The 134,814-nt window shown below is 36.6% G+C and overlaps 1 protein-coding gene and 1 pseudogene across 8 annotated transcripts; one reads left to right on the forward strand and one right to left on the reverse strand.

Moving 5' to 3' along the window:
• The first annotated feature begins 11,733 nt into the window (after nt 1-11,733).
• LOC149842554 (rhodanese-like domain-containing protein 14, chloroplastic) lies at nt 11,734-81,382 on the forward strand. 7 transcript variants are annotated; one of them, XR_016430784.1, is made up of 7 exons: nt 11,734-12,109; nt 12,219-12,265; nt 24,884-24,976; nt 25,471-25,609; nt 25,735-25,837; nt 31,026-31,210; nt 81,059-81,382. XR_016430784.1 is itself a non-coding variant. In XM_089999274.1 (6 exons), the coding sequence occupies exons 1-6, from the start codon at nt 11,932-11,934 to the stop codon at nt 31,138-31,140; spliced, it is 675 nt and encodes a 224-aa protein (XP_089855400.1). In that variant the 5' UTR covers nt 11,734-11,931; the 3' UTR covers nt 31,141-31,366. The 7 variants fall into 7 exon arrangements, 1 of the variants encoding a protein (XP_089855400.1); XR_016430786.1 differs by having other exon boundaries at nt 81,062-81,382; XR_016430788.1 differs by lacking the exon at nt 81,059-81,382 and adding an exon at nt 79,602-79,619.
• On the reverse strand, nt 49,597-84,553 carry LOC149842555 (mitogen-activated protein kinase homolog MMK2-like; annotated as a pseudogene). The gene is made up of 6 exons (XR_016430782.1): nt 84,264-84,553; nt 80,934-81,063; nt 80,347-80,484; nt 50,459-50,783; nt 50,038-50,221; nt 49,597-49,941 (listed from the first exon to the last, which is right to left on the reverse strand). The product of XR_016430782.1 is annotated as a mitogen-activated protein kinase homolog MMK2-like (transcript).
• Between the last annotated feature and the right edge of the window lie 50,261 nt (nt 84,554-134,814).

Consider the following 134,814-nt stretch of genomic DNA (forward strand, 5'->3'; position numbering starts at 1 on the left):
CTTGAACAAATATACAATCGTTGCAATCTATGAGTGATAGGAAAGTAGCAGAGCAACTTGTATGAAACTTCTTTTGATCTCGTGCTACCATTGTCTCTTATCTTTGGCTTGAACCGAGGATGCTCACATGACGAGCATGATATGTTGTTTTCCTGATCCTTGAAATACAATATGCAGTGATTTGGATAAGTATCTATCATTTTATACCTCATACCTAGAGCGGTGACCATAACCTTTGCACGATAAAAATTTTGTGACAATTTCTCATCTTTGGGCAACATACTCTTCACAATCATGTACAAATGGTCAAAACATGATTGACTCAAATTATACTCAGACTTCAAATTCATTAGTTGAAGAACTGCAGACAAGATAGTGTGACTCTCACAACCGTTCCAAAGTGGCTCATCAACATCTCTAAGTAAATCATAAAATCTACTGACTGCATCGTTTGGTGATTCTTCATCTACTGCAGTTGTTACATCACTAGGACCCATAGCAGAACCCAGTTCTGTTCCTGCGGCATCAAATATCAAATCCATATATGGATTATCGTGTACCACATTCACCCGTGCATCAAAATTGTTTCTAAATTTTTCACCATAAAACGTCCAATTCTGATAATCACTCACAAAACTCTTCCTGTATAGGTGATGTCTAACGCCACGAGGTTCTACAAATCGATTGTTCTTACAAATCTTGCAGGGACACCTAATCTGACCTGTGGGATCCAGTATACTGACACTTGTCATTGCAAATTCAATAAAACTTTCAACACCATCCATATATTCATGCGACTCATTGTCAACTGTCCTACGGTACACCCATTCACGGTTTGCAGTTATTTTCTCGTATGATGTTACAAATAGTATCCTAACCAGCTAAAAGAGAATCATGAGAATGTTATGATGAAGAAAATATCAAATTTATCATGCAATATATGATGTCATACAATCACAAGAATTTTGATGCATGCATTGATAACTTAATATTTTCATGTGTAAACTATTCATAACACGATACATTCATTTGAAGCATGCTTTCATTATACAATTTCACATGTAAGTCATAATCAAATTGAAAGTAACTGCATGTAAGCATGAATACAATCACATCAAACATTGCAATACATCGAAAACATTCATATAAAAAAAATGTCAAATATGTATTTGCAGCAAATACACTTCAATATTCCCCTAACTACTATCATGCCTAGCACAAAATCCGTAGTCAAAAAATAAGAACACTTCTATTCTCATACATTAAAATCATGTTCAGCATGATCTCCAAACTCCAACAAAGTAGTCCTAGATATCAACAACTAAGTGAGTGTGTGAACAATAAAGTGTTGCATCCAATAAATTAAGTAACATGTGATGCGCTTGCATCACTTACTCACCACGGGTATTTAGCCGATTTGCATTATTTTTGTCACTTACTTACCACGGGTGGCTGGGTACAAACGAGATTTGTTGAGAAATCTTTAAGAGACACTGTGTTAAAATGAAGTCACCCTCTGTCGAAAGCAAGAAAAATTAGAATCAATATCGAAGTCAGACGGGATTCCGACGAGGCGAAATGCCTCCCAGACGTCGACCACCTCTCCGTTCGGCCCAACAGGTTTTCGAGTTCGATCGGCCTGTCAATAGGCCAGAGATGTACGACAGCGACACGAGATCTCCGGAGGCAGTGATTGTCCTCCGGAGCGGCAGGCACGGGGTGATGTCGTGGTTCAGGAACCCGGCGATCGCCGGGTGCCCCGTGGCTCGTCGTCCCCCTACCAAAAAAAAAACGAGGCACGAGGGGAGACCCCTTGCCGGAAAAAAAAAATGAGGCAGGGGGTCGCCCCCCTGCCCAAAGAAAAAAAGAGGCAGGGGGGCGACCCCATGCTGGAAAAGCAGGGGGCGACCCCTTGCTCGAATAAAAAAATGAGGCAAGGGAGGCAACCCCCTGCCGAAAAAAAAAAGAGGCAGGGGGTCGCCCCCCCTGATGAAAAAAAAAAGAGGCAGGGAGGCGACCCCCTGCCGAAAAAACAGGGGGGCGACCCCCCCCCTACCAGAAATAAAAAATGAGGCACGGGGCGACCCCCTGCCAAAAAAAAAAAACGAGGCAGGCGCCCACCCCTGCCGGGAAAAAAGAACGAGGCAAGGGGGCGACCTCCTGCCGAAAAAAAAAATGACCCAATTACCTGGGAGACGCCCGGTGGGGGGCGACGGGCGACGGAACGGGGGCGATGGGCCGGGAGAGGAACAAGCGGCAGAATGGGGGGCGATGGGCCGGGGAAGGGACGAGCGGCGAAACGGGGGGCGATGGGCCAGGGGAGGGACGGGCGGCGGACCGAGGAGCGACGGGCGGCGGGCTAGAGAGTGCATCGGGCGGGAGAGGGCGGCGACCGGAGGAGTGTGTCAGGCAGGAGAGACGAAACAAGAAAGAGAAATAAGGGTTCTGATTAGGGATTTACGGGAAACTTAGGGACAGATTTGGCGACGGCCTACTTCCGTCGCAACTCCATCGCAAATTTACATGACCAATTAGCGAAGGAATATTTCCGTCGCTAACGTCGTCGCTACGTAGCGACGGAAAAACCTCTGTTGCTAAATCTGTCGCTAAATGTCGCAGGTATTGCGACAAAAACCTGACGTCATTAAGCCGTCGCTAATTAGCGATAGATTTGGCGACAAAAGTTTTTTCGTCGCTATTTTCGTAAATATTACGAATTTTAGCAACGAATTTATTTCCCTCGTTAATCCGTCACAAAGTTGCGACGGAAAAAATTCGTCACAAACTTCGGTCGCTAATGACTATTTTTCTTGTAGTGAGTGAAACATGACAAATATGAAGTACGATTTCACATAATAAATACAGAAAATAATTTTCTTATAAAAATGGGATCACACCTCGCCCCCAGCAGAGGTACTTTCCTCTTGGGCTTCCCGAAAAGTAACTTCTCTTTGGTGGGAATGTAACTGTCACGGGCTTAGAAGGGAAGGCCCCTAACAAACACCCCCTTAAAACGGCACGATCCTCGGAAAATGATCAAACTAAAGGTTACAGATCTGTCACGAACCTTTTTTGAATATATAAAACAATAGGATGGCTTGCAACAAGGACGAAAGCATCCGCATTCCTCACCGATTGGTGAGAGAACAGCCATTCCCTGTTATACTTTTGTTGTTATTGCCAAGTGGGCTTCATAATTACTCCATTCCCTTCACTTGCATAGCAAATGCAAGATTCTTTACAGCAACGAAGCCCAATATTATGTGGGCCCTCAAGGCCTGAATGCCAAACATGTACCTTGTACCTGTTCTCATGTTGGCAAAATGGCAAACTTGATTCAAGGCATTACTATTCTCTCTTCCATACGTCCATGTAGGGCTGGTAAACGAGCCGAGTAGCTCGTGACTGGGCCCGGTTCGGCTGGTCACGAGCTTGTTCGTGATTGGTTTGCGTAGCTGGTGACCTGAACCACGAGCAGCTCGTTTAGCTTAAAAGAGTCGAGCTCGAACAAATGGTGTTTGGCTCGGTTCGGCTCTGCTGGGGAGAGTTCGTGTAGATAAATATATAATATTATATATTTTAAGTATAATATATAAAAAGAAGAATGCAAAAAAACATATGCAAAGAGAAGAAGCGAATGAAAAAAATATACATAAAATATAAACGTATTAAATGTAATATATAAAAAATATATTTTAAAGATAATATATAAAAATATATATTCCATGTATAAAATAACGAGGCAGCTTGTGTTCGGCTCGTCTCATTAAGGGACGAGCTCAGCCCAGCTAAATACGAACATGAGCCGAGCCACTGGTAAACAAGCTGAGCCTGAACATGGTTTGTTCGTCTCAATTACCAGCCCTATGTTAGGAGGAATTTTTGTTTAATCGCCTCTGTATTAAAATATTTAAGACAAATGCTTATATTTTATTAAAAAAATCAGATAACAACCTAAATTACTTTTTATCATTTCTCTAGTTAATTCTTTAAAATGACACTTTTAACCTTTGATTTCAATTGTTCAATGTTACTTTTGTAACTGTTTTTCTAACCGTTAGCTAAAACCCTTGAGGTCTCCTTTCCCACCAGAGGGTAGATTCAGCTTTGACCTTTTGGCAAGAGACGCCCCTCTCGGGGTTTCGATCTTGTGAAATTCATTCTACTTTGCATTATTCACAAGTTGTTCCAATTAAATGAGGGGAGTCCTTGTGGGCTTCCAGCCATAGTGACAAACGTTTTTTTTTCGACAAAATCTTGTTTTTCAAAAGCTCACGAGAAATTGAAATTTTTTCATAAATCTTACATTTTTTGGCAAAATCTCAGGCAATAAAAAAAATAAATTCAAAAATATAACAGGTATGTAATTGCTTCTTTTTCGTTTCAGTTATAGAAATTTGGGGAACCCCGGCGTTATTCCTTAAAAAAAATATATAACATGGTAGGTGCATTCACAACCTCTCTCTCTCTCTCCCCTAGTGCATAAAATCTTGGTAGATGTTTATGCAATCTTGCGTATGCATCTTAGTGATCTTCCGCTCCCTCCTACTGACGCTACATCTCTTTTGCCGCAATTTGGGCAAGTGGCTCCGGCGTAAGCCCGTTTTATCTGTCTGATGTTCTTTTCTCTTCTGTTTTCTTTATTTGTTTTGGCTTTTGCTCTTCTTCAGTTCATGGGTTCAACATTTTGTTGATCTTCATGAGTGGTAATGTTGAATTTCTTTCAGCTCTCTAACGTGCCAGCTGCTTATCCCATGGAGTGGACACTTCAAGAGTGCCAAAGGGTTTTAAATCCAGTATCATTTTTAAGCAGGAAAGATCTGGTTTTTAGTTTCCCACATTTGAAAATATGGAAAACACTGAATTCAATTGTCCTCCAGGGTCCGAACATATGCAGAAGTGTTTGTAAATAGCAAACAGCTAATTTGATGAACTTAGTAAATGCTTTCCCCACCCATATCCATATCCAGTCCTGAATCCAATTAGGCTGGATTCAGTAATAATATGTCCTAAATACGATTTGGTTAATTCGTGCATATATGTATATATTGTCTTAACAACAATAACAATTCAGTTGTGTAAGAATTGGATAGTTAATTGGAAAGAGAGGGTTAACCATAATTTCTTGAGAAGTGAAGGCATGACGGAAACTTTTTCAATTGGATTTGGAATCCTATTTATGGGGAGCAAGACTAGCAAGCACCAACACTGTTTTGACATTAAAACAATGTCACACCAATAAAAAAAAAATTAAACCAAGGTAAAAATCTAAGCCTATTGACCTTTTGACTTGTTATCCCAATATTTTAAAACTGGTTCTGCATGTTTTTTCATTATATATATATATATATATATATATATATATATATATATATATATATATATTAATATATATATTAATGAGAAACCTGCCTAGAATGTCAAATCTCTGCCCTTGAAGAGTTAAGATCAAATTTGCGGTTAAGTGTGAAGGGCCTACAGCTATAGAGTGCAAGCCCCCACATGAAATGTTGTTACGTGATTGGCTGTGTCAAATAGCCATGGCAATCAGTGTTGTGAGTACGCCTCAGTACCTGAAGCTTACGCCTCAGAGGCGAGGCGCACGCTCAAGGTATTGAGGCATTGCTGTGATGCGCAAATTGCCCCTCATCACAGTTTCCCGGTTACAAATTCCCCGGTGGCGAACTTCGCCGTTGGCTGCTCAGTCTTCTCCAACCACCGGACGCGCCCCCCCCCCTCGCTTCCGTACCAGCTGGGCGCATGGTCCTTCTCCTACTGCCTCCCCTCCCACCGCTTCACTTCCAGTCCAGTTGTGAGAGGCGTACACCTCAGTACTGAGGAGTACGCCTCAGAGGCGAAGCGCAGGCTCAACGCCTCGCTTCACCTCATCGCATTTAACAACCTTGATGGCAATTAGCCGCTCTTTGGATCCCTGCTCAATTTGCCCACCATGGGCCCGCTCACATGGCTAAAGCTGGGTGCGGTCGTCAGCACTCTCCCGGATATCCCGTGTTCCTGGGGAGGGTCCTTTGTGGGCCAATGTCCTTTAGCCATGTGAACGGGCCCGTGGTGGGCAAGGATCCATTGTCCACGAGGGCCGGGGACACCCATTCAAAGGGGACCAGGGATTCAGAGAGCGGCTAAGGGCAAGTTTTCTGCTCTGGTAAACCTCCACCCAAACAACTATGGACAGATGATAATAATCAGCCCAATAAAACAAGCTTGCATTTCATGTGTTGTCACTTCAAGGCTTGTAAACTAGCTGAGCTTTGTTATTAGCTGATCAAGAGCTGACTCATTTTTTTTATATTTTTATATTTTTATATTTTTTAAAATTTGATAATATAAAAAATATCTAATACATATACAAAGCATATATAGCATGACTACTAATAATTCTAAATCAACCCATTGGACACTAATTTAAGTGCACCATACATAATTCCACTTAAATTTAAAGTAGGAGCTTATTTTTACATTCCTTGATGTCCTGTAATTAACTTGCTTGTAGAATCATTAGACTATATATAGGATAAATTTTTTGGGTGCAATACATGATAAAACCGTCAATATCTTGAAAGCAACAAGTCTGCTTAAGATATTAGATTTTCACTTGGATGAGTCCTATTGTACACCATATAAGCTAAACCAAGTTTGAGGAAACAACAAGTTTAGCTTGTCTATTGTGTTCCTTTCCCTCCAAACTGTCCAATGCCTTTTAAATGGGAATAGTCATGTGAACTAGTGAATGCTGCAAGCGTTGTTAAGAGCACATATAAAATAACATAAAAGTGGGGCTAGGACATGTGGGTTCTTTTCCACCATTTTTTGTCCAAAGAGAACACAACCCAATTCTTTCTTAATCTTAGCTGACTTGGTCCTTTTTTTTTTTTTTGGAAAGAATTTAATTTTTTTTAGGAAGAAATTAAATTTGAGTAAGCAGTCATAAGCTAATCGAACTTGTACACATTATATGCATGTGTCAACTTCAGGTTGGAGTTTGGTTACGGTCTAGATATAATTGGACCTAAGTGGGCAAAACTCTGGTTGTGTAGTACATGATCCAAAATTCATCTAGATTAAATATCAAAAACCAAGTAAGTCCATGTAAACTTTAATGGCTCCGTGAGTTTGCTTAAGGCCTTCAAGTTGAAGGACATCGCTTCATAAAATAATATTATGAAGGGTTTACGTGGCTAAACCTCAAGGTGGGTGGTGCCACTTGGCACCCATCCAAGACAACTGTCATGGTCAAAAAGATCATGACACCCCTACAACCAAAAGTAATACCCAACATGTCCATACTCTACCAATATTACCTTTAGTTGTAAATCTTATTACCAAATTGCCATTTTAATAAAAACCAACCAATTTTTAAATACCCATGCCAACAATATTCTCAACCTTACTCCAAAATACCGGGCATGTCCTTGCCCAAAATGCCTCTAATCTTTCTAAAAAATGATGACTATGTCCTCAAATCCAAACGGATCCTATCCAAATCCATATTTGACCATTTTACAACCAATTTAAATGTAGAATCCTTATTCATCAATATTTAACGTTAGTCCCAATGCAAAGGCTCATAATTATTTAATAATCAAATAAATAAAGGGTCCAAAAATCTGGGGCGTTACAATAACATCGAGTTTATATCATTATAATCTAAATCTTCTATCCATATTTGTTGGCTTTCTATGTTTGAAGAATAACTATATTGAAAGCTCAATAACTTTTTCAAATATTCGGTTTTATGAGATATCAAATATATAAATTCTTTAAAGCTACTACTTTTGAACAGCATTATAGATCTCCAAATAGGGTAATCAATGATACAATTGTGCATTTTAACCCTTTTTAAGGTCATTATTAATTGTCTACATCAACAACACAACATATCATTCATCAAATAAAAATAGCTTGTAAGAAAAGACTATCATATACCCTTTATATATTCAATTAACATAACTACCTACAACCACTCCGAAAACCAACTACCCATAATAACCTCCTAACCCTATTCAATGCACATGCATAGTAAACCTTAGTCACATTACACCAATATAAAAATATTGAATGTTAACTAAAAGACAAGCAAACAAACATAAATTATTTACAGCACAAACAAATATATATCTATGAAAAAAATCTAAACATACTAAACCCTAAACAGTAAATCCAATAAATATTAAATCAAATACATGACAATATACATAAAACATCACCAACAATAATGAAACATAAATACACATGGGTTATTAAATGCTCATATCTATAAATAAATAAAAAAGCTCAGAATGAAATAATATATATATATATATATTATTTGTATTGAACTCACCTTTCGACCTATCATGGGAAGTTGATGTGAAGGATACTGCAACATTGTCAAAACGCAACAAAAAAAATCATGGGAATCACAACAAGGAGAGAGAGAAAATATTGAGGGTTATAGAAGGAAAAAGTTATAATTCTTTTTAGAAATAAATGAGAAAAAGAAAAAAAATAACTTTATATATGATTTAACAAGCATGCAAATATAAGAAAATTCTCGCACCAAAAAATTATGAAGATCACCCCTTATTTAAGAATCTTCTTGAGGCTCAGTTACTTAAATAAGATCTGCACGATTTTATGTAAACTTCGTACTATATATGCAAAATTAGTAGAATATTTATGAAGTTTATAGATTTCGGTTATAAAAAAGTTCATAGATTTGGTTATGCAAACTTCATACTATATATATGCAAAATTGGTTTGTGAAGTATCTACAAGTTTTAACTACATGAAGTTCACATATTTGATTATGCGAACTTTATATGATATATGCAAATTTAGTAAAATATTTAAGAAGTTACGCTAGACAGGAAGCTCACAGGTTTATTTATGCAAATTTCGTACGCTATATGCAAATTTGGTAGAATATTTATGAAGTTTCAACATGTTTCAGTTACAGAAATTTCACAGATATGGTTATGCGAACTTGATGCTATATATGCTAATTTAGTGGAATATTCGAGTAGTTATACATGTTTCAGTTACAAAAAGTTCACATATTTAATTATGCAAACAACGTACTATATATTTGAATATAGTAGAATATTTGTAAACTTTCTATAAGTTCCAGTTATAGGAAGTTTACAAATATAGTTATGTGAAAAAATTGAGTAAATCTACATTTTATTGAAAGTTTGCAATACACAGAGAACATACTTGAACTTCAAAAAATTTGCTTGTGCAAAGGTTAAAATGATCATTTTAAATTCAGATATTTACTATTTTGGACATCTGGCAGATTTTAAAAATTATAGGACGTTTCAAGAAATGTGTCATTTTTATTTTTCAATATTGTTATTTTTTTTTTTTTACATATTGCACTTAAAATATGTATTTTATACATTATGCTTGATATTTCATATTTTAGGTACATATTTTTCATGCATCCTTATATATATTAAAATATATCTCACACATGAAATAAGTATATATTTTATCTATTCAAGCTCAACTGAGCCAAGCCGTGTTGAGCACCCTGTGTTCCGTCTCAATTTAAGCTAAATGAGCTCGTGGCTGGCTCACCAGCTATACAAGCTGATTAGGAACACGCTTGTGATGAGCCAAACCAAGCCCAGCCACGGGCTAGGAGCTGTTCGGTTCATTTACCAGCTCTAATGGCAGCATGGATCCAGTAACATACTCATATAGTTCAAAGGTTATGAAAACTGGGGTGAGATGGCTCTTCCGTAGTGAATCAATGGAATCGTCCAACCTTAGGGACATACACATTTAGAATGTTGAGGTTCGGACATTTATGTACTTATATTACCTGAGGTATCATGCTTTCTAGTCCCAAAACGGTCCATCTTGTCTCAACCTCACCTTCGGTAGAAGAAGCATTGCACAATTTAATTTGGATGGCCATGAAATTACCCTTATTAGCTCATGTGGATACAAACTATTATCAAACGAAAAGACAGTTTTAGGTCCCCCAATATTTGAAAAAAAATGGGTTGGATATAGGATATTCAAAAGTGACAAACTATTTTTGGTAAATATCATCTGCCAAATTCTCATGACTAATTGCAACTTTTTATTATTCCTGCATTTTAGAAAACAATGGAAAAAAATAAGTTGAAAAATAAAAAAATCAATTTTTAGTTACCGTACCAAAGAAAATTTTAAAAATGATTTAAAAATAAAAAATAACTTCGAACGATTTTATCAGAAAATATTGGCCAGCCAATTTTCATATTGTGTTGGCATTTTTTTTAGACGCCAATATTTGTCACCATGCTAATATCCTTTTAAGTAGGTATGGTAAATGAGTCGACCAAACCAAACAGAGAGTGTAAGTAGGTCGAGTAAATGAGTCGACTTCAAGCTAGGCTAGTTTTTGTGGTGAGCCTTGTTGTTGTTGTTGTTGTTGAATTGAAGAACCCCGAACCCACCCCGGGTTTTTCCTCATTTCGGCGAGGATTCCTTGTCATCAAAAAAATGTTTTTTTTAACAAATCTGATAATGCAAGTTTGGCTCAGCCAATGTTCAGCCTCAGATCGAACTTCTTGACAACATTCTTCTGTCCAAATCATAAGCACAAAATTTAACCCATTTGGAATCATGACAGAAATATGGCTGGCCACTTTGTCTTGTTCAATTATAAACGCCGGATGTGAAGTATACAAAGTTGAATATGAATTTGGATCTAGATTTTTACCATTAGCATCGAGTTGGGTTGGATCTAAATCTGGACCTACTTTACAAAACATAGATGCGGGTCCACTTCAACCATGATCCAGCCAAAAGCTAACCTGTTTGCTTCCATACTTTTGTCTGGCCATAAGCAGGTATACCTGCAAATGGACTGGATTTGATAAAATCTGATCCATATCCTCATACATTATTTTGGATACAGATCCTTAAAATAAGATCCTTTTGGCATTTAGTCAAATTCAAATTTGCTTAACCAGATCATTTTTGTTTCTGAATCAGATTCAGATCAATATTTTATGTTGGGATCAATGTTTGAATTGGATCTAATATTGTAATTTTTACATTAAAAAATTGTTGTTTCCGACTCTCTTTTATTGGATCAAGCACTACCGTGTAGATTTTGGTCCGAGATTCAACTTTTACTTCATCGGAGACTCATTATCAATTTCATATAATTTGGATTTGAATCAAGCATGAACCAAGCCATATCTGATCAGCTTGCACCCGTTAGCATCACCCAAAAAGGGTGTCAATGGGTTAGGTATGACCTGATCCTGACCTGTTGTACAGGATCCAGTAGGATCGGGGTTCGGTAATAAAGAAGGAGGTCCGATTAACCATTCGGGTTGGACCCATAAGGTCTCATTAGCATACAAGCCAGGTATGGGTTATGAAATTTCATACCGTACCTAGGTCCGACCTCTGGTTTTTTAATGTAAAACACATAAAAACTATATTGGGTGTAGTTTATGTTATTAGCATCCCCGTATAATTTTGCCTTTGGTAGGTCCAGACTCCGGTCGGTCGCCGTAAACCAGGTACAGTACTGAAAAAATAGAACTGGATCTGGATCTGGACATACCCATGTTCGGTAATGGTCCGACCCGTTGACACCCTTGATTTCACCCTCCATTCTTTGCTGCAGTGTTGAAATCGGGGCCCACCCATCCCTTGGTTTATCTGGAAATGCAAAGATATTTAATGGGGTGGGGGCTTGGGATGGAGCTCTCCGGCAATAATGGACAGACATGATGATAAAATCCAGAGGAAACCCTACTCCAAATCATAACCACAAACTCAGAATCCAATATCAATGGCCCCCCATTATGCCGGTGCTTGTTTATGTACTTCTCATATATATGCTCAATTGCTCATAGATAGTCCTTGGTTAGTTGGTTTAGCCTGATATAGTTGCTTTATTTACTTGGATAACACAGAGCAATGAGTGGTGTTATCCCAATCTCATCTCACTCATTTGCTCCATACCCCAATACCCATTTTGCCAATCCCAGCCATAGATTTCATTTTTGCAAAACTTCAGTGATTCTCCTGAAGAGAACTGAAGTTTCAAGATCATTGACAGTAAAGAATGCAGCAACAAAACCTGCAAAAACTCCAGGTTTCTTGTTATTTTTTCTCTTTTTTGTTTTTTTTGGTTGGTGTCTTTTCTTTTAGTATATGTATTTTTTCCAATATTCGTGAGTGACTGGTTTTTTGCTTCATTTTAGCTGAAGAGGATTGGAAGATTAAGCGTGAGATTCTTTTGAAGAAAAGGGTATGTTTTTTCATGTCCATGTTGGCTTAATTGCTCTAGAAGTTTGGACTGCTTTGTTGGTTTGCAGGATTTTGATGATCTTGCTATCATGTGCGTGTTTTATTATTAAGTTGTTATACTTCCCTATAGTAGTCTCTTCGCTTTTCTGTGGTTCACTTTTCATTTTCTTTCTTTTGGGGTACAGGATAGATGAATTGTGAATTTGGTTGTGTGGGGTGTATGTATTTGAAGTGTAACCTGCTGACTTACATCAATCGATGTTTCATAAGACAGTTTATATGCACATATTCTCTCTCGGAATAAACAGCCAGAGGATTAACCTTAAGTGCCTAGGAAGCCAGTTGCTACCCACTTGATTTGCTTGCAATTGCATAAATTGGCTATACATGTATTTACTTTTGCTATTTGATCTGGATGCTGCCAACCATTTCTTTCAATTTTTGCCATTTTGATTTGGGGATTGAAGAAGTCAAAACCTTTGTCTTTGGTAGTGAAATAATATGAACTGAAGAATGATAGTGAATACTGTCAGTGAACATTTTCAGTGAGCATGGCTAGTGGTGATGAAGTGCAAAATATTGGTTTACTGGCTAGATGGCAATGGGTAATTTTGATAGATAACTGCCGCTGCAAAAGACATATTGGTTACTACTTAGTGATTGTTTCTGTTTAGAACGTGATGCTTGTTTAATTGAAGTGTTGGAAGTTGAGACGGTCTTTCTTCACAGTTGGATGTTTGGTTGTTTATTTGAAATTGTTGTTTGGTTCATTAGGTTGAGTCAGTTTGCACATAGTTTGCTTTTCAAAACTTTCTGTAGAATTACTGAGTATGAGATCATTTGGATGATGATGGTGAGACTCTCTCATTAAATAGTTATGATGTATGGTCGTACATAGCCTGTCTAAAGCATAGCCCTCTTGCTGATTCCCTTTCATAGAGTTTTCTAAGAAGAGAATATTACCAAAATTCATACAATATCAGACAGCATAAAAGGTAGATTTTCCATAAAGGCGCAGTCATCTAAACTAGTTTTTTTATGAAACATATTTCTGTTTTATGTTTTATTTAGGAGAATGCAAATGAAGCAGACACGTGAAGAAGGCTCAAGTAATTTGAGTTTGGGGAAATCACTATAGGATGTTTGAGTTAAAGGAATGAGAATATTTTACACATCTAGGGAATAAAAATTTGTGGATCTGGAAATTATGGTCAGAAGAAATGATCTATCTTTAGTTATTACAAGATTTAAGCCTGGAAGTTTCAGTTTTGCTCTTTTGATACTGAAATGAGGAGAAACTGTAATGCTTGTGTTTATTAGGAAAAGAAACTTTTGAGGCTTTCTTGACTTGGGAGCTAAATATATCTTCAGTGATGTATGGTTTGAGCCTACATACATCTATTCACGATCCCTATCATTCTTTTTTCCGTAAAAGATCATTTGGAGCTCATCAGTTATGATGTATGTTGAGATATTCCATATTAAAGAAGATTAAGAAGAAGAAAAATTGATAACCTTCAAGAGGTGCGACCATTATTCTCTTCAATTTTATGTTCAATAATTTCATTATTTTTGTCTTTTCATCATCTTGATTGTAAGTAAGATGGTCATGTTATATTAAGAATATGCCTTCAAATTCTAATGATGTAACAGAGAAACAAAATACTTAATGCGCATGACTAAATGATAGGATGCCAAAATACCTTTAACTTGAAACGGAAAACTAGATTATATACGTCTGGTGACACATTTACAATTAGTCTTGGCGTGTTTCGTAAAATTTTCTGCATATTTTGCTACAAGAGGTGTTTCTTACTTCTGTTTCTTCACAAGAACAGCTGCTACCTTATGGCTAGTTGGAGTAGGGAAGATACTAGCCATAAGGTTTTGACCATAATTATGACCAGACTGTCATTTACGAAATGTTTTGTGATGTGTAATGAAAATACAAAAAAAGTACAAGTGGGTGCCTCTTATAGGCATACAAGACCACAAGAACATACACAATCAAGACCACTTATGAGTCAATACAAGAGCACAACCACACAAGCCACTTAGGGGCTAAAACACAAGTAAAAAATATAATAATATTATTAAGAGAATGCATGTGAATAAGCTTGACATACAAGAGGGTTACACCCTCTATTTAACACAAAAGGAAGCAAAGAAGAGCCATTGGGAAGTGCTCCCAACAGCTAAAAATATAGTTGTTAGGAGCACTTCCCAACAGCTAGAAATAAGGTTGTTGGGAGCACTCCCAACAACTTTATTCCAAGGGCATTATAAGGACTATAATGCCTTTGAAGAAAATAATAAAATACATTAAAAAGGAAAACCCTAAAGTGCCCTCTCGGAACACCACTAATTACATAATATGTAATAACCAAAATACCCCTAATGGGTTTCACTTATATATATATATATATATATATATATATATATATATATATACACTTTAACATTTAACACCCTCCTCAAACTTACAGCGACTCACTGTAAGTTTGAAATTACAAAAAAAGAAACCCATTACATAAAATGTCTCCATAGACTTCATCAAGTTCTTCCAACTATGCACATATATATCATAAGAAGATTTCAAAAGCTAACTATATTAATTATATATTATGGAGAGAGGATGACCAAACACACAAACATATAATATATAAAAAAATTTAATAAGTCAATTTAACAAATTTCAAAATTATTTAAAGTAAGAATTAATTTTGAAAAATCATTAATTTCAAACACGATAGTCATTAATCACTTTAATCATTCATGAAAATCATGTACACATATATCTATCACAAAAAGTACATTAATGCATAATAGACATGTATTTTCAACATTATCAATACCATGAAGAAATAACACACAAAGGAGTATAAATAAAAAATCATTTTTACACAATGGAAGATAAGAAATGATTTCAATCACTCAATAAAGATTTAAGAAAAAATTACTTATTAACCACACACCTAATGCATATATTAATGAATCATGTAATAGTTTAGAATCAATGAAAAAATTACTTATGTACTAATTTTAAGAAATCCTTTCAAGAAATAACAATGAAAATCTTTCAAGAACACATGCTTAGAAAACTAACTAATGAAACAAATGATATCTCAAAGAAATGCCACAAAGGCTACAATGAGATATTAATACGATAGTGGTCACTTATAGACCAAGGAAAAACCCACAATGAAAATACTGTGAAAATATCTCAAAAGACATATAGTGCTAAATACGTATAATCACCACAAAGGGAGAGGTGCACAAAGGCACAAGAACACTTAGAACAATGTACACAAAGATACAACAAGAGAACCCAAATGCAAAAATATAAAGAATTTTATTGAACAAGTTGGAGAACAATGCTCCAAGCATTGAATGGTTTTTACAATAGGGGTTCAACCCCTTTTATAGAGGAGAGGAAGCCTTGGAGGGGCTCCCACTAGTCGTTGGAGGCCCTCCAACGGTTATAAATCTAACCGTTGGAGGGGTCCAACGACTAGTGTTGGACCCTCCTCCAAGGTTGACTAAGTCAACACATAAAAAAGAAAAAGAAAAGAAAAAAGAAAAAGAAAAAAAGGAAAAGAAAAAGAAATAAATTACAAACATATTTACATCTGTAAATATGCGTAAAATAGAACAAAAGACAAAAATACCCTTGGGGGTTACATGAAGAGAAAATATATATTTATATATATATATATATATATATAACAATAGATACATATACATATATGTATATGTATCTCTCGTTATTTACATATAAAAATATATGTACATAGGAGATACAATTTAACACCCTCCCTCAAACTTGGGGCAAAATGACCGAGAGTTTGCCAAGAAGAAAATTGAATCTGTGAGAGCATAGAGCCTTGGTGAAGAAATTTGCCAACTGATATTCTGAAGTCAGGTATGGAAGATCTATAATTCTTTGCAAGTATGCTTCTCTAACGTAGTGACAGTCCATTTCAATATGCTTTGTGCGTTCATGAAATGTGTGATTTTTGGCAATGTAGATTGCACTCTTATTATCACAACATAATTTAGTGGGTCCTTGAACCTGAATCCACATATCCTGTAACAGTTGATGAATCCACACAATTTGCATAGTTGTAGAAGCCATGACTCGATATTCTGTTTTTGTGGATGACAGAGACACCTTTTGTTGTTTCTTACATCTCCATGAGATTAGGGATTCACCTAAAAAAATACAAAAACCTGTAGTGCAGTGACGGTTATTTGGGTCACCTCCCCAATTAGAGTTAATGTATGCAATCAAATTTAATTCAGAGGATGAGGAAAGAAAAACTCCCTTGTTGATAAAGGTCCACATTTAAAAAAGCATTTTTGACATCCATTTGATAAATGTTCCAGTTTTTAATACTGGCAATGATGATCAAACACCTAATAGTGATCATTCGTGCAACAGGGGCAAAGGTTTCTTCGTAATCAATGTCGTATTCTTGACTATATCCTTTAGCGACAAGGCGGGCTTTATATCTCTCAAGAGTGCCATCACTCTTGGTTTTAACTTTATAAACTCATCTACATCCTGTTGATAGCTTTCTTTTTGGGAGATCTTGAAAAACTGAAGTTTTAGCTTTGTTGAGGGCTCTAAGTTGGTTATCTATGGCGTCCCTCCACTCTGTTCTTTCCTTAGCTTCTCCAAACTTTTTAGGTTCTTGGTAGGAGTGAATGCCACTAAAACATGCCCTATGCTTTGGAGAAAATGACTCATAAGATATAAATCTAGAAGGGTTTTTCCTAGATCTTTCGGTTCTTCGAGATTGGTTAGAAGATTCACTAGGGTCACTATATTTTTCTATTGCACTTCTAAAGGTACTTTTATCTCTATGTGTATAGGTGATTGGTTTAACTATCATTTCTTCTTTATGTTGGATGGGTTGTAGACTATGTCACACGGACTCGGCTAAGGAGGTGCCGCACCCGAGTCGACACGCCCCGACACGGGTGCGGACTCGGGTGCGGCTTCAGACTCGGCCCGGACTCGGTTAACGCCGAGTCAGACTCGGTCAACGAGTCCAGGCCGAGTCCGTCCACATTTTGGACTCGGTCAACTTTGACCGAGTCCAAAAATGTCCCTAAAAAACCAAATTTTTATATTTTTTATTTTAAAATATATATATAAAAAGAGGCACAGTGTTGTGACAGTGCTGCAGTCACAGACTGTGACAGTCTGTGCAGTGTGCACAGTCACAGTGCTGTGGACTGTGCCTGTGACTGTGCACAGACACACAGACTGTGCTGTGGCATTTTAAAAATAAAATAAAATTTTATATATATATATATATATATATATATATATATATATATATATTTGCCGAGTCCCCGTGTCCAAAAATTTTAAAATTGTGCCGCACCCGTGTCGCACCCGCACCCATGTGACATAGGTTGTAGAGTACTTTCACTTCTACCCTCATCCTCATTTACTTCATCATCACTAAAAACATCTTCATTTCTAGATAATAGTTCAAACAAGGAGTAATCAACATTATCTTCATGGGCTTTGTGTTCTTCAAAACCACTTATGTTCTCTAAAAAGATCACGCTTCTTGAAACATATAGTTTTTCATTTTTAATATAACATCTAAAATCTTTTTGTGTTTTCGAATAACCCAAAAATGCACAAGGAATAGCTTTAGGAGATAATTTATCATTTTTGTCGGTGAGGACAAAACATTTACAACAAAAAATTCTTAGTCTATTGTAGTCGGGTTCCTTTTTATATAAGATTTCAAAAGGGGTTATTTGGTTCAAATTTTTGGATGGAAGTCGATTTATGAGGTAAACCAATGTAAGAGCCGTTTCGGCCCAAAATCTTTTTGGAATTTTTTGAGAAATAAGTAAGGTTCTTGTAGTTTCTATTATATGTCTATGTTTTCGTTCGGCTAATCCATTTTGTTGAGGAGTTTTGTGACAAAACCTTTGATGAATAATTCCATTATTTTCAATATAACTTTTGAAATCATTTGAAAGATATTCTCTCCCGAAATCGGTTCTAAAATTTGTAATTTACTATTAAATTGGTTTTGTATCATCACATGGAAAACCTTAAAGGTAGAGAACACCTCATGTTTATGCTTGAGGAAGTAGATCCAACTATATCTTGAAAAATCATCAACATAAATAACATAATATGAAAACCCTCCCTTAGACACAACGGGTGCCGGTCCCCATACATCCGAATGCACAATTTTAAAAGGCTTAGTTGAAAACATAGTTCTTTGTCCAAAAGGTAAGCTTCTCATTTTACCAAGAATACAATCATTACAATTGAAGTTGTCTTTACATAAAGTTTTGGTAAAATGTAAATAAGAAAGCTTAACAATATTTGGATGCCCAAGGCGTTTATGCTTAACATTTATATCCTTATGTTGGACAACATTATAAAAAGAGTGTTTTGGAATTTAAAGAAATTCCATAAAGTATAGATCTCCCTTCCTAGAGCCTTCCCCAATCAACTTCTCGGACCGGTGATCCTGTATCCAACATTTATTTGATGAGAATTTGATATCAAACCCATGATTCGATAGTTGAGAGATGGAAAGCAAATTTAAATTTAATTTTGGGATAAATCTAACTTTAAGAACAAAAAAATCTTGACTTTCAAAATCTTTAATTCCCTTTATTTCAAGAGAAGCCCCATCCGCCGTAGAAACAAAAGAGTGTGACAATTTTTTTGAGTATTTAGAAAGTGCAAAAACATTTGGAGTCATGTGAAAGGATGCACCCGAGTCTAAGAGCCAAAGAATCTTAACAGGAGGAGAGAAGGTGGACATGGCGGCTTCGGAAACGGATCCCTTGAGGAGAGGTTGAAGAGCTTCCATTATTTGATTTAGAGATAATGTAACATTGTTGGAAGTTGACGGTCCTTCCTCCTTGTATTGTTAGAAAGTTGTAGACATAGCCACCATCTTTTTCCATTTAGGACATACCGGTTTAATATGACCCGATTCTTTGCAAAAGTGACATGATTTTACTATAATCTCTTCTTTTATATTGTCCACAATTTTCTCTTCCTCCTTGATTTTTGTTGAAGTAAGGGGGTTTATATGTTTTGACATTATTCCCCGGTCTAGAGACGGCATAAGCACCCTCATCTTCATCTTTAGAGGGAACAACCAACACACTTTGATTGGTTTTATTCATCCCCAATCGAGTTTCTTTTCCACTTAGCTTGATAAGTACATCTTCCAAATGAGGAGAAGAGAAAGAAGACAAGAGAGAGGAACTAGTTTGCTTGAATTCGGGTCTAAGCCCGTTTAAAAAGTTGAAGAAGTGATCCTCTTCAAGTTGTTTGGCCCTTAATTCAATAGCCTATCTACTCCATTTAGGTTCTTGAAGAGCAAGTTCATCCTAAATGGTGGATAGCTCGGCAAAATATTTTCTAACGGACATTTTCCCTTGTTGAAGGGTTAATGCCTTCTTTTGGAGGTAATATTTATGGGACAAATCTCTCGAAGTATACATTCTTTCGAGATATTCCTATACTTGAAAGGCTTTCTTGAACTTTAAAATATTGGCATTTATTTTCGTTTCAATGGAAGAAAAGAACCATGAGAGAATTTTGTAATTTTTCATCTCCCATTCTTCATGTCTTTTGTTATATTCTTCAAAAGCTTTTTCTCTTTCTTCGCCATCAAGAACCTTTATTTCACCTTTATCAATAATGGTGATCTTAGGTTCGGATTCGGGTTTGGGAATGGTTCCTATAACATATCCCCAAAAACCTTTCCCCTTAATGTGAGTCTCCATATTACCGCCCCAAACATGGTAGTTGGAGCCATTTAATTTGAAACCAAGTGAAAAGTGAGACTCTTTTTCACCCGTTAGAGATAGAAGAATGGAGAATATATACGTACCACAAAGGATTCTTAAGTTTTTTTTGTCGTAAGAATCTTCCAAAATATTGATGGAAGAGAAGTCCTTACTTCAATCACCAAGAAGCCAAAGGCACGCTTTACGAGGCACAAAGAATCACATGATCTTCAATCTCCAACCTTGCTCTGATACCATGTAAAAATATCTCAAAAGAGATATAGTGCTAAATACGTATAACCACCACAAAGGGAGAGGTGCACAAAGGCACAAGAACACTTAGAACAATGTACGCAAAGATACAACAAGAGAACCCAAATGCAAAAATATAAAGAATTTTATTGAACAAGTTGGAGAACAATGCTCCAAGCATTGAATGGTTTTTACAATAGGGGTTCAACCCCTTTTATAGAGGAGAGGAAGCCTTGGAGGGGCTCCCACTAGTCGTTGGAGCCCCTTCAACGGTTAGAAATCTAACCGTTGGAGGGGTCCAACGACTAGTGTTAGACCCCCCTCCAAGGTTGACTAAGTCAACACATAAAAAAGAAAAAGAAAAGAAAAGAGAAAAAAGAAAAAGGGAAAAAAGAAAAGAAAAGAGAAAAAAGAAAAAGGAAAAACAGAAAAGAAAAAGAAATAAATTACAAACATATTTACAACTGTAAATATGCGTAAAATAGAACAAAAGACAAAAATACCCCTAGGGGTTACATGAAGAGAAAATATATATTTTTATATATATATATATAACAATAGATACATATACATATATGTATGATACATATATGTATATGTATCTCTCGTTGTATACATATAAAAATATATGTACATAGGAGATACAATTTAACAAATACATACCAACAACTCATAAGGTAAAAATATTATATCCTTTACTAATAAATGCTTATAAAGAATTAATTAAAGTTATAACACGCAAGACAATCAATCATGGAACATATTTAAAATATTCCTTGATCATGCAACTAAAGCATATTTAATGAAAAATGCATGAAAATATTTCAATAATCATTTCTCATAAGAGCAAATGAGTTTAGAAAAATTACGAAGAAATTTAAAAATCCCATATAACACAATGAATGATATTAGCAAGTCTTAACACTAGTTTCACCACCACAAGCAATCACCTTATTAGACCTTTAAACTTCAAAAATCAAGTGTATCAGCTACTAGAACAAGAGCATAACCACAATGCCACTAAAGGGCTAAAACACACACAAAAAGTATAAATAACCAATATAATGACACTTAAAAACAAGTGTATCAATGACTAGATCAACGGTACAATGAGTGCACATAACTCACCATATTGAAGAACAATATCTCTTGTCTACATAAATGACACTTAAATCAAGTATATCAATTACTAGAACAAGAGTATAATCTCAATGCCACTTATGGGCAAAACAAATACACAAAGTGTGAATAAACATCTCTTGTCTACATATAATAACACTGAAAATGAGTGTATCAACTACTAGAACAAAAGTATAATCTCAATGTCACTTATGGGCTAAACAAACACACCAAGGTGTGAATAAAATCTCTTGTCTATATATAATGACATTAAAAAATGAGTGTATCAACTATTAAAACAAAAGTAAAATCTCAATGTCACTTATGGGCTAAACAAACACAAAATTATGAATAAGTATCTCTTGTCTACATATAATGTCACTTAGATAAGAGGCATAACAGGAGGAAATACAAAAGGTAAGAAAATCTTGTAACGAAAATAAACTAATGCCATTAAGAAGAATAAGAATATCAATATTTAAAAACTCCATGGTTTCATAACATATGAAAAATAAGATACCAAGCATCCAATATTGTAAAAATGGCCAAATGAATGAGTGGTAAAACACACTTATAGAAACAAGGGTCAATCACCTGCCAGTTAGTCACATACCTATACTTACAAGATTACATGGGGTGCACACATAACTCACCCCAACGACCAACTCGGATTTTCAACAACAATGAATTCAGAGGCCAATCAACCATCAATCAGACCCAAGGTAAATGATAACACGTCACTCATACACTTGAGAATCTAAATTGATAAGATGACTTGAGGTGCACACATAACTCACCTCAACGGCTAACTCTGACCCAATAACAATAAGGCCAAAAACAAATAATGCGTTATATAAAATTCAGTTCACGAAAAACAATTTTCAAAAAGTGAGTTCATATATAAGAATCGATTTGAAAAAATGTTTCAAATCAAATCCAATAAAGGTAGATGAAAATATAGTGCAATCATTATGCACAACAAGATATCAATTGATACAATCATACGTATGGTCAATACAAGAAAGTCTACTATGAGACAACAAAGACATACACCATTAAAAAAGGCCAAAACATATATAGAGATTCTCAAAGAATAAATAATCATCATATATTCAAAGATTCAATAGTATGCATAAATATCGTCAATCATAAACTCACACATGTCACACAAGAAATTTTATCACAATGCAACAAATATAAGATTTCTAAGGAACATGTAATAAAATACCATAATACACAAAAATCTTCTAAAGGTTACAAAGGTGCACAAGCACTCACACACCTCAAACAAGAGGAAAAAACAAACCTACAAACATGGCATAAGTATAATAGACACTTAGAGGCTTAGAGAAATACTCACAACATGAAAAATATAATCTTTATTTACTAACAAATGAACAAAATGCATAATACGTTCAAAATTATTTTATGCATGCATGATGCGAAATCATGATTATTCCATCCGTGCTTTAATAGCTTTTTTGTAGTCTAAGAGAAAATTTTCTCTCTCTTTGTCTTTAAGAGTTTCCTCTTTGATTTCACCATCTTCCCTACAAATAGATTTTGTGGGAAGCAGATCGGGTCATGCTAAACATGAGCGTTTTTGCTCATGCCGATATCGCGGTCGTTTGTTTGCATTTTGGATGAATGCCACGTGGTTTTGTTGACTTTTGAGCTTTTTCAAATGCAAAACAGATGGCCACAATGTCGGCATGATAAAAAACGCTCATGTTCAGCATGACCTGATCTGCTTCCGATTTTGTGAGAATAGGTTGAGGTTCCGATATGGAGCCATCAATATAGTCCCACGATTCTTTATCAACTAAGATGCTTTTTATGGTGGTGACTCACATATTATAGTTTTTTTCATCAAATTTGATGGGAACAACCATAATTACTTTTTCGGTCATTGTACCAAGAACAGAAAGAGTAGAGGAAGATAAAAGAAGAGAAAAGGAAGGCAAAAAATGTGTTGAAGAAGTTTGATGACATGCTTCTCGAGACAACGAACCAACAAACCAAAGCTTCACCGTTCTTCACGATCTTTCTCTTGATCTCCACGAATGAGATACAACCCAAGAGCACCAATGCTCTGATACCATGTAATGAAAATACAAAAAAAGTACAAGTGGGTGCCTCTTATAGGCATACAAGAACACAAGAACATACACAATCAAGACCACTTATGGGTCAATACAAGAGCGCAACCACACAAGCCACTTAGGGGCTAAAACAAAAGTAAAAAATATAGAAATATTATTAAGAGAATGCTTGTGAACAAGCTTGACATACAAGATGGGTTACACCCCTATTTAGCACTCTCAACAGCTCTATGCCAAGGGCATTATAAGGACTATAATGCCCTTGAAGAAAAGAATAAAATACATTTAAAAAGAAAACCCTAAAGTGCCCTCTAGGAACACCACTAATTACATAATATGTAATAACCAAAATACTCCTAATGGGTTTCACTTATTACATAAAGAAATATATATATATATATATATAGTGCATATATATATATATATACTTTAACATTTAATGGTAAATCATGTTATATGGTCTCAACATTGGTGTAGGATCAAGTGTGCAGATCTCTTCTCTTGAATTTGTGAACTTCAATGACTACAATTTTATTATCCTTGGAGTTATGTCAATTACATCATGTAATTCACTTATTCTGAAAACATAAGTAGATCCCAGTTCTTTCAGGTGGGAAAGCAAGTTGCTAGCTTATACTTGTAAATTCATTGGATAATTTATGCCACGTGTCATACTTGCATGCTTTGGTGGGGTATGCATGTGTAAAATTAATTCTGTGAGTTGACATAATAGTACTAGCCTTGTCAGCATAAATTCAATCACTAAACTAGATCTAACCCTTGGGATACATTCTGGTCTATTACTATTCCAGGCTTCTAGCAGTCTTGCAAGATGTAGCCAATAAGTTTCAAGGTTCATTCTTGGAGATGGTAAAAAAGTCAATATCCATATCATAGTTACTTGGTTCACTAGTTGCTGGTTGTCCACCTCCAAGGCCCATGTAATCCAGCATGATGGGACAGGATCATTTGAACTAAAAAAGGGTTGATATGCAGTTGGAGTGCCAGCTTGTGTGCTTTGCTGCCGAAGTAGGCAACCTAGTAACTGAGCCATATTAAACTGCAATTATCATGCTGAAAAGTAGTCAGTTTTCATGCTTGATTGAAACCTCAATGCACAGAGAAAGCAAATAGGTCATGACAAACTTGTCTAAGGGATTAGTTTTGGCTTCTACCAATTGGATCTAGACAGACCGGAAGTATACCATGATAAAGCAATGTGTTTCAGTGCCATAATGGAGTCAGCCACACATACATGCACCAATGAACATGCATATCATTGATACTCATACTTCCACCCACAACCATGAACTAGTGCACGTGATGCTAATCATCAAACTTTCTCTTTATTATAGGTGAGAAGTGTTGATGTAAAGGAAGCCTTGCGCCTCCAGCAGGAAAATGGTTTTGTGATTCTTGATGTACGGCCAGAGGCAGAGTTTAAAGAGGTTATTTTTCTCTCCCTCTGGAAACTTTTACTTCCAGTATTGTGTCTCAAAAGTAAACTGACTGCCCAATCAAAACTCATATGTCCCTGTACTGTAGATGATGCCTCCATGTATGATATTGACATTGGTTGCTTGTATACACAGTTTCTTTCTTCCATGCTTCATCTTCTGATTAGCCCTTATATTATTGTTTAGGTGTTCAACATAACTCCTATTACAGTTGCCAAGCATTTGTGAAAGGAAATCTTGATTTTCTTACAGTTAATATAATTTTCCGTTATTACAGAAGTATCTTCTTTGTAAATTAACTCATCTGGTTATCAGTTTATGAATTTACCTTTTTCTTCCTATTTTATTTATTTGAATGCTTCCTCATTTCAGATTCCATAATATACTATGGATCAGTTTTGAACTTGCATTATACATGGTGTGTAACTATGAATAACCTCTGATCTGTGAATCTGACTTAATCTTGCCTGATATCTTATGCATAGGCCCACCCTCCAGGGGCTATCAATGTCCAAATTTACAGGCTTATAAAAGAGTGGACTGCATGGGATATTGCCAGACGTGCTGCATTTGCTTTCTTTGGGATATTTTCTGGCACAGAAGAAAATCCGGAATTCATGAATGGTAATACCTTGTTTTTCCACGATATAAATCTGAAGCATATAAATTGCATTTTTTTAGTGCAACTAAATTCCTAATTCCAAGCAATTCTTAGTTCTATCCACATTAAGATTTATGTCCACTGGCAGATGTGGAATCAACATTTGGGAAAAGTGCAAAAATAATAGTGGCATGCTCATCTGGAGGAACTATGAGGCCCTCCCAAAATCTTCCTGAAGGGCAGCAGTCTAGGTATTTTCTTTTCTTTTCTTTTGTAACAATTTTAATATTTTTTTTAGATAATTTATATACAGACATGGATAGTACGATGAAGTGGCACCTAAACAGCCTGGCATTTCAAATTTTGAAATAAAGGCCTAAGGTTTCATGAGTACCTCAAATTTTAAGTCCCTTTATTAGTTTCCATCAACTTAACTATGCATAGTAAATCAAACAAGTGATGAATTTATTCATTTATTATGACAAACAAGTGATGAATTTATGCATAACTATCACTTAACTATGCTAGGACAGACTCATGAGGTGTCATATGACATGAAACCCTAGAGTCTATTAGCCAGCCAGAAGAATGACTTAAGATACCTGATAAAGTAGTACTAGAGGTTGATGTAGGAGTGGCAGAAGAGGAAAGAACAATGACTGATTGAGCAAGAAGCTGCAATTGCTGAATCTTATATTGAATATCGTGCTGAACTTGTTTTAACCTCTGAAGCTGCCCACCACCTATTAATTCACTGCTAAGAGGTGATAGGCCAACTGACTGCTCATCCTTGGACATTACATACTTACTCTCAGAAGAAATTACATATGCCCAACCTTTCTTTTTCTTGAGAACGGAACAATAATTTTTCCATATGCCCAAAGTTCTTACATTAGTAACACTGAACAAAGCTAAGGTCACCTCACTCTCAAATCTCCTCGACCCCCAATCTTTCCATCACCTCTTTAACAAAATCTACCACCCATCTGCCTATATACAACCATGACATTATCCTCAGATGGATATGATCCAAGAGACTTCATCTTAGTCTCTTCTACAATTAATTGTGCAATGACTTAGAGTTACATATGGTAAGCGGGAGTGATACAAAATGGCACTCCTCGTTCCATTAAATTATGGTTTATGAGCCATGAGAAACTCAATAACTCTCTCAGTCATCTTGTGTTGATCAAGAAGCCCCAAACAGGTTTGGCATGATGTACAAGACACACACTTTGTACATTTCTTACATTTCTTCTGGCCCTCCATGAGTGCAAAAGCATCCCAGGTTCTCTGCATATTTGAATAAATTTCTTCAATGGATTTTTTTTTTGGTGCATACTTCTCAACTCTTAAGTGAGTTGATAATGTCTTGCCTAATTCTTTTGCCTATAGACTTGCTTGAGGTACACCCAAGCTTCTTTTGCCTCATGAAATTTAGAAATATTTATGGTATTCTCGGTTCCACAGACCCGAGAATCCATCCCTTGACTCTCACATTTCCTTTATAGGCTTATCAAAACCCTCATGAGAGACCTTGGGTTTTACCTTTGAACCATTCAAGTAGCTTCCCAAATCTTTCCCAACAACTACTGCTTCGTAGAAATCATATGCATAATTAGTTCTATTCAAGTTTATTGAAATAATTTGAATCCCTTCCTTCTCCGTAGTAATGCAAAACATCCAGTATCACTAAAACTAGAAGGAAATAAGCCCAACAAAATCACACCCAAATCCAAATGAGAATCACAAAAATCCCTTTACACACAAAGGATGCTGAACCAAATCATACACAGCACATACAACAAAAGAAGAGCAGTCAATATCTTAAAAAAACCCAAATATAGCTTACCGCCAACTATAATCACCTCAAAAACAACTCAAATCTCTTCCAAAACCCCAAAATGTCTGACCCATTCAATTTCTCCAACCCGCTATACCAAAAATGACCTGAATAGAACTGATTTGAGCCTTAGAAAACCAAAAACTGAGGCAGATTCACTGATTTTCTCAAATCTCGATTGAACTTTTCAAGAAACTCAAAAAATCTTGAAAAAATCACAAAAAATCTAAAACAACTCCAAATCTAATAGGGTTTGATTTGTAGAACTTCTAAATTCAAGCCCTAACGATTTGTGGATTCAGACCAACCAAAACTGGTCTGAACAAACTAGTCATTCCACCCTTGACGACATCAACTAACGTCAACACAATGTCGACCTCCAAACTTCTCCTCCTTCCAGAATCAGCTGCTCCTCTTCCCTGCACTCTCTAGCTCTGATACCATGTTCAAATCTATGAGAATAGAGAGGTAGAAGAGCTAGGGTTTAACAAGAACACCAAAAAGGAGAGAAGCAACAAATATGCTTCCTATATCGATCTTGTGAAAGGGCTTGCCTCTTACATAAAAAGGGTCGACCCCCCTTAGTGTACAATAAATAATAGAGAAAAGACTAAAATACCCCCTAGTATTAGGTAATATACAATAGGTCCTAATACAAAAGGTATTACACAAAAATATAAAACACTATATTACATAGTTACATAGTTCCCAATACTTTCTTGGTCTCATGAGACTCAGTTTTTTGGACTCTTGTTTTCTTTAGAATTCCTCGTTAGACTCTTTAAATACATTCTTTTATTCTTAATGAATGATCAATAAAGTTTGATTGAGATTATTATCCTCTCTTCGTTCTTGCTCGAGATTTCCACTTGAGGGAACATGTTTCTCCCTCTCCTCTTTTACGTTTTTTTTTTCTCAACAGCCACCATCCCAGAGGGATCAATATTCTCCCTTTGCCTTTCTGCTGGCCCTAACTGATGCAGAGCCTAGTCAGATCAAGAACAATTTTCTTTCTTTCTTGATTTTCTTCCTAAGGCCGGGTTCTGACAGTCACAATCTGCAGACCAAGTTCTGCGGATGACACTAACCAAACAGCAAGGGTCTGCAGAGGGTAGAGATTGCGACCGACAGTCTCTGGGCATAACAAACAATGTGGATGACGGAGGTGTTTGTCGTCCGACCCAAAAATGCTCGATTCAAAGACCAAACAACATTGGTCTTTGACAAACAACAATTACTGCAAACTACAGTGACTACAGAGGGCAGAGAGGCCTGACAGTAGACCCTATGACTCATGGATTTACAAACTACAGTCCCCCTTAAGACAATGGTTTGTAGATGACAAACAGGGGTAGACGACAGTGTCTGAGATGACACAACCTGTAGAAAGAAGTCTGCAGATGAAAAAGTTTGTCGGACGACAGACCCTAACAGTTGAGGTTTTGGCTAACCCTAAACGACAAAGTTGGAAGACCAAGCCCAAGACGACAGACACTACGAATGACAGAGTCTGCAGACAACAAAGCCGCAGACAACAAACTCTGCGGACGACAAAGGGTATTTGTTGTCCGAACCCAAAAATACCCAGATCACGGAGGTTTTGGTCTCGTTAAGACCTAAAATCTCTCTGTAATGCAGTTCTAACTACAGAAAATCGAAAAAATTACGACATCCCACCATGATCGCCAGAAATTGGTAACAAAAATTTTGCGGTAAAAGAGATAGGACTCACCCGGATTTCGCAAAACCCTTTTTCAAATTCGTTTAAAAGATGTATGACGCTTGTTTCAAGCCTCGCTCGTCCTTCTTCATGATACGGTAAAATAGGGACAGGTTTTTCAATCTCTGAAGGGCGAAGCTCACCATCAAGATAGTTCGGATTCAGGATTTTAACCCCTCGTGAAACAAGATATACAATAAAAATCAAACATTCATGCATGTTTATGCAAGAAATAATGGCAGAAAAGAACAAAAACAAAAATAAAAACACAAAAATATCAAAGAGATCTTGGAAAATCACCTTTTTTGTACTTCGGGATCCGCTAATTCTTTTTTGCTCCTCTTCGGTCCAGCAACACCTTCGCATGGTTATGATGGTTTAGAGATCGAGTCGATAGAGGATCAGAATGAAGGCAGGGCTAGGGTAAGTGTTCTTTCTAGGCCCAATACTCCGATAGGAGATTTCCTGAATTTATCTAGGCTCTAGGGGTCAACCCCTATTTATACGAATTATGGATGAGTTATGGATCAAGGATTTTTTGGATTCAAATCCAACTCAAATAGATTCGTGCTTATCCTAATGGGGGATAAGACTCATTCATGAAGAGTCATGCTTGGAAACTCGCATGAAAAGTTTTGGTCTGATTAGGACACCCCTTTTTGAGGCTTATCTCCGTCTTTAACATTCATATGGCTATGGTGATTGCTGTCAAAAAGCGGGATAAAAAACGTGAATATTGTCCCCGGCAGGATGATAAACATGAATGACATCCCAGTGCAGGACGACTGACATAAATGTCATCCCAGAACAGGATGACAAACATGAATGTCATACCAAGACTGGACGATGAATGTCGTACCAAGAGCAGGACGACAAACATGAATGCCATCCCAACACACGACGGCAAACATGAATGTCATCCCATGGCAGGACGACATACATCTATGTTGTTCTACAAGAAAAAGGAGAATCTTTTGGTTTTTTTCCTGATATTATGGTTTTTTGTTTTAAATCTTTACCTCAAAGAACATTTTCCAAAAGATGTTAGTATTTTTGGCATCATAAAAAAAATGGGTGTCTACAATTAGTTCAAACCTAAGTTACTAATGTTTTGGTCTTATAATGACACAGGAGCTTCATGAGTAGCTTTACACTTTTCATAATTTTTATTCAAGTAGGGGACTGCTGGAATTATGTCTCAAAATTATGCATTTACTAAACTTATACTCTTGTTCATGTTTGACTTGTTTTTGACCAAGCCATCTTGCTAGGCTAAGCTTATGGTTATGCTTGATTTGACTTTGACTTTCTAAATTAGTTGTTTGAGGTATTGATTAGTAATCGTTAGTCTCTTAAATAAGTTAACCATTACCTGACCATTAACACTTAATTGAGTTTACAGTTATCTTACAGTTAGCCACTAGCCATTAGGATATGACCATTATATATTTATTTGTGGTCATTAAACATTTATTTGTGACCGTTGGACATTTATCCATGACCGTTGGACATTTATTCATCTAAGCTTATATATACTAAGATTCTTTTGTGAGATGATAATCCCCTTCATTCTCATCTATTGTGCCTCACCTCTCACTTTTCCTATCAAAAGCTACTCAAAGGTGATGGTGTCGTAGTAGGCAGCCTCCATGGTGCAAGTTGAGGTCGTGTTTAACGCAAGAAGGCATGACTTGGTTGTATACTGAAAGCAAAGTTGCAGTCAACCCTCTTACACCGAGGAATCAATCCTAGAGGGGCAACTGTTGCTTTAAAGATAGCGTTTATATGCATGCCTCCATGCAAATTTCTTGTTTGATTGAGTATATGTTTCAGTTAATTTACCAACAATTTTTTATTTTCTTTTATCTTCATGCAGGTCTCTTATAGCAGCTTACTTGTTGACTTTGAATGGTTATGAGAATGTCTTTCACCTAGATGGTGGCCTCTATGCTTGGTTTAAGGAAGGTTTACCGGCAGTTTCAGAAGAATAAACTGTGTAAATACAGTGCTGATATATCTCACCAGAGGCACTACTTCTCTGTCCTCACTCTACCAAATCTGGTAAGAGTATCTTGTACCACTTTCATTTTGTAAAGAGAAGTTTCTTGAGGCTGTATATCATATCTGAATTGGGTTGAGTTATTAGAGCTGAACATTGATTCTGACATTATGGGTCTGTCAATAACTTAATTGCAGCATTTTGCTCTTTTCTCCTCAGTTTTTGGACATAAGTCTGAACTATGTTCTTTCATGTGTGTGTGGAAGCTGACTTAGCAAGTTTTAGATTTGTTTCCACAGTTGTATATGATAACCATTTGTAGAATATAAAAAATGAAAGAAACAAAACTTACTTCAGTTATATTGCTATTTTATATTTCCCCATTTACCTACAAACTTCACAGTGTCTTCCACATTGCAAAGGAGCACTATGCTCTGTTTAAGTCTGGTTCATACATGGGAGTACTTGAAGAATAGCAGTAAATTTCCTAAACCAGGATGCCATTTGCAATTCTTATCTACTTTCGAGTACCCTCACCCCCCAACCACCTGCATTTTTTTTCTTGTTTATATTTGATATTGAATGAGAGGAAGCCTGGTTCAGGTGGTGGGGCCTGGGAGTGATTGATGCCTTGCCGAACAGCACAACCCCAAGCTATTAAGACCTATCGGCCGCCCTGTTTTGCTCACTAGGGAGCCTGCTGCTTCAGCCTCAAGGCCAGGAATGTACACACTCGGTATTGAACTCAAATGTGATTTCAAACCACATTCTGTTTTTCATTTGCATGAGATTTCAAATCACATGTTTGGTTAGCTGTGCAAATGATATTCTTTCTCTCATTTGCATGAGATTACAAGTCACATTTGAATGCAACCAAATGTACCCTTGATGTCCTTCAACTTGAAGACCTTGAGCCAACATGTAACGCCCCGAAATTTAACCCAAATTTTTAGGAATTTTTTTTTTTCAAGCGGAAACAACTAATAATTCTCGGGTTAAGCATTTCAGAACGATACAGGAAGGTAAAAGCAAACCACACCATTTATTTCCACTTTAATAATAATAAAATCCAACATCAGAGTTTTCACATTTAGTCTCAAAACAAAAATCTCAATCTGAAAGTAAGCAGAACCGCCAGGGAACAAATGGATCAAGTCTCGGTCAGCGCCTCATCCCGCATCGCTCATAGAACTACTCTTCTCCTGAAAATAATAGAAATTATAGGAATTAGACTACCACGTCTAAGTAGGAAAACTGTAATTATTCTTGCAAGTAGATCATGTGTCAGGTGTGTGATGTGGGTGTCGTATTTAAATTTCAGTCTAAACATAAACACCTAAGGAATTCGAAGCAACAGCAATAACAGACATATGTCTAAATAGAAAGGTAGATTATGTAACAGTTATACTTAAGCACAAAGAAACATTTTATGCGACTACAACAATTAAGCAGGTAAGGTATTAAGCAATTAAAGCAGAACTTACACTAACATGAATAACATCAACATAACATCCTTAATATGAATTCAATTAACTAATCTATGCACAGTTTAGGATGTCGCTTGATCATAAGTACCGAGTATAAAGCATGATGAAAGAGTATGCAAATGTCTCTTTAATGACTCCAACACAGTGATACCTAACTGTTCTAATTAATGTTTATCTTTTCTTATCCCGCGGGTACACACGGGCCAAGGCAACCATCACAGAAGAGAATGTCCGGGGGTATATTATTCAGGGTTGGTTTATTAACCCGAACATTCTAACTGTGACTGAAATCCCAAGGGAGCGGCCAGTGACCGAGAGAAACTCCCAAAGGCCAAAACCAAGACAGGATGCATCCCTAACTTCTGCAGAAGAACATGGAACTACCGCCTAGGACACAATTGGTAGTCCGGGTCCCCCGACTCTGAGGACTGAGACCAACGAGTCGCTTTACGCTCGAAACCAAACACATGTCCCCAGAGTTTTGTACCACTTACCCTCTCCAAGGTAAGCCCGAAACTGAGTGGGTTACTCTTTTCATTAGTTAATTTCCCGAAGTATGGGGCATTTCCCCAACTTCTTTCTATTATCATAGTAGTAGGATTCTCAACCTTAGTCATTCTACCCAGGTGTATATAACAGTCTCAGTCATTTTAATTACATAACCCACCCACAGTGCTCCGGTGCCTTTAAACCAGTCAAGCACACAAGTTATTATTTAATTTCCTTACCAACATACTTGAACCAGACCACACACCTTCATTAGGTACTTAACCCGGATCGGGTAGTCCAATCTGTCTTGCCCATTAGACAAGGCACATGTCTAAAGATTTCAGTGTACACCAAGTTATGTGTTCATCTAATATGTAACCACTTCTATGTATGCTCAGCATAATTTATTATCATGTAGGGTCTCATTATGACAATTTCCAACAAACCTGGTAACTACCAATATCTTCAATAGTTGACATGAGTTATCATAAGCATGCCACATCTCCCAACATAATACATAGACAAAATAAGCTAACAGGAATTTACCTAAACAAGTTAGGGTTTACATAATGGAATAGTGTCAATCGGCCAGCATAAACATGCTATATTTTACAGGATGAAACCATTAGCATCAGTCAACATAAATTATGTTATGTTTAACATAGATTTACATAATAATTAAATCAACCTAGGCTAATTATAACTATGCTAAGTTCAGCATAACTTCACAGACTAAACCATCAACATTGAGCAATAACAAGAATATCAAGTGGGTGATCAGAATTAGCATGGAAGACTTATAATCACAAAGCAACAGCTGTACCAATCGGCCAGCATCAACATGCTATATTTTACAGAATGAAACCATTAGCATCAGTCAACATAAATTATGTGATGTTTAACATAGGTTTACATAATAATTTAATCAACATAGGCTGATTATAAACTATGCTAAGTTCAGCTTCATTTTCCAGAATACTTTGACTATGAGAAAGAAACTTATGAGACTGTGGCATATAGAATTTCACCCAACATCATGCATACAATTATACACCCTTATACATGGTTTCAAGTACTCAGATCTGATCACATCTAACAACTAATAGAAAACTACGGACTTAATAGAAAACCCCAAATTTACGTATTGCTCTAGTATTATAACCAGCATAACATCTCTATACTGTCATACACTTAGAGATTTGTTATTTCAACCAAACACACATTCCTAATTTACTATTTGAATATGTCAATCATGCAAACTCCCCATCTACTATTTAAAACATGTCCCCAATTCCGATCAATAAATCATGCATATACAAGATGGAAACATGAATCATCCCACAGTGATTTATCACAGTTCCTAATACGATTTATTCAGGAAAGACCCAAATCCATTTTCTATAGAACACCCTAAGAGTTCAAACCCTGACTAATGTATGATTCCCGGAATTTTCTGAAGTATACCTACTTTAATGATACACAAACGTCATCACTGTACACATGTAATCCGAGGAATTCAATTCTGATAAAAATGAATAACGTATGGTTACCGGTAGTTAAAACATAGGTATTCAGTCTTAATAGCATTTAATAACAGCATATTAATCGAGAAAATGACCGGAAGGAAAATCTGATAACCATTGTTACGAAATCTTAATTTCTCTTACCCAACTACAACTGAATCATACTAAGGGAATAATTTACAACTTTTCCCTATTATAACCCATTCTGCCCCATTTCGACAGGTTACACATATTCAGACCATAATTTAGTTCAAAGAATAATCATGTAACAAGGATTTCCAGAATTTTTCTTTTTACTTTTCAGCATAATCGAAATTACATCATACAAATAAAAAAAACTATTTGCATAACACTGAATACAGGTTTCATAACAATGTAAAGATCTGAGAAGATAAACCCCAGATTCCCAGTTTAGATTTGGGCATTTTTTTTTTATTTATATATATATATATATGTTTTTTTTCAACAATCGAGATCTCCCAATTTAGTTGATTTGGGGTTAATCGGACCACCCTTCATACTTGACCCCAAACTCCCAAGAAACCATCAGGGAGATCTACTCACGAACATTGCGTTTGTAGAAATCCCCAACCGTCCCCACGCCACTCGTGATTTGGGGATGTTCTTTTCCCCACTCACTCACACCCCGAGCACGCGAGCTACCTACACAGAAAAAAAACAGCAACCTACCATTATCCGGCGAGGTTGTTGCGGCATCCACGAGAGGGGTCGGTCGGCTTGGACAGCACCACCACCGGCGAAGTTGGCTCCTCACTGCAAGGCCTCGAGCTGCGGCTTGGGATTGGAGGGGCTTCGAGGTTTAGAAAGGTACAAAAGAGTGAGAGAGAGAGAATGGGACAGCGAGAGAGGGAGAAGAAAGGGTTCGGGTCCCCCTTTGTAGGTGGGTGACCTTCCAAAAAGGAAGGAAGCCCGGCGGCTGCGGGGTGCTTCCCCACCTCCCATCATCTTAGGTGTTAGGGTTCGGCTGAACCCTAACACTCGTTATCGCAGGGGAGAGGGTTTCCCCTCAAAAGCATTTTATCGGGCAACCCATATCGGGTTGCCCCCCCTTATTAACCCCTCTTTAATTTTTTTTAACAAGGGGGGGGATCGGGTCCGGGTCCGAACCATGACCCGAAATGCTGGACCCAAATTTGATTTGGGTCCGGGTCGCTTAAACAGCAGTGGACCCAAAGGTTGGATCCACTTGGGTCTGAACCGAGTATTTGAAGTATTTAATTTCTTTAATATTTAATTATATAATATTACTAAAATATTCTAATATCCGAAATTTTCTTTTGGGTCCAATAACGGATCCTAGGCCCAAATCCACATAATTCTTAAGTTTTTAGTGTAAAATTTGTGGTTCTTACATCCTTTCCTCCTAAAAAAAAAAATTTCGTCCTCGAAATTTACCTGTCGGTGTTTACTCGAACAGCTCGGGGTATTTTTCTCTCATATTAGCCTCTGGTTCCCACGTGCTTTCATCGATGCCATGGTGTTGCCATCTCACCTTGACGAGAGGAATGGTCTTTGATCTCAAGATTCGCTCACTTCGTTCCAATATCTCCACTGGTTTTTCTTCCATTGTTAGGTCTTCCCTTATATCTACGTCCTCATACTGGATGACATGTGACGGATCTTGAAGATATTTTCTTAACATAGATACATGGAATACGTTATGTATCTGAGCATACTGAGGAGGTAGGGCTATACGATAGGCTGTTTCCCCAACCCGTTCCAAAATCTCAAAAGGTCCGACATATCTGGGACTCAATTTTCCTTTCTTACCAAAACGAAACACACTTTTGGTGGGTGATACCTTCACAAAGACTCGATCCCCCACATCAAAAGTGAGCTCCCTACGCCTTTGATCTGCATAACTCTTTTGTCGACTCTGGGCTGTGAGCAGTCTATCTCTTATCATCTTTATCTGTTGGGTATAATGTTGTAACACGATTGGTGATTCTACCGACCGTTCACCAATTTCATCCCAATACACAGGTGATCTACATGGTCTTCCATACAGAGCTTCGAAAGGAGCCATGCCGATACTCGCATGGTAACTATTATTGTAGGCATATTCGGCTAAAACAACATGCTTGTCCCACTCACCTTTCCAATCCAGCATACATGCTCGCAACATATCTTCTAGTGTCTGGATAGTCCTCTCTGATTGTCCGTCAGTCTGGGGATGAAAAGCAGTACTCAGCTTCAGTTTTGTACCTAAGGCCTGTTGCAATTGACCCCAAAATCGCGAAGTAAATCGAGGATCTCGATCTGAGATAATAGAAACTGGTACTCCATGCAGTCGAAAAACCTCTCTGATGTATAAGTCTGCTAAGCTCTCGAGGGATTGATTTATTCGTATGGGTAGAAAGTGAGCCGATTTGGTTAGTCGATCCACTATTACCCATATAGCGTCATGTTGTTTCCGTGTTTTGGGCAAACCCACCACGAAGTCCATGGTGATTTCTTCCCATTTCCACTGTGGAATCTCCATTTGCTGCATCATTCCACCAGGTTTTTGATGTTCTACCTTGACTTGCTGACAAGTCAAACACTTCGAGACATAACTTGCGACCTCACGCTTCATTCCATTCCACCAATACCCTCGTTGTAAATCTTTAAACATTTTTGTGCCCCCCGGGTGTATGGTGTACTTGGACCTATGTGCTTCTCCCAATAGTTCTTCTTTCAACTTGGGGTCACTAGGGACCCAAAGTCGCTTTTTCATCCAGATACTGCCATCTTCTTTGAGTGAGAAGTGTGAATTTTCTTGTTGGGCTAGTGACTTCAGTTTCTCATACTGGGGATCCTCTTTCTGACCTTCAATAATCTTTGTAAGGATCTCCGGGTGAGCAGACAAATTAGATAATTTGATACTTCCCACGACCTCTGCGAACGGTTTCCAATCAATGAATTCCTCCACCAACTTCCACCCTTTTGTCAAAAGACTAGACAAACTGCAACCAGCTTTTCGGCTGAGAGAGTCAGCTACCACATTGGCCTTTCCTGGGTGATAGGAAATGGTAAAATCGTAATCCTTTATAAACTCCAACCATCGTCGTTGTCGCATGTTCAACTCTTTCTGGGAAAACAGGTACTTGAGACTTTTGTGATCAGTAAATACCTCGAATTGTTCCCCATACAGGTAATGTCGCCATATTTTCAAAGCGAACACTACGGCTGCCAATTCGAGATCATGAGTTAGATAGTTTCGCTCATGAATCTTTAATTGGCGAGAGGCGTACGCTATCACCTTACCATTCTGCATTAAAACACATCCTAACCCAGTACCTGATGCGTCTGAGTAGACCACAAAACCACCATGACCTGAAGGTAAAGCCAACACTGGTGCGGTGGTAAGCTTCTTCTTTAAGATTTGAAAACTCTCCTCGCATTTATCCGTCCATTCGAACTTAATTCCTTTCCTTAGAAGTTTGGTCATGGGCATGGCAATTCGTGAAAAGTCCTGAATGAATCTTCTATAATAGCCTGCTAATCCCAGAAAACTCCTTATATCACTGATATTCCTCGGTTGACCCCAATTTAATACAGCTTCAACCTTAGCCGGGTCTACAGCGACTCCGTCTCGCGATATGACATGACCCAAGAACATGACCTTCTCGAGCCAGAATTCGCACTTGGAGAATTTGGCGAACAACTGGTGTTCCTTGAGAGTCCCCAATACGATCCTCAAATGTTCACGATGTTGCTCTATGCTTTCTGAGTATATGAGTATATCATCAATAAAGACAATTACAAACGTATCCAAGTATGCTCTGAATACTCGATTCATCAAGTCCATGAATGTTGCGGGAGCATTTGTCAGTCCGAATGGCATAACTATGAACTCGTAGTGACCGTACCTTGTTCTAAAGGCTGTCTTAGGAATATCATCGTCCTTGATCCGAAGTTGGTGATAACCAGATCTAAGATCGATTTTTGAAAACACTTTAGCCTTTTGCAATTGGTCGAACAAGTCTTCAATACGAGGTAGGGGATACTTATTTTTGACTGTTGCTTGATTCAACATCCGATAGTCTGTACACAGCCTCATAGAACCATCTTTCTTTTTCACAAAAAGAACTGGTGCTCCCCATGGTGATACGCTCGGTCTAATGAAACCTTGCTCCATCAACTCCTGGAGTTGTTTCTTCAGCTCCTCCAACTCTACTGGGGCCATACGATAAGGCGCTTTCGAGATCGGTGTCGTCCCAGGCACCAACTCGATATGAAAATCCACCTCACGCGGTGGAGGTAGTCCAGGCAACTCATCCGAAAACACTTCTGGGAATTCTCGAACCACTTCAAGTTCTTCTAATGGTGTGACTTTCGACTCGCAGGAGAATACATTTACTAGGAATGCTCGGCACCCCTGTCGCACATACTTCTGAACCTTTAATATCGATACAATTCGGCCCTTCACTGTAGGTCTAGAGAGTCGAAACTCAACCTTTGGCAATCCTGGTCGGGACGAAACCACTTTCCCTTGTCGACAGAGAACGTTGGCATAATGTTCATATAACCAATCCATCCTCAAAATGACATCATATTCAGTCATATCGAGCAAGATTAGGTCAGCAGGTAAGTTCTGCCCTTCAAGTACAATTATAACATCAGGGATGTAGTTTACACATATCGAATTATATCCTATCGGATTGTACACATATAATTCATGTTTCAGAGATTCAGTATGTGCACCAAGTAATTTTGCAAATTCTACGGATATGAACGAATGTGTGGCACCACAGTCAAATAGAACAAGTGCAGCACAACCATTGACAAATACAGTACCTTGTACCAGATTTCCTTTCTCCAATTCTTCCGCAGTGGTGACATATACTCGTCCCGGCACCCTCTTCTGTGCATTTTGCTGCGGTGTTTGCTGCGGCTGAGATGGTTGGTGTTGCTGTCCTCCCCCGGCATTACGTTTCTGCATATCCGCCATCTTCTTGTGGCACTGACGGGCATAGTGACCCATCTTTCCACAGTAAAGACATGCTCCTGTGTCTCTAGGGCAAGGTTGTCCATAGTGGGACCGGTTGCACTTCTGGCACACCCGATTTTGTCCTTGTTGTTGCGGAGAACGATTTCCACCATTGTACTTTTGCTTCTTGTAAGGTGGCTGGTACTTCTTGCCACCGTGGTGCTGCGGCGGACCGGCTCCCCGTTTCCCTGGTGTGTCTTTTTGACTCTTCCTTGACCTCTCCCATTCTTCATTCAGCATAGTAGCCACTTCAATGGCTTGTGCGAGGGTGGACGGTAGATTTATCATCACTCGTGGTCGCAATCCGTCCTTGAGTCCGCGGACATACCTAGTTGCTCTGGCTTTATCATTCGCAAACAAATTTGGGCAATAACGCTCCAAGGTCCGAAATTTGGTAGTGTATTCCACCAAATTCATATTTCCTTGAGTAAGCTCCAAGAACTCCTGATGCTTCTGATCACGAGCGTACTGGGGGAAATATGTCTCGAGAAATGTTCGTTTGAAATCTTCCCATGGAATAGTATCCACTCCAGCAAAGTGGATGGTTCGGGTTGTGTCCCACCATTTTTGTGCATCTTCCGTCAAGCGGTAGGTGCCGAAGTCCGTTTGCTTATCATCAAGAACAGACAGAACCCGAAAAGCTCGTTCTGTCTCGGCAATCCAACTCTCAGCTAATTCAGGATCAGCCTTGCCTGAGAAGGTAGGCGGGTTCAACTTCAAGAACTTCTCATAGGTGATTGTGTTCGTATTATGCCTTTCACTTATCGCTGCGGCTAACTCCGCCTGATGGCGCATTTGAGTGTCCATGGTTTGAGCCAGATTACCGAGAGTTTCCATCACGAAACACCTTTGGTCCTGCCATTCGTTCGCCGTGCTCGAACTAGCTTGGGATCGACGATACATCTAATAATCATTTCAATACACACAGTTTTACTATCTTTGAATTGTAGTGTCCCTAAAATCATCACAAGTATATATCTAAACTTATATAGAGAACAATGCAATTATCAGGCCTAATAAAGTAAGAATGATAAAAATATACTCACAGAGCGATCTCAGGATGTGGCATGACCGTGATCCTTGATTTATTGTTCCCAGGCTCTGATACCATAACTGTAACGCCCCGAAATTTAACCCAAATTTTTAGGGAATTTTTTTTTTTCAAGCGGAAACAACTAATAATTCTCGGGTTAAGCATTTCAGAACGATACAGGAAGGTAAAAGCAAACCACACCATTTATTTCCACTTTAATAATAATAAAATCCAACATCAGAGTTTTCACATTTAGTCTCAAAACAAAAATCTCAATCTGAAAGTAAGCAGAACCGCCAGGGAACAAATGGATCAAGTCTCGGTCAGCGCCTCATCCCGCATCGCTCATAGAACTACTCTTCTCCTGAAAATAATAGAAATTATAGGAATTAGACTACCACGTCTAAGTAGGAAAACTGTAATTATTCTTGCAAGTAGATCATGTGTCAGGTGTGTGATGTGGGTGTCGTATTTAAATTTCAGTCTAAATATAAACACCTAAGGAATTCGAAGCAACAGCAATAACAGACATATGTCTAAATAGAAAGGTAGATTATGTAACAGTTATACTTAAGCACAAAGAAACATTTTATGCGACTACAACAATTAAGCAGGTAAGGTATTAAGCAATTAAAGCAGAACTTACACTAACATGAATAACATCAACATAACATCCTTAATATGAATTCAATTAACTAATCTATGCACAGTTTAGGATGTCGCTTGATCATAAGTACCGAGTATAAAGCATGATGAAAGAGTATGCAAATGTCTCTTTAATGACTCCAACACAGTGATACCTAACTGTTCTAATTAATGTTTATCTTTTCTTATCCCGCGGGTACACACGGGCCAAGGCAACCATCACAGAAGAGAATGTCCGGGGGTATATTATTCAGGGTTGGTTTATTAACCCGAACATTCTAACTGTGACTAAAATCCCAAGGGAGCGGCCAGTGACCGAGAGAAACTCCCAAAGGCCAAAACCAAGACAGGATGCATCCCTAACTTCTGCAGAAGAACATGGAACTACCGCCTAGGACACAATTGGTAGTCCGGGTCCCCCGACTCTGAGGACTGAGACCAACGAGTCGCTTTACGCTCGAAACCAAACACATGTCCCCAGAGTTTTGTACCACTTACCCTCTCCAAGGTAAGCCCGAAACTGAGTGGGTTACTCTTTTCATTAGTTAATTTCCCGAAGTATGGGGCATTTTTCCAACTTCTTTCTATTATCATAGTAGTAGGATTCTCAACCTTAGTCATTCTACCCAGGTGTATATAACAGTCTCAGTCATTTTAATTACATAACCCACCCACAGTGCTCCGGTGCCTTTAAACCAGTCAAGCACACAAGTTATTATTTAATTTCCTTACCAACATACTTGAACCAGACCACACACCTTCATTAGGTACTTAACCCGGATCGGGTAGTCCAATCTGTCTTGCCCATTAGACAAGGCACATGTCTAAAGATTTCGTGTTCATCTAATATGTAACCACTTCTATGTATGCTCAGCATAATTTATTATCATGTAGGGTCTCATTATGACAATTTCCAACAAACCTGGTAACTACCAGTATCTTCAATAGTTGACATGAGTTATCATAAGCATGCCACATCTCCCAACATAATACATAGACAAAATAAGCTAACAGGAATTTACCTAAACAAGTTAGGGTTTACATAATGGAATAGTGTCAATCGGCCAGCATAAACATGCTATATTTTACAGGATGAAACCATTAGCATCAGTCAACATAAATTCTGTTATGTTTAACATAGATTTACATAATAATTAAATCAACCTAGGCTAATTATAACTATGCTAAGTTCAGCATAACTTCACAGACTAAACCATCAACATTGAGCAATAACAAGAATATCAAGTGGGTGATCAGAATTAGCATGGAAGACTTATAATCACAAAGCAACAGCTGTACCAATCGGCCAGCATCAACATGCTATATTTTACAGAATGAAACCATTAGCATCAGTCAACATAAATTATGTGATGTTTAACATAGGTTTACATAATAATTTAATCAACATAGGTTGATTATAAACTATGCTAAGTTCAACTTCATTTTCCAGAATACTTTGACTATGAGAAAGAAACTTATGAGACTGTGACATATAGAATTTCACCCAACATCATGCATACAATTATACACCCTTATACATGGTTTCAAGTACTCAGATCTGATCACATCTAACAACTAATAGAAAACTACGGACTTAATAGAAAACCCCAAATTTACGTATTGCTCTAGTATTATAACCAGCATAACATCTCTATACTGTCATACACTTAGAGATTTGTTATTTCAACCAAACACACATTCCTAATTTACTATTTGAATATGTCAATCATGCAAACTCCCCATCTACTATTTAAAACATGTCCCCAATTCCGATCAATAAATCATGCATATACAAGATGGAAACATGAATCATCCCACAGTGATTTATCACAGTTCCTAATACGATTTATTCAGGAAAGACCCAAATCCATTTTCTATAGAACACCCTAAGAGTTCAAACCCTGACTAATGTATGATTCCCGGAATTTTCTGAAGTATACCTACTTTAATGATACACAAACGTCATCACTGTACACATGTAATCCGAGGAATTCAATTCTGATAAAAATGAATAACGTATGGTTACCGGTAGTTAAAACATAGGTATTCAGTCTTAATAGCATTTAATAACAGCATATTAATCGAGAAAATGACCGGAAGGAAAATCTGATAACCATTGTTACGAAATCTTAATTTCTCTTACCCAACTACAACTGAATCATACTAAGGGAATAATTTACAACTTTTCCCTATTATAACCCATTCTGCCCCATTTCGACAGGTTACACATATTCAGACCATAATTTAGTTCAAAGAATAATCATGTAACAAGGATTTCCAGAATTTTTCTTTTTACTTTTCAGCATAATCGAAATTACATCATACAAATAAAAAAAACTATTTGCATAACACTGAATACAGGTTTCATAACAATGTAAAGATCTGAGAAGATAAACCCCAGATTCCCAGTTTAGATTTGGGCATTTTTTTTTTATTTATATATATATATATATGTTTTTTTTCAACAATCGAGATCTCCCAATTTAGTTGATTTGGGGTTAATCGGACCACCCTTCATACTTGACCCCAAACTCCCAAGAAACCATCAGGGAGATCTACTCACGAACATTGCGTTTGTAGAAATCCCCAACCGTCCCCACGCCACTCGTGATTTGGGGATGTTCTTTTCCCCACTCACTCACACCCCGAGCACGCGAGCTACCTACACAGAAAAAAAACAGCAACCTACCATTATCCGGCGAGGTTGTTGCGGCATCCACGAGAGGGGTCGGTCGGCTTGGACAGCACCACCACCGGCGAAGTTGGCTCCTCACTGCAAGGCCTCGAGCTGCGGCTTGGGATTGGAGGGGCTTCGAGGTTTAGAAAGGTACAAAAGAGTGAGAGAGAGAGAATGGGACAGCGAGAGAGGGAGAAGAAAGGGTTCGGGTCCCCCTTTGTAGGTGGGTGACCTTCCAAAAAGGAAGGAAGCCCGGCGGCTGCGGGGTGCTTCCCCACCTCCCATCATCTTAGGTGTTAGGGTTCGGCTGAACCCTAACACTCGTTATCGCAGGGGAGAGGGTTTCCCCTCAAAAGCATTTTATCGGGCAACCCATATCGGGTTGCCCCCCCTTATTAACCCCTCTTTAATTTTTTTTAACAAGGGGGGGGATCGGGTCCGGGTCCGAACCATGACCCGAAATGCTGGACCCAAATTTGATTTGGGTCCGGGTCGCTTAAACAGCAGTGGACCCAAAGGTTGGATCCACTTGGGTCTGAACCGAGTATTTGAAGTATTTAATTTCTTTAATATTTAATTATATAATATTACTAAAATATTCTAATATCCGAAATTTTCTTTTGGGTCCAATAACGGATCCTAGGCCCAAATCCACATAATTCTTAAGTTTTTAGTGTAAAATTTGTGGTTCTTACACAACCCACCTAGCTGTGTGTGTGGAGGAGCATTTGTGAATGCAACCAATTGTTTTGTCTGGTTTTGTCTATCATGGTGTGGATTTAGCTGTGATTTTTGGGTCTCAACACACAATGAATCCCTTGCTGATCAAGTATAATTTTCCACATTTTCATCATCCTTACCCTTGGCAAAGAGGATTGAGATACTGTATTGAGATGCATGCTACAACAAACTATTGATGCTATCTCTGTGTGACAAATATCAGCAATTTTCTGAAAAAAGTAAAAAGAGTGCAATATATTATTGCATCCAGCTGTTTAAAATGTAAAATCACCAATTAATTTTAAATTTTAAGTATTTTTCCAATATAAGAAAAACTGGCATTACTTTCCAAGATAAACTTCTTGACATTTTTCCACTCCCTCAAGAGAAATGAAATAATAGGCATTTAAACTTGCGAATGATCATAAAATAAAGCAAAAGTAATTTAACTGAGCACGAAAATGATGTAAAGTGGATTCAAACCATGGACATTTTTTTTGTTGAACTAGGTCTAGCGGCACCCTGCTTCAGTTTTTCTTTAGAAATACACACACACCTTATCTTATTGGTTTTTAGGTTTGATGTTGTTTTCTTATTTCCTCATTATGTTACTTCTTGGTTCAACATTTTGGTTTGTTGATCTCCACAACAAATGTATTTTTGTAATGTATTAGGTGCTTCTAAAAGTTCATTTCATTTCTTAAGTTGCACATAGTTGCAGCAATTTTTGTCTCATTGTGAACAGTAATTTGCTGATATTATCTCCATTGGTGCATAACTTTCAATACGTTGGCTGCTGTTATACATAGTTTAACTTCGAAAATTTTCCTTTGCTTAGAAGAGTTTGTTTACTGTTCTGTTTCATGTTTTTTCACGTCGTGCAATTTATGCAGAAAACGTGTGTCTGAGTTATTTTGTTTTGTCCGAATTTGTGGACTTATTTATTTTATTTCATTAAGTTGTTGAACAAGTCGAGGTGTTAATTATATGCTATGCTATTCTGTACATTCTTAGGTTTCATCTGAAGCGTGGGTCCTTGTTGCTTTATCATTGTGTTAGGAAATGATACCCAGCTTTCTGCACATAATCTTTATCGTTTGGGCATAACCAACATGATTCACATTTAACATTGCTTGCTAGAGCATGATTTAAAGATGTGGATCACCCCCAATCAGTGCAATGTGAATGCTTATTTGATACCTGATATCTTATTACTTTGCTCATTCATCATTTAAAAGGTACATATATCTGGTGTAGTCGTTTGTATATACAATTTAGTTTGAATCTGATGATAAAAGCTGTAAATCTGATGTCAAAGATGTGTACAGTATTCTCAAATTAGTGGGAATCGACCCTTGCATCTTGTTTTTTTAATGAAAAAAACTTTTTTTTTTAATCAAGAAAGTTGATGCATTTACAGCTGTTGATTTTTTTCATCACTGAGAAATCCTACTCTGGTGTCGGAATCCCGCAATCCAAAGCTGTTCCTCATTAAACAGCACATGTAGATCATTGACTAAAAAAAAACGAAAACAAAAACAAAAGTTTGCAAAGTTGAGTGATGCTACAAACGATTGTAGCAAACTTTAACCCAATTTTAAATACATAAGTGATGCTTAAGAAAATTTATACAACTGTACATTCAGAGCCAACTTTAACCCAATTTCAAATACATAAGTGATGTTTACTAAAATTTTCTTGCACACTTGAGTATCTTCCAGTTCGATCGGGCAATAGATAAGATAGAAACTTTCAAAGAGTTGACACCATCCTGGAAAGAAAGGGCTTTGTTCCGTTTTATAAGGTCTAGTGTCAAATGTTAACCCAGACATTGATACGAAAGTTATGTTGTTAAAATATTAAATTGGAATAAAAGTATAGGGATGTCACTTTCCAGCAAAAATCACTAGCTGGAGGCGCCTCTTGATGTTGCCTCATTAGGGTGCTGGATGCAGCAGCGGCGACTTGCACGTCCATGGAACGGTGAAGCACAATTTCACTCCCCTCGTTAAGTTGAGAACAAGACAAGTGGAACACATCTTTAAAAAAAAATGAAGAAGAGGGTTGGGGGTCTAACCACGACCCTCTCTCTCTCTTCCCCTTCGTTCTTATACTTATTTTCTGATCATGGCTTTTTTTCTTTGATTTTTTTTTATTTTTATTGATTAGGTTTTTTCTTTGATTTTCATTGATTATGGATTTTTTTTATTTTTACTTATTCAAGTTTTTTTCTTTAATTTTCATTGATTAGGGTTTTTTTTTTTATTTTCATGGTTAGGGCTTTGAATCAAATATCTTTAATTAAGGCTTAGTTATTTAATTTTGTAGAATGGGTTAGAGGCCAGCCTATTCATAAAGGTAATCTTAACATGCTAAAGTACTTAAAATGAATTATATTATATTACATGAAAATATGACATTTCATAAAGAGGTGATCATTTTCATGACTGATATGATTCATTCTTGTGATACAGGATAACATGTAAACTCACATGAAGAATTAAGTTGAGATAACAGTATAAACCTCAATTTAGTATCCTTTTAGTGTCAATGGGTTAAGTAGGAGAATGTTGAACATTTGAGTTTGGGTCCAACCTATAGTGTGACCCAGTTTGACACTAATGAGGGGTTAGTGGGCAATCAGTGAGATTTAGTAGGGCAGGGGTTACAAGAATGTGAAGGAGTTCAATTATGTAAGTCTTCTCCCTATCCTCTACTATAAATATGAGGCTTGGCTGCATGATGAGGGTAGCTGAAGCCGATAGATTGTGTCTTCATAATTCTCATTTGGGTTCAAGGTCTGACTCACCATCAACTTAAAAACCTGGGCTCATCATGGGCATCGATAGGCTAAAGAGAACGTCGAGCATTTGTATGTGACATGGACCATGACGTCTACCGGTATGTGTTGATTTTGCATTCCGGTTTTAATTCTATAATATACACCAACAAGGATAACCTCCATCAATTTGCTCAGGTAGAACGAAAGAAGTCAAGAACCCTCATTTTCACTTTTGGTTAATTGGTAGAAAGAGAGAGGAGTGTAATATGGTCATTCATACATAGGGATGGCAGTGGACTAGGGGCGGGGGATAAGGACTCTACCCCCGCCCTTTCTCAAAATTCAGACCTCCATCCCTGCCTTCATCTCCCACTGATTTGAATTTTAACCTCCATCTCTTCCATCTTCAGTCGGGACAAGGCCAGGCAGATCCCCGCACAGGTTTTGATTTTAACCTTCATCCCCACTTCCATCCCTGTTTCATGTCATCCATCCTCGGTCCAAACGAGGGGAGGGGGGGGGGTTGCATTTTCCCCTAGTCCACTGCCATCCCTATTCATACATAGCTAACTATGGTTTAACCATGGTAAAAACCCACATTAGCTGAAGGAGGCGTGTGTGTGAGAATTATTTTCTACCTTAGGCGTGTTTTTATGATTTTTCAAAAGGTAAGTATGTTTTTTGTGAAATTTGGAAATTTTGTAATTTTTGAAAATTCATCTCGTGTTTTTGTAAAATTTGACAATTTTGTAATTTTTGAAAATCCATCGCGTGTTTTTGTAAAATTTTCTAACTTTTAATTTCCCGAAAACATGCTTGAAATAATTGTAATCAGCTGATCTGGCCTTTCTCGTGGGCGCTGTCATTCAACATTGGAAACACACTGTTTTTTTTAGGGGGGTGGGGGCAGTTATTTATGAAGGTGAAATCCGGGATCATGGTGGAAACAATAATCATCTACAGGGTCCCTCGTCATAGGAAAAGGGGAAGGACCAAATTCATGCTCACCAGAGAGCAATTCACATGGTGGTAGTGTTAGGTCGCTTGATACAACTTGGATGTCGGTGCAGTTCCACGCAGGATTCTGTCTTTGTATAATTCATGGTGATCGTGACATGAGAAATGCATATCCTGCATTGATTATATCCATAGGATTAGCTTATATTAGTTGTGGAGATTAGTAAACAGTGGGCAGAGAGAGAGAGAGAGGAAGAAAGAGATTCCAGGGCATTCTAATCGAGCCTGATTGGGCCATAAAAAACAGTGAGTCGGGCATATCCTACATTTGATGGTTGTAAAATCTTTGCTAAGAAAATATCCTACATTTGATTCATTTTGGATTGTTGATTTTTAAAGCCCTTAAAAAACTTGTTTACATGTTGCAATCACAAGATCAAAGAAAAGTTTTCTACTAAACAAACAATATCACTTGTAGGCTCTGATAGGTAAAAAAATACAAAAAAAATAAATAAAAGGTATCCTCTACTCAATAGTTCCATATTTTCATTTAGTACATATATATATAGAGAGAGGGAGGAAGTAGCCGCCAACGGTGGCCAACGCACGTGCGTGCATCAAAGGCGTTAAAATACTCTTTAGCAGTGGTCGTGACCACAGCAGATAGCGCCCACCGCATCACACACTTGGGTTGCTTTGGCGCCGTCCATCACAGACGATGAATGGCACTAAAGCATTGGCCACCGTTTGCGGGAGTAGCTGTTGGCAAGTATTCCCTTCTTTGAAAATTCCTTAAAAAAAGTTATTTGTTTTTAAGGTAAATCATTAACTGCCAAAACTTTAGGTCTGTTTGATTCTCATGAGTGTCGCCCCCTATGTGCAAGCCAACGCGTAGCATAGGCCCCAGGTTTTTTATTATTGCCAAAACTTTAGGTGTGCTTTTGAAAATTTGCCTACAAATAGAACTCAACCAGTACCTGAGATTCAGTTGTGCATGAAGAATATATACGCAAAACTACCTGGTTGCAAGCAACAACCCATGTGCAAACTCACCTTACACAATCAAGAATATACAAACAGAACAAATGCAGCAACTTTTGAATACAACAGCAAAATATGAAAAAAATTCTAACTTATGTAGACACGAACAACTAATATCAAACTTTATATTATAAAGAATATGTTGGAACATACAGTAGATGAGATCTGATACAAAAAATATATATGAAAAGGAAAACCTTACAGGAGTAACACACACACACACGGAGATGTGTCAAACTGTCAACTAATGTTAGAGCTTATAAGGATTATTGCCTACTCCAGTGGGTCTGGATTGAACTTGAGAGACTCCCTCCAAATTAGTTCCTTTATGTCTTCCTCAGTGAAGGATGACTTCTCAAAATCAAAGTTGAAAGGTACAGGACTTGTAGGTTCGTCATTGATATCATGAAGCTTTGATATGTAAGCATGACGCAATGCCTCATCAACTGCATCAAGTTAAACAAGCATGAAACTTCATGATAAGAATAGAATTCAGAAAAGATGGGACAAATGCTGGCTAACATTGGAAAAACTAAATTTACCTGTAATCCGCTTGCTTGGATCGAATACCAGCATCTTTTCAAGCAAATCAACAGCTCCAGGTGCCATATTTGGGAATTTCTCAGAGAACTTTTGCTTTGGGTACTGTGGAAGCTGCCTAATGTACCTTCGAGCATTGTCATTGCGTAGAAACCCGAGACTTGAGTCGTCAGGTGACCCTATCAGCTTTTGTTGGAAGGCAGAAAAAAAAAAGAGCATAACTCGTTAAACTAGCATCCTTGTCCGCTTATAACAATTTAAGACAAGAGTTACTCTTAATCATTTATCTAATAAATGAAGCTAGAGCATTCCATTCATTAAGATAGATCTCTGTTGTGCAAAGTGTTCATATATGATGAGAAACAACCTCATCAGAATTGTCATTGAAAAAAAAAACTTGTCAAAACAGTCCCTAATCCATACCTCAGTAATGAGTCTGATCTGATGAACATAATCTTTGCCCGGGAAAAGAGGTACCCTATTAGCAATTTCACCAAGTATACAACCCACAGACCAGACATCAATTGCAGCAGTGTACATTAAGCAGAAGTTCGGGTGCCCTATACCAACGTGTGACAACGTACTCTGTCATGAAATCAGCTTCAGATGTAGTCCGTGCCAGCCCAAAATCGCCAATCTTAAGGTCACAATTTGAATTGAGAAGCAAATTACTGGGTTTTAGATCACGATGGAGGATATTTGCTGAGTGCACATACTTCAATCCTCGTAACAATTGATATATAAAATACTGCAAACAGCATAAGTGATGTCAACTTGCTTCTCTAAATACTAATAATTTCAGTCTAAATTATGTCAAGTGCAAAGAAATATTTCTGATCGCTTGAACTTTTCTAGCAATTGAAAGGAAGCCATGTTAAGACAAACCTCCTCTTCTTAAAAATTAAATCCAATTGTGATTCTTACTACATAAGTACACACCCATCTGTATCCTATTATTGTCCCATCACTAACTCTCTCATTTGAAAAGTAAAACCAAATGATATCTTCTAAACTGCCGGCCTTGTTTCATTTACTCACTGAATATCAAAATTCTTTAACGAAACTTCGTAAGAAAGTATCTCAAGAAATCTATGAAGATAGAACGGAGTCCCAACAGAAAAATCGATGTTTTACTACGAATCACAAGTTTCATCTTGGACGCAGTACTCGTGTCATAAATTATGACCAAGGATTACTCTATCAATTGATATAGACTTCCTGAAGCATTTTTCAAATACAAGAATTCAATAAGAGATCTCAGATCTAATCGATATTGATATACCAAATATCTGTTGATAGGAAGTATTCTGGCGATCCCCACGATTCGAGCCCGAGTTGTTGGAATAGGTTCGGTGTTCGGCAGCGGATCAAACCGTCCACCTTTTGGTGTGCCCTTGCTTCCCTGTCGGTCGGTCACAGGAAGAAATGCATGTTGAGTTGACTAACAGCCACAAAGAACTTCTTCGATTACGATACACCACTACCTTGTGTGTCACCACCTCCAACCTATGCGGGACATTCGGTCAAGGTTGTCACTGCAAAGCTATAGTCAAAGTGCACGGGGTCTTACCATCTAGTCGTTGGTACTCCGCATCTTCATGGAGAATTCAATTTCACCGGGTCCATGTCGAAGACAGCGGGTAGTCGTTACACCATTTGTGCAGGTTGCTACTTATGCGACAAAGAATTTCGCTACCTTAGGATAGTTAGAGTTACTGTTGCCGTTTACCGGGACGGCTGTGTTTTCCCCACGCAACACGACTCTCGCTCAGCGTTTGCAACGGCTGGAAAGCCAGTCTACAAAGCAAAGCCTATTGCATCCCTTTGATCATGGAAGTTCAATGTCATTTAGTGCTTTCTCAAATTTGTTTTCCTATGGTTAATTAGAAATATGTTCTTGAATTATATCACAGGGAAGGAGTAGGTAGATAGTGATATGGATGGATTCTCCAAGGCTCTACCAGAAACACAAACAAAGAGGAAGACAAAGTAAATGGCAGACTTATTTCCTCCAATCCTATATCTGAACTATCAAGAAATATAGATGAAGGTATAACATGAAAAATTCTAATATATATATATATATATATATATATATATATATATATATATATATATATGTCTTGTCCAAAATACCTGGTAGGGGTATTTTGGTCTTTTTACATAATTGTTTCTAGAAACAACTATTTAATTAGGTTAGATTATTTTTTTATTTCTTTTCTTTTTATTTTTATTTTTCGTTTTTCTTTAATGTCATTGTGGACTTAGTGTTTGTATTTTTCTTGTGCCATAGTGCATGTCCATTATTGGACTTGGTTAATGCTTGTTGCATTTTTTAGATTATATTTTCACATACTTATTACATGGTATCAGAGCCAGGTTGTGCTCTTGATTTGTGTTAAAACTATCTATTGATAGTTTGTGATTCGAGAATCTCTTTCACATTTTTTACTCATCCTCTCTCTAAGTCACTATGAAGAATGAGCATAAAATTGATCTCTCCTTCAAGCTAAACGGCACCAACTACATGATATAGGCATCCGCCATGAAGAACAACTTCAAGGGCAAAAAGCTTTGGGGATACATGATGGGCTCCATTCCGAAACCGCAACTCAAACTTACCAAAATGGAAGGAGGACAAGAAAAGACTCTTGAAGGAAATACTCGCACCAAGGCCATTGAAGATCACCAATCCAAGATAGAGGATTGGGAAAGCAAACATGCAAAAATACTTGCATAGTTCATGAACAACGTGGAGCTAAAGATATGCGCCAACATAGCCAAATTCCGCAAAGCAAACGAGGCATGATTTTTTATGAAAGGTATGTATACCCAAAAAGACCTTGCAAGACAATTTTTTCTTCAAGAAAAAATTTGTACCATTAAGCAAGGGGACATGAGTGTCCGCGATTATTTTAGCACACTTAGTCTCTTGTGGGATAAGTTATTTCTTCTTGAACCCAAATGGGTTGTTAGTGAAGATGTTCAACTTAGAAGAAAACAAATGGAAAAAAGAATATTTTTTTCAATTTTTACATGGGCTTAGGCCCGAATATGAACAAGTTAGATCTTCTCTCCTTCATAGATCTAAGCCCCTTCCCTTAGAGAATGTCGTGGCCAAAATATGTCAAGAGGAAACTCATCTTTGCATGATTAAAGGAAGAGATGAAGTCTTAGCCGTGTCCAAACCCGACAATCATGTTAAAACTTATAAGCCTCCACACTTTGGAAGGCAAAATGGTTATAATGAAAATTATAGGAAAGTCATTTGCCATCATTGCCATGAACTGGGACACATAAGGCCTAATTATCCCAAGTTACATGAAGTCCCTAAGAACAAAGTTGCTTTCGTCGAAAAAACTACACCAAGGAAGGAAGAACCAACCAAAGGAAAGGATTCTTTTTCACTAACTCAATTATCGGAGGCACTTCAAATTCTACTCAAATTTCCATCTACATCAGGTGCCGCCATTGCCTCTTCGTCTCCTTCAGGTCTGATTTTTTGGATCCTTGATTTGGGAGCTTCTTTTCATATGACACCTCTTGAAAATGGCTTATCTGAATTATGCACTAATTTAAAAACCTCTTATGTTTCAACTACCGATGGAACATCTTTACAAATTAAGTGTTGAAACTTTAAATTCTTCTAAAACCTTTTTTGTGCCAAATGTTAGAGTTGTTCCACAACTAAATCTAAATCTTCTTTCCGTTTCTCAAATATCTGATCATAGATGTGGAATCTCCTTCTCATCTAAGGGTTGCTTCGTGCAGAATCTCCAGTCCGGGAAGCTGATTGGGCAAGGCCGAAGGAAGGGAGATCGCTACTACATGAACTATTTAAACTTTCCTACCAACTCCTTTTGTAATTATGTCCAAGATAAAAATATTGAAACTTGGCATAAAAGACTTGGACATCCAAGTTTCTCTAAGATGTATATTTTTCTCTTTGGGAAAAAATTTTGTAATGAAAAAAATTTTACTTGTAAAAATTGTATTTTTAGAAAAATGAAATCCACTCTCTTTCCAAATAGAACTTTCGTTTCTAAGAGATCTTTTGAATTAGTGCATTCGGATGTTTGGGGACCTTCTCCCATCATATCAAAAGGAGGATACTCACATTATGTAACATTTATTGATGATTTTACTAGATATGTATGGATATACTTTCTTAATTTCAAATCTGATATCTTCTCATTTTTAAAAAAATTTCATATGATTGTCAAAAATCAAATTTCAAGCAACATCTCTCTCCTTAGATCCAATTCAAGTGGTGAATAATTGTCAAATGAGTTTCAAAATTATTTAGAAACAAATAGAGTTTGTCATCAAAGATCATGTCCTAGAACTCCCCAACAAAATGAAATAGTCAAAAGGAAACATAGACACATCTTGGAAACCTCTAGGACGCTACTTATTTCTAAAGAAATTCCAAAAAGTTTTTGAGCCGAAGCCGCTCTAACATCAACTTATTTAATAAATAGAATGATCTCATTGTCTTTACAAAACATATCCCTCTATGAAAAATTATTTGAAAGAACACCCGACTTCAATAGATTAAGAATTTTTTGTTGTAAGTGTTTTGTGCTTTTTCATAAAAGGGATATATTGTCTCCAAAAGCTATTGAATGTGTATTCTTAGGTTATGGAGAAAACAAAAAAGGATATAGATGTTTTGATCCAAAAAACAACAAACTATATGTTTCTAAAGATGTAACCTTTTTAGAAAATGAAAATGGTTTTGAGAAGACCAAAGATAACAATGAAGTTGAATATACTTTCTTATTTGATCTTTTACCACAAGAAGAGTTAATCTCTTGTGATAATTCCTTGAATGATGAAGGGGATATTCCCCTAAATGTCAATGTAAATGAGAATGAAAATGTTGAAGAAACAATACATATAAGTGATGATATTGTTGATAGACCTATGCAAACTTATACCCGGCTTGATCTAAGAAATCCTCTAAATGCTTTAGAAAAATATTCCCAAGGTTCAAACTTAGAGGAAACCGCTCTTAGGAGATCTAATTGTATTTCCAATCCACCAAATAGATTTGTAGCCTACGACACATTGGCACCAAAATATAGGTCATGTCTAATTGCATTTCATTCATTTCATGAACCATCCCATTATAAAAAGCAAAAAATCTTTCCTATTGGGTTGAAGCTATGAATTTAGAACTTAGTGCTCTTGAAAAAGCTAAAACTTGAGAGATAACTTAGTTACCCATAAGAAAGAAATCTATAGGATGTAGATAGGTTTTCAAAGTCAAGACCAAGAGTGATGGGTCCTTAGAATGTTACAAAGCTAGATTAGTGGCTAAGAGATATTCTTAAGAATATGGTATTGACTACGAAGAAACATTTGTCGTTGTTGCCAAGATGACTAGTGTTAGGACCCTCATAGTCGTTGCATCTAATAAACAATGGCCCATTTATCAACTAGACGTGAAAAATGATTTTTTAAATGGTAAATTAAGTGAAGAAATTTACATGGATCCTCCGTCGGGGGTTTGCATTGGAAAAGGAAAATTTTTAAACTTAAAAATGCCTTATATGGTCTAAAACAAGCCCCAAAAGCTTAGTATAATAAATCTAGTAATGTGATGACTCATATGAGCTTTCATTTGTGTTATATTGACACTGCTCTTTTTATGAAAAGTACAGGTTCTATGGTGGTTATTCTTCTACTCTATGTAGATTACATGATTATCACCGGAAGTGATAAACAAGGAATCAATGATATTAAGAATATTTTAAAAGAAAATTTTGACATGTCTCATCTAAGATTCTTAAGATACTACTTCTTAGATATTGAAGTTGTGTACTCTCCCAGAGAGTACATTTTTTCTCAAATGAAACTTGTCGCTGACATTTGTACTAAGTCTGGCATTTCAGATGATAAGAAGATAGAAACCCTTGAAGTCATTGATGCCAAATTGAGGTTGGAGGATGGGACTTTACTCGAAGATCATACTCCTTACTGTCAACTGGTTGGATCTCTTACATACTTGTCCATCACTCGGCCAAACATAGCTCACGCAGTTCATTCAGTCAGTTAGTTTCAACATGCTCCTACCACTGTACACACGAGTGTTGTCTTAAGAATTGTCAGATATATCAAGAATACCATAACCAAGGGTTTTTTTCTTTCCTCATCTTCTTTATTTGATTTATTTGCCTATACTAATGTTGATTGGGGTGGAAATCTCAATGATAAAGTCTCAACTATAGGTTTCTGTGTATTTTTAGGTGACTTAATGATCTCATGGAGATGCAAGAAGCATCACAACGTATCGTTATCCTCAACTGAAGCCAAATATCGTGCAATGGCCACTACAACCATGGAGCTTGTGTGACTTCAAAGTTTTCTCAGTGATATGGGCATAGTCATCTCCACACCTTCGAAGATGTGTTGGGATAATAAAAGTGCAATTTACATCGCAAGCAACCATACCTTCCATGAGTGTACTAAGCATATTAGGATGGAATGTCATTATGTACGTGATGAATATCTGAGAGAAACTATTACATTGTCATATGTCACATCAGAGTACCAGTTGGCGGACTTCTTCACCAAAGCTCTTCCTACTCGTTTTATTTTTCTTCTAAACAAACTTTTTGTCATCTCCCCGTAAAGTTTGAGGGGTGTTAAAATATGTGTGTGTGTATATATATATATATATATATATATATATATATATATATATATATATATATATATATATATATATATATATATATATATATATATATATATTGTCTTATCCAAAATACCCGAAAGGGGTATTTTGGTCTTTTTATATAGTTGTTTCTAGAAACAACTATTTAATTAGGTTAGATTATTTTTTGTATTTCTTTTATTTTTATTTTTATTTTATTTTTCTTTTTTCTTTTTCTTTAATGTCATTGGGGGTCCCACCATAGAGCTCTGATACCAACTCTATGTGGGAGCCCCCAATGGCCTCTCATTTCTCCCTTTTCTTGTCTATAAATAGGGGACCTCTCCCCTTGTATTTGTATTGCTTTTGAGCTCTCTTAAATACAACTCTTCTATTTTTTACTTGTTGTATTGCCTTTTTTAAGGCTTGGCTATTGTCTCATTGTGGACTTAGTGTTTGTATTTTCCTTGTGCCATAGTGCATGTCCATTACTGGACTTAGTTAATGCTTGTTACATTTTTTAGATTATATTTCCGCATACTTCACTACATTGGTTACAAAGGTTTGTAGGTACAAATGCCTCTAGATCACCATGGAGCGGATTGTTTTGATCCAATTGGACCTCATAGATGGATTCAACATAGTCCAGGTATTAGAATCGGCATTTGGATAATATTTTTTTCTATCTAAAAACACAATTTTAGGTGTGTGGAAAATATCGTAAATTGTAGGTTGTTGATTTTTCAAGCCTTATGAAACACGGCCTACATGTTGTAACTGGATGATCCAAAAGTCGATTCCCACTAAGCAAAACATGTAGATCAAATCTGTAGGGTTATTTACATGAGAAAGAAAAAAAAATGCCCATAAAAAAGTGTCCAAGTTAAAGACCGCCAATCATGAACAAAAAGTCTAAAAAATGACAAAGATATATAGGCATTTTAAACCCATGGACTGACCACAAGTTGACCTCATATAAAATGTGTTGATTTAACTATTCAAGTCCAAAACCCAAGTAAGCCGTATCCAGAAGTACCCAATACCAGTATCCATGTTAAACATGGTTGGATATGGGTATGAGAACTGTAATATCGTGTATTTTCATACGTAGTTGAATTCATAAATTGTTGAAATTTTTGTTGTGTTGTAGAAATATCAGTAAAACATTTGATGTTAGGTTATAATATTTGAGTCTCGGCTTAGCCCAGGTCTCATTGACAAGACCTAAATGAGCCAATTAAAAGGTGATAACAACTTTTATTTTCAACCTTTAAAATCAAGCGAACAAAAGTCGAAGGCAAAGATCGAATTATATATCGTTAGATGCGCCTCAAAATTTTGAGTTCAACGGTACTTGATTTTTCTGAATTCGGGTTACGGTTGGCCCGAAAAATGCATTTTTTTAAAAAAGGCCCGCTTCGATGGGACCGAGTCTGGATTAGATCAGACCGGATCCGATCCATATGATCCAAGTTAATATGGTGGACTCAGTCCAAGACCCATATTAATTAGGATCTGATCCATCTCAGGATCCATATGGAATTTGGATCTTGGATCTAGATCCAATGAAATTAAAGCTTTAAATTTAAAATACAGGTTCAAATTAAATAAATGTAAGGTTAAAAAGACTCCCAGAGGGATAAGGTACCCTCTAGAATTTTTTGGGTATTTACCAGAGTTACCAGTCAAGGAAGAGGGAGCGGGAAGCGATACGGGAAGCGGGAGCGGGAAGCGATACGGGAAGCGGGAGCGGGAAGCGAGGCATTTTCAAAAATTTAGGAAGCGGGGAAGCGGGGGACCACTTAGAAGAAAATTACGAACCGTCTCGGAAGCGACCTAGGAAGCGAACCAGAAGTGAGAGGGAAGCGAAAAAAATGAAAAAATGGGAAAGTGCGCGCTTCCCCACGTGTTTCGAAAGCGCAACGTTTCGCACTTCCGAAGCGCGACGTTTCGCACTTTCGAAGCGTGCTTCCCCTTTTACCTAGGCACTTCCGGTAACTCTGGTATTTACTAACTAATAAATAATTAATAATTAATAATTAATTATTTAATATAAAACATTTAATAAATTCCGAAATTTATTGGATGAGAGCAGCTAGGGTTTTTAGAGGGGGCGCCACCCTCTAGAAGAGTCCAATGTTATTATGAGATAAAAAGTAAGTAAATAAAGAAAAAGGAAAAAGTTTGAAAAAGTAAAAAAATCTAAAGAGATATGGAAAGGGAGATGGGAAGCTCTATCTTCAGCCCACATAGGAAACCCTAGAGGGGGGGCATCACCCTCTAGGGGCTCATTAAGAAAGGAAGAAAGAAAGAAAGAGAGAAAGAGGGAAAGAGAGAGGGAGAGAGAAAAGAGAGAACTCGTGGGAGAGGAAGAGAAAAGAAGAAAAAGGAGGAGGAGATCCACCTTCTTCGGGCATTCGACGATTTTTCTGGTCTTTCCTGATTTCCAAACAAGGTACGGATTTTTCTTTTGATTCGAATGGGAGAAAAGGGCCTAAATCAGATTTAAGTAATGTTTTTGAAGGAACCCATGAATTAGATTTGTTTTTCCATGTTTGACTTACAAAAAAATCGATTCATGCATGGTTGTTTATGTGTATTTTAGATTTATAATTGATCTCATAGTAAAAGCATGTTTTATTTATGACTACTGCACATATGCGTGTGTGCACATATATATATGATGTTGTCCATGTGAATCTCAGCCGCAGTTTGGGCCAGATTCGACCCAAACTGGGTCTGCCACAGCATGATATATGTATATTGTAGACAAGTGCACCACACCCTTGGTAGAGAGAGAGAGATGGGAGAGAGAGAGAGAGACGGCTGCACATGTAGAGAAACTCATTAATTAACATTAGGGCTCTCTCTATGTTAAATAGAGAGAGGCCAAAATAATAAATTACATCTAAGTCCCTTATTTAATAAAACTTTCAAATAACCTCCAAACTAAGAAGGTTTAAACTTAAACCACCTACTCTCAACACTCCCCCTCAAGCTAGAGCATAGATATCAATCATGTTCAGCTTGTCACAACATTTTGAGAAATTTGGTCTAGCAAGGGGTTTTGTAAACATATCTGCAACTTGATCTTCCGACTTTAGATATTTGGTAGTGATATGTCCAACTTGAACCATATCTCTTACATAGTGGCAATCAACCACAATGTGCTTTGTTCTCTCATGAAAGTCAGGATTGTTTGCTATATATGTTGCAGCCTTGTTATCACACATCATGGTCATAAGAAAGGAAACCTTCACCTGAAGATCATGAAGAACAGTACGAACCCACATCAATTCAGCAGCTGTTTGGGCCATAGCTCGATATTATGATTCTGCACTCGACCTAGAAACCACATTTTGTTTCTTACTTCTCCAAGAAATCAGGTTGTCTCCCAGAAACGCACAGAATCCTGTGGTAGATTTTCTATCCACTACAGATCCTGCATAGTCAGCATCAGAATAGGCCACTATCTGCAGAGTTCCACCTTTCCTGAACAATAACCCCTTTCCAGGAGAAGATTTTAGATATCTAAGAATCATAATAGCTACATTCCAGTGTACCTCAGTTGGTTTGTCCATAAACTGGCTAACTTTGCTTACTGCTAAAGCAATATCCGGTCTGGTCACAGTTACATACAGTAGCTTCCCTACTAGGGAGCGATAGCTTTTGCTATCACCGGTTTTGACCCTTCTTTAAACAACTGAACTTTATGGTCCATGGGAATATTTGCTGGTTTGGCTCCCAACATTCCCGTTTCCTTTAGTAAGTCAAGAACATACTTCCGTTGAGACAAACCCATCCCTTCACGGCTCCTGGCAACTTCTATACCCAGAAAATACCTGAGTGAACCAAGGTCTTTTGTAACAAAGTGTTTTTTAAGATGAGCCTTTGTGGCTTCAATAGCTTTCACATCATCTCCTGTAAGAATGATGTCATCCACATATACCACCATAACAACTATGCCAGAGCTAGTTTTCTTGATAAATAATGTATAATCGACTGCTGACCTATTAAAGCCAAAGCGTGACATCACTTCAAACAACTTTTGAAACCATGCACGAGGACTTTGTTTTAAGCCATAAATCGCCTTTCTCAATCTACACACCTTCTGACACTCCCCCTCAACGTCGAATCCTGGAGGTTGTTGCATGTAAACGGTCTCAGATAGATCCCCATATAGAAACACATTTTTCACATCTAATTGGTATAAGCTCCAACCATGCTGAACAGCTACTGAGAGAACAAGACGAATGGTACCCATCCGTGCAACAGGAGAAAAGGTTTCAAAGAAATCAATACCATATGTCTGAGTATACCCTTTTGCTACTAATCTGGCCTTATATCTTTCAATAGAACCATCAGATTTGTACTTTATTGTATATACCCATTTACATCCAACAATGTCAGCATCTGCTGGGGAATCAACTAGATCCCATGTATGCTGAGATACTAAAGCATCCATTTCTTCTTGCATAGCCAGCTTCCAGCGATTATCAAGTTCTGTCTGCTGATAGTTCAGTGGAATAGTTTCAGCAGATAAGGCTGAAATAAAAGACTTCATCTGATTTTTAATTCTGACATCGGAGACAAAATGGGATATGGGATATAAGGTACATTGTCGTGTCCCCTTTCGTAGAGCAATAGGCATGTTATCATCATCATGAAGATCATTATTGTCAGTAGAACTTACCTCAGGGGAAGAAGAAGATGAAGGCACTTGCGGAGGTGGAGCTCTACGCACATATACCAATGGAGGATTATGAAATATGGAAGAGGATGAAGTTTGGTTCGGTAATAAGGGCACGGATTCCAATGGAAAAAGAGGTATAGGTAATGGAAAAGACTCAACTGGATCAACCTGCAGTGGGAAACCGGTACTAGAGTAATATGGAGTGGATTCCAAGAAAGATACATCCGCACTAATATACTCTCGATGAGAATTAGGATCATAACATCGATATCCCTTTTGATTTTTGGGATAACCTATAAATATGCATTTTTGTAGCTTGAGCAGCTAATTTATCACGGTCAGGGCCAAATTTGTGTACAAAACAAACACATCCAAATATTTTGGGAGCTAAAGAGAAGAGTGGGGTATTGGGTTTTAGGATATGTAATGGAATTTGATCACCCACGGAAGAAGAAGGCATGCGGTTGATCAGATAACAAGTAGTGGTAATCGCATCACCCCAGTATAACGCAGGAACATTAGATAGAATCATAATGGTCCGAGCAACATCAAGCAAGTGCCTATGTTTTCGCTCAGCCACCCCATTTTGTTGAGAGGAATAGGCACAGGAAGTTTGAGGTTGAATGTCATGATCTTGGTAAAATTGTAAGAGAACCTTTGATTTAAACTCAAGAGCATTATCAGTGCGAACAATCTTGACAATAGATTCAAATTGAGTTTTTATTTCAAGAATTAAAAATCTGATAATACTTGGAACTTCAGACCGTTCTTTTATTAGAAACACCCATGACAACTTAGAGAAGTCATCAACAATAACAGGATAGTATCAACACTGAGTCCTAGTAGGAATCTTACTAGGACCCCATACATCTGCATGAAGAAGTTCAAAAACTTTATTACTAGACTGACTCTGACTCGAAGGGAACGAGCTTCGATGATGCTTGCCCAGTTGACATGCTTCACACTGAAATGATGTGGTGGAAGGAATTTGAGGAAAGACCGAACGAAGCTTTGACAATGAAGGGTGACCAAGACGGCGATGCCACTGAACATGACTGAATGAATGTTCCACGGCAGCATGAACATTACCCATTGGATGATGTAGGTAGTAAACTCTATTTGCTTCATAGCCTCTACCAATCTTCTTCCCCGTCAACAAATCTTGAAAATGACAACCCATCGGATCAAATATTACTCTACAGTTTTGTTCTTTTATAAGGCAACTAACAGAGAGTACGCTTTGAGGAAAGTTTGGAGCATGAAGAACATTTTGCAACTGTAATGAGGAGGTTATAGAAATATTTCCCTGACCAACAACCGGGGAGAAACTCCCATCGGCTAATGAGACTCCTCGATGAGCATTAATATCCTTTAGATCTGAAAAAACAAGAGAATTTCCACACAAATGTCTGGATGCACCAGAGTCAATAATCCACTTACTGTCAGTTGGATGTAGATGATTTCTTGTTGAATAGGCAACACCAGCTACAGGAGGGGTGGAACTCACAGGACGAAGAGCTATCAGCTCATCATATTCAGCACGACTGAGGGTGATACTACTGTCACTTGCAAAGATATTTTTTTGTACCTTTGTTGCCTCGAGAGTAGTAACATTTGCTTTTAGAGCATATGAATTTGATGAAGAAGAGGTTGGCCGGCCATGTTTATCCTAGCACCGATCTTCTAAATGTCCAGATTTTCCACAGAATTTACATTGAAGCTTTCCTCTGCCTCCCATACCTCGTCCACGACCTCGTCCTCTGATATTCTGAATATTTCCACGCCCATAACCAGAGGAGACAACTAGAGCCGATGACTGGGTCACAGGCTGTGATTGTGGAAGAGATATCGCAAGTCTACTCAGGCGATTGTATACATCAGCAATAGTAGGTACATCTGATCCAGTCAACATTTGGACTTTTGCAACAGAGAATTCTGAAGATAAGCCTGTAAGAAACCGAGCAACCATAGTCTGTTCTTGATGATCCTTCTGCTTCGAACAACAAAGAGGCCTGTGAGCATTGAGTCTTTCAAACACAGCTTTTAATGATGCATAATACTGGGCCAAGGTTTGATCTCCCTGCTGTAAATTATATATCTCCTGTTCGACTTGCAGGATACGACCCACATTAGTCTCTTGTGAATACGTATCTCTAAGATTGTCCCACATCTGTTTGGTTGTATTATAATAAATTAAACCATCTGCAATATGGGTTTCGACACTATTCATGATCCATGACATAACTATGTCATTATCTTCATCCCAGGTCACATATTTTCCCACTTTTTCAATGGGTTCTTCTTCCAACAAGATATGTTTTCTACGATGTCCAGATACCGACATCATGAACGTTCTGGACCACCTGGCATAGTTAGTTTCATTCAACCTTACAGAAGATCCGTACGAAAAGGGATTGACAAATGCCTTATACTCTTCAATATTTTCCAATTTGGAATCACATTTCGAAGTTTCAGCCATACTGAAGATATACTTCTATTTCACCAGAGATAAAAAATCTGGACAGACTTTAATCAACACAGGGAATAGCGTGTGTTGCACTCACACGACAACCAGCAGTTGTTCACACACACAAAACCACGACAGTAAGAAACAACAGCCCACAACAAGCGTAATTTCCCAACACAGCAGGGAATCAAGCCTGCAGTTTCCACGACAGTAGTGAACAGCAGACCTACACACATGAATAATAGTTCCAATTTTTTTTTTTCAGCACAGCAGGGAGTCACGACCAACATAACTCTGCATATGCATAAACAGAAGCATAACAGAGGCTGCTCCCAGACATATAGAGCTCGGCAGTCATATCTCAATCACCAGCACAGCACAACAAGTGTGATTGTTGTTTCTCCCAAATAACAGGAAGTCACAACAGAAAAAAAACTCGACAAGAAGATTGCTGCCAAAGCCCAAACATCAGGATATTACGGCCATAAAACTTGGCAATCAAAACATCATGGCAGGAAATCACGGCAGGGATATCACGGCAACAGGGAATCACTGCAGGGATATCACGGCAACAGGAATCACGACAGGGATATCACGACAACAGGGATCACGGCAGGGATATCACGGCAACAGGAATCACGGCAGGGATATCACGGCAACAGGGAATCACGGCAGGGATATCACGGCAACAAGAATCACGACAGGGATATCACGGCAACAGGGAATCACGGCAACAGAAAAAAAACAGGAAATGAGGAGCACGCATCCTGTTCTCTTAGATCTGATGACAGATCTGGGCCATGACCTTGGTCAAAACCCAGATCTGTTATCAGATCTTACACAGAAACATAAACAGCTGACCTGGATTTTTTTTTTCTCGTTGGTGTAGAGAGAAACTCGGCAACAGTTTGATCACGATCGATTAAGCTCCCACGATCGATGCTCTGATACCATGTAGACAAGTGCACCACACCCTTGGTAGAGAGAGAGAGAGAGAAACGGCTGCACATGTAGAGAAACTCATTAATTAACATTAGAGCTCTCTCTATGTTAAATAGAGAGAGGCCAAAATAATAAATTACATCTAAGTCCCTTATTTAATAAAAAATTCAAATAACCTCCAAACTAAGAAGGTTTAAACTTAAACCACCTACTCTCAACATATATAAATGAAAAAAATATATATGCTGAATTTTAAAATCTGTTAAGCCCAGGCAGACTCACAAACGATTAAAGCCCAGCCGAGTGCAGGTCGGCTGGGCAGATTTACATTGTTGTTCAGGCCCAGCCGACCTGCGTGTTCGGCTGGGCAAATTCAAAATCTGTCAAGCCCAGCCGAATGCTGGTCGGCTGGGCAGATTTGAAACAAAAAAAAAGAACTTTTTTTTATGGTCTTATGATTAAGCCCGACCGATTGCATTAGCTGGGCCAATTCTAAAACAGGGAGCCCAGTCGACTGTCTCAGTTAGGCAGTTGCATAAACTGGCAAAGCCAGCCGACGGCATCGGCTGGGCAGAATCAGAATCAGAATAAAAAAAATAAATATATAGACTGGTACAGTGTGGGCAGATTCAAACAAAAAGAAAACTGGGCAGTGTTGTATGTTGTTAAAGCCCAGCCGACTGTCGGCTGGGCAGATTCAACAAAAAAAAAAGAGGGTATGTATGTATGCATACCCGTATTCGGTCTGCAGATTTGGAACATATTCATACAAGTTACATATGACTGATTTTTTTTACATGTTCGTGTATGCCCAGATTTACATATTTATGTATGTTTAGATTTACATGTATGATCAGATTTACATGTGTGTATATGCTTATTAAATGTTCATAATTATGTTCAGAATTGAATATGCTAAATGCTCATAGTTATGTCCAGATTTATATATGTCAAATGCTCCTGTTTATGTTCAGATTTACATATATTAAAAGTGCAGACTTTGTACATGTTGAGTGTATAGATTTATACATGTGCAATATCCAGATTATGCATGTTTATGACTGGACTGTTATGCATGTTTGCATATGAGCATTTGAATATTTAGATGTGACTACCAGTGTTGTCCCGTGTGCGGACAGCATGGCTTGAACTCGGTGGGTATGTGTTGTACCCCGAGCTTGTCCAAAATAGCAGAAAGAGTTGTTTATTACACATGCCTATAAAATTTAATAAGCTATTTACATACATATGCATGTAATGGAAACGTGAATCCTGAATTCTACATTGTTGTTGATTACATGCATGTTTGCATATTATGCATTAAATAAGTATTTTGCAAGCATATGATCATATGCATATGAGAAATTGTTATACATGTACATCCTTTTTATGTTTGCATGAATGTGCATGTATGGACATGTTTGGATAATTGTGTGACCATATGTTTACAGTGGTTTTTGCATAAGATGCATCGGTGATCAAATGAGAACCACTTTAAGTTATGTGGGCCACGAGCATGTATTGCTCTATGTTTTGTTATATGCATCGCAAAAATTAATTTGATACTTATTGAATTTTTTAATTAATTACACTATTAAATATTATAATGGCTAAAGTTTCATGTTGTGTTTTGCATGTTGAATTGCAAAACGAATTATGTTATTGTGTTTTGCATGTTGATTTGCAAAACAAATGTTGTTGTTGGGTTTTGCATGTTGATTTGCAAACCGAATATTGTGCCATGAAACCTATCTTTTGATAAAAAGATAAAATGAACAAAACAGTGTAATTAATGTTTCTTCCTGGATGTCCCTTTTATAGTGTGGGAATCCTGGATTGCGGTTTTGGGGAATCATGAGGATACTAAAACTTTGTATATGATTGTACTCCTGAACTCAATTAGGTGGTTCACCTCCCGGCCACAGTTTTAGGGAGATTATACCACTTTGCCTAGGGGTGGTGTGTAGACACAGCTATTGTTATTGGTATACCAAGAAAGTGACATTAGTGGATGCCGATTTTCCTAGTATCCCGACATTAGATGTTGAATTTTAATGTTCCGATGGATGGTGTTGATTCCTGATATTTGTCGAGGGCCAAGTGTGAAACTCAGTAATAAAATACAAGTGTGTTAAGGTACAACTGGGAACCAAACTTGAATTTTGAAAATTTATTGTGCCCGTTTTGAGTATTTGTGGGTTTTAATGAAAAGTGGAACTAAAATTGTATGCATTTAATAGGGAAATGCATACAAAAGAAAACTCTGATAATAACTTAAGTTATTCATGCATGTGCATTGATATCATACATATTTACTGTTCTGCATTAGTTCATGCATCTTTACCTGTTCTTTCAGATATGATATATTATTGTTGCATGATAATTGTTCTCTAATGCATGAATGATTAACACTCAAAATTGTTGTAGTTGTATTCTTCTAAAAATGTGGTATGGATTTGATTTATGTTTTTCTTGCTTGTTTGAATTATTAGAGGAATTTATATGCAGGATCTATGATTCTGACACCATATTCGTTATGTTTTTCAGATCCTCTGAAGCCTAGTGCTGAAACCAATTGCTATAAGGAACCTACGAAGACTGCGTGACTACTTTGACGTTTTACTTTGGTATAGTATAGTTTTATTTTTATAGATATTCATTTGCTTATTGTTCTCAAACTCTAGTTATTGATAAATAAAGTTATTTTAGTTGGTTGATGGTTAATGTAAGATCCCTTGTAGCTTTGGAATATGTTGTGACTATAAGGCCTTGGGTCTCTGGGTTTGTTTCCGTAATTGTTTAAAAAAAATCAATTTTCAATAGGGATGAGTTGGGGTTGTTACAAGAACCTAATAGAAGTACCCATATTACATAGCAATTAAACAATAGATTGCTACTAGTATGTACCAAGGATTAACCGGCCGCATTATTACTCTCCCTTAAAGCATCACTATCAAGTTCATGAATTACCTATTGTGGCAGATCTTTGAATGAATTGATGAGAGTTATTGTCTTCAACAATCTCGACCAAGTCCTTTCTAGTTTTGACAAGAATTCTTCAATATAAAAGGGGAAGAAAATTGGTTTTTTACTATATTCCCAAACAATGATGATTTGCAATGGTCTTAGAGATAGTTATGATCCTTGTCACTAAGATATGTATTTTAATAAACTATTATGCTAGCTATTCCTAATTGTACCCTCTCCCTTTACATAAGGAAGTTTTTTCTCTGAGAGGAGAAATTTAGCAACATTATGAGTCTTTCTTTTTATTAACCAAAACTTTAATGCTTGTGATGTGCTAGAGGCAGAAGCGAAAAGAAAAAAATGGTGATAAAAGATGTGGAAGACAGATTTTTAGTTTGGTCATGGATTATTGATGACTCAATTGAAAAAATGACTATAGAGGTAGACTAGTGTCAGTTTATATGGATGAAATGCCAGTTTTAGTGGATAAAGCTGGGTTTTGTAGAGCTAATAAGCAAAGGAGTCACCTGCCAAGATTGTATTTTAAGAGTGAACCGGAAAAGTCTGTAGGGATCAATACAAACATGATTTCCTGTCTTTATGAATCACCATCCTGCCCCAACTCCTTTGTAAGCAAACATACAGGTAGGAAAAGACGGTGAAGAGAATCAAATCACCTTAATACTTGTGCGGAGAATTTGGTAAGCACATCACCTGCATATCTAACATGACTATATATAGTATGGCTGCAAATCATGTGATGAGAAATTCAGATATATTCTCATCCATTGTCCCATGTTCTGGCAAAGCTACGATTGCTAGTAGGATGGGTTGGCTAGCTCAATTATTTACATTTGTCACATCTCATCTCACAGATGCTTGATCCCCATTTCCATGTATAAATACAATGGGATTACCTTTTATTTTCACAACCTTGTTTTCTAAAAATAAATAACCATAAATTGGAATCATCTTGCCTTGAAAAAGAAGGTGATCCATCTGAACTTTCCAATATAGGTACGATGCTAGATTGATCCAGTGGCTAGCCCCACCTAATGGCATCCCAATCTTAAAGGAATAATAAGCAACACAATGTTTTCTCAAATGAGACATCATGGATCATCATTCCTAGAGCTTTCAACACCTATCTTGTCACTGGAAGATAATAAGGGTGCCAGTTTGCAACATCCTTGCTTAGGCTACTTGTAACAACCCCAACTCATACCCGTGGAAAAAGTGATTTTTTTTAAACAATTGCAGAAACAAACCTAGAGACTCAGGGGTCTTACAGTCGTAACACATCCACAACCACAAGGGATCTTACACAACTATTGTCCAAACTAAAATAACTTTATCCATCAATCAATAAAGTTTAGGAAAAATAAGTAAAGGAAAGACAAGTAAAACAAAATATAGAGCCACTTTGTTCTAAAATAATTCGTCAGGTAGTCACGCGGTCCTCGTAGCTCTCAAAAGTAGTCTATCTTGTAATATCGCATATTTTCGTATTTAGTCATTTTATAAGATTTTTGAAAAATTGGCCAAGTCTGGGAGAAAAATCGTTTGAACCTCGATTTTAGACCAATGTTTTTGAGTCTGGGCTTGGCCCAGGTCTCATCGACAAGGTCGAGACGAACCAATCAAAGCGTGAGAAAGAGTTTTATTTTTTACCTTTAAATTGAAGCAAAATTCGAGTGAAATTTGAGTTATTTTCAGGCGAAATTCAGAATTTGATATTTGTGTAATATGTCGTTGGATGCGTCTCGGAATTCTGAGCGCAACGATATTTTATTTTCCTAAATTCGAGTTTCGGTTGGCCCAAAAATTGTATTTTTTTTAAAATTGAGCAATTTGTTGGTTCGGATCCGAACTTGGATCGGACCGGATCTGATGGATTTGATCCAAATTAATATGGATTTTGACTCTATCCAAGACCCATATTAATCTGGTATTGATCCAGCACAAGACCTATTTGGATTTTTGAGATGGATTTGGATCTTGGATTCGGATCCAAATCCAAATCCATGCCCAACGATTTTTTCAACTTTAAATTCATTAGAAACTTTTAAATTGAAGTTAATTAATGTTAAGAAGCTTCTCAAGTTAATTTGATAATTTTTGGAAGCTTCTGTAAATTTATTTATTATTTAATATTAAATAAATAATGTAATTCTGAAATTTTAATTTGACAATTGTTTAGGACTCTAAATAGAGCCCTTAAACCCATATAAAATCACTTTAGAAGTGTTCTAGTTCAATAATATGATTTTTGGAAGCTTCTAGGTATTTATTTATTAATAAATAAATAATAATTAATTTTAATTAATTAATTTTAATTAATTTTGAGATTTATTTTTAGAGAGTTTAGGACTCTTTATAGAGCCCTTGTTCATGCCTTAGAAGCTTTAAGAAAAACTTTTAAAAACACTCAAATTGGAAAAGTCAACACTTGAAGAGTTTCGAAAAATTCAAAAAAGTGGGTGAGAGAGAAGAGAGTTCGAGTTGGGGCTGCACTTTCTTCTCCAGCCCACCTAGAGCCCTATAAATAGATCAAAACAAAAAAGAGAGAGAAGAAAAGAAAGAAAGAGAGAAAAGGGGAAAAGAGAGGAAGAGAGAGAAAAAGAGAAAGAGGGAAAATGAAAGGAAAAGAGAGGAAGAGGAAGAAGAAGAAGGCTATCTTCTTCTATCGTCCGACATTTTCCACCATTGTACTTGTTTCTTTTTCGATCTACTGTAAATGTACGGGTCTTCTCTATTGAATCAAGTGGAAAATCAAATGTAGATGGGTTTTTCATGCATGATTTAGATGTAAATCCATGGAAAAAAGAGTAGATCCATATGCCTACTCTATAATACATGAAAGAGGATCCATGGATTTGTTTTCGATTTCATTCACCATTTTCAAAATAAATTTCTGTGTATATATCTTTTATCCTAAACAGAATTTTATTTTATGTTAAAGATGGCTTTTAGATTCAAATCCTACGATTTCCCCAATGTACAAGTTGTTGGATGCATGTAGTCATCTGAAAGAAATTATAATTATGCATGCATGTCATATTAAGGAATCTGAATATGTATACTTAAATAAAAATATGTATGAGAATGTGGTAGCATACTTGTTTTGGATCATGTATGGGAATGTATAGCTCACACGTTGCATGTTAACATGCATATGGGAATACATTTGATGTACGAAATCGGTCATGCCTAAATCTAAGATTATTGTACATGCCTACATTAGAGTAAATATGCAGACCCAAGCATACTGTTGTTTAAATTTACATATGCAAGTATATTGTATGGACAGATTCATATGATAGTTTACTTGGAATGAAATACGGTATATGTATACATTGCTTCAAGTAAAGAGGAGTAAATCTGCATATGTGGAGTGTGAGGTTGCATATACATGATGTCTCAAGTTATGAAAAGGGACTGAATATGTTCAGTCGGCTGGGCATGAAGCAGGGGTACAGCAGATTGTTTAAAAAAAAAAACCAAGTACAAGCGCTTTTCACTGTGTACAACATCTTGCAACTTGTAATTCACAATAACCCTATCATCAGTGAGGGTAGATAAGCATTTTATCTATCTACATACACCTCAAACAGTGAATACAAGTACAAATATCAAGATGACATAAAGAAGTCAAAACATAAATCATACTACAGGCATTCAGATTAATAGTTGGAATAACTACTAAATGTATTTTCCAGAAATAGAAGGAGTTGAATCTGCATTAGAACCCTTATTGGAAAATTTTTGCACATGCCATTGTAGGCAGCCGCATTATCATAATTTTTTCTTTTTTTAGTGGAGTCTTGCAGTCTGGCCGGCAGACCTGCCGAGCCCTACTCGACTGGTCAAGCTGGCCAGACCTGACCCAACCCGTCGGGCCTGACAGGTCCAGCTGAACTGGATTCAGCTGGCCTGTTTTGTCAGGCCTAAGAGGTGGGGCTGCACTTGAAAAAAAAAAGAGTCAGAGTTTGTGTAACAGGTGGGTGGCTTGCTACACCCAGCTGATTGGGTTCAGCTGGGTGGGGTTGGAACCCCAGCCGACGGGGTCGGTTTGGCCCAATAGGCTTACTTCAAGAATATGTATTTTAGCACGTGGCTCGTTTGAAATCTATAACTTGAATTTCAAAATGCATGTTAAATTTCAAGCATGTGTTATGTACATGTACCTCGATTTCAATACATGTTAAGATTGGAATTGTTTATACGCTTAAACTGATGTGACATGCTTAATTATTATGCCTTATGAAGTTTGTTTCAAGTGTATGTGCATACATGAAATTGATGTGTGTTGCGCATGTACTCAAATGCATGAGTGCCCACTTTTCCAAATTAACGTGATTCGTAAATGAAAGCATGTTTATGGAATGGTTTACTTAAATGGTGAACACATGCATATGAATGTTATATTTTATGCACATTGTTAATTGGTTAAATTGGTATATATGAATGTGCATTTGGAGGCATGTTGACATCATTGCATATATTGCACGTGATCTTTGCATATGGGGCATTGATGATCAAATGAATCATCGTAGGCCTGGTGAGCCTGGAGCTTTGGTTTGCTCCTTCTTTACTTGTTTATAATGCATCACAAAAATCACATTAATATTATTGCATTGTTCTATGTTTTTCTACGGGCGATGGTTCCGTAATGGTTCCCGTAGGGAAATATGTGAGCTTGTGCCCTTGTTTGCATGTTGAATTGCAAATTAAAGAATTAGCTAATAATAAAGATAAAAGAACAGTAAAATATACGTTCTGAGATCTCACACCATTAGAATAAGAATCTTAAAGTTTCAATTTTGAGGGACTACGAGAATACAAAACTCTATGTGCATTATTGATTACCTTTGAACCCGATATTGAGGTTCTTTCTCCTGACTACGGTTTTAAGAAGAGTCTGTCACTTTACCTCGGGGTGGTGTGTAAACACAGCTGTTATTTTGGTATACTAAAAAAATGACACTATTGGATGTGGAGGTCCTTAATGTCTCGACATTAGATGTGGAGGTCTAATGTTTCAAAGGTGATTCGGTCGAGGGCTAAGTTTGGAACCCAGTAATAAAATACAACTTATGTGCTAAGTTACCCTGAGAACCCTACTTGACCTCGAAAAATTTTACCTGTTTGGTGTATCCGCGGGCAACGGTAATAAAAAGAGTAACATAAATTGCGTGCATTTAATAGGAACATGTATATGAAAGAATACTCTAATAAAAGATAATAAGTTATTCGTGCATATGCACCAAAGTCATGCATATTCCTGCTATGCACTAGATCATGCATATTTACTTGTTCTCTTAATTGTTATATGTTGGTAAATGCATGATGTTGTTCTCTAATGCATGTTAATTGGATGTATTGCTAAATTTGTGATCCCTGTTATTTATTAAATATTCTCTCATGCTTAATAATTGTTCTCTATTGCATGAATGGTTAATTGAATTATGAATTTGTCATAATTGCATCTCTTTAAAATATTACATGAATCTTATTTATATTCTTTTTACTTATTTGTTTCATTATAGGGATTTGTACGCAGAATTTCTTTGATTCTAACACACTACTTTTGTTGTTTTTCACAGCCTCATGTGATCAGTGAAGCGATTCGCTTCTAAGAGAGCTACGAGTGCTACACGTTTGCTAGACAGCTTCACAGATGAACAACATAGCTCTGTTTTACTTTTATTTATAGTTAATTGTCTATGCATTCTGAATTTTCTTATGCAATTGTCTCGAGACTACTATTCTTACTTATTTAATAAAAAATTGGTTTGTTATGGTGTGAATGATAAATGTAAGATCCCTGGTGGTTTGTTTGGTTATCCAATTATGAGTGAAACTGTAAAGGCCGCGGAGTCTATGGAAAGATTTCCGCAATGGTTAAAAAAAATCACGTTTTTAAGGTGTATGAGTTGGGGTCGTTATATATCTCATAACTGGGCATCAGAGGCTGTAAAAAACAATAAATATACGGTGTCAGAATCATAGATCATGCGTACGAATTCTTCTAACAATTCAAATAGACAAGAAAAGTATAAATCAAATTCATGCAATATTTTTAGAGGAATATACTATAATTATTTTATACTCCAAATAACCATTCTTGCATTTAAGAACAATAATCATGCTACAACAATATATCACATGTAACAAAATAAGTAAGGATGCATGATCTAATGCAAAACAGGAATATGTATGGAATTAATGCACATACATGAATAACTTATTAAGTTATTATCAGAGTTTTCTTTTGTATGCATGTCCCTATTAAATGCACATAATTTTAGTTTTACTTTTTATTAAAACCAACGGATACTCAAAACAGGCACAACAATTCTCGAGTTCAAGTTAGGTTTTCAGTTGTAGCTTAACACACAATTTGTATTTTATTACTGGGTTCCACACTTAGCCTTCGACCGATATCAGGAATCAAAACCATCCATCAGAACATTAGAAATCAACATCTAATGTCGGGACAGTAGGAAAATCAACATCCACTGTGTCACTTTCTTGGTATACCAATAACAACAGTTGTGTCTACACACCACCTCCAAATAAAGTGACGAAATCTCCCTAAAACTGTGGTCGGGAGGTGAACCACTTAGTTGGTTTCAGGGACATAATTGCACACGAAGTTTTAGTATCCTCATGGTTCCCCAAAGTCGCAGTCCAGGATTCCTACACTATAGAAGGGATATCCAGGAAAAACATTAATTACACTGTTTTTTCTTTATCTTTTTATTAAAGAACAATTTATTTCTCAACATTCGTTTTGCAATTCAACATGCAAAACACAACACCAAAATATATTTTGCAAATCAACAGGCAAAACACAGCTCGGGACCACAACCCGTTATAATATGAACAGTGCAATTAAATTCATAATTTCAATAAATCTCAAATTGATTTTTGCGATGCATAAAAACTAAACATGGAGCAACACCTGCGCGTGGGCCACACGACCTACAGTGGTTCACTTCTGACCACCAATGCATCAAATGCAAAAACCACAATGAACATGTAATCTATGCAACCATTCAACATGCTCACAAATGCACATATATTCACACACATGATAAATGTACATGTATAGCAATTTCATATGCATATGAACACAGGCTTGAAAACACACATTTGGTTCTCATATGTTTGTCTCATGCAATTCATTCAAATATGCACACACCTATGTTGATGCCTCATAAGTTACTTCCAAGAATTCAACCATTAGTAATATGCACATTTATACCACGATAATTTTGCACATGTCAGTCCAATCTTGCATAATATACAAATAACATTTTCTGTCACATTGTTACATGTACGCATCTAGTCACATGACAAGAGGCATGATAGAACACATAACATATCAATCCTGTATGCAGCTAACATTCAATGTATATATAAATCTGAACATTTAGCGCATGAATATATGTAACATATGTAAAACTGGATGGTGGTAACATGCAAAACAGAATTTTAAACATGTCTAAATATGTATATTTAACATGCATAATCTGTGTATTTAACCTGTTAAAAATCTAAACATGTAACATGAAGAAATCTTAATATTTAATGTGCGAAAATCAGCATATGTATCTATTCGAATACTTGACATGTATAAATCTGGAATGTTGACAGGTATTTATATATATACTTATGTATGAGTATTTCTTTTGTCGGTCCGATGTTGCCTAGAAAATTTTTCTGTTTGACATATATTGTTTATTTTTAGTTTTGTCTCAGTTCTGCCCTGCTGACAGTCGGTTGGGCTTTATCAGCCATATAACTTCCCTTTAATGGTGCTGCCCAGCTGACAGTCGGCTGGGCTTTTCATGTTAAGAGACTGCCCAGCCGACTGTTGGTTGGCTCACCATTCTTGTTTTTTTTTTAACTATAACTTGGCCCAGCCGAACCAGTCGACTAGGGTCCGGCAACAAGCAACCTTGCACAGCCGACTGGTTCGACTGAGCTTAGCCACCAGCAAATAGCCCAGATTCTCTGTGTTTCAAATCTGCCCGGACGAAACAAGGTTTGGCTGGGCTTGACAGGCTTTGCATCTGCCCAGCCGAACACAGGTCGGTCGGGCCTGAACAACAGATAAATCTATTGGACAGCACTAGGATCATACCCAATGAATAAATTAAAAATAAAACATTCACTATGATGTATTTATTTATTTTTATTTTTTGAAACCACACCTGCACCAGACCTGGGCTAGATCTGCACTCGTGTGTACATGTCAGATCTGTCCACATTATATGTGGCAGATCTGTCCAGATTTGTCTACCTATAAAAGTAGACAGAATTGCTCAGATCGACATATCTGAAAGTATATATATATATATATATATATATATATCCAGTCTTTAATCCCCAAAAAAAGAAATCATTAACATGTATATGCATCTTAATGGAATAGAGTAAATCTGTATATATATATATATATATATATGTGTGTGTGTGTATGTAAAAAAATCAGATTTCTATTTTTCTTCTGTAATTCCACTAAAACATTGCATAGAAACCGATCTATGCTCTTTTTCCCTATTCGAATCAAGAGAACGAACCCGTACCTTTTTTTTTTCTTGTTGTGGGTTAACCCACGAAGAAAGTAGCAGAAGAAGAAGGCATTGGTGGAGCTGCAGTTTGCCCCCTCTCTACGCCAATCTCTCTCTCTCCCTCTTTCTCTCGCTTTTCCTTCCTTCTTTTCTTCTTTTTTCTTTTGAGTTTATATAGATGCATCTAGGGGGTGACCCCCCCCCCCCCTTTTCCAGCACTTTCTAAAGAGGGCTGGAGATTGGACTTCCCATATGGGAGTCTATCTCCAACTCTTCTTTCCAAATTTTTTTTAAACTCCTCTTGTTGACTTTTTCAATTATTTCCCTTTTTTTTCAACTCTATTAGAGTTCCTTTATTCTCCTACCTTATGCCTTTCTCATAACTATTATCGACTCTTCTAGAGTCCCCACCATTTAACAACTTCTTAAATTCGGAATTAAATAATATTAAATATTAATTTAATTATTTATTAATAAATAAATATTCAAAAACTTCCAGAGGGTGACCTAACCCTCTGAGAGTCTTTTTAACTTTAAAATCCTTTAATTTAAACTTGTATACTGAATTTAAAGTTATATTTTCATTGGATCTGGATTTTGGATTTGGATCCAGATCCAAGATTCAAATCCATATGGATCCTGAGCTGGATCAGATCCTAATTAATATGGGTATTGGATTGAGTCCAGGTCCATACTAACTTGGATCATATGGGTCGGATTCGGTCCGATCCAATCTAGACCTGGTTCCATCGAGGCAGGGCCTTTTTTGAAAAAATGCGATTTTTGGGTCAACCGTAGCTCAAATTCGAAAAAGTAACATACCGTTGAACTCAGAATTTTGAGATGCATCTATCGATATATAATTTGAATTTCACCTTCAAAATTTGCCTGAATTTATCCTGAATTTCGTTCGAATTTTGCTTGATTTTAAAGGTTAAAAATATAACTTTTTATCACCTTTTAATTGACTCGTTTCGGTCTTGTAAATGAGACCTGGGCCATGCCCAGACTCAATTATCACATCCTAATATCGAGGGTTTTCCTATATTTCTACAACACAGCGAAATTTCATCAATTTCTAAATTTTAACTAAGTATGAAAATACACAATATTACACTAGTGCATTGTCAAGAAATGATCATTTAGAGCTTGATGTTACAAGCTTTCACAATTATGTATTTTGTTCAGGGTGCCAACTTGGAAAGTGTTCAAACTTACTATTTGATGCTATTAAGGCTAACTCTCTCTTTCTCTTATGGAAAATCATTAGCAAGTTTCTTTTGCTCCTGACAAATTTAAAATAGTATGGTGTCTTATGCACCAACTATCATTGATACAAGGTATGTAAGTAACCTTAGATAGACCAAGAGACACATTTATAGTTTGAGAATTCATATTAAAAGATCTCCATATAAATTTATTAAAATGCCCTACATAGTGAAAACAGATGTAAAAAATCTGCATGATATTCTTCTAAAGATTTCCTAGGAGCTAAAAATATGAACTTGTTAGACCATGATCAGCAATGGAGGTGTGCATATGTGGTGTGTGTGCGTGTGAGAGGGTAGCACAATCTAGTGGGAAATCATAGCTGTGAGCAAGATTTGCTAAATCTGACACCATAGACAAGTCATACTCACGAAACCTATTGAGCACTTTAGTTTGCCTATCCATTTGGGAATAGTAAGTTGTTCTCAATGTGAGTTTGATGTCTTGTAACTTAAGAATTCCATCAGAAATCTTCTCACAAAGATTGTGTCTTGTTCTCTTTTTAACACCCTTATCATCTCATTGAGCATGGAGATGCACTTCATCAAGGATTTGGTTACTGATCTAGTTGTGTGAGGGTGTAGAAGGAAGATAAAATGCTCTTAGTTGCTGAGCCTATCCACTACCACAAGTATGACAGTGTACCCAGCCACCTTGGGGAGGCCTTCAACAAAATTCATAATCAGCTTGTCCCACACTTGGTTAGGAATAGGGGGTGGTTGGAGAAGCCCCGTGGAAGAAGTGGCCTCATATTTGGTTCTTTGTCATAGATTGCATTTGGCCACGTAATCTTTGACATCTTTCTTGAGCCCATGCCATGATAATTCTCTACTTATTTTGTAGTAGGTCTTTTCAAAACCTTTATGTCCAGCCACTTAGGTGGCATGGAAGTGGTGTAGGAGCTTGGGGATGAGGGCCGACTCCTTAGGCACAAGAATCCTTCCCTTGTGCAAGTGGTAGGCACTTTGAACCTCATAGGGCTTAACCAGGGTTACCGGAAGCACCATAGGGCATGGGGAAGCGCGCTTCCCCGAAGAGCGTTTCGGAAACGCGAAACGTGTTGCTTCCAAAACGTACTGGGAGGTGCCAAATAAATTGGGAAGCGCGCTTCCCAATTTAGGGGAAGTGCGCTTCCCCTTATTTTTTCATTTTTTTGTGTTTTCAATTTTATTTTTATTTATTTATTCTCTTTTTTCGCTTCCCCATCGCTTCCTAGGTCGCTTCCTAGATCACGTGAAGTGCTTTCCCATAAGGCTGAACTTATTGGATAAGATTTGTTACGCCAGGGAAGGCTTGGGACGGTCGAATCACATTGGTTCCACAAACTTGGCAGCACAGAGACAAGGTTGGACCTTGGGCAACCCCCAAAAATCCAAACCAGGCTTCACACAACCTACTAGAGATCAGTTAACCAAAGATAAAAGAAGAGAAGGGTGAGCCCTTAGAGAGAGAGAGAGAGAAAGAGACGTGAAGTAAGGAAGAGAAGAGAGATTTAGAGGCGAGAATTAGAGAGAGAGAGGAAGACATGAGAACTCGGAGAGAAATTATGGTTTTCATTCTTGCCTCAACAAGGGAAATGCATGGCCTTATATAGGCGTAGGAAGCCCTCATAAGTTCTTTACACAAGTTACAAAAAATATTAAAATTGCTACCAATCTTAAGCCTCCTTAGACTCCAAGTTGACTATGCTATTTCTTGAATCCTGACCTCCAGAAATAGTCAAGCCTCTTATCGCTTCTTTCTCATTCTTAGAACCCATATTCAAGAGGGTTTCACGCCCCTCTAGTCTGACTAAAAATAGGGAAACGCCTCTTGGGTGGGCCCCACCAAGCCAGTTGCTCTAGCTCCTAGGACCCTAGATCCGGCTCATCTTGATATGTATCAACTTGTGCTCATGCACTTTGTATTTGTGCTATTGTATGCCCTTAGTGGCTCTTGTTCTTGTACTTCAGCTTCATTCCAACTTGTAGATGTATACTGCATAGGTGGTGGACAGCGGAAAACATATCACAAACAAGAGTATTGACTTGTGCCTACATCAGTTTGCATCATCATTTTTGTGTTTTTCTATTTAACAATTGTTTCTCCACCAAATGGATGTCAAGGATGATCACATGAGGTGTAAATGGAGTATGTTAAACAATCACAGTGCTACAAATCGATTCAAAAGCATGCCTGATGAGTAGAAGCAGTCCAACTTCCTCATATAGAAGGCACTAATCCACCATGACCAATCCCTGAAGCCGCTCAAACTCATTCTCTTTCAGATACTCGTATCATATCCCTGTTCAGGTGACACATGGTGTGGGCTGCCTAAAGAACCAACAAGAAGGTGCAAGAACTCATTTCCATTCTACTGGATCATGTATTGGTTTAAACCTCTTTATGGTCCAAACACGCTTATTCCACCACTTTGAGACTTTACAATAACTGTACTAAAAAGTTTATTTAATTCCTTGTTGCACTAAATATGTTGTTAGTTATGACGACCATTTTTATCCTTTTCTATGTAATTTAGGTTTTATACAAAGCAGATAATCCAAAGTCACTTCCATAAGCATCAGATGCAAAGTCATTTAAATTGAATATCTCAAGCATTTGGTTATCTGAAGTACTTCCAGTTCCATGTTATTAAGGTTGAAAGCAACAACAGCTAAAGAGATGCATTATCAAAGTTTTCAGTTTCTCATATCTTTAAACAGGAAATAGTTGAAAGCAGAAATAGCAAACCTGGCAGTGATCATCGGTTAAAGGTTGGTCAGAATGTATTATCTGATTCAGATCAGTGTCCATCAACTCATATACAATATATACATCATTGAAGTTTTCTTTCTGTGGTGGTCGTACGATATCTTTGATGACAATTATCTGGCAGGAGGAAAAGTTAAGTTAATGAAGTTATTTGAAAATAAAATAATTTAATAAACAATGTAAAGTAGCTTAACAATCTAAATGGCAGCAGCAAAGAGAAAACCACAAGTAGTACATTAGATCTTAGACATCAATATCTACATTGATACCGCATTTTATTAGTTTTGGAAACATTTTTCCTGCTATAAATGACAGCACAACTCCTGATTGACTTGCTGAACATTAACCCAATGAAATATGATTCTGAAAGCATGTACTAAATAGCAGGTGAAAACTACATATATTTACATTAAATCTTAAACATCAAAATCTGTTTCAACCACTGAGAAAGAATGTAAGTTTGACATTTTTGTACTATTTGCTCTGCAATAAAATTTTCTTATGCCATATTCAGTTCAGCATCTTGTGCAATGATTGTGAAACAAGAAATGCTTCACGAAACTTACATTTTCATGATCCATGTGATAGAGGAGCTTTATTTCTCGAAGAGTCCTTTTAGCATCAATTCTGTTGTCAAAAGCATTGCCAATCTTTTTAATAGCTACCTCCTCCTTCTTCTCTGAATCAACAGCAGCACTGGAGAACCAATGGATCAGCGCATCATAATAGGGTTCACAGTCAGAGGAAAAAGCAATACAGGATCCTTATCCAGTTAGCCAATTGGATATGTTTTATATGCAATATATCTGTCGGATTATGGCGGATGCAAAACTGCACACAAATACTAATTTGGTTCAGATTCAGTCAGATATCCAACCCAAACTTGATTCATTGACATTCCCAAACATAGGCAGTTTGAGTAGACAATGACAGAGTCTGTTCTGTTACTAGGTGTTGAACACATGCAGAAACATGATTTACTATGGAATTCTGAAAATAACATTATCATTGGATATAGCAAGATATCATGTATAATTTGTCTTCCCTTTTTTGTTAGTATTGAGCAAGTAAATAGAAAAATGAACCAGAAAAAAGGAAGAAGAATGAAGGAAAGGAAAAGAAGATGAAGGAAAGGAAAAGAAGATGAAGAAGAAGCAACAGAACAAGAGGGAGAAATGTCAGGTCTCATAAAAGCTGATTAACATAGCAAATGATGACATATAGGTAGGCTGGAAAAAAAATTGAAGAAACCGAACATGAGATGTTCAAACTCCACGTGGCAAGTTGAGCAAAGCTTGGTTCATGACCCATTCGAGCTAAATAAAACATATCTAGAATTTATTAGTACTTAAAAAACCTGTGAGAGTTAAGCTGAGACAAACACTTGTTGGAGTTCAGCTTACCGAGCTTATTTTACAAGTTCAAATGGCTCCTCTCATTTCACAGCCCTACATATAGGCCATAATAGTATTCAAATTATGAAATTATCACAGCAATGCTTGTGCAAAAGGACTGTGACATCTCAAATTAAAGGACCATATAGCGTTGGTTAATAACCTTACATGAAGGACATAAGTTAATAACATAAATAAAATGCAATATTAACTTAATAAGTGCATTCACTCCCCCAAATTCAAGTGAAGTCTTCATCCCCAACTCAGTGTTGCTTGCAACCTCCCTAGATCCTCCACGGCCTTAGATGAAGATATCTTCTAATTGATTTTGAGGCTTGAGATGAGATTGAACTATTATAAACTTTTTAAGAAAGAAACTACACTATTTTTTCTATATATGGTGTCCTTCAAGGATATGGAAGAATTGATGCAATGGAATATCCGTATCGCAGACCCCAAACAAGTTTACATGGCTTGCATATGAGAGGCACAAGAAGCATGCATACTGCCTGTACTCGCCAATGGGGATGCAAATAGGCCAGATTGTGGGTATTACCAGACCTCAATAATAAGATAGTCCTTAATCAAAACCAGGTACAGATTGAAGTAGATATGAAATGATTCTAGCTGAATTCAGATCCTAACTGCCACCACTAACATGGTTCACCTAGAGTTACAGGGCATATAATAGGTGAAAGCATGCTTATCCAGAAGCTCGGTTCAAAAGTGTGAGATATCTTGCTCCCGAAATGTGAAGGAAATCTCTCTTCCCCATACACTTCTCTCATGTTTCTTATCACGATTTTGAACCATGAAATTTATATTTTGAAAAAAAAACTTTTACACTAAAAAATCATGATATTCAAGAATAAACCTTTTATTTTAGTTTTTTAAATAAATATTATAATATGTTAAAAAAGGTAAATAATAAGCTTAATTAAAAGAGTTAAAATTATTATTGGAAAATTTGTTTACGGTTTTACATTTTTATTTTTCTTCTCTTCTTTGAGCATTCAATAGTTTTTTAGTCCATTCTGTAGTATACAACTCTGTCAACTTCAATAATGCTGATGTTATACTTAGTATGGTGTAGCAATGCACTTTTCATGAAAAAAAAAAGAAACATAACATTAAGTGGCTTTTTTGTCATTTAAAAGTCAAAAGCTAATTTCAAATAGTACTATAGTTATATGTATTATTTAGCTCTAAGTTTTAACTTTCAAGATGATAACTTCTTAATTTCAAATCACAAGAATAATTGGATTATATGTTTTAATTAGTTGAGGAAACATAGTTCATATTTTTCCTCACTTGATTTCATTTTATTTCTGGTTCTTTTTTGTTTCACTTTTGATTCGACTTTTATTTGTTTCTCAACCAATTCCAGTTTCACTTAACGTTTAATTCCCATTTTGCTTCCAAAAAGATTCCTCACTTCTCACTTCCTAAAAATTTGAAAATGCCTTGCTTCTCGCTTCTGTTTTGAATTTAGTTTTTTGCTTCTGCTTCCAAGTTCTGCAATCTTAGTTTCACCATTCTATAGCCATGACCATGACCATCACCCACATAGTTACACCATTTTTACGATGATCACCATTTCTATCGCAGACCACTATTACCGTGTGCATGCAAAAACATGCAATCGGATTATGGAGTCCAATTAGTGGCAAGTTCCATGTTAAACAGATAGGGACAAACAAACATTGAAAGGCCATTTCTGAGAGCAGGCTACAACTGAATTGGCTTGCATAGAAATGTGCTATGTTGATTTTCATCATTGTCACTGCTTGCCTTTAGAGATCATTGGATTCATCATGGCGCCATATAGAATATAGAGAATACTAGAGTTGACTGTTTTATATGTGGAAAATGGGTTTTTTCATTGTGAAGAAAACTATATCCAAGTGAAGAAGCCGAAGTCAGGTTGTATAGCTCAACACCAAGATTGAATAAAGAGGAATTCAACATGCAGTCATTCAGGTTACTTTCCTAAAAGCAAAAATATGATGGCACAGGCCTAGTTGGTTGATTTCTCCATCAAATACTGATATTATCGCTTAGTTTTCAAAATCTGAGAAAATCATCTTTCCGCTTCCTTCCAGGACTCAGCAATTCAATGAAATCAGCCATTTTCTAACTCTTGCCACCTACTAATATATTAGACACTTTGTCAATACACTTAACACAAACATTCTGTATATTAATTTGATGCTGGCATTTTCAGTGACCTAAGTAATCTTATTCTTCTTTTCCTTCACTTTTCTTTAACATTGCTCAATGCACTTAGGAAATTATAAGACCTCAAGAGGTCCAAAAACAAACAAAGAAATACATAAATCTTTCTCCTTCACTATATTTCTACAAAATCCACAAGCTACAAAGAAACATAGACCAGTTGTTCCAATGCAAACACTAAAAGCTTAAAATATGAACTAATTCAAGCAACCCATAGGAACCCAACAAAGAGATTAAAAAAGAAAAAGAAACAAGAAAGATGATTACCAAACGATGCCATAGGCGCCTCTACCGATGGGCCGCAGTGGAGGGACGTACTTTCCTGGCACTTCAAACAGATTCCCGTAGAGATTGTACTGAACGTAGCGCCCACCATGAGTGAGGACTCCCTTGATTTGACCATCACTCGAACTGCCACCACCACTTAAATCTCCAGTCATTTATGAGAAAGAAGCAAAATCTCCAACAAAGATCGGCAGAGAAGCCCAAATGGAAAGGTGGGTCAACGCCCAAAGTAGCAGCTCTCTCTCTCTCTCTCTCTCTCTCTCTCTCTCTCTAAAGCATAATAGATTTCATAAAAATATATTCGCATTGAAAACTTTTGTTGGTTTTATCACAAGAAACAGGAAACAATCGAATTCAAACTTCCGTCCCTCCTACTTGAACTTTTTCGTCTCTCTCTCTCTCATGAACGACTTTATCGTGTCTGTCCACACATAAATTGATACGTGTCAAATGATACCTTCCGTTTTTTTTTTTTTGGCAGTTCAGACTCATAAATGTGTGTGTCGATTTACAAGGAATCCACACCTGAATCAAGAGGTAGGCAACATGCTCGGCAGCCGGAAGCCACCCGGCCCGCCATGCGTCGGGTTTGGGCTATAATTTTAAGTTAGGTATCGAAAACCCGGCCCACGGGCTACCTGGCTGGCCCGATGGGCCTAAGTTGTTTATTAAACTTTTTAATAATATAAAAAAAAATTAAATTAACTATTATATATAATTATTATTATATACCTAATTAGTTGTATGGGAACTTGCTATTTTGTTAAATATTACTATTTGCCTAATAGTTGCATGTGAACTTGCTATTTTCTCTTTAAGACATAATTTCAGTCAAGCATTTATGAATCTTAAGATTGGGCCAAGTCGGGCCGGGCCGGGCCGGGCCAAGGGGGGTCGGGTTGGGACAAGCCGGGTCGGGTTGGGCCAAGCCGGGCCGGGCCGGGCCGGGCCAAGCCGGGTCGGGTCGGGTCAAGCCGGGCCGAGCTATAGTGTAATACTTGTAAAATTTTATGGCCTAATTAAACTTGAATTTCATGTTCACAAGTTGGTACGAGGATATTTTCATTGTTTTATTTTTTTATTCTTATTTGAATCTCGAATATCCTATTCGGATCTTCGATATTGAATCTCGAATATCTTATTAGTATCACCCTCACCAAGCTGGACCATAGAAATCTTTGCTCAACCCTGCAGTTGCTAGCACTTCCAACAAAACAATAGCTAACAGTTTTAGAATTACTCAAATAAACTTGCCCTCTGAGTAGAGAGGGAGCTTGCTCCATGGCAAAAAATCTAGGTGTCAGATATAATGCATAAAAAAGACACCCTCACCAAGCTGGACCGTAGAAATCTTTGCTCAACCCTGCAGTTGCTAGCAGTTCCAACAAAACAATAGCTAACAGTTTTAGAATGAGTCAAATGTGAATGAAGATGCAAAAAAGGCTAATAAGATTGAGGCCAAAATATTTTCTCCAATCCACACGGCCACCTGTAGCGGCAGAGGTGAGATGAAGGAGAGTAAGGGCTCGAAAGTGGAGGAGAGCGGGTCTGTAGGGAGTGGAGGAGAGTGAGGCTGGGTTGGAGAATGCACAAAAGGTTCCTCTTCCCCAGGATCGCAGATAGTGCATGCTTTAAGGAAGAGGTCGCAGCAGCCAACAAGGATTGATACTCTTCTATAGGTATTTTTCTTAAATTTTATGTGTAAGCATGTTTTTAGGTTATAGACAAGTAGATTGAATCTTGATTTTCAATCTTTAAAATATTATATTGGTTTGTGTATGCATGATCCACATGGAGAAGATGCAGAGGGTCCAATACCCTGCATGCACCTATTCTATTGGTTCAACACCTCGCTGCCCAATTTTGGAGGGAAGGACATATATAGTCTAGACATGGAGGTGTGAGCATTCTTGATCTACTTTTTGGCACATGTTTATTCATTAACATTGGTGGGAAGATGATCCATGGATTGTACTTGGAATGTGTCATCTCACTGAATTGCGTTGAGAGTATGTATGGAGAGTTGTCACACTTATATATCTATATGCAAGTTTGAATGAGTGTAGGAATGACAGAAAAAACATTGTCAGAATATTGGTGTTGTTGGAGGTATTCACTCTTTCAATTTTCCTTAACTTTGACTCGTACTCAAACATTTTGTAGAAATTATTGATGTACTATATTCTGTGTTAATTTGTATTAATCCTTGTATTGATCCTTGCAAGTATGGATATGAGAGCACATATCCATTGAAAGACCCTAAAATGTGACATGGCTCTTGAATTTTCTCGTATTATAATATGGAGACAGTTACACAACAACGAAGGTACAAAAGATCGAAAAGGGTTTGGTCATCATATTAGCAAGGAAGCTTGCATTGCAAAATTGTGTCAAATGACCACAACACATGTTAGCATTCTTAAAATAATTTCTTATATTTTTTGCTATGATGTGATATAGGACCAACCATGAATAGAATGTTATCGTAGGTCATGTGGTGCCCCTATGTAGACGTGGTGGATGAGGATCTACAAGATATAGTTGTGGCAATGAAGGGCCTCACGAGGAGGGATATTTGAATGTATAACATGGATGAAGTTGAGTGCCAACTAGCCAGCCGAGTGGTCTGACAATTTGGTTTTGTTCAACAATCACCTCGTTACCCTAGTATAGTAAGCAAAATCGTGCATGACACATTCAAGGATCAAAAGAAGGATTACTCAACATTATTTTAATTCAAACTTAAAGACTGGTAAGACGACAGGGAAGACATCACTAGCTTATCCATGGAGGAGAAAGTTGGGGCAAAGAGTCTCCAACACGCAAGAAAAAATGCTATTGGAGTTGATGTAGAGGTGACCCTTTTAAGGAAAGAAGTTGGCAAGCTAAGGGAGTTGCTTAAAGCTACAAAGTCAAGCTATCCTTATCAAAAACATGAATAAGGTCAACAAGGAGTTATTGTCCTACCATAAGCAATATAAGTAGTGATTGCATATTTTTTTATTATTTCATATAATAGAAACAACATTAAACTTTATTATGTATATTATTATAAATAAAGATATAATTTTATTATTATTTAACATTTTAATTAGTTTAAATTGTATATGCATGTGTGTTTGAAATGAAGATTGAAGTATATATAACATGTGTCTGTGTTAAAATGAAGTTTGAAATGTATTTGAAACGAAAATTGAATTGTGTTTATGACATGTGACACTTTGTTGAATTGAATTTTAAAATGGGTGTTGTTGCAAATTGGATTATATATATAACAGATGACACTTTGTTGAATTAAAGTTTGAAATATGTTTGAATTAAACATTGAAGTGTATATATAAAATAGGTGATCCAAATATGTATTGTTGTTGAAATGTAGTTTCATAGAATTTTGTATATAATAGGCATTGCGATGAAATGCAATTTCAAAGAATTTTGTATATATAACAGTGTTGTAATTGAAGTTTGAAATGAAGATTGGATTGCATATAAAATAGGTGATCCAAATATGCAATTTTCTATGCAAATTCGCATGTATGCGTGTAAGTTTCCTTCAAAATAAGTGAATTTTGAACTAAATATGCAAATTTGCATATATATATATATATATGAGTTTTCGTTAAAATAAGTGAATTTCTAACTAAATATGTAAATTTTATATGCAAATTCAAACATTTACATGCAAGTTTTCTTTAAAATAAGTAAATTTCTTACTAACGATGCAAATTTTCTATGCAAAATCGTACGTATACATGCAAATTTGTATAAGAAATTTACATGTATATAGAACAAATCAAACATATACAAAATATGCAAATTTATCTTAATTTTGCAAATTTTTGACTAAATATGTTAATTTTCTATGCAAATTCACATGTAAGCGAATCTCCTCCAATCTCCTCCTTATGTATGAATTTTTAATACAAATTTGCACGTATACATACAAATTTGCACATATACATGTAAATTTCCTATGTAAATGTGCACATATATATGCAAATTTCTTTTAAACTATATGATTTTTTTTATGTATGAAATTTCATCAAATATGCGATATTTTATCATCCACAAACATAACATAACAGTTTTACTTGTTAAACATAACAATACACACAAAAAGAACTTTTGAAATTTATAACTGAAATTCGTCCACAAATATAACAGAACAACTACTAATTATGCTCACCTTACATGTAAAATTACAATCAAGTTTTTAAATACAACTATGAATGAACTTTACATCTAAATGATATTCAAGTTTTTGTTCATTCTGTCAAAGTCATATCAACATTTTTTATTGTCAAAATAAAATATACATAACCATCAATATATACTCCCCAGGATTGTTCAAAGCTCAACTAACTTATCTTCGCCATCCGTCACCTCATCATTCAATGCCTTTTCTTCCTCCCCCTCAACCTCTATTCCTCTTTCTCAATCATCTCTTTGATCCACTACAAACAAACATTCTTTCTCTCACATTTATACAATTTCATTATATGCTTTATGTAAAATAGATACATCATTTTAAAAAAGGGTTATTAATAAACAACTAACAATAACTTCATAAAAAAATAATAAAACATGGCACACAACATACCTACGTGAATTTAATTCTTCTCCTACACCCAAGTATTACATGTACATTAGGACAAATATCCCACAATCATGCTTGTAATAATTATGTACTAAGTCAAGTACATGTACATTTACGAAATTGAGTTATGTGGAATATAACTACAAATTCATTTGCTTGGTAATATCTTGTATAACAGTGGCCATCCAGATTGTTAAATGTTAAGCATTCATTTACTAATTATGCTTAATTAGTATTTAATTCATAATTAACTAGCATTTAAAAGAAACTATGCTTAACTAACAATAAGTGGATTATTACACATGATTTATAAATTAAATTTATAATTTGATATAATGTGTAATTTTTATAAGCATTTAAAAAAAAGAAATTGCTTTTTTCCTTTTTGGAGTTGGATCCAAGTTGGGTTAGATTGGACCCAACAAGATTTGGGTTCAAATTTGGATCCATATGTGGGGCCCATATCAAAGTCGACTTTTATGGGAGGACATAGTAAAAATAATAATTATAATAAATAATAAAAAGAATGTTGGAAAAGTAGAGTTCTTTTTTGAAATTCAAAGAGTTTTGTTTCTTCCCAAAACTTGTCCATAAATAAACCACACAAAGCCTTGCGTTCAAAAGGTGTTTTTCCATTTTGGGAAAGAGAGAAAGTCTCTCTTTGGAGTTTGGAAAAGTAGATGGGATTGACCCATCTTCACTCTCCATCTTCAAGCTTGAGTGGAGGCTTTTTCGCCCCTATCACAACATGTGTAGAGAGAGGTGCTCTTGAACTTCTCTCTACACAAGTTTGAAGGGGATTCCTACGTCTTCATTGTAATGTTCTTGTCTATTTGGTGGAAGGTAGGGTCTAAACACTTTCTTCACATGGATTTTATAATGGTAGAATGATTGTTTTTTATGTATAAGAATAGGGTTTCAAAATATGTATCTATGTTAATGGTTAAAATGCATGTTCTATTCGACTGTCTTCTTCATACTGCGCGAGAAATCCACCACAAGCATTTTGATTGATGAAAATGTATAAGAGGAGTGGTTTTCCAAGTTTCGGTGTCTTCAGAACGGGTGGATTAAGGAGATATTGTTTAATGCGCTCAAATGAAAGCTGACACTCTGGTCCCCATTCAAATTTTACTCATTTTCTTAATAGGTGATTGAAAGGTTCACATCTCATTGCCAAATTGGAGATGAACCGTCGAATATACTGAATGTGCCTCTGAAGGCTTCACAAATCTTTGAGATTGGTTGGAGGTGGCATATCGATGATTGCTTTTGCTTTTGCTTTAGCATGATCCACCTTTATTCCTTTCTTGCCGATCATAAAGCCAATCAATTTACTTGATTCTACTCAAAAGACACATTTATGAGGGTTAAGCCTTAATTTATAGAGAATAAGCCTTTCAAAGACTTGACCAAGAGCGTCGAGGTGATCCTCCTCTTCTTTAAATTTGACCAGGATGTCATCCACATAGGCATCCATGTTTTTATGCATTTGATCATGGAAAATAACAGCCATTGCTCTCTGATATGTTGCCCCAACATTCTTGAGCCCGAATGACATGAATGTATAGCAAAAGGTTCCCCACGGTGTGGTAAAGGAAGTTTTTGACTGATCCCGAGCGGCCAGCTTGATTTGATTGTAGCTCGAATATCCATCTATAAAGGAAAACATGGCATGACCTATTTTGCTATCAATCAGAAGATCTCTGAAATCATCCTTTGGGGTAGCCTTATTAAGATCTCTGAAATCGATACAAATTCGGACTTTGCCATTCTTTTTGGGAACTGCCACGATGTTTGCCAACCAATCCGGATAATCAATGGTACGGATGAACCTTGCCTTTAGTAAATCTTCGAGTCCTTTCTTAACTTGCTGCTCAACTCGAGGATCCAATTTCCTTAGCTTCTGCTTAATTGGCCTGGAGTCTGGTTTCAACTTGAGGTGATGCTCAACCAGCTTGGGATCCAATCCTGGCATATCTTCATAAGTCCAGGCAAATACTTTTTGATATTGCTTAAGAAAGTGGATGAGTTTTCCTTTCTTATCTGAACTTAGGCTTGAATCGATTTTGAGGATTTTCATATCATCTTCTGAACCAATGTTGATATCTTTTGTTGGATCCTGAACCAAAGATGATGGTTCATCCTGCTTCTGAATATGAGCAAATTCTGGCAATTCTTGGAAATTCAAATCGAATTCTGTTGGCTCTTCAATTTGTTTTGTCGCCTTGCTGACCGCTACCTTTGCCTTTATCTTATGAATCCTTGCTGGCTTGGGGTTTTTTGGAGAAAGTTTAGGATTGATAGTGAGCCTTTTTATTGATTTAGGAGACATGTTTTGACAATCCTGAAAAATGCAAAGAAAAGATTTTTTTAATGGAAATTGTAAAACCCCAAAACAGATCTTTTTATGAAAGCAAATGACATAGACAAAATATAAGCAAGAATGATGGACATCAAGATGTGAAGAGAAGATCAATTTTTCATTGATTGAGTAAAAAGCTGAGAACAATGACTGAGTATTTACAAAAATTTGAAAAGGGATGTAAGAGACTGGGACTGTGTTGTCCCTACAAGATGACTGAAAGACAAGAAAAGAAAGCAGAAAACTACGACATTATCCTCCTCATTTGGTTCCTTTGACGAATGTAGTCCCTTTGTCAGATGTCTGACCATTAAACCTCAATTCTGAATTGGCTGAATGTCAGGCAGGGATGATCGGCTCCAATCTACCATCTTCATTCTTTCCCAGACTCCTGAAAGGCTGATAGCTATGCTTCATTAGGAGGTCAAATATTTTCTTTGTTTTTGAGAACTGAGGGAACAAAGGGTGATCTTTAAAGGAGGCGCAATTGAGACGTCCTCCCAATTTGAAGAAATGAGGTCCTTGCCACTGGACCACTGCTGCGACATTTTCTTTTGTCTGAGCTTCTTCTAATTTTAACATTTCTTAACTGTCCCTGAGATTGATTCCATCGCTTTCCCTAATGCTAGGGTTGTCTACAGTGAAGGTTGGATGGGGAATCATAGACTGTGGTAGCCTTTTTTCAGGTTCTTTGCCCAAAATTATGGTAATCATTCCTCCCTTAGACCATTTTATACATTGATGGAGGGTCGAGGGAACATCATTGGCATTATGGATCCATGTACGTCCCAACAGAAGATTGTATGTGAGAGGCACGTTGACGACATTGAACAATATTCTATGCACTGAATAATTGATAAAGATTTTCAGAAAGATCTTCCCCTTGGCAGTCTGCCCATGGATATCAAAACCGTAGATTATGATCGGGTCTAGCACATATTCTTCTTCTTTCAGACCCAAGGCCTTGACTGTCATCTCTGGGCAAATGTTGAGGATGCTACCTCCATCAACGAGCACATGAGGGATGGTCATGCCCCTGGATCCTACCACGATATATAGTACATGGTTATGAAAAGCATGGGGTTTCAACAAATCCTCATCTGAAAAAGTGATAGCGTTGGTCATCGCCTGATTCACAATTTATGCCATATCTTCTGGAGTGGTGCCTGGCTTCACTTTAATTTTTTTTCAGTAAATCATTTAGCATCTCCTGATGCCTTGGGGAATCATGAGTCAGTTCCAAGATGGAAACATTGAAAAGCGTCGTAACTGGCTTCTGAAGGAGTTTAACTCGCTCTTCTGCTTCTTTAGAAGTCTCTGCTTTTTCTGCAGGGATTTGCTTTTTGATAAATTCTTTGGGGAAAGTAGGGATCTTTTTTGTTTCAATTGATGAGTTCATCCGAATCAGGATCGAGATGATGTCCACTTTTTTGGAGGCAAGCTGGGTTAGGTGAAGTACCATAACCTGATGCTGGAGACTGATGTCCTCATTAGAGTATGGACATATATGATCTTGTGGTAAGAAAGAACATTCTGAGATGGTTGTTGCAGAATGATTTGGGAACGGAGCCGACAGTATTTCCAGCTTACTTTCTTCTTTATCTTCTATGAGAAGGTTTTTATCGATATAATATGTATCAAATGCTTGAGGAAAAAGCAATGCTTTGTATCATGCCCCATTATCCTGTGGAATTTGCAAAATTGTTCTTTAAATCTTTCCATGACTACCGGAGGGTCTGCGATCTTGGGGAGTTTTACCATTCTCTGAGCCAACATGTATTCCAGGACTTTTTCTAGGGGTTGATCCAAAGGAGTGAATGTGTGATCTCTACTCCAATTGATGTCTTTGGGTTTCTCTTGAAGATCCCCTTTCTGTTGGGGGCCAGCCAGAAGAAGTTTGTCATTGTTCCTAAAGAACTTTCCTTTCTTCCCCTTGTTCTGATCTGTCTTCGGGCCATTGTCACTGTTGTTTTTATTGCCCTTACTGCTACTACCATGACTGTTGCCAGAAATATTAGTTGAGCAGGTGAAATGTGTCTTTTTTTTATCCTAAGCATTCTTGACAAGAGTAATGCCTTCATATACTTCGTTTTTCATTCCCATTTCGAGTCACTCAGCTCGCTCTGTCAACTCGATGAATGATTTTGATGGCGAAGTGGAAATAAGGCTTCTTAATGGTTGTAAGAAATTGTTGAGAATAATTTGAAGGGCATGCTCTTCATAGATGAGATTTCTCATCTTGTTGCAAATACTTCTCCATTTGCGGATGAAATCTCTGGCTTTCTCATTGTTTTTCTGCTTGAGGTTGTATAGATGATTGAGCATGGGTAGAGCTTTCATGTTAAACAGGAATCATTCAATGAAAAAATTAACAACCTTGTCAAAATCCCGTAACTCAATGGGGTTGATGTGCTCTGCATACCACTTAGCAGCTATGCCTTCCAAACTGCGAGAGAAGCATAAGAAGAGAGCACAATTGTCCTCTTTAAATCTAACACACTCTGCGAAAAACATTGTGAGATGAGTCGTGGGATCACCTGATCTATCAAACTTAATGAATTTTCTGGGGAGGTTTTCCAAGCTTTCATCCTCATCCAATCCGACATAGAAGTCTTGTCTGGTATATACTTTCTTCCCCTTGTCTCGGACTTGTAAGTCCTTGACCATTTTGGTCAGTGCCTGGATTGGATCTTCCGTGGGGGCCCCGTATTTGGGTTTTACTAATTCAAGCTCATCAATCATCTTTTTATAATGTCGTAGAGGGTTTGGGATGAACACTGGCTATTCTTCTTCTGAATCATCTTCTGTCGATTCTGTATCTTCAGAAGCGCTGTCATGCTGAACTCTCGTCTTACTGATCCTGACATGCTTTTTATGGGTTTTCTCTTGATCTTGCTCTTAGAAGATACCTTTTTAGACCTGCCCTAGCCTGCTCAGATGTCATCTTTGTCATCATTTTTCTGGAATATTTTGTACATGGTCGGATCAACGTCATCTTCATTACTCTCTTCTTACTGATCCTGACATGCTTTTTTACGGGTTTTCTCTTGATCTTGCTCTTAGAAAATACCTTCTGTAGACCTTCCCTATCCTGCTGTGAACACCCCAAAAATCCAAAAAATCCCTTTTTGCCCCTGACCTCCAACTTTTGAATAAATTGGGTTAATCTCTGATAAAATTCTATTTATTTCTCAGATTCATTGGAATTCGAATTCCAATTTTCATATTTGACCCAATTCTAGATCCAAATCGGATATCCGGATCCAATTCTGATCCCGGATCTTCTATTCTTCAAAAATAAAAAAAATTAATTCGTGGTATTTTCTCGGATATTTTATCTGAATCCAATCTCAATTCAAGATCCAAAATCAATGTTTTCTCAAAATCCGGGATTCAAATCCATTTTGGGGTTCATTTTCTGAAATAAATCATATATTTTATAAAAAAACTTATTTCAGAAAAACTTATAATTTCAAAATGAATATTTTATAAAAATCTTTTAGAAACCTCGTCTGGATCCCAGCTTCTAAAAGTCCTCAGAATTTTCCTCGCATTTTCTCGTATTTTAGGATTTTTCTCAAAAACATAAAAGGCTTCGAAAAAATATATATTAGTTTAAACCTTTTCTTGAAAAGCCTTGTAAATGAAAAATTTCTTTTTGAAATTCTCGAAACTTAAAGAACCCCCTTTTTGAAAAACCTTTTTCTGAAACCATCTTTTCAAAAATTCCTAAAAAAACAAAGGGCCTCTCTCGAAATTTTCTAACGGCTTTCCGTTATAAAGGAAAGTCGTAGGGGTCCTTCCTCCTCATCGCCTTCACCCCTCCATATCTGATCATCGGTTTCTTCCTTTCCTCCTTCCCTCTTTCTTCCCCCTTGCTCCTCCAATTGCCCTTCTCTTCTTCCCCTGGTGCTTCCCCTCTAAGCAGTCAAAGAAGATCCCCCGCAGCTACAAGTAAGCATTCATCTCCTTCCTCCTTCGGTTCTCTGTTTTGTTATATTGCTTAATTGTAATGGAGTTCCGCTGCATTTCTTTCCTTCTCTTTTCTTTATCGAAATGCATTAGAGGTAGGGTCGACCTGCATATAGCATGATCGACCCACCCATTGCAAATATTAACAGAATAATAAGATTCCTACACTTTTTTTATGTTCTTTGAAATTTCTTTAGGCTTGTGCCATTTGGGTAGTAGTTCATTCAGTATCCTCCTGCATTTTATCCTATTCTTTTTTATTTTGATTTCCTTGGCTCATATATGATTGATTGTCTGCTTTGAACCTTCAGTCTCGATAACATTGGATTGTATTTGTTCATCTTATTTGGTATATTTCTCCTTATTAATCGCATTTTTTTTATGGACCATGATATTCTTTCTCATGCACAAAGGGGTGTCTCCGTTTGAAGAGGATTTAACCCCTGTTCATTAGCACACCATTGTTAACATCATATGCCATCTATCTTATATTTCCTGTAATTTTGATTCGCGTATGTCGTTCAACCTTTGTATATTTACATCCATTTTAAACGCTGGAGAGTGTTCAACAACAGCTGAGTTTCATTAAGGAAGGAACCTGGATTATAAATCTTCTAATGGACATGCTTTATTGGGTATGAGAAATATGTACGAGACAAAAATTGGGAAATTTCAAACTGTGGTTGTTGAGACGTCAGATCCAAGAATCAGATGATATGATGATCTACTAACTTGTGAATATTCAGACAAGTTGCAGGGAAGTTATATTCTTATGTACTGTATTGGGGAAATATGATGTGAAATGGCATCCGCCCACCTAAGGATGAAGGGTGTCAGATTTGAGAATGTTTAATAGTTATCAGATGGAATACAAAGGATTCTCGTTGGAAGATCTGATGTAGATGTTTGTCTCATCTAGTTATAACATTCCTGAGTTTACTATGATTAAGATGATGCTCACCTTTGAAACGTTTGGGAAATCTACGAGACTTAGCAAACCTGGAAGACCTAAGCCCAGGTCCATATGCCGGTATATCCCCTGCATTCTTATTTCTGTAATTTGAGCCTTATAGTTTGTTCTGGATATTTTCTTGTATTCCTTTTGATTAGTCACTGTAATATATCAATTTTTTTTATTTATCATAGCATTCACATTAGTTATTTCATAACTGGTTGAACCTAATGGTTAATTTGATGTCATCAAATAGTTGTTTGCATTCATGCAGTTAGTTTCCCCTCATATATCATATCAGTTGATGTTAATTCCTTTCATATAGGTTAGATTGCATGCTGCATCAAATTTACTTTCGTATTTATACCAGTCGTTCATATTAGATATTGAGCATGTTCGGTCTGATTGTACTAATGTGCCTATTATATATCTCTTTTGACCCAATATCAGCATGATGACATCCCTAATTTACCAAAATTTCCTTTTTTTAATTATTTTATTTATTTTTTGTTCAGTATCCGTTCTTTGTTCAGTGATTCATTAGTCAGGTAGTTAATCCTCTAGCATAGCCTTTAGCTCATGTTTATATCAATACGTTTTGTCATTAGCTCTTGCTCTAATGAGTATGTTCCAATAGCATTCAGAAGGGTCTCCCCCCCCCCCCCCCCCCGTCGCCGCCTATTCCAGCAACATAAGCTCAAAGAATCACTATCTTCCACAATGTTTCCTAATCGAGCATGAATTTGAGATCTTTGGGCAGCGAGATTATTTGCGGTTATGTGGCTGTGACGCCCCAGTGTACAGGTATCGAAGATGACCTTGGTTGAATTTCTTGAGCATGTTGCTGAGTCAATTAGTGGATTTTGACATGCTATTGAGCCAGTTTTTTGGCTTACCATACTAAGAAACCAGAGATTTTTGTAACTCCACCCCCTGCTGCACAGTGCCACTCTCCTACCAATTGCTAACACTCCCCACTTTTCCTAGGTACGACAACATCTTAGAAGCACACTTGCCTTCACCAAATATCGCCTCACTGCTACAGTGCCACTTGCAGTGGCATGCATATATCCTGTTAAGGCATTGCTGTATACATACTTTCACAACCCCATTCCAATCACTTTCACTCACATCACTTGCTCACAGCCCTCTGCACATTTGCGATTCTTACCCTACTTCACCCTCTTCCCTGCTACATCAGTATACCCACCTTAGCATCATCTTGTTGCGTTTCACCTCATCACCACCTACACCTTACCATTATCGCCTGTTGCACGAGTCCCATATTGGCTCCAACATTATCACAACCTACCCTTCATTACATTTTTTGTGTTATAATTTCTCGCTGTAGATACACAACACCCTGTTCCTACAACCTGTTACAGTGGTTCACCACAACATACTATCCACTTCACTACACAGCTAGGCCGCCCATGCTATCACCCACCTGTGCAACTCCACCTTCCTTACCTCTAACACTACATTCACACTCCACTTCCATTTCACCATTCACCTATTAACCACCTTCATTTCACTTTCATTATTTGCGTTTCCTGCAAACTATACTGTTCACCACTGTCGCCTGTGCACCTTCCGTTCTTTTCCTTGTATAGTGCATCTTCACCCTTACTTACCAATATCTCATATCTTCACCACTTGCACTTGTACACAGTGTTCATCTGCTGCATATGTATCAATCCTCTATCATACCTTCTCACGGCACCCCCTTCCTTTATCTAACCACCACCTTGCAGCCACTTACATTCGTTGTTACAACAACAACCTATATGCTTTCAGTTGTATCATACCATCATCACCACTTCTACCTACAACATATGCACAATGTTTTTCCCTTCTTCACGTTTTCAACAATTACCTATCACCTTCAATGCCTCCCACCATCAGCACACATGCTCAACACTCACCTGTCACCATTTACACAGTTTATTGCATCACAACATTTGCTTTTCTGCATAATGCTTCACTTTTTCACAACACCAATAGCCGCCTGCTATATTCTCCATTCCAGCACCTACTTTTGCTACACTCACTGCACTTCGCATATTTTGCTTATTATCTTCCCCACCTGCTGCTATCTTCACTGCTTAACACCTACAACACAACCTCTCACTGTTATAGCAGCACACTACCAACACAGCAACTCCACATGTGCATAACCATCTTCCATTTCACTCTACTGCTACAACACAAATGCTCACTATTGATGTTACTAAAAAACCCTTTGTGATATTGCTAAGGATTCGTCAATTTGTTGTGCAAAAATCCCTGTTATCTGCTAAGTAGGGATTGTTAATTTCCTGCTATTAGAGAGAGAGTCCATCTCTTTGAGGATTCAAAGACTATGATCCGCAGTGTAAGACCAACTTGCTGATATCGAAATTCATTGTTTATTGTGCTGGAGTCCATCTTTTCGGATCTTATTAAAGTTAATTAATTAAGATACACTAGTTAAGGCTACTGAAATTCTCTTGATGATTCTACTGATAGCCTCAAATAGTGCATGCTGAAATCAATCTATAAAAGTTGATTTGTTTGTAACAATTTAATTATATATAGCATAAATCATCTCATTGCGTTATGTCTTGATGTGTATATAAGTTGATTATGCTATTACACCTCGCATGAATATATCTTCTGCATACTGTCCCATATACATCTTGATATATGCCCTCTCATATACCTGTTGAGTTTTAATATAATTTTCTCATATGCTTTCTTTTGCATTTTGTTTTATACTAACCTAGTTTTGCAGGGAATGAAGGAAAAGTGCTATTGTTCTTCTTAGATTAAGAGTTTTAACTTCAAATCCAATTTCAAGTTTGTAATAATTAGATATCAATGAGAATTTTCATTTTCCTGTGTTAAATTAGAATGTATGAGCATATAAATATCCTAAATTATCTGTTTTCATATCATTCTTCTTTTATTTCAAAAATCCCACAATGGTGAAACACGAATGACACGTGCACCATTCTAATAAAAGGTAATTAATCCTAAGCAAATGATTCGCATTGATGGCCATAGTCAAAATGTGGACAATGCTTAAGATTTTTGTCTTTTATGGAATAACATTAGATCCACACTGGATCTCTTTAAAAAATTATCATATTTTTTGAATTTTTCTTCCTTTATCAGAGTTTAACTTGAAATTAACTTAAAATATATATCAATGGCCATAGTCAGGATATATTGAGAGTTAATTTTATTTTAAACTCTATAAAGGCACCAAAATATGTTTTATTCTTCATCTGAATTTAAATATAGATTATCTTATAATACATTTTATGATTATAGTTAGAGATGTATTATATCTTCAATCTTATTTCAATTCACCTAAAGAATAAAATATGCTTTTTGAAAATCAACTTTCAAAATTCTTTAATTCATTCATCATTTAGGATAGAATTACATCATTATTTTCAAATTATTTTGATTTTTCTTTAAAAAATTCAAGTGATTTTGAGATAAAAATTGCATATATTTCCTCATTCTTCAATTCTTATTCAAATTCATCTTCCTATTCTCAATTCTATCTTATTTTTTTAAATATTCCAATTTCAAAGTTCAATTTAACTTTAAAATTTCAAATTCATCTCTAAATTCAAAATTCAATTTTCAATTTCCAATTCAAATCAAATTTCAAAGTTCAATTCAACTTTGAAATTCCAAATTCATTTTCAGGATTCAATTTCAAATTCAATTCAATATTCCAGATTGAATTTTAAAGTTCAATTCAACTTTGAAATCCCAGATTCATCACCTGATTTCAAAAATTCAAGTTTTAAATCAAGTTTATTCTTTATTCTTCACTTCAAATTCACAAATCTCCAAGTTCTTTCTGGAATCTTCTGAGTTTTGACCTTCAAAATTCAATTTTACTTTGAAATCAAGAATCAAAGTTTTTTTTTGAGGTTAGCTCTAAAATCGATCTTTCTCTGAATTCAAGATCAAATTCAAAAATCAAAATCAGAATTTTCTAAATCAAAATCCATCTTCAAAATCCCATCTGGATTTCTGAAATCCAACTCTATCTTCAAGTACCATTTGGATTTTCAAAATCCTATTTCATCTTGGATTCCAGATTTCAGATCCAATTCCATCTAGGGTTCCAGATTTCAAATCCCATTCAATCTTGGATTCAGATTTTCAAATCCAATCCCATTTTCCAATTTGATTTTCAATTCCAAACTCAATTCCATTTTCCAAAATCCCATTTGGATTTCTCAAATCCAATATATTTCTAACTTCCATTCTAATTGCAGACTTTAAATCTGGAATTCAATTCCATTTTGAAATTCCATCTCAATTTCGAAATATATATTCAAACTCAAATTCAAAGTTCATCTTGACTTTGAAATTTCATTTTTACTTCAAAATTCTAATTTCGAATTCCAATTCTCCTTTTCTCTTCATCCAAGATTTATTTTTTCAAACTCTGATTATTTCAAGACTTGGAATTTCAAGTCTCTTCTTCCAGATCTATTTCAAGTTCTAAGTTAGATTCAAAATCTAACTTTTTCCAAGTCAATCTTCAACTTTCAAAAACCATCTCTTCACAATATTCTCAAATTTATTTCAAAATCACTTGGATAAATCCCAGAAGTTCTAAAATTATTCTTCTCAAAAGCATACATCTTTGCATTTGCATTGCACAAGCATGATTCTTTGTGCATTTTAGACTTAGAATAAATTCTTAGACAATATTTTGGCAAAGCAAAAGGCATAAGTTTGATCCTTGGTTCAATTACCCCTGGTAAAAGCGCCAGGAATGGTCGAACCTCATACCGATGAGCGAATCCCATCTCTCCATTTTTTCCGTGAATATTTCAAAAACAGAGGCTAGTAATTTTAAAACATTTTTGAAATTAAGGTCAAGTGAGACCTTTGCAAAAGAGTTCCTCTCTCTTCTTTCTTTTCTTTTCTTTTCTCTTTTCTTTTTTACCTTATATTTCCCCTTCAAAAAGGGAATAGAGGCTAGAAAAAGGAAAAGAGAAAGAAAAAAGGAATACAAGAGGAAAAAATTTGCAATGATCACACCTGCTCAAATGTCACCATTTTCTGGAATATTTTATACATGGTCGGATCAACGTCATCTTCTTCTTCTGAGCCATGTCCCCTGGATGATCTGGGAGAGGTCATTTCTTCTGCCTCACTGTCATTGTGCTGCTGAACTATCTTCTTTCCTATCCTTGTTTGAATCATGATGAAATGCCGATGTTTTTGGTAGAATAAAGGAATGGTTAGAACATTGAAGGAGTTTTTAGGATGAATTTGAGTAAAGGAAGAATTGAGAACTTGGTAGACAATTTAGAGAGATTATCCCATTTCCAGGGATTGGGTCATCACAAGAATTGTGACAATTGTGTTATTATTTTCATAATAACTGAAAAGATAATGTCGTTACAAAAATTGTTACCTATGCGAGGTCGTCAACCATGATAAGAGGCAAAAAAAAAAATTAGCATTTGGAGGAAGTGTCCCATTACTCGGGATAAAATCGTCACAAAAATTGTGACCATTGCATTTGTTTATTAAGGAGTAAAAATAACTGAAAATTTTGGCCTGAAACTTTTGAGAGAACAGAAAATTAAATTTTATTGATAACAGATCAAAGACAGAGAGGGCGGGTAGACAGTTTGCCACCACTCTTGATATTCAGAAGATATATTAGGTTATGAAAATATGGAAAGAGGAATAAAAGAGTCACAAGTGTATTTGGCCGCATGGTATGCTCCGGACCACTGATCTGACTGTAGATCAAATTCTGGTATAATACCCATCGGGAAATGAGTGTTGACATAAACCTGTCACTATGAAAACTGCCTGAGACACCTGTCTGGCTGATAATCGACATAGAATAAGGGGCCGAGTAGTCTGTAGCACTTGCCATGTGCATAGGTGTAGCGAGGAACTGATTACTGCCGCTTGAAGTAATCCCAAACAATCTCCTCTTGATGGTACTAAAGAGCAAACTGCAGCTTCTCACTGTTGAATCTGAATAAATTGGCTTTTGATGGCACATATCGCAGAAACCACGACTATAGGGCATAGATGCATCCCTCTACCAAGATGGTCTCTCTGAGAGCAAAGCGAGTCAAACCCTGGTAGAGAAAAGCTAAGGCGGCCATGGAAACTGAAAGACGATTGGTCGGCTTACTTCTCCATCTTCGAAGGAGTTGGACAACTTTGATATCAATGAAATTTTGGCCCTCTTGAAAGAAAGCTAGTCCTATTGTGTATAGGACCATGGCATGCTGAATCCTTTCCTTGCCTGCTCGGGATAAAGTATCAACTTCCTCGTATGCCCCACATTTGCGATAGAGCCCAAATAGATCAATGAACTGACTTCCATAAATTTCAGTGAGCGGCCAAGATCTGCTCCCTGATGCTCTGGCTAAGGCATCTCGAACATCCACCCCTTTGATGTTGATCAGAAATTGCTGCTCGACAGGATCATCTGGCTGATCAGCTAGCTCTGGTAATCCCATGATGTCATTGAATTCATCCATCAGTAGAGTCATCTCTCCCCACGAAAACCAAAATGTGCAAGTACGCGGATTTCATTGTTCTACCATAGCTTGAATCAAATTTTCATTGATGGTTTGCTTGCCTACTGCTGATGCCGTCTCCAATCCACAATCATCCAAGTGGTTTGGGAACATACACAAGAAGGTGGCAAACCAAGAATAATACCACAGAGGGAAAAAGGGAAGAGTATGAATTGCCCAATGATCTGAGAATCCTTGCCTTATCTCATATGAGATATGGTCCTTGGGGAAGATGGTATCAAGTGAATTGGATGCCATTGAATAATACTGAGGCAAAAGAAAAATGAAGAGGATTAGATAAAATGTTGGACTTTAGGGAAAATAGAAGATAGAATTTGAAGAAATTGAGATCTAGAAAGAAGAAGAGATACACACCTGGAATTTTTGAAAGATCAAGGGAATTTAGAAAAGGATTTCTAGGGTCTTGGAAAATTTGATCTTAAAGAGAATAAAGAAGAAAATATACACCTGGGTTTTAAAATAGAGAAGAAATTTTGAAAGAAATATCCAGGGTTTTTAGAAAAACTTAGGTTGAAAAATACAAGTATAAAGAACAAGTGAGCATCACAGAATCAAAGTTGCACAAACAAGGATGCACAAACAACACTCCCTAAAAAGCTGACTCTAAGTGTAATATTTGAAAAAGCTCGTAGGACCTTAATCCTAACTCTAAGATTTTAATCATCTGATTCCAATCAAGATACGCCGATATACTCAAGCCGAAGCTCGAAGTACGTGGCATAGAAATTTTCTCTGGTTCTAAAGTAATGGTTTTTCCAACATCCTTGAGCGTCTGCCGATATACTTTGGACTATGGCCCTTAGTACGTGGCAGGGGGGTGTTAACCCAAATAAGTGGTCCAGTTGTGAGGCTCTTTTCTGAACTATGGTTCAGTGAAACAACCCATCAACGTGAAAACCAAGACATTATAGGTGGGGATATTTTTGAAAATATGCTCAACATGCAAGAAATCAGATGGCTCTAATGCAAAGTCCTAAAGAAATAGAATTTTTGAAAATCATATAGGAGCACAGACTTGCATACATTGTTTTCATTCAGTCCCTAGATTGAGGAGTGTTGTATTTCAGACCTAAGTCTAAGTGAGCATGCATAAATCTCCTCAACATGGTCCTACCAAACCATACTTAAATTCTATATGCATTATGTCAGTTGGGTCAAAGTCTAGGCTCCTAAGGTTTGCATGAAAATGAAGCTGACATTTGTAGAATAATGATTTATACAATATCAAAGCAAGACAAAGGCATTTAATTCGATCAGACGAAGATGAGGTCCCATCTCGGTAGCCACTTATGTGATCGTTACAATTTTTTCCCTTTTCCTTTCTTTCCTTTCAGCCTTTTCCCTTTTTGAAGGAAAAAAAAAGAAAGAAAGAAAGAGAAGAGAAGAGAAAGAAAGAAGGAAAACTCTTTTGCAAGGTCTCACTTGACCTTTATTTGAAAAAGATTTTGAAAATTTAACTCGCCTCCATTTTAAAAGTTTTGCGGGAAAAATGGAGAGACGTGGTTCACTCATCGGTACGAGGTTCAACTATTCCTGGCATCTTTACGAGGGGTAATTGAACCAAGAATCCAATAAATGCCTTTTGCTTTGCCTAAATTTGTCTAAGTGATTATTTTGAAATCCTAAATGCATATCGTATCATGCTTATGCTTATGAAAATGCAAAGATGTATGCTTTTGAGGAATGCTTCAGAAGTTTTAGACTTTTCCAAGTGACTTTGAAATAAATTTGAAAATATCCTAGAAGAAGTGGTTTTAAAATTGAACTTGTTTTGGAAATTTTGAAATATTAAATCCAAACTTGGATCGGAAATGAATTTGAAATCTAAAAAGGAATTTTGAAATTTGGAAGTCAAAATGTAATAACCATAATTTTAAGCATTTATTTTAAATATATTATGATATATGGGTGATTTGGGCCTGGGATCCAGTTTTGGATCCAAGACCCATAGAGGGGTATTTATGCTTAAATAATGGAGTTATATTCAAATAATATTAATATTAGTAATAAAATAGAAATATACATATATATATATGTATATATATTAAGCGAATTCGAGGATCCACAGTTGGATCCAACTTGCGGATCCATATTGATGGGGGTTAAATTATATGTATAATGTGAAATTCAAATTAAATAAATAATTAATATTAATTATAAGAAAAAATAAATAAATAAATAAACAACTGTTGGACCCACAGTTGGACCCGCAAGGATCCAACTGAGGATCCACTAGCGTTTGGTGACCCGGATCCAGTTGTAGACTGGATTTGCTATCGCGGGTCACGGGCTCGGACCCGGACCCGAGTTCATTTTAAAAGAAAGGGGCAACCCGATAAGGGTTGCCCGATAATGCCGCAACAGAAAACCAAGAAAGGGGGAAGGGGGGGGGTTACGCAGGGCGTAACCGACCCCTGCATCTTGGTAGAGTGGGGGGGGGGTCTTGGCCGATAAAAGGGAGTGGAGAGGGGCCCCTCTTCACTCGTCTCTCTCTCTTCCCTCGTTTCTCTCTCTCCCCATCTCTCTCTCTCTGTCTATGTGCGCGCGTCGGAGAAGAAGAGGTCGCCGGCGAGCTCCCTGTCACGGCAGCAGCAAGGAGCAACCCCAACCGGCCCTACCCACGCGATTGCAGCCTCCGATCGCCGGGAAATCATCAAAAATCAGGTACGGTGCTCCTTCTTGGAATCGGGGTGAGGCATCGAACATGGGTTCGATTCCATGAGTGGATTGAGGGGAGGATTTGGCTGTTTACCCCATTTCAAAAACCCAAATCGATTTGGGGATTTTCCTACCTAATCCTACCTTGCAAAATCCCTAGCCCAGATCGATTTGGGGTTCGACTGTGGTATCGGATTAGCCCCAGTGGTGGGGTTTCCGATTTCTTGAAATGGATAACCCCAAGTTTGGGGGATTTCTGTTTTGGGGACTCAATAATCTAAATACGAAAAAGAAAGAGGTAAGCGAAATCTGTTTATTTTGGGTGCTAAACCATATGAAAGAATCTGTATCTTGGTGTAATTAAAATTTTGTTTCAGCGTGATGCCCAGTTTCAACGTTATTTGCTACAAAAATCTTGGATTTTATTTAGGAAATAAATTTGTAATAGTTTCATGAGTTGTTGGTTTATGCTAGTCATCGATTGATTTGAGATGATTCACATGCATTGTTGATTCCATGAGAATCGATGTTTTTGGATAGGTGTTTGAAAAATTGTATATACAAAACTGATCCTGTGCTTATTCAGTAACCCATTTCATTGATTTGAATTTGATAAGCCTTAAAACCGAGTCTCTATTGAAGCAAATGGAAATGGAGTCTGCAGTTTTTGTAGCATTAATATATTGAAGTTTACCCTGTTTCTTGATGAACTGCATGAGCAAATTCCATATCTGGTTTTAATCTTTAAGCAAATCTGTATATGTTTTATTGCTTATCTAATCTCGTTTGAGAATCTTTGTATGTTTTCAAAATCTCATTGAGAATTTAGTGTTGTTATTGATGTGTAGTGTAGTAATGAGACATAAATTTCTGGTTATAAGTCTCTATTGGATATCCATGTTTTGTGAGACAAGAAATATGGGACGCGTGAGGATAATAATACAAAAGCAATTTGCTGTGATTGTCGTTTTTAGTCTAATCTGTGTTTTCTGTTTTGGATTCAGTTTGAGTAAATTGAATACCTTGGTGTATGCTGATCACTTAATAGAATTGTATACCCTGTGAGTCTGTGACCTTCTGATTACCATACCCCCTTATACTAGCATATCCTATTATTCTCTGTCTTTGGAAATTGAGCATTTCTTAGGTTATGACTCAAAGTTGCTCTTAAGTTGTTAATGGTCTATCTCAGGAATTGGAATTTTTATCTTAGGCAGATATGGTCTTACTAGAGTTATGAGATATGAGTTGCTGGTTAGCAGATCAAGAGTTTCCCAAACATTACTGTTTGTGGTATTTTAGGTGTTTAGTTTATATGCAGAACAATGCCCTGTTTTGCTTTCATAATTAGTTATAAAGGATCCATATCACATGATGCACTTCACTTCCTAAAGGATGCATACAATTGAAGAATGACTTGCTTTTGCTGGCCTATAGTGAACAAAGAAAAAGGAACTATGCAATGTTTTGGATTAGAATTAAAGTCAGTATTTGTTCCAACTGACTATGTATGTATATATATAAATAATGTCTTGGTTATTATTGTCATTGCTAGATTTATAAAATGTTAGTTGTAAGTGTAAATTTCAGAATGTGTAAGTGTAAATTTCATATAAAAGAATCATTTCGATGTAAGAAGGAATTCGATTGTTATTTAAAACTGCATATGTGAGGGTTGTTTCATGTTGAACTGAAATTGATAATCCTATCATGAAACTGCATCTGTGTGGGCTTGTTTTCCTTTCACTTATGATTTGACTAAGGTATATTCATTTGGTTATCATATGAATAGCCGATGGGGTTATATGCTTTCTAATATGAAGTTCAATATAAAGTGACATTGAGAGTATTACTAGCTGGACTGAATTGACTAAACTTCTAGCTAGGAGGTTGGCGGGTCTGGGATTGGTAAGCTCGACTAACTTCCCCAGCATATGGCAAAGCTTACACTTTTGCCTAGTAATTATGTAAATGTTGTTTTGCTTTCCATCATACTACTTGTGAAATCTGGAAGGTGAGTATGATTTGGTTATTGATAATTCTTCTTGGGCATGAATGCTTGATTTATTATGTGAAGTGGTACATGAACACTCACACACTTAAAGAAACCATGGATTTGGTTAATACCCATATGTGATGTAGGTAACACACACATATTGAAAATGCATATGAATGAATTATGACATGCATATGTTTGGGTTTATGATTGCATGAGTGTACATGCTTTTGGCACTTTGGCTTAGTGTTACAAATAAAACACTACTTTTGTTTTGTGATGTGATGCCTCGATGGCCTAAATGGACCATCACCGGCCTGGAGAGCCGTGAGTTTGGTTTTCTTTCACATAAGTTTTAACTGCATCACTTGAACCACATAAGATGGTTTGGCACATTACTACACTGTTCTAGTGGTTTATACGGGCTGGAGTCCCGAATGGGTCCCCACAAGGGAGGATGCGGTTTTTCACTTTACTTTTGCATATGGTGTTGCAAACTTAAAGAATGGACTTAAATAAAAATATAATGAATAAGAACAGTGTAATATACATTCTGAGATATCTCACCTGGAGTATGAGAATCTTAGATATCCGGTCTTTGGGGAGACTGTGAGGATACAAAAACTCTGTTTGCTGTAAATTGCCCCCCGAACTCGATATTGAGGTTATTTCTCCTGGCCACGGTTTTAGGGAGAGTCCGCCACTTTACTCGGGAGTGATGTGTTTGACACAACTGTTGTTATGGTACCACGAAAGTGGCACTTGTGGGCGTGGGGTGTCCCTTGTGTCCCCGACATTAGATGTGGAGGTCTAATGTTCTGATGAATGGTGCTGTTTCCTGATATCGGTCGAGGGCTAAGTTGGAACCCAGTAATAAAATACAAATTATGTGTTAAGCTACCCTGGGAACCTACTTAACCTCGGGGTTTATACCCGTTTGGTGTATCCGCGGGCCACTGTAATTAAAAAGAGGAACTTAAAGATGTGTGTATTTAATAGGGCATGCATATGGAAAGATGGAACTTAAATGAAAGATAACAGAAGAAATCATGCATTGCACATAATCATGCATTTTTCTATTATGCATTAGATCATGCATGTTTGAATCATTCTTGATATCATGACATAATTTGGCGGTAGCATATGATTTACTTTTTGAAATCATGCTGCAAGGTTTGATTATTTAATTCTTGATATATGACACTGCTTTATTGTTATTGACTGGTGAGTATATGCAATTATTGGTAGTTATGGATATTTGAATGTTGCAAATTTTATATCTGCACTCACTCAAATCACTGCATGAAATCTTATCCATGTTCTTTCTCTTACCTGGTTTCTTTAGAAGTAGCTGTGCTCAGAATTTCCATTCTGACACCCTACTTTGTTTGTTTTTCACAGAACATGGTGAACAGTGAGGCTGGACTGGCTACTGGGGATGAATGAGAGTCATACTTGCGCTTGTCAGCTTCAGCAGAGGACAGTGGCTCTTTCTTTTGTCTTAGCTCTTCTTGCTTCTTTCCAGTTGTCGCTTTATTTTCAGTTGAATAAAACCTTGTCTTTGAAATTTTCTCTTACTCATAAATAAAGGAATTGGTTGGTTCTTATGGATGATGATTGCAACTTCGTTTGTGGTGGTTGGGCTATCCAATGGAAAGTGGAACTGTGAGGACCCCAGATCTCTGGGAAAGTTTCCTCAACTCTTAGAAAAAAAAAATATTTTGCATTTTTAAAGGGTATGGATTGGGGTCGTTACACAAAATCGTAACTGAAGTTAAAGGTTGAAATAGAATTGAGATTTTGAGAGTTTTTGAAATTGAAGAATGAAGATCAAAAAAATGGAATTAAAAGAGAGTGAAATTGGAAAATAAGAGAGTGAATTTTGAAGTTGAAACTTGAAAATTGAATTTGAGACTTTGGAATTGATTTTGAAATCAAAATTTGAACTTGGAAATTGGAATTTTTAATTGAAATTGAAATAGGAATTTAAAGAATGAATTTAGAAATTGGAAATTTATAACTTTAAAATAAACTTTGAAAATGGATTTTGAAATTGAGAATAAAAGTTGAATTTAGACTTGGAATTTGAAATCAGGATTGAATTTGAAAACTGAATTGAATTTGGAAATCTTGAATTGATTTTGAAATTTGTCTTGAAATCAAGATTGAATTTGAAAAATTGATTTAGAAACTCAGAGTCAATCTCAAAATTTGATTTTGAATTTCAAAATGATCTCAATTTAGCGTTGAATTGAAATTTAAACTCAGAATTTAAATAGAACTTTGAGATTTTTGGATTTTGAAATGGAAATAAAGAATTTGAACTTCAATATTTGAATTTGACATGAATTTCAAAGTTAGAACATGGAATTCAGAGAATGTGAAGTTTAGAAACAACAATTGGAAGTTAGAAAATGAGAATTTGGAATAAGATTCAAAATCGAGTGGGAAAAGTGAATTTGATTTTGTAAATAAAAGTTGAAAATGATTTTGAATTTAGAAAATGAAAACTGAGTTTTTGAAAATTTATTTCAAATTCACTTGAAAAAATGATTTGAAATAATTTTAAAAAGAATACAATTCTATCCTAAATGATGAATGCTTTGAAATTTATTTAAAGATTGGAATTTAAAAGCATATTTTATTCTTTAATAGAATTGAAATAAGATTAAAATTATAATACATTCATGACTATGGTCACAAATATATTATAATATAATCTATATTTAAATTCTAATAAAGAATAAAATAAATTTTCATGCCTTTATAAGATTTAAAACAAAATTAACTTTTAATATATCCATGACTATGGCCACAAATATATCTCAAGTTAATTTATATTTTAAATTTTGATAGAGGAAGAAAAGAATATTTAGAAAAATATGATGAAAATCAAATGTTATTCCATAAAAGATAAAAATCGTAAGTATTGTTCACATTTTAGGGTTATTTACCTTGTATTAGAAAAATGCATGTGCCATTCGTGTTTTACCATTGTGAATTTTTGAAATAAAGGTAAAAATAAAATGAGATGTCATAAGCAATTATGAGAACTATATGCTCATACATTCTATTCTAAGCTATGAAGTAGAAATTCTCATTAATATCAAATTATTACAGTCTTAAATTGAAAATAAAATTCCTAATCTAGGAAGAGAAATCAATATTTTTCACATTTTTCCTGCAAAAACTGAGTTAGCATAAAGCAAAATGCAAAATATGGAAAGAAATTAAGATGCTATATTGAAACTAAAATGCATATAATTATGTCTGAATGCTAATGAGAAAATATACGTGAAAATGCATATGCAATGCATTATGCTAATGAGAAAACGTATATTGGAATGCATATGTAATATACTAAGTTAATGAGAAAATAGATATTAAAATGCATATGTAATGCACTAAACAAATGGAAGATGTTTTTGCTTAATGAAAAATATATATGCAATGGTGATGGAGACATAGCAACTCACGAGCTGCTAGGAGGTGTTTAGGAAGTTACAACCACTTGTGGGGATGCTGTGTACACATGAAGCTTATAGGAAAGCATGAAGACGTGTATTGGTGAAGTGCAGGTTGAACATGAGAGTGCAGCAAGGTGCAAAGGATGCACAAGTGCTGTGGGGTGTAAGTGAAATGTGGTATGAAGATCCAGTAGGTAGTGTGTAAAGGGGGTGGAAGTGGTGAGAAGCAACTGGTGGTGTGCTATGAAGGTATAGAAAATCACAACAGCCCATAGGGCTGCTGTGCTGTGAATGCACATGAGATATAAAGGGTAAGCCAGATCTGTGAATGACCTTCAACTACCATAAACCGATTTGCAATGGTATTGGAAAATGAGTTTTAATGATATTAGCAGGTGAATTTTGGCAACATCGACCCATTGATTTCAACACATTAACCAGAAAATCTTACAAGGCCTTTAACTAGTGAATTTCTCACAGTGTTAAGCTAATTCCAACACAACCTAACAAGATAATCTCAGCCAACACATTGGTTTTAACAAAAGTAAGGTGAATCAGCCACAGCAAATTGGTTTACCAATTGATTTTTGGTAAGTCGATTTCTTAAAATGGTTGTACACAGGCATTGTACAAGAAGTATACAAACTCTATTTAATCAAGTTGTGTTTAAGTTTTGCTGCCATCGAGCTAGCTCTCAACAATTCTGATATCAACAAGAGCACATTGCCTTAGCTTTCGCAGACTCAGCAGCAACAACATATATCCTATTTGACGAGGCCACAACTGCTGAGAGGGAGTTGGTTTCCTCTTTCAAAGATCAATATGCAGCCATGACTGAGCTGTATTGGCTCACACAGTAATATGCAACAGAAGTTGCAGTATTCTGCTGAATAGGCCTTTCAAAGGTCTCTAATGTCTATATGATATGCAAAGTCTCTCCTGAACAAGCAGAACTTTTCTGGGATATATAGATGATATCATGCCATGAGTAGGATATAAATTAAAATTTGAATCAGAGCATATGTATTTTGCAGTAAATCAAACTCGGGTTTTTAAATCAACATATCAAACTGTTTCATATCAAATCTGAAAACTGAATTTTGGACCAGTGAATCAAATCTTTCCGCAGTGAACCACTTTTCTCCAGCTGCAAGATGTAGCTTTGAGTTACTATGCAGATGTCACAATGGATCGAACTTTCTGCAAATCTAAGTGATGCTGGATTGGGCCTTGATAAGATGAAGACTATGCAAAGATGATGATATCAAATAATGAGTAAGATATGCAGGAGATGCATAGTAAATCAAAACCTAATTTTAAATCAACAAAACATATATCTCATAATGGATACAAACCTGGTTTCAAAACTAATATCTCAATGCATTTCACAGCAATACCAGAAATCTGGTTTTTGAATCAGATACATCATGGATAGGCGCAAAGAGTCTTGCATAGGCAAATCAATCTCCACAAGATTTTGGTGGGTTGAGTCCACACAACAACTTTTCCATATGACTTCACACAACAAACTAGCACCATGGATCGAATTGATTTTGCAAGTCTATTTCACAGATCCATTTAAGTACAATGGGAACAAAATAAACATTATCGCAGTTGTGAGACTTTCCTCTAAAGGAAACACCTGGGGAGGGAAGCTGATGAGGTTACATGGCTGCTGGCGACAACCTGGGGTATAGAGATAGAGGCAGGCACCTCTGAAGCAAATAATGCTCAAGGTGCAGAAGAGATTATGTTTGCAAAATATTGCTTAAACTTGGAATTGATATGCGATGAAGCAATGTGCACACAACTGATGTGTGTGCAGTGAGTGAACTCAGTGGGTACGCCTACAAAGAATGTGCAAAACAGTAGATGAGCTCAGTGAGTGAGCTCACTGGGGTATACACACAATAGTGCATTGGGAAGGAATGAAATGAATATGCAACAATGTACAGGTAATGGATGTGGCAATATGCTCACAGTAAGGTGCAGGGAACAGAGGTGAAGTTTATATTACTTTGCTTGTATCTGTCAACAAAAACAAATACAGAATGAAGTTTTGAATAATCTGCTCATATATGACACCACCAACAGGAAGAAACCACCGAATGGATCCGACAAATACAAAGAAGGCTCAACCTAAGATGACCACCATCGATGCCGATTCCTGCTGCAATGTTATTTACAGCAAATGCTTGAAACACGCATCACTAAAAAAACTGAACGAAAGTATGGTGAGAACGCTCAGCTTCACAGAAGTTAACACGATAATTCTGTAAAAGCAAATACGGCAAAGAACAGAGCACCATCCTCTTACTTCGATTTCACTGGAGCTAACTTCATTCCTTTGTTCTTGTTTTCTTCATCAATGATAAATGGAAGATAAGAGAGAGAAAGAGAGTGGGTGAATGATAAGGGGAATGGGAAATGAGAGGGATAGATCAATGAAATGGTGCTATGAATGATAGTGTATCATGAACAAATTATGCAGAAGGTATGATGATCAAATGCACTCATGCAATGTAACATGCTATCCAAAATGAAATAGGAAATCGGATGTAAACAGAAAATCAAATGCAAACCGAAAACCAGAATAAAAATGAGATACAGATCAGAATTGTAATACGTAAACCGATGATGGAACAAATCAATGCACAAAATGAAATGCCTAAATGATGAATTAACATGATGGAAGTAAAAATGCAGATGAAAGGGGCATCGTAAAGGGGATACGATGATGAACTACCAAATAGTATCAAAATAGATATTCAAAATATATGAAAATAAGGGAAATTCAGAAATAGATTGTAAAAACTAAAAGTGTAGGAATACAAGTATTCCAATAATATTGCAATATGTAGGATGATATTGCTAGATGCAGATCGACACTATGAATGATGCTTATGATAAGCAGTGAAAAATGAAAGAAAAAGAAAGATAACCGATGCTAAATTAAAACAAAGAGGTGTTGTAGATGAGAATTTTATAGAAAAGTAAAAAGAAAAGGAAGGGAAATGGTTACTTACCGTAGATGAAGCTGACTCAGATTGAGAGGGGAGAAGTGAAGGGGAAGGAGAAAGGGGATGCGTGAGAGAGATGATAGAAATCAATGAAATGGATGATTCGATCACTATCGACCTCCCCCGCGACTTCTTTTATAACAAGAAGTTGTTAGGGATTTTTCAGAATTGGCCCTCCCACTTTTCAAGAAATTTCAGAAAGGGGGCTCTTTTACAAGAATTTTTAAAATGTTTGTAAAAGCTATTTTTTTCTGAAATCTTTTTTATGTTTTTGAGAGAAAACCTAAAATATGAGGAATTTAAGAGGGGTTTTACAGGTGGGATCCAGATAAGGCTTACAAAAACAATAATTTTGAAATTTTGAAGATTTTACAAAAAGAGGATTTTGAAATTTATTTTAAAAAATTGATTTTTCAGAGCGGATCTGGATCCGAGATTTTGAGCAAACATTTGAGTTGGGATTTCAAAATTTAGGAAATGAGATGAGCGGATCCAAAATGGACATTGGATCTGAATGAAATGTCTGAGCCATTTTGAAAATTGATTTTTGCATTTTTAGATTTTGAATTTGAAAAATGGAGAATCAAGCTCAGAACTGGATTTGGATATTTGACCAGGATCTAAAATCGGGTCAGATGTAGGAAATAAAATTAGATTTTGGATCTTTAACCAGTGAATCCAAGAAATGAATGGAAATTGACACAATTGCCCTTCTTAATATCTTAGAAGGTGAATGCTAGGGGCAAAAAAGGAATTTTTGAAAATTTTAAAGAATTTAGGGTGTTTACAAGAATCAACGACAGAAATTTTCTGTCGCTACTTGGCGACAGATTCGCGATGGAATTTTTTCTGTCGCTAATCCATTGTTAATTTCTCCCATAAAACCCTAATGTGAGCCCATTTCTTTTCCTTTTTGTTTCATCCTTTGTCCGTCGCTCACCGCCCATTGCCCATCACCCGTCGCCCACCATACATCGTCGATCGCCCGCCGCTCGTCGACCTCCCCCTTCGACTCAGTCCCCCTCTCAACTCTGCTCCCCTCTTTCACTCTCATCATTTTTCCACCCTGCGAGCCCCGTCCGACAAACCCCTTCTGACCTCACCCCATCTCCCTCTCCTGACTCCGGTCTCTCTCGTCTGCCGACACCAACGTCGGCTCCTTTCAGGTAACCCCCGACTCTCCTCTCTCTTTCCTTTTTCTCTGACCGGTGAGCCCCTTTCTTTCCATCCATTTCCTTTTTCGCCAGGGAGGGGCCAAGCCCCCTCCATCTCTCCTTGTCTTACGGGATGCGAGGGAGGGGCTCTCCCCCCTCCCTGTTCTATTTTCGCTAGGGAGGGGCTGAGCCCTTTCCCTATCTCCCTATCTTACGAGATACGAGAGAGGGGCTCGGCCCCCTCTTTGTTCTTTTTTTGCCAGGGAGGGGTTACGCCCCCTCCCCGTCTCCCTATCTTACGGGATGCGAGGGAGGGGCTCGACCCCCTCCCTGTTCTATTTTTGCCAGGGAGGGGTCGAGCCCCCTCCCTGTCTCCTTGTCTTACGGGATGCGAGGGAGGGGCTCCGCCCCCTCCCTATTCTTTTTTCGTCAGAGAGGGGCCGAGCACCCTCCCTGTCTCCCTGTCTTACGGAATGCAAGGGAGGGGCTCGACCCCCTCCCTGTTCTTTTTTCGCCAGAGGGGGGGGGGGGGCTGAGCTTCCTCCCTGTCTCTCTGTCTTACGGGATGCGAGGGAGGGGCTCAGCCTCCTCTTTGTTCTTTTTTTGCCAGAGAGGGGCCGAGCACCCTCCCTGTCTTCCTATCTTACGGGATGAGAGGGAGGGGCTCAACCTCCTCCCTGTTCTTTTTTCGCCAGGGAGGGGCCGAGCCCCCTCCCTATTTGCCTGTATTATGGTCTCCCTCTCGCCAGTAGATTATTTTGTATATTTGTGCTTTGTAGGTACGTAGCTGAGCTAATTACGCAATGCTTAGTGCTAAGCATCGCATGCAGTTAAAAATGCAATGCAAAAATAAATAAGAAAAAAATATAAAGGCAAAAGCAATGCAAATCGAGTAAATACCCGTGGTGAGTAAGTGATGCAAGCGCATCACAGGTTATTTAATTTCTTAGATGCAACACTTTTTTGTTCACACACTCACTTAGTTATGGATATCTAGGACTGCTTTGATGGAGTTCGGAGATCATGTTGAGCATGATTTTAATGTATGAAAATAGAAGTGTTCTTATTTTTAGAGTTTGAATTTCATGTTAGTCATATTTGTAGTTAGCGGGATATTGGAGTGTGTTTGTTGCAGGTACATGTTTGACATTGTTTTGATATGAATAATTTGAATGTATTACAATATTTGATATGATTGTATCCATGCTTACATGAAGTTATTTTGAATTTAATTATACCTTCCATGTGAAATTGTATCATGAAAACATGCTTCAAATGAATGTATCGTGTTATGAATGTGTTTGCACATGAAAATGAATGATAAGTTATCAATGCTTCAAACATGCTTCAAATGAATGGTTTTGCACATGAAAATATTAAGTTATCAATGCATGCATCATAGTTCTTGTGATTGAATGACATCATATATATATATATATATGTGTGTGTGTGTGTGTGTGTGATATATATCGAATCATTACATCCATCAAGAATGCATGATAAATTAGATATTTTCTTCATCATAGCATTCTTATGATTCTCTTTTAACTGGTTAGGATAATATCTGTAACATCACAGGACATTGATGTGATATGAATGATTTGAATGTATTGCCATGTTTGATGTAACTGTATCCATGCTTGCATGAAGTTATTTTTTATTTGATTATGTATTCATGGAATTGCATATCATGTAACTGATCCAAATAACATTTTTATTTGTTAGAATATGGTTCGTGGAGGTAACAGTGGTCGAGAATCAAGTGGAGGTTGTGGGACATCATTAGGTAGATGTCTTTGTGTTATATTTAAATATAGACATTCATTATGTTTTTGCTTATATGTTGATATAAAAATTGTTACTTGTTAATTGTTTTTATATGATTCCAGCTCAGTGATAGCCAGTCTCAGCCTCCGTCTTCATGTAATGCTTTGATAGATATATCATTTAAATAATTATATATTTGATTAGTTTAAATGTGCATTGTGTGAATTTCTAACTCATTGTTCTATAGGTAATGTTTTGCCTACACATGACCCACCTACACCAGCTAATCATACACATCACGAGACAATGCCGGATGCAGGGTCTTCTTAGTCTGACACACGCTGACTCATTCAAATAGTGTATATCGATAGTCGACCGTAAGTATTTCATTGTCACTTTTCTAATACTTATCTTATAAATAGTGTATATCGACAATCGATTGTTAATGTGTATCAATTCATGTGCAGCATGAGGTTCGAGCCACAAGAAGTAATACGAGAAATTAAGAAGTCACTACTTCAGCATCTTCCAGGACTGGTCGCTCAATGGAAAGAGTACTCGAAAAAGGTGTTGGACAAATTATTGTCCTCATTCATGGTATGCAATCGTTTATCATAACTAATGTGTTTCATATTGAATTTTTTATTATAGTCATATATGCTAACTTTTTAAAAGTATTTGTAGGCTTCGCATCGTTTCACGACTGCGAATGAGGAGAAGGATGTGAGGGTAGTGTGACAGAAGGTGACTGTCAATCGATTTATCGACATGCTGCATAATATAAAGACTGCAACAATAAAAGCAACTGGTGGGATAGATGATTGTGAACACCCCAAATTTTCCAAAAATCCCAAAAATTCCTTCTTTGCCCTTGACCTCCGTCTTCTGAATAATTGGGTCAATTTTCAACCAAATGTCCATTCATTTCTCGGATTCGCTGGAATCCAAACTCAATTTTTATGCTTGACCCAATTTCTGATCCAAATCGGACCCGAATCCATTCTGGAATCCAAATTTCCAAATTTAAACTGCTAATTTCCAGAAACCTCATTTTTTAGAAAATCCTACAATTTCAAAACAAATATTTTGTAAAAATACTTCAAATACCTCGTTTTGGCCCAAACTGATAAAATCCTCATGTTTTTGGGTTTTCTCCTTTAAAAAAAAACTCAGAGTTTTATTTAGTCTTTAAAAACCTCTTTTTCTTTTAAGAAAACCTTTTAAAAGCCTTTTAAAAATTTTGAAAAATTCGGAGGTTTGGTTTTGAAAAATTCAAAACGACTTTTTGTTAGCTGCAGGAACTCTCTCCCTCCATCGCGCCTTCTTCCTCCTCCGCTCATCTCCAACCACCCTTCTTCCCGAACCTTCCCTTTTCCTCTTTAAAAAGAGCACTCAGGAGAACCGATGGCTCATCCACTCTCACCCCACCATCGCCTTCTCTCCTCAATTCCTTTTTCCCTTCTTCTTTTCCCCTCTCTTTTGTCCCTTCTTCTGCTTTTCTGATAGCCCTGATTAAAGAAGGCTTGATCCGCCATTGAAGCAAACCATCGCTCACGGCCCCATAGCGAATCACTTTCACCTCTCCATCTGAAGGAAATCAACCCTTTCTGCAGCACCTCATTTCCTCAAATTTACGGTAAGTGCCTCTCTCCTCTCCCAATTATTTATGTTTTCCTCTGATCCTTCTTGTTCTTTCCCCATTAAAGCGCCCCTTGTGGCATTGATTTGCTTGCTAGCAATATCAATCCACATATGTGCAACATCAAATGGAACGATCGTGTTCCAACATCTTTTTTTTTTTTTTTGCAATTCATTTTTTTCACTTCTTTTTTTGTTGTTGTTGTGTTCTCAACTTGATACTCCTGTGTATTTTACTTCATCGTGCTTTACTTTCATTCCCCTTTTAGTCTATAGATTTTATTTTATGACCCTTAAATTGTTGTTTACTCCTGTAGATCCCTTGATTTACTATTAATTCCATTACTTCTCATCATAATCACATTGTCTTTCTCATTTTCTTTGTTCTTTTTGCTGATTTCATTTAATTTTCTTCTCATGCATCATGTTCAACAGATGTTTATGCTTGGTTGCAGCATAAACATATGCCTTTACTTTCTGTCATTAATTCAGCTTATTGCTCGTATTTCTCGATCTTTTCGTAGTTTGTTCTCTTTCATTGGATATTTCTACAACCTACCATCCGATGCATTTTGCCATTAGCATCCAGACGATACACACTTGAGTACTGTATATCCTCCTACCGATGATCATATGGTGCATCCACCACCAAGCAATGATCTATCATCCTCATTATATCTGTCTGATCCTTCACTTTATTCCCCTTGTGGATGCATGAACTTGGGTGTTTGTTCTATTGAGTAATGCAGTACCCAATTCCACCAGATATTAATCCCCTGTACATTAGCCTGGTGTCCTGCGATGGAACCAAATTCAATCTAAAAAAAAAAGGAATTGTATATCAGCATCCTGTAAAAACTTCAATACTATGCTTTTGCCATGCCAAACTAAGTTGGATTCACAGTGGTTTACTGATTAACTATTTTCAACCTGATTTGCCATGAAAATTCTTGTATGACTCTCAAAGAAATCCAACGTTTAGCTTAATTCCATCTTGAGTGTCATTTGTATCAAATCGTTGTAGGGGTTTGCACTTAGTTCATCATGAAAACTTTGTTTTATTTACTGTAAAATCAATGGTTGTGGTATGCCTTATGTACCCATTCTCACTCCCCTTTTTCTCTTACGTCTGTTCATATTTCAATTTGGCTTAGTATAACTGACACGGATATATGCTTTCGTCCCTTGAACCGTCTTCATCCCACCAATCCTCCATCCCAACGTCATTTGTTTTCAAATCCAGATCAGAGTTGGGGTAACACCCAACGTATGATCTAGATTTACTATGGAAATGAGCTTTGTGCTGATTAGTCTTTCTCCAAAGCACGGTCCAACAGATTGGACTAGCTATGCATCAAGCAGGAATCGGCTTACCCTTTACCTGAACAACAAAAACCCATTTACTACTTGAGCTTTGAGAATATGATGTCAGAGTTGGTTTGCTAATCAATTTAAGGCTTGAATTTTATGTCTATTTGCTATTTGAGTTTCGAAAGTCTGACATCTAAATTTGATGTGTTAATCTATTCATTATATTAGGTTTGAAGGATCAGTGTTTGTATTCGAGTTACTGTAAATCCCTCTATCACTTATTGTAATTTTGATGAGTGGAATAAGTCCTGATGCTTTTGAGGACTTATCTCCAAATAAAAGCTTGGGTGATAGGATTCCACACTATAATAATATTTTGAGGTTTGCTGTTCTGAAAAAAGACCATTGCTTTATGGCAATTAGAGGCTGTTGGGGCAGCGAAATTGATGGTGGTGATCCATCTTTGGATCACACTGCTTTGATTCGAACAACTTTAAGGCATACGAAAGAAATTACCCAACTTGATTTGCACAATTGTATTCACTGGAATCGCTTTCTGGAGGTTCATCCATTCTCTTTGGTGGATGCTGAAAGAGATTTTGTGTCCATCACCAAGCGCTATTCCAGGCTACCAGTTTCTCCAGAATTTAGCAAGCTTGTCATTTACTGGCCAAAACATAACCTAAATGTTTTGTTCCACACCCCTGTCAGTTTTGAGCATGAGCTATTTGAAATTGATGGCAATATGAAAAAAAAAACAACTATCAACAGAACCAACTACAGAGGAGAATGCGGGAAAATCTTCTGGTGTGAGAATAGTCTAGAATGCAAAGGTTTGAAGGATCAGTGTTTGTATTTGAGTTATTGTAAATCCCTTTGTCACTTATTGTAAGTCTTGATTTTTTTTTTTTGCTATTGAAATTTTTGTAATTGGCCATGATATCTTATTCCATTGACTGTAAAAGCCTATAATTATTGTAACAATGCCTTTCCCTTGTTGTAGAATCATGTTTAAAACCCCTTATGGGATCAGTTAATGCAATGAATTTCATCACATATTCACCAATGTTGAAGGAGTTTCATCACCAACGAAAGCTAGGAAGCCTGGAGCATATGATTTCGATTATGAGTGTTTTAAACATTATGTCCCTGTTTTGACATAAGAAAAACCTTATATCTTCTGTAACCAATATTCCCTCACCTGCAACAACACCTAGGTACTACAATACTTTTTTTTTTGCAAACCTCTCCTTCACAGCCACCACTTCTGTAGTCACTCAATTCCTGCTAAACCCCCTTTCAGCCCCTTCATACCTTCAGTACCCATTGTCACCGTCTACCTGCCACATCCATCTCACCTGGTGCAGATTTTCTGCAAAACGTACTATTCACTCCCTGTAGGCACCTTCAACATATCCTCCACCACATCACTTATATTTGCAGCACCTTCAATACCTTCCAGCATGTCTCCTTTACGTTGCTTCTTAGGTTACATTCTACAAATACCCAACATTGTTTCCTATATATTTTCTATATAGGTATCTTTGGTTAGATATATAGTACTCCATCTATCCCATCCTGCTACACTGTTTCAGCTTCCATATCGGTCATTACTACCGCAGCCTCGCTGCACCTGCAATATTTACTTCCCCTGCATCCTGTTATGTATAGCATTTGTAACATATTGCATCCTCATTTAAGTTATTGCAACCTTGCATTCATTTTATTTTCTGTAGCATCCTCATGGCAGATAGAATTTACATGGTGGTCTTGATATGATGATGTAAATAGTGTAGGATGCTAAATAACAACAGTGTAAATTAATATGTGTGTTTAGCAACACAAGGTTAGCTGTGTGTGAGTGCCTATAGTTAATATCATTTTATCATAGTGTGTAAGGCAATGCATCATAGTTGTTATTTCACATTTAAAATCCATGTTCAAAGTCTTATAACTAAGCTCAACTATTGGTTACATCTGTGTCTTTGCTTATCATCCAATAATGGTTCTCAATGCCCTGCTACTCTCATTGATTGCTGGTTTGTACAATAAGTATTTATTGTTTCTTAATATTTCTTATCCATAAGTAGTGATTTGTATGTATATTCTACAGTGGGCTAGATGTAGATAGATGTATTCGTATATTGACATAATACCTCTCGTTTGCCTTATGCTAACTTGGAATCTTGCAGGAATTAGTTAAAAAATTTATCTTTCCTCCTATTTCAGGAATTTGGAACTAAAACATTGTAATAGTCAGATATCAATGAGAATATTTACATTCCTCGCATTAGATTAGAATGAATGAGCATTGTAAATATCATAAATCGTTTGTTTTCATATCATTTCTCTTCTTTTATTTCAAAAATTCACGCATGAAAACACGAATGGCATGTGCACCATTCTAATGAGAGGTAATTAATCCTAAACAAATGACTCACATTGATGGCCATAGTCAAAATGTGGGCAATGTTTAGGATTTTTATCTTTTATAGAATAACACTGGATCCACACTGAATCTCCTTTCAAAAATCATCATGTTTCTAAATATTTTCTTCCTCTATCAGGGTTTAACTTAAAATTAACTCAAAATATATATCAATGGCCATAGTCAGGATATATTGAGAGTTAAGTTCATTTTAAACTCTATGAAGGCACCGAAATGTGTTTTATTCTTCACTTGAATTTAAGTACGATTATTATATAATACATTTTATGACCATAGTTAGAGATGTATTATATTTTCAATCTTATTTTAATTCATTTAAAGAATCAAATATACTTTTCAAAAACCAAATTTCAAATTCTTTTATCCATAGAATTACATCATATTTTCAATATTCTTTTAAAATCCAAGTGATTTCCTTCAAATATCTTCTTCACTTCTCAAATCAAATTTTCAAACTCTTGTAAATTCAAATACTATCTTCAGATTCTAACTTTAAATTCAAAGTCCAATTTGACTTTGGAATTTCAAATTTATTTCTATATTCAAAATTCAATTTCCCAATTCAAATTCAGTTCAACATTCAATTTAACTTTGAAATTTCTGATTCGTCTTCTGATTCCAAATTCAAACTTCAAATTCAAAAGTCTAATTTGACTTTGAAATTCATTTGTATATCCAAAGTTCAATTTCTAAATCAAATTTCAAAGTTCAAATCAACTTTGAAATCCCAAATTCATTTTCAAGATTCAATTTCAAAAATTTGAAACAAACATCTCAAGGTTCAATTTAACTTTTTGAAATTTCTGATTCATCCTCTGATTTCAAATTCAAAATTATTCTTTATCTTCAAAGTGCTTCTCAATTCAAAATCAAGGTTTTGAGATTGATTCTGAATCTCAAAATTTTATTCTTCCTAAATTTTAAATTCAAATCTGGTTTTCAAAAATCTAGATCCATCTTCAAAAAGTCTCATTTAGACTTTCAAAATCCAATTCCAGAATTAGAACCCAATTCCAATTTGAATCCAGATTTCCAAATCTAATCTTCATTTTGGATCTCAAACTTCAGATCTAGTTCCATTTAGGATCCTAGAATTCAACTTCATTTTTGGATCCCAGACCTCGGATCCAATTAGGATTCCAGAATTCAATTTCATTTTTGGATCTCAGACTTTGGATCCAAATTCCATTTAGGATAACAAATTTCGGATCTAACTCCATCTTGGATCTCAGACTTCGGATCTAAATCCATTTAGAATACCAGATTTCAAATCCAAGTTTATCTTGATCCCCAAAATCCAAAAACCAATTCTTATATCCCATATTGATCTCTTAAACCCAATTCTATTTTTCAAACTCAATTTGGATTTCTCGAATCTCATTCTGATTTCAAATTTCGAATCTAGAATTCAATTCCATTTCGAACTTTATTTCCTCTTCTAAATCCAGGTTCAAAATTCAGATTCAAAGTCCATTTCTGACTCTGAAACTTCATTTCCTTTGCTTTTATCTCAGCTTCAAATCATTCTTTTCAAAGTCCAGATTTATCTTCCCAAAAACTCTGATTATTTCAAAGACTTAGAACTTTAAATCTCAAGTTCTAAGTTAGAAACCATTTCTTCACTCTATTATTAGATTCATCTCAGAAACACTTGGGGATTTCCAAATCATTTAAAAAAAAAATATACATCGTTGCATTGCACAAGCATGATTCTTTGTGCATTTAGACTTAGAGTAAATTCTTAGATAATCTTTTAGCAAAGCAAAGAGGCATAAATTCGACCCTTGGTTCGATTACCCCTGGTAAAGGCACCAGGAATGGTCGAACCTCGTACCGACGAGCAAATCCCGTCTCTCAATTTTTCCGCAAATATTTCAAAAAATAGAGGCAAGTAATTTTCTAAAATATTTTCAAAATTAAGGTCAAGTGAGACCTTCACAAAAGAGTTCCTCTCTCTTCTCTTCTTTATTTTCTCTTCTCTCTTCTTTTCCTGTCTTTTATTTTTTTTTCTCTTTCAAAAAGGGAAAATAAAGGTCAGAAAGGAAAAGAGAAGGAAGAGAGAGAAACAAGAGAGAAGAAATTTTGCGATGACCACAATGATCCACTGTAGTGGAAGGGCCATGACCCTTCTACTATCAGGAAAGACTATTGGGAGAGAATGTGCGACAAGTGGGGGAACAATGAATTTCGAAACCACTCAGCAAAGGCTGCACAAAACCGAGCAAGGATGCTCGATGCTCATCTACACATAGGTGGATCTAAGATTTTTGGGAGCCACCAGAAGAAAATGGTAACTCATCAATATATATTGTCAAATTTATAAGTATTGTTGCATACTTTTAAATTAATTTTTTTATCATTTAACCTCGCATGAAGCAGAAAAAGGAGGCATTGTGCCTTACAAGGATGTATTTGTTGAAACACATAAACGTAATAGCACGGGAGAGTTCATATCAGAGAAGCCGAGAGCGACAACGATATGTATTTATTGTATTAATAAACATTGTAATAGACAAGTTACATGAGCATTGTAATTCTTAATTATTAATCCATACTGTAATTATTACTTTGTAGGAGTCATACGAGCAACATATGGTAGAGCGATATGGTAATGACTTCACTCAACATCTGCCTTTTGATCCTGTAGCATGGGTGACTGCAACCGGTGAACCCAAAAAGGGTTCTGTGTTTGGGTTTGGGAATAACATGAACACCACATCATTCGTTGCCTTCTGCAGGCAGGGCTCTCAGAATTCTCCCACCAGCATCAACTCCCACCATCCGATTGACCCTGCTATGTCTTGGAATGGTGTCTGTTAGCGTCTTAAGGACAAAATGTGTGACTTTTTACATGAAGTCATTCCCAACCTTATCCATAATGAGTTGTGCAACTTTTTTCAGAACAGAGGAACTTCGTCTGCATTCAACATGAGCTTCGGTGGCTATCAGATATAAAGATTCATGTAATTTATTTCATGTCGTTAGATTTCAAGCTAGTATATGCATGATTGAATACATATATGCATGATTGAATCACTATGAAATTTTTTGACACCTTTAGAACACATATATGCATGATTGAATGACTATACAATTTTTATGACACCCTTATAACACATATACACACGATTGAATCACTATGAAAGTTTTTTGACAACCTTACAACACATATAGGCATGATTTCATCACTATAATTTTTTTTTACTGCCTTATAACACATATATGCATGATTGAATCACTATGAAAGTTTTTTGACAACCTTAGAACACATATGAGCATGATATTAGCATATATGAAAGTTTTTTGACTGCCTTATAATACATATATGCATGATTGAATCAATATGAAAGTTTTTTGACAACCTTAGAACACATATATGCATAATTGAATCACTATAAAAGTTTTTTGACAACCTTAGAACACATATAAGCATGATTTCATCACTATGAAAATGTTTTACTGCCTTATAACACATATATGCATGATTGAATCACTATAAAAAATTTTGATTGTCTTAGAATACATATATGCATGATTAAATCACTATAATTTTTGTTGACAACCTTAGAACACATATAAGCATGATTTCATCACTATGAAAGTTTTTTTACAACCTTAGAACACATATATGCATGATTGTGATACATAACACATTTATTTGACAGCCTTATAAACCATATATGTATGCGTGAATCACTGCGACATTTTTTTACAACCTTAGAACACATATCTACATGATTGAATCACTATGAATTTTTTTGTCAGTCTTAGAACACATCTGAATTCTGTTAATGTCCTTCACTTTATTGCTAGTCTATGTGTCATTCAGCCATTTACTTTGATTGCATTAGATTAGGTGCATTGCATATAATTTATTTAATTATATTTTGTTTATCAATACTAACATTTTGGTTCTCTTGTAGGATGCTGGAGATGATCAACGTAGAGGAGTTGATGGAGGCATGGATGAAAGGGCAGATCGAGAAAATAAAGAGGATGATGCCCCAAATCTTGGCAAGGATTAGCTTCATGTGTTTAATTTATTTCATGTACTTGTAACTAATTAGAACTTGAAAAGGACTGTACTGGGTTATTAAATTTGTTTCACTTATAACTTGTGTTAAATTTGTTTCACCTACTTTATATATATATATTTTTATGTGTACTTTGTTTTTTATACACAAGTTATATAAATTGTATAACGAGATTTTTTTTCGATATTCATATTTCAAAAAAAAAATTCTTTTTTAAATTTATGATGGATTATCCGTCACTAATATCCGTCGCCAATTTAAATCAGTCGATGTTTTGCAATGAAATTTAATCCGTCGCTAATCCCTCACTAAATTGGCGATGAACATTAGCGACAGATACGTATTTAGCGTTAAAGTTTAGCGACAAATTACATTTCATCACAAAACCAAATCAGTTAGCGACGAATTAGCGATGACCATGATCCATCATGAATCTGTTACTAATTAGCGACGGAATAACGACAGATTAGTTCTGTCACTTTTTAGCGACCAGGATTATGCGATGGACCCTTTCCGTTGCTAATCCAACGCTAAACACGTTAGCGATGGATAACATCCATCGCTAATCCCCATTTTTCTTGTAGTGAATGGGATAGGATATCGTGTGTCTTGCCCACATACATCCAAACAAAACATTGTAGCACAATGCAAACACCAACACAATTGATACATGATTATCCTTAATGTCTCAAGAAAATGTTCCTAGCAGTTTTGGTCCTATGCTTTCATTATCATAGTCAATTTGATGAATCAGATTCCTTCGAAGGTTTTGAATCATTTATCTCCTATTGAAAAGTTGTTTGAAATCAAGCCAGATTATAACTTTTTGAAGGCTTTTGGTTGCTCATGCTATCCTTGTTTGCAAGAATATAGAAAACATATGCTAGACTTTAAATAGGAAAGTCGCGTGTTTCTTGGCTATGGTCCTAAACACCTTGGATACTTTTGCTTGAATCCTAAGACTGGTTGAATATTTACCTCTCATCATGTAATTTTTGATGAAGCTGATTTTCCTTTTAAACAATAACTTATGACAAGTCATCCAAAACCAAGTGAGAGTAGTGTTAGTCCTATTTATTTACCCATTTAGAATTAATGGTTTAACCTATCTTACAGCCTCACATTATGTCAAAATCTACTAAAACCCTGAGTGTCTCACTTCCCAACACCTCCATTAATTTAGACCAAGAGTGCAACTATGAGTCGGTTCACTCACCAAACTCATCTATAACATCTCATTCTTCAAATAGTGCCATGGAAAATGAATTGAATCCAGTGTCCTTTATCCAATTTGAGTCTCATCAAGTGGTTGAACATGAACCTAGGCAACCAGCTAGAACACACTCAATGATTACTCATTTTCAAGATGAGATGTTGAAGCCTAAGGCTTCTCAAGCAACAAAGTATCATTTACCCGAAGGTCTTTTAGCCATTTTTCTTCAGGATGATGAGAACATGACTTTTGAAAAAACTTTCTAGGTTCTAAATTGGCATAATGCCGTGCAAGCTTAATGTCGTGCAAGCTGAATATGATGTCTTAATGAAAAACAAAACTTGGAGCCTTATTCGTGCCCAAGAAGCAAAACATGTCATAGTTTGTAATTGGATATATAAAATTAAAAGAGTTGATGACACTCTTAAGAAGTAGAAAGCCCATCTTGTTGCCAAAGGATATGGCTAACAAGAAGGCTTAGCTTATTTTGAGATGTTTAACCCAGTTATTAAGCCAACAACCATAAGACTTGTTTTGTCTATTGCCATAGAAAATGGTTAATCAGTGAAACAATTGGATGTTCTAAATGCTTTTCTCCATGGGTATTTATCCGAAGAAGTTTCATGGAGCAACCACATGGTTTTCAAAGTGCAAGGTATCCTGATTATGTTTGGAACTTAAAAAATTCCTCTATGGTTTAAAATAGGATCTACGTAGTTGGTTTTCTTGTTTTAGTAGATTTCTTCAAAAAATTGGTTTTGTTGGAGCAAAGACTCATACATCACTCTTTGTTTTTAAAGGAGCCAGTGTTGTTTATATTTTGATATAAGAAGATGATATTATTGTTATAAGTAGCACAAATAAATTGATTGAAAATCCTGTTGAAAAACTAAGTTTTGAGTTTGCTTTAAAGACCTAGGAAAACTCCATTATTTTCTACATTTCACGAAAATAAATTGTTTCTTTCGCAAAGAAAATATATCTATGAGTTACTCAAGAAAACGCCTCTTCTTGGGGACAAGCCTGTTTCTACTCTAATAGCCTTGTCCCCTCCTTTGTCAGCTTAGATAGGTATGAAGTTCAAGAATCCTACAACCCAAAGAAGTGTTATAGGAGCATTGGAGTCTATGTCACATGGGTGCGAGTGCGGGAGTGCAGCACTTTCAAAAAATTTGGGTGCGGGGGTGCAGCAAAAATATAAAAAATTGTATATATAAAGTCCAAAAGTTGGACATAAATAACCATGAGTGCATTGACCACACTCAGGGTCAGGTTGACCACACTGGGTGCCACACACGCATGTGCACCCGTGTCACATCGCGTCAACGTGGGTGTGGCACCTAATTGGCCAAGTCTATGTGACATGGATTGCAGTATGTTACAATGACACAACCCAACATATCTTTTGCAGTTAACTTTGTATTAGTATATGCATGATCCTAGGGATGCACACTGAGCAATAGTTAAGGAAATTCTTCATTATCTCAAAAGAACTATGATCATGGTCATGTCATTCAATGTCCTACTTCAAATCATGGACTTATATCCTATTCAGATCTCGAATGGTCAGGCTGCCCTAATGATCAAATATTTACATAAGGATATGTTGTGTTCTATAGGTATAATTTAATTTCATGGTGTTCTCATAAGCAGCCCATAGTCTTCAGGTATAGCATACACTACAAAATTTTGTATTATTAAAATGTTAAAGAAGTCGTAGTAAATAAGATTTAACTATGGCCAATGGACGTAATGGATTAACTATGGCTTAGCCATAGCGAATATAGCCATAGTAAATGAGGATAGCATCAACTACGACCATAGTCATAGCAAATGAGGATACTAACGTGGTAATGACAAACTATATAAAAAGTGGTCTATTCCAAGTATTGCAAATATCTGACCAATATTTCTAGGAGCATAAGCTAAGATAGGGTGTGCACCATACTTATCCATATACCTGCATTGTAGTATGACTAACTTCTCATTTAAACGAACTTCACCATTGCAGCAGACCATCCCATCATCAAACAAGCTATTTTGAAATTAATTGGTATTTATCAGTGAACACATTACCCAAATTAGCTACAACAGAAAACTTGATGCACTCATTGTCGGTTCATGCCTTTCCATTTCAGTTTACAAATAACAAATTTAGAATCTATTAAATCAAACATATTTAGCATTACAATACTATATGAAAAAAAATTAAGAAATAAGAAACTTACCCTCGTATGAAACTATCGGATATACAAAGATGATCTACTGGTATGTTGGACCGTTTGTTTTGCTATATACCAATAATATTTTTAGACGTTTGTTGTTAACCAAAGAAAGATCCATTAATTTATGAAAATCTAAAATTTTTAACATTTATTTACTTATGAATATATAACTAATATTTACCGTCCAATATGCTTCAATAAAAAAGTTACAAATCATTTTCCACACTTCAGAGTTGACTCTATCGGAAGCATGTTTTGTTGCTTCATCATAGTTTTTAAACTTCTTGTAATGCTTGTAAAAACCTTCCCACATCCTTGAATATGACAGTTGAAGTTGCTTATCTATAGTAGCATGATGTTCAGCTATATTCTTATCTAAATCAAACTCGGCCTACACCAAATTATTAAAATATAGTTAGTAACATATTTTTTTATAGATTAATCTGTTTATCAAACTATAGTTAGGCAATATACTTACATAAACTGCATCATACAATACTATCTTCTTGTTATCTGGGACCTTTATCCACAACTTGTGAGTAATGTTGGCCCACTTCCTAACGATGTACAAAAGCCTTCTAAAGAATACAGAGGCACCCTCGCCCACGACTCTTTGTGTCTTAGGCTTGATAGTTACTCAAACCTTTCGTTGCTTGACTTGCTTCTAGTGGGTCATACATTTGTTCTTCTCATGTTTGCGTTAAGAAGATTCTGCAGTTGTTAATTTGTTGTAAGAAACAAATATTAATAAGAATAACAATAATAAATTTTTAATTGTACTAAAAAAATATAGGATTAATATTTACCTGAGGCCACCATAGATGACTCTGGAGCTACAGTCGCCTGTGGTGTATGGGGGGATCCTCTTTCTCTTTTGAAGTATCACTCATCTGTGATCTAAAGTCGATTTTGTTTAGATGTTCACCTTGACAGGCTGGTGGTGAACCGATCCACAGGGAGGAAGAATGTGTATGTCCTCGTTGTGAACGACTATATGTCAACATCTATTAATTTTATGCAAACAATATTAGATCAGACTATAATGTACATAATTGAATCATACAAGAATATTCACTATTATACAAGAACACCATTAAATCAAATGCATGATAACAACAAGATCATGAAGTTAAAATAAGATACAATTATAAAATATAAACAAGGGTCATATACATTTTTGAACTTGTTTTCAAGATGAAAAAAGAATATAAAGACACTTATATTATACTTTCTTTGTGACCCTAGATGCTTTGTCAACTCTTCAATAGGTAAATGTTTAATTGCACTTATATCAATTTCTATGTTTAGCCATGAGTCCAACCAATTAGGATTTTCTAACAATAATTGTACGGTAAAAATTTAAAAATAAAACAAAAACAACTACAAATAGATTATGATGATTGACATATTATCAACTATATCTTTTATTGAACATATTATATAGTCTTATTTGGTTAAGTTGGCCCACACATTAGGTTTAAAATGCTCAAATAAATCCAAACAATTGAAGGTCACATTACCATGTCATAATATAGAAGATTTTAGAGCGTATATTATCAGTTATTAAATATTATTGTTAAAGTATTTTAATGATAATATTTAACGGTCAGATAATGTCGCCGTTAAAGGCATATCTTTAATGATGATATATAAAATCACCGTTATAAATATCTTTAATGATGACATGTATGCAAGGGAAAGGCATTCACAGTGCTATCCATCTCGATGTTATTAATGACCGTCGGCGCAAAATTTATGTCGTTGCTAGTACCTAGCAAAGTAGTGGGGACAAGAAATATGTTGTTATTGTTTGATCAATAGCGGCAACTTTTATTGTATTAATAGCAGAGATAAAGAGTTGCCACTATTGACCCTCATCCTATCCTTGCACCCCACTTGACGCCTATGCAGGTTACAAATATTATGTAACCTTTATTGATATAAATGTCATTCTTTGTCTTTGTACAAGTGCGCATACACACTGCTAGCACTAGTACTAGTACTACTACTATTACTACTGGGCTGGGAAATGAGATGAGTTGCTCGTGGCTTGTGTTTGGCTCTTAAACAACTCATTCTAACTCATGCAATAGGCTCAAAACATGAATACGTGTTTGGCTTAGTCAAACTCGTATAAGCGCTTAACTAGTAACAAATATATTTTGTATAATTTTATATCATAGAGTGTTAGATGGTTCAAGTGTTTGGGCTTGTAAACGTTAAGTTTTAGAGTCAAAACCATATTGCTTAGCATTGAAAGAATGCATTTATTTTGTGAATCAGCCAGCTTGAGTTTCACTCAATAGGTTTAAAGTCCAAATGTTATTATTTTGAATTTTGAAAATACTTTTTTTTATAAACAAGCCAGCTCGAACTCGGCTCTTTAAACTTAATCTTGCCATGAAGTCAAGCTCACCTCAGCTTACTAAACATAAAAAGGAGCCAAGCTTGAGCACCCACTGTTTGGTTCGTTTGACTCATTTACCAGCTCTAACTACTACTACTACTACTACTCGTATGCACAACAAAAGAACATGTGCACACACACACACACTTGCAGACTTGAGACCAATGCTGCATCTCAATGCCCTTGGCTTGAAATCCATAAATGACTTTGGTGTTTGAATTCATCGGATATTTGGATTGGGTTGGTCCTTTTACCAAGTCCTTGTTTTGTGGGTGTATATTTGGTGGTTTCAAGAAAGGCTTCAAATGCATATAGTTCTAGCTAAACCCTCCTTCTTAGGTCCAAAATACAAAGGATATGAGATCCTAAGATCATAAGGGTCTATCCCTGATGGATATGGTTGCAGTCCATCATTTTACAGAGAAGACGATTCCTTGATTCACATTGGATTTGGGTCCAGTCTTTAGAGGCATTTAAGCAGGGTTCTATCTGAAATGGCAATAAATTTCTCATTTTAAAAGAAATTTCCCAGAAGCACCTAACTTTTGGGTAATAAAAAAAAATGCTCTATGTTTTCCAAATTTAAAAAGACACCTAAAATTTTAATTTATTGATTACTTAAAGGGAATTTTACATGTACGACCTAAGTTATGAAAAAATAACATTTAGCCTTCTAGTTGTTGAAACATTTTTTTTTTATAGGCAATGTTGGGGTCAGGCTAGACTAGGGGTGTCAACGGGTCGGGTTTACCTGGACCCGACCAGGACCAAACCCTATAGGGTGGCTTGTCCTTCCAACATCGATCCGCATCTGTACAGGTAATATCAGCAAGTGTACTTGCCAATTCAACCCCCTACTTTTCATACAGGTGCTTCAGTTTTCAACAAAATGCTCAATTGATCACTATGTCACTTTTTTTGCTAAAATTACTTATTTGGCCTTAACTGTGTGATAACTACATAAAGTGACTCGGTCGTTTAAGGAAAAAAATGGTTAATTTAAAGAATCAAAACCCTTAAAGTTACTTATTTGAACTTAACACGTGACAATTACAAAATGTAACATTTAAACAAAATAAATGGTTAAATTGTCATTTTAAGAGTCAACAAAGTGAAGTGATTGAAAAAGTAACTTAAGACGGTTCTACGAGCAATTTCTTGAAAAGACAGGTGCCCATATAAAAAGTTTTACAAAACAGACAGTTAAACTTAATTTGCCATGAGTTAAGTGCCTACATGTAAATTTTCCTTAATTAAAATTATCAACTAGGGCTGCAGAGCCTTACGAGCTCGGCTTGGCAAAGAACAACTTACAGGCTCGTCTTCAGCTGGAGCCAAGCCTGAGCCTCAGCTTGACAAGCTCAGCTCGGACAAAGAACAAGGTGCTCAGGCTTAGCTCGAGATCTATCCGAGCCCTACAGGACATGGCCTGAGTCTGTCTCATGACAGGACTTGAGACAGGATCAGCTTGACTCAGCTCGAGCTGAGCAGGTTTTGTTAAAAAAGTTGAGGGGGAGGGGGGGATTCGAACCTGCCAACTACTTCCATAAAGTAGACGTACTACCTTGATGTCTGTTTTTTTTTATTCAACAAAAGATCAAAGCAAACTTATATAATTAAAAGAGCCAAGCTTAATCAGGTTAATCAAGTTCAAATAGCAGATCATGCTCAGCTTGTTTACATCTAACAAGCTTGAGACCTTGCTCGAGCTCCTCTCATTTATTCACTCAGATGATCCCAGGTGGGTCTCAAATGAGCCGACCCCCGGTTTATCCAATCCATTGTGCACCCTACTCCCAGAGTCTTAATCTATCCAACCTAGCTATTACTATTAAATCAATGTTATATTGATGTTTTTATCCTTACAACACTCATTTGCTTGTACGTAGAGAGAGAGAGAGAGAGAGAGAGAGAGAGAGAGAGAGAGAGAGAGAGAGAGAGAGAGAGAGAGAGAGATTGCGTAACAATGAACACAATAAACAGGGAGAATATAGTGGAGCCCTAACAGGAAAAGAACTAAAATGCTTCTTAATTGTGAAGTCACAGATCCAGAACAAATAGACACTAAGGGCATGTTTAGTTGAGCCTCATGAGATTCGGACTCTCATGCAAATTGAATCTGAATCTCATTTGCTCTCCGTTTCTCATGGCAAATGAGAAAGTTTGGCTGTGAGAAACCGGATCATTTTGATTCGGTTTCTCACAAGAAATCTCATGGGTTGCCTTGTGACACACAGGCTATACCAACAAATGAATGTTGGGGCTTTAAAACACCCAAACGTCATTCTTCTCTTCTGATTTGTGAAGGTGGTTCAGGGTTGGGGTTCTCATCCAGCCAGCTCGATGGAGAGGACTGTCGAAAGCACAGTCGACAGTCACCGGGAACACACCACTCTTTCTTTTTCTTTTTGTTCTTTTGGGTGGGTGGAACAGCTGACCCCACTGCTCCGCCTCTCCTGCTGGCTGGTACAGGGGCTGAGGCAAGGTGGAGCTCGCCGGTAATGCTCTCCGTTGAGAGCCACCTGTTTTGATGGTGAGAATGAGCACACCTACTCCTCCCACCTGATTTATTGGGAGAAGTGAGGTGGTGCAGAGCTCACCGGAAGTCACTGTCTGCGAGCTCCACTCCTCCCTGTTGGATGCAGGGGCGGCTCAAGAGAAGTTGAGACCCTAGGCATATTTCATTGGAGGCCCATGTTTCTCTATAATTTTTTTTTC

The sequence above is a fragment of the Nuphar pumila genome, chromosome 3, assembly GCF_984573655.1.
Source record: "Nuphar pumila chromosome 3, dmNupPumi1.hap1.1, whole genome shotgun sequence".
NCBI classification, from domain to species: Eukaryota; Viridiplantae; Streptophyta; class Magnoliopsida; order Nymphaeales; family Nymphaeaceae; genus Nuphar; species Nuphar pumila.

What these genes read in the sequence shown, in the direction of transcription:
- LOC149842554 (XM_089999274.1), top strand. Translation starts at nt 11,932, where the DNA reads ATGAGTGGTGTTATCCCAATCTCATCTCACTCATTTGCTCCATACCCC. An exon ending in CAGAGGCAGAGTTTAAAGAG is followed by an intron (nt 24,977 to 25,470) that starts GTTATTTTTCTC and finishes TCTTATGCATAG; the next exon opens with GCCCACCCTCCAGGGGCTAT. An exon ending in AAATCCGGAATTCATGAATG is followed by an intron (nt 25,610 to 25,734) that starts GTAATACCTTGT and finishes GTCCACTGGCAG; the next exon opens with ATGTGGAATCAACATTTGGG.